Source organism: Sphaeramia orbicularis, chromosome 16, assembly GCF_902148855.1.
Source record: "Sphaeramia orbicularis chromosome 16, fSphaOr1.1, whole genome shotgun sequence".
Lineage (NCBI taxonomy): Eukaryota > Metazoa > Chordata > Actinopteri > Kurtiformes > Apogonidae > Sphaeramia > Sphaeramia orbicularis.
The window spans coordinates 45,972,068-46,111,333 of record NC_043972.1 but is presented as its reverse complement, the minus strand read 5'-3'; the positions used below and the strand labels follow the sequence as shown (position 1 = coordinate 46,111,333).

The 139,266-nt window shown below is 38.1% G+C and overlaps 4 protein-coding genes across 6 annotated transcripts in view; 1 reads left to right on the top strand and 3 right to left on the bottom strand.

The window, feature by feature from the left end:
- Window positions 1-17,631: 17,631 nt before the first annotated feature.
- LOC115434927 (solute carrier family 43 member 3-like) lies at window positions 17,632-37,222 on the top strand. 2 transcript variants are annotated; one of them, XM_030157063.1, is made up of 13 exons: window positions 17,632-17,751; window positions 17,957-18,236; window positions 18,440-18,569; window positions 25,142-25,188; window positions 25,305-25,381; window positions 26,296-26,388; window positions 26,467-26,606; window positions 26,837-26,916; window positions 27,068-27,211; window positions 34,665-34,772; window positions 36,433-36,619; window positions 36,709-36,832; window positions 36,925-37,222. In XM_030157063.1, exons 2-13 carry the CDS (start codon window positions 18,020-18,022, stop codon window positions 37,042-37,044), a joined length of 1,467 nt encoding a protein of 488 aa, XP_030012923.1. In that variant the 5' UTR covers window positions 17,632-17,751; window positions 17,957-18,019; the 3' UTR covers window positions 37,045-37,222. The 2 variants fall into 2 exon arrangements, with proteins under 2 accessions (XP_030012923.1, XP_030012924.1); XM_030157064.1 differs by lacking the exon at window positions 17,632-17,751 and adding an exon at window positions 17,772-17,867.
- A 9,922-nt stretch (window positions 37,223-47,144) lies between these two features.
- On the bottom strand, window positions 47,145-107,064 carry phldb3 (pleckstrin homology-like domain, family B, member 3). Of its 2 annotated transcripts, XM_030159320.1 has the most exons (15): window positions 106,575-107,064; window positions 88,316-88,464; window positions 86,064-86,174; window positions 85,710-85,847; window positions 84,587-84,715; window positions 74,715-74,897; window positions 70,789-70,899; window positions 63,721-63,822; window positions 63,522-63,609; window positions 59,551-59,716; window positions 57,477-57,558; window positions 54,446-54,589; window positions 50,876-51,098; window positions 50,558-50,643; window positions 47,145-47,811 (listed from the first exon to the last, which is right to left on the bottom strand). In XM_030159320.1, exons 2-15 carry the CDS (start codon window positions 88,460-88,462, stop codon window positions 47,677-47,679), a joined length of 1,845 nt encoding a protein of 614 aa, XP_030015180.1. In that variant the 5' UTR covers window positions 88,463-88,464; window positions 106,575-107,064; the 3' UTR covers window positions 47,145-47,676. The 2 variants fall into 2 exon arrangements, with proteins under 2 accessions (XP_030015180.1, XP_030015181.1); XM_030159321.1 differs by lacking the exon at window positions 106,575-107,064 and having other exon boundaries at window positions 50,876-51,092; window positions 88,316-88,463.
- Window positions 107,065-123,486: 16,422 nt separating this feature from the next.
- Window positions 123,487-131,801, bottom strand: ethe1 (ETHE1 persulfide dioxygenase). The gene is made up of 7 exons (XM_030159220.1): window positions 131,362-131,801; window positions 130,394-130,538; window positions 129,304-129,452; window positions 129,024-129,153; window positions 128,777-128,866; window positions 128,100-128,216; window positions 123,487-123,864 (listed from the first exon to the last, which is right to left on the bottom strand). Exons 1-7 carry the CDS (start codon window positions 131,569-131,571, stop codon window positions 123,818-123,820), a joined length of 888 nt encoding a protein of 295 aa, XP_030015080.1. The 5' UTR covers window positions 131,572-131,801; the 3' UTR covers window positions 123,487-123,817.
- Window positions 131,802-135,752: 3,951 nt separating this feature from the next.
- Window positions 135,753-139,266, bottom strand: part of LOC115435826 (transmembrane protease serine 3) — a 4,979-nt gene continuing 1,465 nt past the window's right edge. Inside the window, exons 4-6 of the mRNA XM_030158438.1 lie at window positions 136,348-136,490; window positions 136,050-136,205; window positions 135,753-135,839 (exon numbers count right to left, since the gene is read on the bottom strand). Coding sequence (XP_030014298.1) covers window positions 135,753-135,839; window positions 136,050-136,205; window positions 136,348-136,490 — 386 coding nt within the window. The remainder of the gene's footprint in view (window positions 135,840-136,049; window positions 136,206-136,347; window positions 136,491-139,266) is intronic.

Genomic DNA, 139,266 nt, shown 5'->3' with positions numbered 1-139,266 from the left:
ACACATAAGGTTTGCTTATCTGGAGTACTGGGAGAGACAAAAAATTACTGTACCCCAATGTATATAATCTTGTTCTTGTGTATTTGTGCATCTTCTTTACCATGTGAAAGGGTGTTTTCAAAGGCCGGAGAGGTTGTGTCAAAAAAAAAAAAAAAAAAAAAAATCACTTCAAACCAAAAACTGTTGAGAAACTGATCTTTCTGAATATAAATAAATCAAATCTCCCCTGTCATGTACATCATTGTCCAAGTTACACAAGCATGTTCAGTGCCCTCTTCCTAGTTCCACAAGTACTTTGACTGTCCTCTGCCTGTTTAAGTCATGACATTTTCCTAAAGTGACAAAAAAAAAAACATTATACAACCTCCCACTTGTGATACTACCATTTGGGGGAAATTTACACACACAGAATACATTAAAAAATATTGTATTATTCACATATGTGATAATGTAGATAAATTATTTGGTCATACATTATTTGTTATTCATAGTCATTCCTAAGAGCCATAACAGACCCAAAAAGTCAATGCATCACACATTCTGTGGTTCAGATCCAGCTGCCTGTGATTATACACATAGCCAGTAGGTGGTTTTGTGTGCACATGAAGCTTTGAGAAATGAACCCTTTCTCGGACCAATTGGCTCAAGTGGTTCGATGCCTCATGAGGCTTCATCTCACTCACTAGTGCATACGTGTCCGATAATGGTGTCAATCTCCCAACACCTCCACTGTCAGGACGGGAAATACGCACAGGAAATACGCTACATTTCAAAATAAAATCGACCGCCACTGTTAGGACTGGAAATATGCAATTTTCAAAACAAAATCGTAGTTGAGGTTATTTTAAACTACCATTCTTTTTTTCAAAATAAGATTGAATAGCATATTTGGAAATTTCAATATTTTATTTGGTTGCCTGACAGTTTTTGGTTTTTTTTGCAAAATTCTATATGGGGAAATGACTTTCTCCTGGATGCATTTTCAGCTGTCTTGTGTTAGTGCTATTTTTCTCCTCCAGTGTCAGACATGCATGTCAGTTCTTAATTCGTAATTAATATATATTATTACATTTGTATAATTAACAACATTATTATATTCATCAGAATTAATTATTTATATTACTAGTATATTATTATTATTATTATTATTATTATTATTAATAATAATAATAATAATAATAATAATAATAAAAGCAAGAAATATCTGCCATTCACTTCCTATGTGAGTGTGTGTGTCAGTGTTTGTGGACTGACGTCACCACAGACTTTGTGTAGACCTGTATTCAGATGAGAAGCCCCTCTCACAGTCTGTCAGTCCTGTTAAAGCAGTGTTTCAATAGGCTCCTTTAATTGAATAGTTCCATGTGTCTGTGCATGTAATCCCAGGTGAGCTCATTCATTTCATAGAGAAAATTTATGGGAAGTTTTTCAGCTTAATTATATTTATTTTTTATGTATTTATTCTTATTGCATTCATTATTTATTATTTAGATGTATTTTTCATTGTACTGTATCTGTATTAGTGTATCTTTTTTTGTGGAGCCTTAATTATCTTAATTGTCTGCAGCTGTGACACACAGACCACATGTGCTGTTACCATGACAACGAGCAGTGCAGCCATTGAGGACACAGACACAAACATGCTCATCTATGACTGAAACACTGAAACAGCTCCTGAACAGCTGCTAATTATGGGAAAAATGTAAATGATAGGTGAAAACTGACATAATCGTGAGCAGCAGACAGACCTGGGGAACACAAAGATGTGGGTTTTTTGTCCGTACTGTGAGAAATGACCGAGTTATGACAGTGTAAAAACAGTCATCTCACCAGGAGCACAGCGATCCGTTTAGCAGTAATCTGTACTGCTGTGAATAGGAGCTGAGGAGGGATATGCCCCGAAACTACTGCCTGTCATTTCACTTTAGAAAGAGCTAAGTCTTCAAACTGGGTTTATTTGAAGCCCAGGAACTGTGGCTACAGTTTTGGAAAAGATCATTCTCCTCCTATTTATCGTTTGTCCAGGAGGGCGAGTTGTTCAGAAAATTTTCAGGTGAATTTTCGCTGCTCCTTCACTCTAGGTGATGACATCACCCACTCTAGCAGATCAGATTTTCACTCAACCCAGGGGTTTTTGAACATTCACCCATTGAAAACCGTAAAGCCCATCCTCATACCACAGACATTTTTGGAGAGATGACAAACATGCCTGCGTTTTAAAGTTTAAATGAAGTCTGTAAGTGAAAGTATGGCGAAGCAGTAGTGGTCAGAAAACAGACAACTTTTTTGCTTTTCCCATTGACAATGAATGTTTTTTTTTTTCGCATTCTTGTGCGAAAACTGTAAGTGATATCCTGGCACGTGAAAAGCAGGGGGCCGGGGGGGCTTGAGCCCCTGCTGCTTTGATCCTCTGCCTACAAGTGCCCTTTTTACTCTTTTTTTTTTTTTTTTTTTTTTTTGCACAAAAAACTGCATGACTAAAATTTCCATGACAAAAATTTTGATCAATGATAATAAATGTTAAGAGTGGTTTAATTTGGCTGTCACTGGACCTGGTCATGGTGCCCTTTCATCTCTGTCACACCCCGCCCCTTCCTCCTGTGCAACCGTGCTTGCAACACACACACGCACATGTCATGTGGTCTGGAGAATGAACGAGGAGGAGGGAAGCGCCGCGATTCCAGGTACGTGAGAGTCCACCCCGCTATCTGCCCAAAACATTCACTTGTCGCTTTTGGTCCTGGTCATATTCTTCAACAACTATAGTTTTGGGGCCAAAAACCGATCGTGAGTAAATAATTCAATATCATCGTCACGTTATGGAATGAGCTCCCAGACTAGCCCACTCTAACAGCTGGGTGCCCACCTGAGTCTGAGTCCTGCTGAAGCACTCACACAGATTTGCTTCTGTTTTATTTCCATAAACTGTTGAGTTTTAGCTGCAAAATTGTAACACATGGAAATAGTCCTCACTCGCTGAAACAGTCATTTTTTCTTCAGTTTTCTCTGTTTTTGCATAATACCTTTAAGTTTACTCTGAGCTTTAATGAACATCTACATGAACAGTAAATTAAATATAGGGTAAAGGAAGTGATTTACACTGAAAAATGCCAAACACAGAGGTTTTTATTATAATAAATGGTGATAAATCACATGAGAAACGTTAAACAGAGAGAAAAAAATCTTTTAGAAGCTGCCATAAAAGTACCACTGGGTCTTAATGGGTTAAAACGTGCAGAAGTAATTAAATTCTGCTAAACCGATATAAAATTGCATAAAAAGAAAACACATGCAAGTCCTCGTCTCATCCAATACCTAAATCTGGCCCTTTTGGTGCACAAGAGTCATAAAACTCATGTAAAATCCCCCAACTCTTTCATCAGTGCCAACACTTTGACATTTCTGGTTTTGTTTCAGAAACTGCTGGATCAATTGTCGTAATATCTGTGTTCGCCTCAAACATCTTGAGTGAATCTTATTTGAAATAACCACAAACCTCCACAAATATTCCCATCGACCTGGTCAATATTAAATGATACTGCTATAAATACTACAACATAAACTTTATTATTATCATGTAATGTTAAATGGTTTGGCTTGGGTTAACACTTCCTCTACATGGTTCTTTCTTAACTGTGGACCTAAATATCATCATAAATATGTCCTATAATGAAAAGAAAGTAAATATTCAATGTTTCACTGTAAAAGTAGGTGTAAAACCAGATGTAAAATGAAGGTATTTCTAGTTATTAACATTCACTGTCATGCTTTTATACATAATTTAACATCTGTTTTTAAGAATTTATGTTGGACTTAAAATCTAAATCTTACCAAGTGTATTATTCTCATGTACTCGTCAAAATATCTCATCACATTTAAAATAAGACATAATCACCTACAGAGTAACTTGTCAGGGAGATAAAAGAACTTATTTTTAGACAACAGATCTAGAAAATCTTATTTCAAGAAATCTTACCAAGATAATTTTCACTTGTTCCATTGGCAGATTTTTTTGGTGAATTGAGCAAAAAAAAATCTTGAATTAAGCAAAAAAAATCTGCCAATGGAACAAGTGAAAATTATCTTACTAAAATTTCTTGAAATAAGATTTTTCAAGATCTATTGTCTAAAACCAAGTTCTTATATCCTACTGAAAAGTTACTCTTTAGGTGATTTTGTCTTATTTTAAGTGTGATGAGATATTTTGACAAGAAATGAGAAAAATACACCTGATAAAATTTAGATTTTTGCAGGGTATTAACACACAAAAATTTCTACACATTACATCTTTATTTCCACTTACAGAGAAACTGAACATCAAAAGAAACTTATCACATATTCTATGCGATGCCATTGCACAACATTTTATTAAATGTGAAAACAAATTCTTTCTTGTTCTTAAAAAAACATTTAATTAACAAACAAAATACAACAAACAACAAAACAGTGGATGAGTATCCAGAGGATAATGTAAAATATGACAAAGGGTAGTTCAACAAAGTTCACATTTAGCAACAAGCAACATTATTAATCCACAGCAAGTCAAAGATCTCAATCCCATTGAACATCTGTGGGATATTCTTGGTAGATCCGTGTATGCTAGGCGTCCAGCACCTGGCAACTGCCAGATGTTCATCCAGGCCCTTCAGGAAGAGTGGGACAACATCTCCCAGATAGGATCAGGAGGTGAATCCAGAGTGTGTGCAGAAGGTGCACAGCCTGTGTTAGGGCTCAGGGAGGACACACCCAGTATTGAGGACATTGATCTGGACCATTTGGTCAATCTTTGACTTGCTGTGGATTAATAATGTTGCTTGTTGCTAAATGTGAACTTTGTAAGTGGTGGTTATTCGTTTTCATGTGCCCTTTTGGAAGTTTGAGCCCCTGCCCCTTTATAGCTCTCTGCACGGCCCTGGTAATATCATTACCATGTGACCACACAGATAATCTTTGGGCCAAGCTGAACATTTCTGCGTTGACAGAATAATTTTAGCATGAATCGTTTGGGAATGGTAGCCACTTGAAAATGGCCCAATTCATTTCAGATGGAGAAATTTGACAGTTGTTTCGCAATTTTAATGAAATCCGTGCATTGGAATGTCAAGCCAATAACAGCACAGCTTTCGAGACCAGGCTTCACATTTTTGTAATAATATGTTTGGGTCTATTTCCAACGGTCTGGACCGCATTTTTTTTTTCCAAATTTTTTGTATAAGTCATACTAAGTCATAATAATAAATATGACGAACAATAGTCCCCTGCGCATTGCACTGCAAGCACATGGGGAATAATAATAATTACTAGACAATTTCCACACACGGAAATCGTGAGAGGGGCTCGGGGGTCGGGGGTGGTGGTGGTGGTGGGGGGGGCATGCCAGTTTGACTCCATGTTCAGGCTGAAGCAGCATGTAGCTGGACAATGACACTGGGAAATGTTGGAGAAACACAGCAGACATGACAGGAGACTGTATTCATTAGTTGTAGTCATGTGTGACCTGATTCGCTGATGCTGATCACCTGACACCTGAGCTTCAACTGTCTGTGTTCTATACTCTGCAGCTGAGAACTGAAGAGCTGTGTGTGTGTGTGTGTGTGTGTGTGTGAGAGAGAATCAGTTTGAATCAGTTTATTCCATCAGTAATAGGAGGAGCAATAGAAGGAGTAACAGTAATAGTAGTAGTAGTAGTAGTAGTAGTAGTAGTAGTAGTAGTATTTTTAGAAGTAGTAGTAGTAGTATTTTTTGTAATAGTAGTAGTAGTATTTTTAGTAGTAGTAGTAGTAGTAGTAGTAGTGGTATTTTCAATAGTAGTAGTAATAGTACTAGTAGTATTTTTAATAGTAGTAGTAGTATTTTTAGAAGTAGTATTAGTGTAATAGTAGTATTTTTTGTAGTAGTAGTCTTTTTATTATTATTATTATTATTATTATTATTATTATTATTATTATTATTGGTAGTAGTCGTAGTAGTAGTAGTAGTAGTATTTTTCGTAATAGTAGTAGTAGTATTTTTAGTAGTAGTAGTAGTAGTATTTTCAATAGTAGTAGTACTAGTAGTATTTTTAATAGTAGTAGTAGTAGTAGTAGTATTTTTAGAAGTAGTATTAGTAGTAATAGTAGTATTTGTAGTAGTAGTAGTCTTTTTATTATTATTATTAGTAGTAGTAGTAGTAGTAGTAGTGGTAGTAGTAGTAGTAGTAGTAGTAGTAGTAGTGGTAGCAGTATTAGTAAGAGTAGTAGTAGAAGTAGTGGTAGTAGTTTTTTTAGCAGTAGTAGTAGAAGTAGTAGTAGTATTAATAGTATTAGTAGTATTATTATTAGTAGAAGTAATACTAGTAGTAATAGTTGTAGTCGTAGTAGTATTAGTTGTAGTAGTATCAGTACTCTCTCACACACACCTAGCGTTGCTATGGACTCTCCAGGGTTGCAATGGGAGCAGAAACATGTCAGACTGATTGGGTTTATTGGACACACCTGGGACACAGAGCAGAGGGGCCGTTACCGCAGCAACGGCGCTGCACTGACACACACAGAGAATGAAACTGACACACAGAGCAGCAGGAATAGGCTGAGACTGGAGCAGAACAGGTCCCGGACAACTGCTAATTACAAGAAAACCGTAAAAGATAGGTGAAAACCGAAATGACCGTGAGCGTCAGAGAGATCTGGGGAACACACAGATATAGGTTTTTTTTCCTGTACTGTGAAAAATGACTGAGTAAGGGCAGTGTAAAAACAGTCAACTGACCAAGACAAGAAGGAATCCAATATAATGAAGAGTTAATGGCAGGAAGAAGGATGAGCCTCCAAACTAGTGCCTGTCATTTCACTTTAAAAAGAGCTAGGTCTTCAAACATGGGTTCATATGAAGCCCAGGAACCATGGCTACATTTTTGGAAAGTATCATTCACCTGCGATGTATCGTTTGGCCGGGAAGGTGAGTTATTCAGAGAATTTTCAGTTGAATTTTCACTGCTCTTCCACTCTAGCGTGATGACATCACACACTCTAACTCAGGAAATTTGGACAATTTTCACTCAACCCAGGGGTTTTTGAAGACTCACCTATCGAAAACCGTAAACCCCATCCTCATACCAAGTACATTCGTGCAGAGAGGACAAAAATGCCTGGGTTTTAAAGTTTGAATGAAGTCTGTAGGTCAAAGTATGGCAAAGTAGTAGTGGCCAGAAAAAAGTGGACTTTTCTGGCTGATTTTTTTCCTCTCCAAATTCATTTCTATGGGACTTTTTTTGCATGATTTTCGTGAATAACTCTGAAAAATTCACGAATCTCTATGAAAATAACATAGCACAGGATTCCCAAACCGCATGTTTTGATGTATAATTTGCAGGGGTCTTCACAACACCCTAGGCCGTATTAATCGCCGAAAATTTGTCTGGAAGATGAAGATGATGAAAAATAATAATAAACGCATGGAAGAACAATAGGTGCTCATGTCGATGCCTGAGCCCCTAATAAATATGACGAACAATAGTCCCCTGTGCACTGCATTGCAAGCACATGGGGAAATATGATGAACAATAGTCCCTTGCAGGGGCATAGAATTGCATAGGGACGCTAGGGACACGTCCCTACCAATATCCAGCCACTACTGTGTTGTCCCTATCAATACAACCGCTGTCCGTAGTGTTTAGTCAATGATTATGGCACAGAAAGGGTTAATAGTGAGTCTCTGCTATAAGTCCTGCCTCTAACCTAATTATTACTCTCCGATTGGCTCTGCGGTTTTGCTATCGTACATGTGATTGGCCGTCCCCACTGTTACTCTATCTACTTTTGAAAGCTACCGTTACTCGCTGGTTGGACAGGACAGGAAAAAAAAAAAAAAGGTTGGACTGGACAGGAGGCAGTTCATATCTCCAACCGCTTAGCGTAAGTTGTCAACATGTATGTATTTGTTCTGCCTGGGTCACGTCAGCTAGATGGATTTGAATATCAGAGGTGTCATGTACATGTAGATTTGCACATGTGTCTGTTTACCTGCATGCGTGCGTATGCGTGTCCGTGCAGGTCCTGTTCATGGCATAGGCTGATAACTGATAACATGATAATTAATTGTCTTAAAAATAAAAAAAATGAGAGGAAAAAAACAACATAACACCACCCCCACCCCGTAATTTCTCAGGTGAGCTCTCCCAGACTGGTGCTCACTGTGTGTGAGTAACAGAGCAGAGCTGAATGACAGTCAGACAGATGTAGAGCCAAACATCCAGGTAAAGGATGGAGAGTTTATCACCATGAAAAGGCCTTCCAAGGCCTGAGCTACACAGTTTAGAAGAGGAGAGAAGAGGAGGCAGAAAAATAATCCAATTACAGAGGTATGTGACCTTTTATAATGTTAAAAAAATGTTTGATGTTACTAGCTACAGCTAGCTGAATTGAAATGATGCAAAGTTGGCTAATAATGGAACTGTAGAGGATTAAGATATGAGATATCTGCTAAGGTGTGTGGTTTACTGATGCTTAACTGGGTTATATATGTTTCTATGTGGTTTATATATGTTTCTGTCTGGTTTACTGCTGGTTGGCTGGTTTATAAATGTTTCTATGTGGTTTATATGTGTTTCTGTCTGGTTTACTGCTGGTTGGCTGGTTTATAAATGTTTCTATGTGGTTTATATGTGTTTCTATATAGTTTACTGCAAGTTGGCTGTTTGATATACACTTAAGCCCAAAATTATTCATACCCCACGCAAAAAATTGATTATTTCATAGTTTTAGGTATGAAATGAAGGACAGAGAAAATACTTGTTTAATTCAATTTAATTTATGGTAGATTACGAAACAATACAGCAAATTTGCTTTCTTTGTTGTTGACCTAAAGGTTACATAATCAACATTTTGGGTTTGTATGCATGTCCATAATTATTCATACCCCATGATTAATAATCAGTGGCATAGCCTTTATTTGCTATAACAGCTTGCAAACGGTTCCGATAGTTGCTGATCAGGTTTCTGCAGACTTCAGCAGGGATTTTTGCCCACTCTTCTTTTGCAAAGGTTTCCAAATCCTTGAGGTTAGAAGGTCTTCTTGCCGAAACTTGTGTCTTGACCTCCCTCCACAGATTTTTGATCGGGTTCAGGTCTGGGCTTTGGCTTGGCCACTCCAAGACATTCACATCATTATCCTTGAACCATTTCTTGACCGCTTTCGCTGTGTGTTTAGGATCGTTATCCTGTTGAAACATCTACTGCTGACCCAGATCAAGTTTTTCTGCCGACTGCTTAATATTTTCTTCCAATATCTCAATGTATTGTTCCTTTCTCATGATGCCATTCACTTTGACGAGATTCCCAGGCCCACTTGCAGAGAAGAATCCCCAAAGCATGATGCTTCCACCGCCGTGCTTGACTGCTGGAACCGTGTTCTTGGGTTGGAATGCTTCACCTTTCCTTCTCCAAACAAAGGCCACATCCCTGTGGCCAAAAAGCTCCATTTTTGTCTCATCAGACCACAACATTGATAACCAAAAGCTTGGGTCCTTGTCTAGATGTGCTTTTGCAAAGGCTAGTCTGGCTTTTACATGCCTGGGCTGGAGCAGTGGAGTCTTCCTTGGCCGGCATCCACGGAAGCCCTCTTTGTGCAATGTCCGCTGCAGTGTCTGCCTCGATATGTTGGTTCCAGTTTCACTCAAATTTTTCAGGATAGCCTTGGTGGTGATCCGGGGGTTTTTGCTGACCTCTCTCACAACTTTTCGTGATAGTCTTGATGTCATCTTTGGCTTCCGGCCACGCCCCTTGTGATTCTGTACAGTGTGGAACCTTTAGAACTTGGTGATGATGCTCTGTACAGTGGCGACTGGCACATGAAATTGCTTTGCTATAGCTTTATAGCCTTTGCCATCCTTGTGTGCATTTACAATGCGCGATCGAAGGTCTTCACTCAGTTCTTTTGTCTTTGCCATGCCGTTGGTTTGACTGTTGACCATAAAGTGAGAATGAATGCACTCACTCACTGAATTTATTTCAGTTTATTACATGACAGGTTGCATAAGGGATTGCACATGGTTAGTGAGTTCCAGGGATGGCATTCATAATGATTAGCCCTAGTTTTGGCACCCAAAAAAGCCTAAATTCCATGACCATTCAGGGGGTATGAATAATTATGGACATGCATACAAACCCAAAATGTTGATTATGTAACCTATAGGTCAACAACAAAGGAACCAAATTTGCTGTATTGCTTCGTAATCTACCATAAATAAAATGAAATTATACAAACCTTTTCTCTGTCCTTCATTTCATATAAAAACTATGAAATAATCAATTTTTGCGTGGGGTATGAATAATTTTGGGCTTAAGTGTATGTTTCTATGTGGTTTATATATGTTTTGTTGAGGGAGTTTCCCATCCGTCAAAATCAGATGAAGACTATATTCTAACACTAATTTACTGTAACTGAATACTAAGTCCTACTGTAATAGAAGTTAAAAAAAAAAACTTAACTACACACTATTCCTAAGTGGTGATCTGGTGCAGACACTTCTGAATCAAAAATGAGCCGAGCCAGTCAGTCTTCAGAGCCTTACATGTGTTTATTCATGAAGCACACACAGTAAACACACGGGACGGTTCTCCAGAGAAGAGCCGACGTCGTTCTGAACTCACAAGCTTTTATACCCTTTTTCCCATCCTCCTAGAAGGTTCGGGGTGTTTTTCCATTGGCAGAAACCATCCCACTGTTTCCATCACCCCCGTAAACTCCCCCCATTAAAACCATCTTTGGTCAGGCACATCTGTGCCGTTTACCCTACTTGCTGCATACACACACACTAGGTCATTTTTGGTCTTCTTTTCACTTATTTTGTTTCCTCTCAATTAGGTATTGCAGCTGTGCGGTCACATGCCCACACACGTGCACTGCATGAAAAGTGGGGTTTTCGTCAGTTAACATCCCTGTAAATTGCTGTGGAACTTCAAATTAACGCCTACTGGTGGGAATTTGAAGTCACCACAGAAAATTCTCTCTAACTGCCGGGAATTGCCGTGAATTCCTACCCTCTGGTTAGAGAGCCTTGGCAATAACCCCTCCCCAGCCCCTTCGGCTATGTGAGGTTTTCGTATGTAAATGGTCCTGCTGTGAGGTATACAAATGCAAATGGAGTTGTACATGACACAGCAGTTTACAGTGGAGGTGAGACAACAACTCACTGACTTGAACCAGGCAGACACTGCTGGATGACCGACCAGACTGTGGACAAGAACCAGAAAAGGCTTGTGCACAATCCAAAAATTGTGGTAAGTATATATTCAATTAATTAGTACATGTGTGCTATTTGGGTGGGAATTTTATCTTAGTGTGACTTTCTTAGTTAATTGCACAGTGTATGATAGTGTGGTTTGACTTGTGGAACTGATTAAAGTCCTGAATCTGTCACATTGACCTGCTTGAACCTGGAGGTGTTTGTTCCTCAAAGTGACTTAGTCTTGTATTTTTTTTAGGAAGGTGTGCGCCGTCTGCAAAACAGTGAAGGAAACAACAGATGGTATGAACCAGAGCAAGGGTAAGATTTTAAAGAGTCTGGATCCATTCTGCTCTATAGAAGTAAATGTATGCCTTTAATGTCTGCTTTTTCTGAACTATTTCTATTTGGTTTTCAGACTGAGCTCACCCCACAATGAGGCAGTGACTTCTCATTTAATGGCAGCTCCAGCTGCAAGTCCAGGCTTGAATGGAGTAGAAAGTGGAGTCCTGTTGATTAAGTAACTTTAATAGTTTGTTGTGTTTTGTTTCTCTATTGTTATAATCCTATGCATCTATTTTTTTACTCTTCCTAACTTGTATATTTTAATTCCAGTGGCCTGTAAGACATAAAGAAACATTGTGATGGAACTACGCATACAGCCAACCAGGTCTAACAGTCCAGGCAGAAGCCATGAACATTTCAGCCCACAGCAGAGAAGAAAGACGGTAAGATTTATAAGAATCTGTTTAATCTGAATCTGACACAGACACCACATTCTACTACTGTTAGCCTCACAGTGCAGCACTGATGGTACTTCTGTCTGTACAGCAGCTGGAGGCAAAAGAGGGGTGAACTGGCCAACAAGGAGGAGATTTATGGAGGGGGATCACAATGGATATGACGTCTGATGAAGAAGATGGCACTGCTGATGGGACATCTGGGTTGACTGTAAGGCCTCCATCCTTCCAGAGTCTGGAGCTCTCTAACCTTTGAGCTGCACTCTAACACACACTACAGCAGAACCAACACATGTTCTACCACCACAGACACTACAGAAGAACCAACACATATTCTACCACCACAGACACTACAGCAGAACCAACATATGTTCTACCACCACAGACACTACAGCAGAACCAACATATGTTCTACCCCCCACAGACACTACAGCAGAACCAACATATGTTCTACCCCCCACAGACACTACAGCAGAACCAACACATGTTCTACCACCACAGACACTACAGAAGAACCAACACATATTCTACCACCACAGACACTACAGCAGAACCAACATATGTTCTACCACCACAGACACTACAGCAGAACCAACATATGTTCTACCCCCCACAGACACTACAGCAGAACCAACATATGTTCTACCACCACAGACACTACAGCAGAACCAACATATGTTCTACCCCCCACAGACACTACAGCAGAACCAACATATGTTCTACCACCACAGACACTACAGCAGAACCAACATATGTTCTACCACCACAGACACTACAGCAGAACCAACATATGTTCTACCCCCCACAGACACTACAGCAGAACCAACATATGTTCTACCCTCCACAGACACTACAGCAGAACCAACACATGTTCTACCACCACAGACACTACAGAAGAACCAACACATATTCTACCACCACAGACACTACAGAAGAACCAACACATATTCTACCACCACAGACACTACAGCAGAACCAACATATGTTCTACCCTCCACAGACACTACAGCAGAACCAACACATGTTCTACCACCACAGACACTACAGAAGAACCAACACATATTCTACCACCACAGACACTACAGCAGAATCAACATATGTTCTACCACCACAGACACTACAGCAGAACCAACATATGTTCTACCCCCCACAGACACTACAGCAGAACCAACATATGTTCTACCACCACAGACACTACAGCAGAACCAACATATGTTCTACCCCCCACAGACACTACAGCAGAACCAACATATGTTCTACCCTCCACAGACACTACAGCAGAACCAACACATGTTCTACCACCACAGACACTACAGCAGAACCAACATATGTTCTACCCTCCACAGACACTACAGCAGAACCAACACATGTGCTACCCACCACACACACTACAGCAGAACCAACACATGTTTTACCACCACAGACACTGCAGCAGAACCAACATATGTTCTACCCCCCACATACACTACAGCAGAACCAACATATGTTCTACCCTCCACAGACACTACAGCAGAACCAACACATGTTCTACCACCACAGAAGACTGGACTGGACCACCCTCAGAGAAGATGGCACCAACACTTGTCTGATGTGATGTTTTTAGGTCAAAGATCAAACTTATTTCATAAGTTGTATAAATTACTTTCATAAGTTACAATAAGTTGATAATAGATAAATCGGTTAAAATCGGTTAAAATGCAGTTGGCTTAAGAATTTATAGGAGTGAGATGTCGCCTCCTTAAGGATCTTTGTGTTCGCTGTGCGCTAAGGTTGTATACAGAGTGAGCGCTCTTTTGCTAGAGATGATCTTTGACGTATATTTCCCGTTCGGTATTTTCTCTGCAGTTAAAGTTCAGAAGAACTTATGTTCGCTAAGTGTGCTCTACTACTGTGTGCCTTGGAAAATTTTCTTCTTTGTAAGTGTATATATCCGAAAACAACATTAGGGTCTAGATGTTGGTTGACTGAAACTTTTCTGTGAACGTGTAATGAAGCTAATGTTTATGCTATTCAAGCTAGCGATGTGAGTTCATTACGCATGTAGAGTAATTAATAATAACTGTCTGTTAGTAATTTAAGTTGGATATATTTTATATGTTGCAGTTACAAAAACGTTAAAGAAAACGTAAAGTAAAGGAGAAGCTCCAGCTCAGAACAGAAAGCCTTGTTTGGACTCTATTGTTGTTTCTGGCTGTAACTGCACAGTCACATGTTGTGAGGACAGCACATCTGACTGGGACTGACTGTGGAAATTCTAAGTTTGTTTTAATTTGAAAGTGTTGGCACTGTTTTCTTAAATATGTAAGTGTGCTTTTTGCATTCTACATTTTATTAAAGCTTGTTTTTATTTTTTAACATGATCTTGGCAGTCGTGTTCTTTCTTAATTGATATTGGTGGTAATGTTTTCAGTATGTGAAGTATTACCCTGCAACAATAAATAAATATGTAAATAAATATCTGAATAAGAAACATAATAATAATAATAATGATAATAATAATTAAAAAAACAACAATATTTTTAATGGGTGGGGCATATTATAATGCTGCACAGATGACCAATCACATGTGAGCAGGGCTGGACTGAGACTCATTTTCAGCCCTGGAGTTTCATACCTCAGACCGGCCCACTTTAGATCACGACCAATTATTATTAAAATCATGGAATTATAACCTTACATGTTAGGTCTACACACTGTTCTGCAAAGCCTTGTAATTCAGTGTATTTTCTAAAATATTTCCAATTCAGTGCAAGTAAAGGTTGCTTCACAATGTGTATTTATTTCAACAGTGAGTGCACATCGACATCTCAAACATTATTATTCCTCACAACACAACAATAACAGAATCTATATTTTTGTTCTTATAAGTGTTAACATTTTTCAAACCTTTAAAGTGTTTGAAATGAAATAAAAGAATATATAAAAATATTAAATAAAAAAATAATACAAAAAATAAAGCCTGCTGCACTTTCTAATAACTATCATTTTGGTATCCTCTGCAACAAAAGATTTCCATCATAACTTACTTGCGGTTTGTTCCATCTTTGCTATTGAAAACTTTTGGTATAGTGATATTAGGGGTTTGATGAGGATGATAAGAAAAAAATGTATGTATGTCCTGTGACTGAGGGCAAGCAGAGGAACCAAAGCTAACAACAGACTCCTCTTCATCTGTGTCATTTGTGCCTAGTGGTTCAGGGTTGTACTGCTGAGCTGCTCCTCTGTCATCAGTAGACTCTGCTCTCCCTTTCACACTTCGTCCTGTTTCCCTAGACTCACCTGCACCTGGATCACAATAAAAAATAATATCTACAGACATTTTGACTTACTTAACTAACTCAGATATTTACATTGGCAAAATATGCAGGTTTATTTAATATTACTTTATGCTATTGCCTTTCAGTTGTGGGCTTTGTGTATTTACTGTCTCACTTTTAATGATAAAAAATAAAATAGGTCAGGACTATGGTTTGGGTCTAGAAAGTGGTTTTACTGGAACTAATGCTTGTTCACACAGTCTGTTCCAACAGCTCACCTTTTCCTTCCATACTGACAGGAACAATCCCCTCATCACTACTGGCTCCTGGCTCTGCTTCTGACACTAAAGCACATTTTAAAAATGGTCATAATTCTCAGCACAAATCTTCTATTTTGCAAAGCCTTGGTGTCAGTTTCATTCATGTAGTTCTGAATCATGGAGCATCTCAGAGCACCTTTCATATTGAACAGACCTACACCATACTCTTCATTGGAGCCTATTTATTTTAATAATCTTCCCTCTCTGAGCAGTCCTACCTGCCCACTCTGGACTTGTGGGCTCATGGCTGGTGTCTGCTGCTGGATCTGCTTTCTGACTCTGAGGAGCTACAAGACAAAGTTTCCCAGTTATGTGGCGTCGCATCATACTATTATTTAAACTGCATAACGTTATGTTACACGCCACAATGCCACACAATTCACTGACTCGATAATTAACTAACTTGAAAGGTGGTTTACCCGGTTCATTGTCCTCATTAGTTGTTTCCAACTGGGAGGTCGTTTTTGTGAAAAAGTTGCCGATTTTGGCACATTTGGCTGCGTTTGCTTCAAGAGCTTTCCTCTTTTTAATTCTTGCCTTCTCTGTGCCACCCTTGCTCTTTCTATTATCCATGTTTCAAACAGCAAACACAGCTGACCATCCACAGCCTACAGAGCACAGATCGTATATGCTCCACAGATACAGTATAGAGCTACTAACTGTATGCAAGGACAGATTACGCCAGGTCACGGTGTGTCTGCTTGCTAGTAGAGGGGGTGGGGCCCAGGAACAGCGGTTGCAGTTTACGTGGTCAACCCAGTGCTATGACTGACACCCCCCCACCCCACCCCCGCCAAAAAAAAAAAATTAATATATATTTTAAGTGAACTCCGGCCCTCGCGGCCTAAATATTATACCGGCCCACTGGGAATTGTCCCGGTCCTCCCGATTACCCAGTCCAGGCCTGCATGTGAGCTGTCCTTTGTGGTAACATCCAATGGGTTGCTATAAAAAGAAAAAAAAAACATACAATGGGTGTCTCTGTTGCCAGACATAGCAGGCACCAGTGACATTCAAATGTAAATTAGGGTCATTCACACCTCCGTGAGCTGTTAACCCCCGCACCCACCCCCGTTGGCTCCGTTTGCGGCAGTTTCCGGCACAGCTGAACTTCTCTGTAAACTCACGATAATGACCGGGAATCTTTGAAGTTGGCAGGCGTTTATGGGGTGGATAATCTGGTTTTTCATGCAGTGGTGCCAGATGAGCCACTAGTTGGTCTGGGTGTACTGCATAAGCTCGCAGCTGCAGGGCCAGCAGCCGGTCACGGAACTTCATATCACAAACAGCAGAGAATCCTTCTATCACAACTTGTTTACATAAGCTTGCACCTGCAGGGTCACCAGCCGGTCACCAGCAGGGCCTTCTCCATGGAAAAAAACTTCTCCAAACAGAGTATCTCTCTACATTATTTACATTATTTAAACAGAGTATCCCTCTACATTATTTTATTTCCCCCTTTGGTCCTTTATGTTATGTCCCTGAGGGAGTTCCATCATACCGGACACTCTTAGGTCATTACCCAGAAGGGACTAGGATCATGTACACGCCATATTACTGCCTTCTAAGTTCATCTCACAGCCAGATTTATTTTTCATCAGTTTCAATTTGATTTATTTATTTTTCTATCTGGTTTACTGCTAATTGGCTGTTTGATATATGTTTCTATCTGGTTTACTGCTGGCTGCTTTGTGCATCTCCTCTCATGCCTTATGTTTCTCCTCCTCGAACCCCCCCCCCCCCCCCCCCCCCCTCCATATGTATGTGTGTTTGTGTGCATGTGTGTGTTTTTTAAGGGGGGGGCCACCAAATTCATATCTCGCCGAGGGTGCCAAAATGGCTGGAACCGTTTGACTATGATCATTTGCTTGTTTGATCAGCTCTGCATGACGTCAAATTATGATCACAAATACAAAAAAACATCAACTTTCAGGAGTGCTGCCTTGGAGCACTTTTGTGTCCCTACCAATGTCAAAATCAAACCTACTCCCTTGGTCCCTTGTGCCTTCCATTGCATGCAAGCAGACAGGTAATTATCCTACAAGGTCACATGCCATCATAGGCTATGTTTATATTATTCAACATAGTACATAGTGTCTCTAGGTGGGAGGGAAAAATAAAGAAGAGCTGTCCTACATAAAGGAGGACGGAGATGCAGTGGTTTGTGAGAGCACTGGAGAGATCCACTGAGAATAAGAATTGCGTACTCAAGACTCAGTCACATTTTTAAGGTGAAAAATGATACATTGCTCAGTTTTTTAAGTTTCTTCATGTCCAAGAATTTTTGACTTAGTAAAATAAATTACAGTGGTGATAGGAAGGATAGTTCTGCTTTTATAAAAATGAGGTTCTGGATAAGTTAGTGTCAGCATTTATTTTTTAATTCCTCATAAAACAACCTTTTTTATTATAACTCTTTCATTCCTTCTTTTGCAGGTGAAGTGACAGAATCCATCTTTGTGAGTCTTAACTGTGAATCGTCTGTGCCTGTGCAGGATCATGGCATATTTGGAGAAATGTTTGCCAGTGCATCGCTGGCTCACCTTTGTTACTGGTCTGGTGGAGTGTCTATGTTTCACTGGAGCTGTGTTTGGATGGGCATCGCTTGTTTTTGTCCTCAGGGTAGAGGGATACTTGAACTGGATGTGTGTCAACATCACAGAAATCAACATCACAGATGTCAACATCACAGATGTCAATGTAACGCAGGTCGTAGGTCAGTTGGATAACTTCATTTCTTCTACACAGAATTCTGGACCTTTGTAGAATTATTCATATTTGATTAATTTCAAAGCAAAATATAATGTGTGTTACATTTTTTTTCTTATTTAAAAAAACAGCTGTTATATTCACTGTCTCTTAAATTGCCACACACCGTTACTTCCAATAACTGGAATCCTCTTCTTTTTTCTCTAACAGATTGTGGTGAACAGGATGAGTGGTTTTCACTCATTTTCACCATTGCTTCTTTCATACAAAGTTTTCTGACCTTCTCCAATGGTTTTGTGCTTGACCAGTTTGGCACTACAGTGGCTCGGCTCGGTGGAATGTAAGTAAACAATATGCCATTTTATGAAAATAAAGTAAATAAATCATAGTTAAGAGTAAAATCATTTTAAGGTTATATGCATATAAGTTAGTAAGAAGAGGACCAAGAAACATGCATACTGGTAGTCCAGAAGAAAGAAATCACAACATTGAATTGTGTTGAAAAATAACAAAGTTTGTATTTTATTATGGAGTATCAAATACAAGAGGTGGAAAGTAATGTTTTCTTGATGAGTACATGCATGTGCACTGTCTGATTATTTTAGCTAACAGTTGTTTGACTCAGCAAAGGTTAACAGCTTCACAGAAAACTTAACCCAGTGGTTCCCAACCTTTTTTGGCTCATGACCCCATTTCTGACGACCCCAGACATTCAAAACAAAGACTTTTTTTTGCTAAAATTAATTTGTTTTTGATCATGTAATAGTTTGCTATACTGTGTTGCAAACAAACGTTAACTTTAGACAACATTTAGTCTATATAATGTATATTATTATGGACAGAGGCAGTAAAGCCAGGTGTAGATTACTGCACAAAGGGAGAATTTTATTTTCCTTGGTCAGGATATGTACAGTCAGTCCAGCTTGGATTTACAAGGCTGACAATTAATACTGAACAAACAATAATTCAAACTATGAATTATGAAAAAGCTGCAGCATCTGAAACCGAACGCAATGAACATTTGAAAGATAAACTGTACCACAGTGGTTCAGTTTCAGCTTCAGTTTGTCATGTCTTTTATGTATGTGATGGTCTCTGTCAACTCACCATATTTTATTAAGAATTTTTTTTTTTTTAATCATTACATTTGCATTCCAGGCGACCCCATATGGGGTTGCAACCCCAAGGTTGAAAAACACTGACTTAACCCTGCAGAAATTAAACACTAACATTTACTGTCAACCTCAGAGTACATATATGACGTTTGAACACAATCACCTCCACTCTGCCAACCAGGCCGTTCTGTTATGAAGTTACTGAAGCAGGACTGTGGTGCATGCAGGTTCTGTGTATTCGCTGAAATTAGGAGGACATATTGGATGCTTTGCAGTGAAGCCGGTGGTAGGCATGGGCAGGGATGGGCTCAGCCCACCCAAATGTCCGTCTTACTCACCCAATCAAAAGTTAAGGGAAAACATTTATCCAATAGAAAAATATAACAGAATATACTACTGTTGGGTCTTATTTGTGACTGGATGGGCAGCTCACAGCCTATAACCCTATTGGTCGGTTGATTGGTTGTCATCAAAGTGCTTCATTTATTCATACAGCAGCTCACTGTCTGTCATCTGTTTACGAGCTGCGGGGAAATAAACAACCCTCCTTGGTCACTGCTGCACCTGCCAGGGTTTCTGTTTAATACCGCGATTCTCTCTATTAGAATTTCATTGTATCTGTGTCTTTGTGACGTGCTCTGTCTCTGGGCTCCTGCAGAGCAGCCAGCCCACTACACATACACTGACTAAAGCAACGCCAATAAAACACACACACTGGGCAACACAAAGCACACAGTCTCTCAATTATCCAAGGAAGGTACAAAATGTGAGTGGGGGGGAACGATCTCTGTCACTAAAGTATACTAATTATTATAATTGTTTTATCCTGTTGGTTTATATGTATATAGTTCTACTGACAGTTCAGTCTAAAGTTCAGGGTTTTAGATGGAAAAAGAAATATATTGTTTTCTTTGTCACTGGTCACTTTTCAGATTGAATTTGAATAAGACTTTTTTGGTTTGTGAAATACATAATTTAGTTATTTTATTTTTACTTTTGGCCCAGTTTCAGTTGTTTGTGCAGTTGTTCTATTGTGCTGCTTTTGAGTCTGAGTTTGAACAAGAGTCGACTGCCTTCTTTTTGTATAAATTCTGGCCACAGTGAGAATAATTTATTCTTTTAGTATTTAGTATTCATTCTTTTGTTTTTCAAACTCATCCAGTGAAAAGAAATATGCATGGAGGACTCCTAAAATCATTTTTATATTTAAGATTAAAAGAAAACAGATGAACTGCCCGACAATTAAATTCCTCTTTGAGGTTCAATAAAGTGATTCTTACACTTAAATAAACCCCCAAACCACTTCTTTTCAGTGCCTTCAGGACTGCAATCTAAATTGTCGGCTTTCAGGACACTACTGGGCTTTGCTATCGTCTGTACATACCAACTAAGTTACCCACCAGTTATTTCAACCAGCCCACCCTAATATGACAGGCTAGAACCGGCCCTGCTTTGCAGACAACAGGCAGTAGGAAAACCTCAGTACAGCTGTGTAGAGTATTGAAAATGAAACTGTAAACCTGCCATTCCATCCTAAAGAAACATTTCAATGAATACAATGTCACTGTAAATCTGTTTTAGTCTCTATTAGCAAATCACTTTGTATGAGAACAGGTCACAATGAAAAATATCTGATTTAACCTAAATCCGCTTCTCCAGTAGATCCATTCAGATGGTTATCAATACTTAAAAAACCTCTGATGCAGTCCAACGTGATACAGAGCTGAAAGTGAGGATTCTGATTGGACCCCAGATTGTAGAACTCATTGGTATAGGTGAGCAAAAGAACACGAACGCTTCCGCTCCCACTGTTTCCGTTCATCTGTCACTATTATTCGAATAAAGAATTATTATAGGCTATTTGTGACCATGGACCTCCTCCCTTACCCCCACCTGTCTGGATGGACCTCCTCACCATCTGACTAGATGTACCCCTTCAGCAGTCTGCATGTACCCCAGAGTGTTCTGAGGCCTGTGGAATCGCAGATTGTCACCCTCCTGTCCACAGGTTACTTTGTAACAATCTAGGGATGTAACGATAACCGGTATAATGATAAACCGCGGTAAAATTTCCGACGGTTAGTATTACTGTTAAAATTCTGATTATTATGATAACCGTGTTCAATTACTGCACCTAGAAAACTCACGGTACTGTTCATTTCCTGAAGAAGCAGCGGCACTCCAGGCGTGTGTGTGCAGTTTGTAATGTTTGGCCTCTGAAAACATGGCGGAAGGCACCTGCACGGACAGTGCTCCAGAGATTCGGGGATAGCGGCTCCCGCACGGACCCGGTCCGTCCGACTGCGGGTCGGTCCTAGCAAGCGAGCGCACAGACCCGGTCTGTGCTAGTGTTAACCCCTCCCCGGCCCCCACTGATTCAGATCCTCACCCAACATTGAAACTGTCTGAATATAGATACTCAGGACAAACTCGTCAGTTCAAATGAGCCCAAATGAGTGAACTTCAACTGCACAAAGACACATGATATGTGGAAAAATAAAAAAAATAGGACCAATGGCCCTGTAGCTTACAGTCCAAATTAAAAGCTTTGGGAAATGTATCCAGTTGCCATTTATTATCACCCAGTTCTGTGTATTTATTATATTACAGAAATAGCCCATCTTTTGGTCATATTCCAATCAGATCTGTAAAAAAATTCAAATTCCAACTTGATATCATTGATATTTATTGATTTATTGGATCAATCCACTTCCTGTTATAATGGGAAAATTTTTCAGTCGCACCAAATCCAGAATCAGATCCAGATGGAAATAATTTCAATACCTTGTGTTGAAATCATCATACAGAAGCTGTACATCAAGTCTGAAGTTGATCAGAACTGGAGTTTCAGAGAAAAAGACAATTGAAATTTTTTCCCCATAAGAGCCCATGTTAAATTTTCCATAAGTTCCCGGATCCAGAAGAAGGTTCTGATCAGCATGTGGCCATTGTTTGGGTCATTTCCCCATCAGGGCTGGACTGTAGAAATTTACACTTGATATAATTTATATTTACTGAGTTATTGCACCAATCCACTTCCTATCGCTTATAATGGGGAAATTTTTCAAAGTGGCACCAAGTCCAGAATCAGATCTGGATCCAAATAATTTCACTAACTTTTGTTGACATCAAGGGCCAGCAGACACTGGTTGGTTTCCTAAAGAAGCAGTGAACAGATATCTGCCCTAGAATTCATCTAGATCTGTATTACAAACTGTTGTTCTCTCCAGAAACATTACTAAAATAAATCTCAGGTCATGAATGTAAACATTTCACAGATCTTTTGTATTTGTTCTATTAACTTTTATGAATGAGTGAAATGACAAAATACAGGGGAAATTCTGGCCAATTTTTTTTTCATGTGTGGACTTAGAAAATATTCTGGGTCCTGCCATATAGATGTAATTTTGCCATTTTCAGTAATGTTCTGAGCTGCTATATAACTGATATTTTATTTTTCAGAGCCTCCATCAGCCACTGAACCTTCTAGTGCCTAGGTTCCCATAAGGCTATGGTCCCCTAGTTAAGGTCTCACACATAGTTTATGCAGGGAATTAAAATCCATCACCAATTATTGCTATTTCAATTGTGTTAATGGATTTTTTTTTTTTTTCAAAAACCAATCACACAGAAAAGATGCACAACATTTATGTTAAACATGCAGTTATGTTACAAGCAAGACAGTATACTAAAGAGGTTTACTAAGAGACCAGACACACATACTACTGGTGAAAGTGCAGTTTGCATGAAAATTGTGTACTTAAAACAGCTCCATAACATTGTGTATTTTTCAATGTCACATTTTGATGGAAACTTTAAATACACAAATCTCAAGACAATACAAGTGCTAGAAATAAGTAATATTACACAATTAAAATGCACCAGAGGCCACCAAATAACACCAAATTATCAAAATTTTCTTGGCGGGGCATGCCCCCAAACCCCTCTCGGTGAGGTGCACCTGCTGCGAGCGGTGGCACATTCCATCCCACGATAACTCAACACGCAAAGTTGTGCAGGGTACTTTTTTTTTTTAGTGCAGGCTACTTAAATACTCTGGGAACACTCTGGTACCCCCACCCTACACCATCCTTGCAGACTGGAACTTCACCAGTAAATGTCAGTCCTGGGCCTATTGCACGAAACTAGGATAAGGGAGTAAGCCAGGATATGTTGGTTATCCTGGCTCAACTTATCTTTGATCTGGTTGCACAAACGCAGGATAGGGGAAAGCCAGATATGTTCTGATATAAGTTACCATGGAGATTTCCTCTGTGGAGCTAGCCTGCTCCAGACCAGGCTAAATTCCAGGATTTATTTAATCTCATCCCTCATCTCAGTCAACAGTCACTACAAATGGAAACCAATGGTTAACCACTGCCCACTACACAATGGAATCACAGTAACTAGACCCACTGTCTTAAACATTTGTGATTATTAATTTTAATAATTTTACATAAATTATAATTTTAGATGATTTTGCAATCATTACATCAGTTCAGTGTATTTGTGTTTATTCAGACATTTCAAACATTGTACATTTGTGCAAATAAAATGTTTAAAAACTAAAGAGTCTGTAAAGGAATAGGTTGAAGCCTAAGTTTATTCTGCCAAACCCCCCTATTCATATCACCAAACCAAATGAAATAAAACAGATACCAACACCTTTAGCTTAGTAACAATAGCAACAAAAAACTAAACAATTCAATAGTTTGAATTGTGGAAAAATTAACATTCACATTCTTCATATATTGACATTTCTATTAAACAGATATAGTGTTGTATAATCTTTGAGCTCAGGATTGAACTAGTTCCAAACATTTCCTCCAACACACAGACTAAATGTCTTCATATTTGTTCCAACAGAAGGTTTATTGAACACAATTTCCTCTGAAATTAAAAACACACATTTTAAACACACCCTGAATATGAACAGGCAACAGATTATTTATATTTTAAACATAAATTGTGTTGTTTTAAAGTTGACTAAGTTACTAAACTTTAAAGCTTTTAACTTGATCATAAACTGATGTGTGTGTTCCCTTTAGGACACTGTATTGATCATTGGTATTGGTCTTTTCTGAATAATGGTGATTGGATTTGTATTAGTTGTGCCAGTATTCCCCCACACCTCCATGTACCAACTAGCCCAGGATAATGCATGTTGCCTTAGGCTTAACAATTTAACACAGAAACCAGCCCCTGGTGCTGCAAACTTTAGGACATTGTGTTCCGTACTTCTCCAAAGTAACCCTTATTTTGTTACTTCCCCTTTTTAACAGTTTTTAGTGAAATACATTTTTCTCTTATATTTTACAAATCACACGTTAATTATTCAAGAATCAACATCTTTCTAAATACTCTAAACCTTATCAATTACATTCATTCAACATAATCACAACTGTTAAAGTATTTAAATCAGTTTAGTAAATCAACTTAATCACAGTATTAGTAGTAACACAAAATCACTATATTTACTCTGGATAGCATATTCCCTCTTTAATGCCTGTTCTACTGAGGTGCCCTCGACTCTACCTGACAGTATGAGTATCATCACCACCTGCTCTTATGTCCTATTTTTTATACTATTTTGCCGCTCTTTGTGTTACGTGAATAATAAATGAGGATACCAGTTAAACATCAGGTTGAACTGTCTTCATGAGAAGAATGTTGATGATAATGCTCAGCTCATCACAGTATCACTGAGATGAAATGCAGCCTCAGGGTTGGTAGTGATTTAACAACTGTTTCCACATGTCATTATACTTTGGACACGACTTATAATTTCTCTCTTCAGAATTCTCTACACCACGGGTACTTTGATGATAGCCTTCTCAACACCTGGTAAAATATCTGTTTTGCTCTCTTTTTACTTTGTATAATATGACCACTTTGTAAAATAAGTGGTGGCATTACTTTCTTATGAGCTAATTTTACTCATTTGTATATTTTCCCATCAGCCCTGTATGTCCTGCTCTACCCGGCTCTTACATTCATAGCAGTGGGTGGTTCGATGTTCCTGATCACTAACATGCAGGTAAAGAGACAAACACAGAGAATCAATTGACAAGTTGATGTTTATTCTAATTCCAAATGAGGAAAATCCTGCTTCCTCTGCCAAGGCCAACAGCCCACTCACTCCACAATATCAATAAACTGCACACAAACCACAAATGATGGTGTTTTTCCTTCTGTCAGTTGATGCTACTGGTGAATTAAACTTAATAACTGTAATGATGACTTTCTGAGCATCCACATCACTGAACTATGAGATTAAGGTGCATGGTTTGACTTTTGTTCATGCGATTTAGCAGGTGTTTGTAGAAGTCAAGAATAAGTCCAAGTCAAGTGTCATAGTCATTTGTTATCTTTGAATACACTGTACTGACGTCTGTGACAAAGTCCTTATTTAGCAACAAATCAATAAAACTACTGTGAACTGTTCAGATGGTCCAGGATTTAAGGTGTTGATCTCAAAACCAGAAGGTCCCAGATATAATTCCAAAGATGAGTTTGTGTTTGTTGTTTGGTGGAATTGTATCCTCTTCTATAAAGGTCTTATTTTTATGTGTCTATACATAATTCAAGTTTCCCCGAACAGCGCAGAGGTGATCAATGATAAGGTCTTGTCTCAAAACAATAAACCACTGTGCACTTTTGCAGTTATCTCAAAAGCATTTTGGCCTAGATGAACAATTCTGTAATCTTTCTAATTTTCCAATTCATTCACATCTTGTTCTCACTGGTTTTCAAATTTGGCTTCTTGTCAGACTCTTTTCTCACTATCATGAACCACTAACATTTTCTAAATTCTATCTAATCTTAATCTTATGGGGTCTCACACACACACACACACACACACATATATATATATATATATATATATATATATATATATATATGGAGAGAGAGAGAGAGAGAGAGAGAATTTTAATTTTTTTCTCTCCTAAGGTTGGGAACTTGTTTCGTTCACGTCGGTCCACTGTCATCACTCTCTACAGTGGGGCTTATGGCTCCTCAGCTGTACTCTTCCTCATAATCAAGGTTACAAACATTCACACATGACCCTCATAAAGGAAAGATTTACATCTCATATGTTAATCACCACCCTGTCATTTTCAGCTGTTGCATGAGGCTGGCATCTCCCTCTATGCCTCCTTCCTCTTCTTATCCGCCTGCAGTGTCATTCACCTGCTTAGAACTTTGTTCCTGATGCCCAGAACCTTAATTCCTTACCCACTGCCTGAACACTACACATATGGGTAACTGTTCTGTATTTGATGGATAAGATCATGTGATTTGACATTAACTATCCCTGTTAAACTAGATGAATGGAAATGTTTTAGAGAATGTTTTCTAATATTCACTCTTGCATGGACGATTTTGTTTAACAAATACTACAGTACAATAAGAAATATATACCTATAAATTATGAATTGAATAGAACTGAGGAAAACTTCCTAACACTGTTTTAACCTTTGACCTTTGACAGGATAATCTGTGGTGAATCAAACAGTGCAAGTGCTGGGCAGACAGAGGGGACCAGTAACAGGAACAACATTGTGAACCAAGGTGTGTGATGTGATAATGCATCATGTATTAGTGCTAAACATAATCAAAAGACTTGTGAGTGATCGCATTAACAGCACATTTTCATCAACTAAAACACAGGTATTCTGTATTTTTGTTCTTTCCATCTCTATCATCTCTCCTGGTCTCTCAGAGAAGAGTTTCCGTGAGTGTTTGCTGTCCAGGTTGTCTTTTGGTGCCATGGTCTGGTTGTCAGTGATGCAACTCAGAAATTACCTGTTTGTTGGCACCCTCAATCCCATGCTGCAGAGACTGACTGCTGGAGACCATTCACTGGGTAAACACATATCATCCCATCTGTTATTTAATGCAAACTTTTAAACAGTAATAATGCAAACTCAAAGAACTGGATGAATTTAAGTCATTAAAATATACAATGAAATACACTTTTACAACAGATGATGATCAGAGTTGCCTATTTCATCACCTTGAAACATTAGGCTGGGGATAAAATGACAAACTCAGGAATTTGCATTTGCAGTTAAAATGTCCTTTACTCATTCATGCGTGGATTTGACTAAATAACTGAATAACCAGGTAGTTACAACAAATGTTAAGATTCGTCATGCTCAGAGTTGCAAAGAAGAGAGAAACAACATTAAAACATGAAAATGTAGAATCCACAATAATTCTAGATGATGTAGCTCTTCTTTACTCATGCATTAAATGAGTGGGCTGTGGGTTCTTCAACAGTGTACTCTCCTACGATAATATATTTTTAACAAAAGTCAATAAAGAGTTTGGACCAAATAAACATACCTTTAAACTACACGAAATATTACGTACCTAAGATTACACTCAGTATAGAATGACACTGGACCAAAGTGACTCCAAAACACAAGGTAAAGTATTAAAATAACCCTCCCTTTAATAAGAAATATAATAAAATAAATAATAATAGCAAGACTTTAGTTTTCTGTTTCAAACAGGCAACACAGCAAATAACCTCGTTTCACAAAAGAGAAATGATCCCCTTGTCACAGGTTAATAACTGGTTTATCAACTAGTCCTAAAGCTGGCAAACTAAACTAAATAACCCTACGTTGCAGGCCTGCGTCGTAGCTTGTGCACTTACTGACCAAAAACTTCAGGGTCGCTTCACTCTTGGAGCAGAATAAAATAAAATAAGGTACCTTGAGTTAGTGCAAATCCCAGCAGATCTGTCTGGATCCTGCTGTCCTTGTCTCCTGATGAAAGCGGCCTGGCTCCTCCAGTCCACAGATCACACTCCACTTCAGGTGCAAACTCTGTACTCGTTACCGTCTTGTCTCCTTCTCCCGTTGCCAGAGGTACTCTGAGGTTCCTGGGTAGCTCACAGTGCTATCTGGGTCCAGTCTGTCGTTCACCAGGTCGGTATCGATCCTCTGTAAGGTCTGTGGATCTGCGGTGTTTGCGAACAGCGGCCTACAGTTCACAAAACGAGCGAGCTAGCATCGCCACGTTAGCTAGATGTCAGCAGTAAAAAACGACACAACAGCTGCGAGTTGAAACTATTAAAGTCTTCTACTTCCACATTAGCAGCTAAAAAACAGGGAGTTATAAAGACAACAAACAACGGTACAGATTACTTTAAAAAAAAAAAGAAAAATACAAAAAGAAAAACGGCAAACTTCAGAGATGTAGTGTGTCCCCCTGGCTTTCAGAACCGGTGTAGCAGTCAGTTTTTACCCCCCTCCCATTCTTACCCCTTTGGTTGGTTTCTACCCCCGGAGATAAAAATCAACTAGTTGGTTCTTACCCCTCCCTCTAGAAACTGCCACTTAAATGAAAATATATGAAAAGCACACATAATCTCAACATAACTCACAAGTCTCAACATATTCCCCATTTTCACTTTATTTTTCACAGTATCATTCATATAAAAACACACTATAAGGGAAATCCTTTATAACACGATCCAATGATAACGTATGATGTGTAACTAACAATGCCCACACCACAATGGCCTTTTTGGTGTCAAAGATTTAGTCATTAACTTTTAATTTAATATCACCAACACTACATAATACTCAATGCATTTTACTCTACCCCAAGAACGACGCTGAAATGATCATGAACATTCTCAATGTACAATGCATATTCGGTCGAGGTCTGCAAAGAGAATGAAGAAGGGTACTTGAGCCATTCCATGGCATCGCCATTCTTGCTGTAGACCATGATGTCGCAGCCAGCAAGTTGGCAGTCGCCATGATCTCAGCATCTGTAGCCCAAACACCGTCTTCTGACATGCCAGACTGAGCCAGGTAGTCAGCGGGGTTCTGGTCGAGGTAGTCTCGTAGCTGGTCAGTGATGGTGGCCATGTGGTCGACGACCTGGTCACGGACACGGGTGTGAGCGTCCTCGCTGCCTGTGACAATGTAGCTCACAGCACGGAAATAGCAGTTTCCATCACCCTTTGTCTGAAATATAGAAATGTTGACATGTGATTCGATCAAATATCTCAGGGGCTCCAATCTTCACAAATAGTTTTCAGGACTCCAGATGATCAATTACGATTTAGTATTTTCCTAATTTTGTATATCAAATTTAAATACCAAATAATAGACATTATATATCTGAAAATTGAGGCATTTTGGAATGATTGGAGGGTCTGACATGACAATTTTTAAATTTGCGCAATCATCATTTTTCATTTCAACTGTGATTTTGCAAAGGGACTTATATTCCAATGCCGTAGCATGGGATTTACGTCCCTTTGCAAAATCACCCTCAATTTATTGAAATGTGATGCACAAACAAACACACACACTTACAAATATATAGATATTTAAATGTGTATGTGTGTGTTTGTACATTACATTTAGCCATCTCGGCTTATTTATTTAGTCTTTATTCATCAGTAATTACCTTGTGTGTGCGACAAGATTTGCCCAACTCTTTCTGTCATCCGAAGTACAGTGTCTTGGATGGCGTGACACCCAGCACTGCTGCAAAGTTCTGGCGAACGTTGGCTGGGGGAGGACGGAATTCGCGGGTAGTTTTCTGGCGTTTTGATGGGACTTCGTTTTTGGCGGGCTTGCACCCTGCTTCACTCTCACACACTTCGTCAGGTGTGACTCCCGTGGAATTCTCTGGCACATCAGCGTACAGCTTCAGGTTGGTGGCATGGTACAGGTTCTTTAGAACCTGTCCACTTGACTGGTTCATCAGCTGAACACGTCCCTTGCCGAGCGATTTAACTACAGTGTAGGGCCCTAACCAACGCGGCTGCATCTTGGCCCCCATCCTGTGGACGTGTTTCGCATTGCGGATGTACACTGTTGATCCAGGTGTGATCGTTTTCCCACTCTGATGGCGATGATCATAGAGCTCCTTCTGGCGCTGCTGTGCGGTTTGGATGTTTTCAGCCACATTAGAGGAGAGGGTTTTGCGAAAGTCATCCATGGCCCTCAGCGTCTCTGTGGTTGCTTCCTCTTTGCTGCTGGCGACCTCCTCGGTTTGGTCAGCGTCCGCGGGCTGCTTGAGGTCCAGGGGCAGCTTCGCCTTACGTCCATACATCACCTCAAAGGGGGTTACCTTGGTGGATGCGTGTACTGAGGTGTGGTATGCGAACAGGACCCCTGGGATGCGCATATCCCAGTCATCGCATTCCTCGTTGACGATTTTAGCGAGGGCCTCCTTCAGGGTACGATTGTCTCGCTCCCGCTGTCCATTTGTCTGCGGATGATAAGCCGAAGCTATGCGGTGATCCGTTTGAAGGCGATCGGTGAGACCATCGATGACGCTGTTGACGAACTCTCGCCCCTGGTCACTGATGAGTGTGTCCATGCAGCCCAGTCGGCAGATGGCGTAGTACAGGAAACTGGCAACTGACGAGGCGCTCGTCTGGTATCGCAGCAGCCTCAGACCAGTTCGAAAAGTGATCAGTGGCTGCAACAATATACTTGTTTCCCTGACGAGTTTCCTGAAGTGGTCCGATGAGGTCGCTGCCTACCAAACTCCATACTTTAGAGGGAACAGGGATCGGGTGCAGCGCGGGGGCCTCCTTCGACAGTTTCGGGTTCACTGCAAAGCACTTTGTGCATCTCTGGATGTAGTCGCTGATGTACGCTTTCATCCCTTTCCAGTAGTACCGTTCAGCGATCTTCTGGTAGGTCTTGTCACGACCAAAGTGCCCTCCTGTTGTGGGGTTGTCATGGCAAGCTTGTAGGACGCTGGCAACACGACTCTGTACGAGCACCTGAAGATGACAACATGATAGTTATACAATAAATCATTACAACTTGGTTCTCAAATAACAACTCTAAGAGACTGCATCACATCTATTTGCCAGAAGGCCATCAGTAACCAGCCTCCACCAGATTGATGGACTTAACATGATGATCGTGACCTTTGTTAAATGCAGCTTGTATTCATATCTGCAGATAATCTATGGAATAGTTACAGGCTTTTGTCACTGGTTTTTCTTGCAGTGTTTGGTGCTGAGAATAACCACTTGCCTTCTATATGGCCGTCTATCGTTTGGATTTTGTGAGGAAAATATAGATTGTTTACGGGTTGGATGTGATAAAGCAATGTTTTAGGGAAATTTTACATATGCCTTCCTAGATATGTTTTGAAATAGTTTAGCAATGTATTGCATCCCTATATTTATTGCACCTTGTTTTATTGCTTTATTATGCTATATTGATTTACATTCACATTGAAGGTCAAGGTCAATCAGCACCATTTTCAACACAAAATTCGAGGTTGACTAGGTGCATGTTTCCTGCAATTTTGAAATTTCTAGCTTAAATACGTGATGAGTTATATCCCAATGCAAGGAATTAAGAAAATTCTCGATTTTAAGACATTTTCCCAGAAATGACCTTGAAATTCAACATCAACATTATATTTGATACAGATGTACAGGTCTTTAAGCCACATATTTGGTGCAAATTTGATGAACCTAGCTTAAAAATTGAGCGTTTAAGAGCCAAAATTGTGAAAAATAGCTGTGTGGGAAAATTTTTAATTATGTGCATACTTGATGAGCTGCAAAGCTGAATAACGAACTTAGCCTTTGTTTTTAGTTAAGTAACTCATATTCTAAATTTGAAATGGATCAGTCAAATACTTTCTAAGTTATCGCTCGGACAAAATATCTACAGACAGACAGACGAACAGACACGCAGGCTCGTAGCGTAATGCTAAGTGTTTTAACTCACAACAGTTTAAATTCTAATAAGAATGCCTGAGCTTACCTCTTTGTCATCAAACATCAGGATACCATTGGCCGCGTGGTAGGCCTTGGCGGTGTGGCGGAAGTTGGCTTTGGTATTGGCACGTTGTTGGGGTGGTAGGTCGTAGATGGCGCCAGGATATCGCCGATCAGTAGCCGAGAAGAAGTTAAGAAGCTGAGTATACAGATTGTCGTCCATGATGGAATGAGTGAAGATTATCCAATTTACCTATATACAGGTAAATTGGATAATCTTCACCGGACAGTATATATATATATATATACAGTATATATATATAGACAGTATATATATATATATATATAGACAATATATATATATATATATATATATATATATATATATATATATATATATATATATATATACTGTCCGGTGAATCCTGGTGAATACGTAAAGGTGTTGTTGTGATCAGATAGCACCTTACTCGAATGAGATTTGATCAAGAAATTTTGTTTGTTTTGAAGAATCTGTGTACTCCATGTATCACTGGATTTGAGCAATATGTGTTGTTGTGAAGTGAGCAAAATTTTTTATTTGCATTCGCATAATTTTAATTTTGGTAAATTTTTTATGTGTTTACATTTTGCACAAAATATTATGCAAACAAAGCCAACTCATTTCCATTACATCGAATTAAAGTTCAAATAAAATATTTCACAAAAAGCCACGTCATTTCGCATTCTTTTTTTTACTTATTAAAATCAAAGAGCGTCATATTTCATATGGAGCGCTTGCAATGAAAAAATGAAATATAACCTTGTTATCTTGTTGTATATTTATAGTGGTTGTATGTTGGCGGGGGGGGGTAAAAACCAACCAGAGGGGGTAAAAACCAACTGGGGGGTAAAAATCAGCTGTTACACCGGATCTAACCAGTTCAGACTAGGGATGTGACGTTCACGAACGAATCAAATCTTTTGAATGGCTCTTTGAAACAAACGATGGGAATCGAGTCTTTGTAAAGAGCTGTTCGTTTTTTGTTTTTTTTGTAAGGAAGGAGTGTCCGATTGCCTGTCAGTTTAGCATCACTGGGGAGGCATTGGCTTTATATACAGAGTAGAAGTGAGAGAACTCCTGATGTGGAATCATTTTGATATTTACATTAGAGAAATCAGGTATTTTGCAATGTTACTTGAAGTATTTTATTTGCACTACAGTTTTTTTTAGGTATTTAAGTACTGTAATTGCAGTGATTAGTCACTGTTGTGTTTTGTGCAATTTTTTCCGTATGTTTACACACATTTATTGTTTGTGTTTTGAGGAGAATAAAATGTTATTTCATAAGAAAATGTTTTATTTTCTTCTTAAGATTTAGGCTACAGACTAGTCCACATAATGTACCGTGATGTTTTTTGTCCAATTCCAGCATTTGCCTCATGTCATCTCTCATGTCATGTATTTAGCCCACACATTTGAACTAACTATTCTTTTTTACGGTAAGATAATATTTACTACCGCGCCAATTAAACACCTTTAAAATGTAATGTCAATCATCACATGTAGCCTATTTAGTCATTAAAACATTGGTGTTTCAAAATAAAGCCCAAAACATAAAAGAGCCAGTCTTTTGAACGGCTCTTTTCAGTGAATGGCTCCCTTCAAACAGCCCAAAGTCCCATCACTAGTTCAGACCACTGCGCTTTCACACAAACTTAGGATGCATTCACAGACTATTTCTGAATCGGAAAATACACTCTCAGGATGTACCTTCATAATAAATGAAATATTATGTTGTAAAGACACTTATTACATATGTAAATACATTTTAACAACCAAATATGAACTGTACATTTTTACTACAATAATAAATGAATTCCTATGTTTAACCATACTTACAACTATGTGTTAACCATCTTTGCATTCTTCACTTTCTAAACATTTTATCTGGGTTACAATGATATCATGTAAATACACAGTACAATCTTCTTTTTATTATTACAAATTTAACATATTAATTTTATTTTTAACTTCAAATGCATGATACGACAAAATGAAAAAGTATTACTGGCTTGGTCATTTTCTGTGTCCCTGATCACATTCTTTTGGTTTGAGAACAATGAAGTTAGCAATTAGCATGAGCAGGGTTAAGCATTAGCATTAGCAATGGTAACTCATCTGAAATCCAACTCCAAATTCCACATACTGTCCTGTTGTGCCCTTACAGTAATAATAATCTAGAAGTCAAAACAATGAAAACGACACAGTGCTACCAGAAACAGAGGACATACAGAATGCAAACATTTGGGAATCCCTGGAAAAATCTGGTAACTTTTTTAACTGACAAGATGTTAATATAGCCTCTGCAAGATATGGAAAAGGGATATTGTAGCCAGCAACATTAATGTGTAGTTACTTTTTATCTTTATTTTTTTTTCATCAATGACATTACAGCATAAAGCAGCTTTGGGTCACGTATATAGTCTTTTTATTTGGACTGAGATGAGACAGCTGCAGAGGAACGGTGTGTATTTTCATCTGCACCAAACTGTTATTAATAGTAGAAGGTTTTCATGTAGAACTCTTGTATGTGCTTGTGTTTCCCTGCAGTCAGTCACTACACCACTGTGTTTGCTCTCACTCAGCTGTGTGGGGTGCTGTGTTCTCCCTGGAATGGTTTCATCATGGACAGACACAAAGGCAAACCTCGGGCTGCAGGTAATGAACATATCATGATCTACACCTGACCATGGACTCAGGCTCCCAGCATGCATCTGATTCTATGTATGACCAATAAGAAAATCAGAAATCATCTGTCATTACTACCTGAAGCCTCAAAAGCTTCTACTTTATGTTGTCAAATCAGGCGAAGTATATTGTATGCCATTGGCTTAATAGATACTATTTACTCTGTGGGAAGGAACTGACCTACTAAAACATTTGCTTTCTTTTAATTTGGTGATGGGTGTAAAACCCAATAACAGAAGAACAGTGGTTCTGTTACAGTGTATGCATTAGAAAACAGAGAAAATGTATTAAACTGTAACTACATTGTTAGTCTGTCCTATTGTGCCAAATTGATGATAATATTCAGAACAATGCTGTTGTGTTTTATTGAGAATTTCATCTTTTTTAAACAATGTGTTCATTTGGTACAATTTTTTACAGTTAGACTGGATTGACTTTTCTTCCATTATGCCTTGAGTATTCTCTCAAAATGTATGCAAGTAATTTGTATATTTATTTTAAAATATGGACAAAGAATTACATAAAATTGCATTACCTTCTCAAATTATTAACATGTCTATCCTGTGTCTAAGGGGCAACAATGTGGACATTATGAACAATGACGAGGTGGATATTGAAATGAATTTACTGTATTTCCTCACAAAAAAATGAGTGATTAAGTGTACTTTAGAAGGGAATGTTGTACAGTTAAGCATGAATATTCTGAAAATGTTTTATTCTACTCTATTCCAGCATACAGTATTTGTGGACATATCTATGCCTTTTAATTTAATATCGCTGAATAGAGGGGGAAAAATGTCTGCCTTTACACTAGTGACACCGTTGGTGTCAGACTCTGCGTTGTGTTCTTTTTTTTTTTTAATTTTTTTTCTCTTAATTGGGCTCAGCTGGCTGACAGGCAGCTGTCTGTACCGGAAATGATGACTGGGAGTACTGTTGGTGTCGGCTGCTGCGTTGTGTTCTTTTTAATGACAAGACCCTCACGTATAACTTTGGAGGTAGTCTCCGTTTATTGTTTTTCCTGACAGAAGTGATAGAAAAACACAAAAACCTCCGGTCAGCGACCCCCATAAAACAAGCTCCTACACAAACCAAAATGACAGAAATGTGTTTCAGCACATTATACGCACCTCATACAGCCTGAACCAGCCAGTTCATGTAAAAAATTTAATTAGCAGAGGCTAAACCAAAAAAACTTCTCAGACTGTACGCCTGCTTACCTCTCCCATGGAAATCCAGAACAAAAGGGAAGAGGCAAAGGCACGAAAACTCTGGTTATAGCGTGCAGTGTCACACTGTAAATTGCTCGCTGGGGAACAGACCCAAACCAACAGTTCCACACACTGACCCGGAGGCCCACAATGTCAGGTACCAACCAAAAGAAATGAAAACAAAATGAACAGATTTTGTGTAATTATAACAATACATAATATTATATATATACCCACATTGCTGCGAAATAGTTGACTCTGTTACACTAGAGTGAATAATCTGTTCATGTAGTGAAATGTGAGACAGCATTCAGTCAAATTAAAACCTGTACATGCTCTATTCCATCCGTGTCCACACATCGTATTTTGTTCACATTAAGGTTTGGCTTTGATTTACATCTAAAAATGTGTGTTTGCAGGAGAGAGTGAACGTGACGCCGATCTCCGGGCTTCAGTGCTTTCTCTTTTCTTGACGCCTCTGCTCTGTATATTATTCTCAATTTGCGCCACCATCCCCATCCTGCCTCTTCAGTACTTGAGCTTCGTCCTACAGGTGATCAACCGCTCCTTTCTCTACAGTGGCCAGGCAGCCTTCATCAGTATGGCGTGAGTACCAAACACACATACAGTACACACACCTTCTTATATAGCATTGTTCAAATAGAAATGAATATTAGACATGTGTGTATTTGTAGTTTCCCATCATGCCACTTTGGGAAGTTGTACGGCTTGCTTCAGGCTGTGGCTGCACTGTTTTCTCTGCTGCAATATCCCTGCTTTATCCTTGTGGAAAATGTCCTTGATGGAGACCCTTTATATGTGAGTACATCTAAAGAAACTATCAATCCCTGTTTTATCAGCTTCTGGAAATACTAAATACAAATATTTAAATTTCTTCCTTTCCTTTGCAGGTGAACATTGCCCTGACACTGCTCACCTTACTCGCGTTCATCCATCCATTCTCTGTCTACCTGCATTGTCGTAGTCTTGCTTCACAAAAAACCAACCAACCAACAAATTCCCATTTGTGAAACGAAACAAAATGTTTTTAAAAATCCAGTATCAAGGGCTTGCGCTGAATCGCATAGTTGTTTGGGGGGGGGGGGCATAAAACAGCATGTATTGCCTTTCAGTGATATTCCAGACTGGAAGTACTCCGGTGATAAAAATAATTGCACATCAGTGCTTCCAAACAACTGTGTCCTTCTCAACCCCACCATGTGAAGACATTTAAAATGAAAATGTCCATGTAAAAAACCACTACTTTTACACGTTTATGTCCACACCAGTGTATTTACAGTTGTGAGTGATTGACAGGAGTCTTAAGCCCACTAATAAGTACTAATACTAATAAGCCCAATAATATGTGATGTTCAGTTGTTCAAAGCAAGCAAAAGGGGCCCTGAAGTGGTCAGAATAAGTTGCACTAACGTATGTTTTGTCCTTTCGGTGTTACCGTAGTCAGTTCGGGCATAACAACAAACAAACAAACAAACACGTTTCTTTCATTGTTTGTATGGCCCCAAAAACGTTTGCCTGTGAGTATTTTATGTTCAGTTGTTGTAAGAATGAATAGTATTAAATATCTCTGATGTGAATCTTTGTTGCTGGATAAAAACACGTTGTAAATCTTAAATTAAGCTGTAAATGCTAATCGTTAGCATGTCTATGGATTTTCCTATTCATGTTAGCATCGAGCTAAATTGACTGCTAATACAACAATCACATCGTAAATAAGTCAAGGTTAATTCAAAGGCTGGCATATTATACCAAAACACAACCAATGAATTTACATAAACTTAGCATGAGCCTGCATAAAGAATTAGCAACTCATCTCTGACTGCTAGCATAAACGAATTAGCTTAAACATGTTAATAACACATTGTAATAAACACATCCAAAATAACGTCATAAACATGTTTCTAACGGCACGTTTGCATGTGAAATTATTTAGCAAACAACAGAATGACTAATACATACAGGCGTTAATTCTGCAGGAGTTAAACAAAGTTTGATTCAGCATTACTTGGAAAGTTCGCTCTCTTCTCCTCTCTCCAGTGTACACACAGCACCGACGTGTGGAGCGCCAAAATAAAAGCATGAGTTTCAAAATAAGAGCCCATATGTATAAATCAACTAAGACTTGCTTGAAAGGCAGAACAATAATAAAACGCCGTTAACGTGAGATTAAAAAAAAAATTGTCAGCGTTATTTAATGAATGCGTTAATGCGGTAATAACGCGTTAACTTGCCCAGCCCTAGTTATTATTATTATCCTTTTGCCACTTTGAATGCAAATTTGACCCCCTTAACATTAACAAAAACTCAATTTTATTCGACCAAAAATTCAAGCCCTGAGACATTTTTGTAATTTGAAGTCTCCAAGAAAAAATATTGAAAAATGACTCAGCCCTCCCCCTCAAAATTCAAAATACAGGAATTAGGAGGTTCATCAGTCCCAAATTTTAAACTTTATTTCTACGCTCTTACTTTTCATCTGGTTTAGTGAGAAATCCTCACCTCCGCCTCACGAGTCACTGGGGGAGACGGGGCATCTCAGTCTTGCTCGCAACAGCTCTGGCGCGGTATAACAAGCCAACTCTATCACTATTCGCCACTCCCACAACACGTCTGGTCATTTAAATGTCACCAATTCACCACTGATCTCCTTTGCTGCTGATTGCATCTGTTTCTTACCTGCTCTAAGAAAAAGCCTGTGTATGTGCTCGGCTGCTGTTTTCATTCATATTTTCACACAGACTCACCATATGAAAGGGTGACTGACACCACTGGGACAGCCTCAAACATTTAATGGACAAAACATTAACATAGTTTAATGTCCGAATACAGCTGTCAATCATTGAGAGAGACAGACAGACAGACAATTCCTTGAATAAATTTGGTGATGATTGATCACCCAATTTGTTCAAGAAATTGTCCGTCTGTCTGTTTGTCTCTGTTTGTCTCTCTCTCGATGATTGACAGCTGTATTCGGGCATGAAGCTATGTTCAGCTTTGTCTCTATAATGTGCGCCCGTGGGTGGGAAAACTTTTAATGCATATAGCATCCATAAAAGTAGGGTTTTTATTTTGATTTCAGGAGAGGTGAAAGTGGGCATGACTAGAGATGTGCATGCACAGGTTTTTCCTTCGAGCAGGTAAGAAATAGATGCAGTCAGCAGAAAAGGAGATCAGCAGTGAACTGGTGTGGTCTGTCTGTTCTCTTTACTTATTGGCTGATGAGAGTTCAACTTTAGTGGCTGTGAAAGCCAGGGGGTGGAGATGAAAATAATACAATAAAACGCCACTTTTTACACCGTCAAAAGTGACAGAGTGCCGTAAAATACGGCGTTTTAAAGAGCCATAAGACGGCACTTTTTGTGCCGCTCTAAAAACAGTACATGACGCCATAAAATACGGCATTTTTGTGGGAATTAACACTGTTTTTTATGGTGTTTTGGACGCCATTTTATACGGCGTTTATATGACCAAACGTGTTGTGGGAGTGGCGAATAGTGATAGAGATGGCCTGCCATGAGAGATGGCCTGCCGAAGAACAGCACCGTCCGCTGTCTCTGGCAGCAGTGCCACAGCCACTGGAAGTAAGCCACAGGCGATGCCAGTAACGCACTCACTCACTTATTGCATACTCTGCTCAGGCTGTGAATGTACAAGCTGTAACTGATGATATTTAGTGTAATCCATTACTTATGGGACACATTTCAATTTCAAAGAGCAATAGACTATGAACTGACCTCCCTGTTGGAGCCAAAATACACTTTTGTTTGTTTATTCCTCTTTTTTATTTTGACCTTAATTTAATAATTGTTTAGTGGGTGTGGCTGTGATGATCGCCACAGGTGCATCTCATCGTGGGTGTTGGTACAGGTGTGACAAACTTACATATACCTGCTGTGTGAGGTGGGCGGTGTGTGTGAGGACAGCCCCAGTTTTCTGACTGTGAGACAAGTGGATTGAGTTGGTCGGCATTTAAAGTATTTTTCTTTATGTTAAAGAGCCTATTTTGCTGATTTGTTGAAAGAATATGGAAAGACAACTGTGACTTATAATGAACTTTTGGACTTAATATTGGTGAATAAATGGATTGGCATATCCAAAGAGACAAAGAAAACCAGCCTGACATTCATTTATGCACGCATCAAAAATACAACAGGTTGAACCCTTCCACACCATAGTGGTGGCTAAAGGTAAAGCCCCTACACTCCCAGTAACAGAACACAATGGAGAAGTGGGTTTAAGGCAGAAACTGGAGCCGGCGCTGGAGCCAGCTCAGACCCATCAGTAGAAACTCTTCTTCATCCATCAGCGTAGGCCACGCCCATTAAGTGCAGTTAAATCTGCAAGCAAAACTTTTGAAGTCTCAAACAAAAGTTTTTAACTCACAAACAATGAGGACTGATTTACAAGCAAAATGATCTTTTTTTTTTGATTGTCACTTACTGCCTTTTGCTCTCAAATCTCTTTTTTGGTTGCAAATCCATTCTTTTTTTCTTGATGAATAAAGAAACAAATTTCTCTCCATACAGTGGTTGTAGTCCATACTGAAAATATGTCCAAACTTGGAGCTCATTACCTAAAATGTTCAGTTGTTGGTTGAACAGGACAAAGCAGCACAGCAGGGGGTGGGGCCTGAAGTGGCTCATTTGCATTTAAAGGGCCAGCGCTCCAAACCACCTTTCTGGAGAAATAAGGTTGAAGATGGACCTGTGGAGTTGAATTAATGAAGAATTCAGACCCAAGCATAGCATTCACAGTTCATGTAGACCACAGGGAAATGTTGGAAAACGAAGAATTCCATTTAAAAAGCAAAATATCACTCCATTAAGTAGCTAGTATTCACTATACTTAAGTATATCAAGTAATCTACAATTAAATGTACTCAAGTAATGAAAGCAAAAGTACAAGAAAATGTTACTAACAACCAAAGGCAGTCAGAATTTTGAACATTTTAAAGTTTATCCAGGATGTTAAAACATGGTAAATTAAAAGACAATCAGTCAAAATATTGAAAATGATGCCTATGTCACACACTTCAAAAACAAGGTTTCAAAAACCTAAACAGGAGTAGGATAACAAGAAATACAAAAAGTAAAACTATGAAGCTTCTGTGGCACCTCAAAACATGGAGCCTACATTATTATCATTACACGATTAGGCCCATCAACTTCCTGAGTAGTAATTAGTATTACATCATACTCCAACTATTGAACAGCTTTCAATTCAATCACATAGGGATATTAGTAATAATATTCATGATACATCAGTACATTACTAATAGGAACAGTGGACTGTTACACTACTACAGTGGACACTGAGACAAACGTCTGATGGACAAAACCTGAAGCAGGTTCCAACTGCCCTCGGGTCATGGTGGGATATGATGGGACTGATTTTCACATGGAATTAAAGCTCTGTGTGTTACCTGGAGTTCTACAGTTTGACAGTTGTTTGGTTTATAGAAGGTCTTGTAATCTGGAGTAACGTTGGAGAAAAAGTATTTGTATTAAACAAAATAATCTGCAACTCATTTATAGTTTTTCAGAACAAGAAAAATAGGAATTGACCAAGAAAAGTGCAAACTGTGCATCTGTGAAAATATTTCTCCTGATTTTCACCTCAGTATTTTCTGTTCTACACAGCAAATTTGTGGAGTAAAATAATCTGGAGTTAGGTAAAAAAGAATGAAAGAGTAAAATTTCTGGAGTTCATTCTGTAAGTTTAACTCCAGCTTGTGTCTTTGATGGTGTCATTTTTCGGGGTACATTTACCAGGTGTTGAGGAGCATGACTGAACACCATAATGGGTTTTGATTTCTGGACAGAGCAACAGAGAAGACCAGTGTGCTCATGGACGTCATATGAGGCGTCGTATAAGTACCATTTTACTTCTGAAACAAGGCTATTCATTAGGCTGGAAGGAACTTTTCTGTCAGCTCTGTCAGTATCATAATGTGTATATTTCTGCTCGGACCAACTTGCTAATCAGCTGCTAAAATTAGCTCTTGCTGCAAACTTAGAACGTCGAACATGCTAAGTTTAGCTCGACGGCCTCTTGCATTGTAGTCTTTGGTAATTCATACAATTCATACAAGAGTTGAGAGCAAACCTATTGAACAAACAGTAAGTGTCATGACCGTCTCAACAGTTGTGCTGTGGATGAGAGGCAGGGTGGAGTGGCTTTGTTATGGAAGGGACATATATATAATGAACAATATTTTAGGGAGAGGGGGTGGGATTAAATAAGTTGCACTTCTTCCCACCCCCTTTTGGGCATGTAAATGGAACTATTGTGCTGTTCTTCTGTCTAAGATTGTGATGATTGTTGATATTTGTATTATTATGCATGTTTTGCGTGTACACATATATGTTAAATTTCATTGCATGTTGCATGCATGAATAAATCACTAAATCAAATCAAGTCCATCATTATCTCTGTGATTTAGTTGATGTTCAGGATCAGGTTGTTCTCCTTACACTACAACTCCAGGACATTCACCTCCTGCCTGTATGCCACCTCCCCTCCTATGGTATGAGCTCCACCACTGCTGCGCTGTCTGCTAATTTCACTATGAGGTCACTGTTGGTGAGTTCTGCAGTCATGACTGAACACAAGAACAACTGAACATTGTTTAATTTTAGTAGTGAAATATTATTTTAGTTTAGATAGTTGAATTCTTAAGTTTAATCACATATTAGTATTAGTTAGGATTCCTTTGTTTCACTGGTTAGTGGTAAAGTTCTTAGGATAGGTCACATCTTGGTCAACATACTAAACTGACAGATTTATGATCACAGGACTTAGGTTTTACCTTAGACACACTTTTAAATACACATGCCCACATAGGGTCATAAATCACAGGAGATAAGATGTAAACACACTGTCAATATCGGATTTTACATAGAGTTGAGGTATCACATCTGCTGGACTTTAGAGCAGTGTTTTTCAACCTTGGGGTCGGGACCCCACGCGGGGTCGCCTGGAATTCAAATGGGGTCACCTGAAATTTTTAGTAACTGATAAAAATAAAATTAAAACTTACTAATGAAAAATATTTGGTGAGTTGAGAGAGACAATCACAGTCCATAAAAGACAAACTCTGAAGCTGAAACTGAAGCACTGTGGTTCTGTTTATCTGTCAAATGTTCATTGTGGTCAGTTTCAGATGCTGCAGCTCTTTCATAATTCATAGTTTGAGTTCTTGTTTGTTCAGTATTAATTGTCAGCCTTGTAAATCCAAGCTGAACTGACTGTACATATCCTGACCAAGGAAAATCAAATTCTCCCTTTGTGCAGTAATCTACACCTGCTTTTCTGCCTCCGTCCATAATAATATACATTATATAGACTAAATGTCATCTAAAATTAGCATTTATTTGCAACATAGTATAGAAAAGTATTACATGATAAAAAACAAATTAGTTTTAGCTAAATAAATAAAATTCTCCGTTTTGAATGCCTGGGGTCGCCAGATGTTTTGTGATGTTAAAATGGGGTCACGAGCCAAAAAAGGTTGGGGACCACTGCTTTAGAGTCAGATGACGCCGGTCCATTTTCTGTGACCCAGCCCACCTAGCACAAGGGGGTCAGCCCAGAGTTTGAAGATCAGGTTACCAGGATTATAAAAGTGATGTGCATTGGAATGTCTGGATCCATTTCCTGCTCGGTGTGGATCCTCAGCGCTGAGTCATACTTTGTACTTTGTTTGTGGTCAGATAAGCCAAAATAAATGTATAAAAATGAGACAGAAAAGAATCCGGACTTATTCTTGGCGCTTCCAACAAAAGAACACGTTAACAGTAGTTTCAACCAGTCTTCATAGTTGTTTATTTTGCTTGATGCGTGCCAGTATTTTAAGCCTTTAACCTCTTTGCCATGGTTACGCAGATCTCCTCCAATATTGTTTTAGGAATGAGAAGGTGCTGCATCAGTTTATGTTGTTACCAGCTAGCATGTCAGTTTGTTTGGTTAAATCCAGGTTAACAATGCTTTTGGAGAGGCAGTATATAACCATGCAGTGCCTTTGCAAACACTGTAATAGTGTTTCATGTCTTTTTGAACTTTTCATGTGCTCTTTTTGTGGTTGCACAGATAAACAACCTTTGGTGAAAAGAAGCTGAACACCAGAAGAGTCTGCTGCAGGAAATTCATAGTGAGGAACCAGGCTCCAGGGAAAATGCACTGTCAGCAGTGTAACGATGCAGAACCTCAGACCCTTGGAAACAGAGACTGGAAAACAGTGAAATACCTGTATTACTGAATACAGTATTCAGTAATACTGTAATTACTGCCATGAGAAGAAAACTACAGTGACTGGATACAAGATGTGAGCAGTCTGTGTGTGTGTCAGTGGACCCCACAAGTTCTAAATGTTAGAATTGGGCCCAAATGTAACTGAAACACGGGTGTGGAGACAAAACTGTTGAATTCCATTAAATTGAAAAGACAGCTTTGATCTAGATTTTTTCAACTCCCCATTTTTTAGAGAATTAGAACCAACAGAAAGGCTGGATCCCAAAAGTAGGTAAAAAAAAAACAAAAAAACAAAACAAAACTAGCTTACCCCGTAAAGTAGAAAAACAACTGTCTGTGTGTGTGTGTGTGTGTGTGGCTGTATTGCTCAGACAGATTTTACATCAGCTCAGCCTTCATAACTAGAAAAGCCGTGATGGACTTGAATTTAGAATATAGGCAGTGGCTTCATTTTATAACTGATCATGTATCATATGAGTTCATGGGAGTCAAACTGAAACTGAAAATTCACAAATTGACAGTTTACTGCAGTAAAAACAAAAAAACAAACAAACAAACAAAAAAAGCAACCTATAGTGCATTCTTCTTAGTGTACGTTTTGATTCCTGTGTCTACCATGATGCAAATGCACAAAAATTAAAATATATTCTAGGACATTATTTTTTTCCAGTACTATTTTATTATTATTATTGACAAGTAATAATAATAATAATTATTATTATTATAAATTGTCTTTTAAATCATTAAAATAAAAACAATTATACACTCAAAGAAATGAACTGTTGGATTTACTTAACCTGGTTATGATGACTGGTCCCACTAAACTGAGTTCAGTAAATGTGACAACACTGCATATAAATATGTTCTTTAAATATGCATTCATTACATAGTTTGTGTTTGGCAGTTATACCCTACCTCAGGAATGTGTTTTTTGTCTGACAAATAATTAAAGGAATCATTTTCAGTCAGAATTTGTCTGCAAGCTCATTCTGTAAAGAAAAAAAAAAAAAAAATCAGGAGAAAATTGTATCATTAAACGCAGTATTGGAAATCGTATCGAATCATGAGTTGAGTGTATTGTTACATCCCTACTAAATAACATGGCTCACTTTTTCCCTCACATACGTTGCCATAATATAATAAATATGAATCAATAAACAGTCATCTGAACGTGTCCTTTAAACAACAACCATTTAATTGGGCCATGAGAACAGTGACGGTCTACATTCATATCCATTATGAATCCATAGTAATTTAAAAATAACTTAATTCATAGATATTTTATGTACAAAGTGTCATAAATCAACAAAAAGATACTGGGAGGACAGAATGATGGGAAATCCAGAGGTCCTTGAACACATCCATCAGCCATACTAATTGCTGGGCTGTTTAATTGGATGGTGACATACAGGGTGTTCACAAAGTCTGTTTACAATTGAAAACATTTATTACAAAAGTAGCTGTTGAGATATGTTCATCACATTTGTTCTGTGTACTCAGTGGTTATCACAGTTTTTAATCACTTTGTGAATCATGTGCAATCGAATCATTGGTCCATTTTTTCTTCAATGAGAGATCAATTACTGCAAATGTTGACCTTTGACCTTTTGACTGAATATGTGTCACCACAACTGGATGACCTTCAACCAACCATCATGTTCCAGGTCGATGGTGCACCACCACACTGGGGACTGCATGTTGGTGGGTTCCTAAATCTAACATTTCCACACCGGTGGATTGGAAGGGATGGTCCAATTCCCTGGACACCTGGTTCACCAGATATCACTGCACTGGATTTCTTTCTAGGATACAGCCAACATGGAAACAAATCCAGCACCGTCTGGATGTGCTTCATACAACTGATGGTGTCCATGTAGAGGTGGATTAACCCATAAAGACCCAGTGCTACTTTTGTGGCAGTTCCCAAGTGAATGTTTGTCTATTTCTACCATTCTTAACCGATTTATCACCAATTTTTTAAATAATCTTATCTTCTGTATTTTGTAGTTTTTGGTGTATATCATGTATTTTCCTACATTTAATTCACAGATCATGTAGATGTTCATAAAAACTCAGAGTAAATTCAAAGTTAATTCTATCAAAACTGAGAAAAATGAAGAAAAAGTTACTTTTTCTGCAAAGACATTGCTAACTGAATGTAAAACCCACTGTCTCCATCCACTGTCATTGATCCAACTCTATGGGTTTTCCTGGTGAATCAATGTTACAGAGGATGACGGTGTTTCCATGGTAACTACGAAGCTTCTGAACATCCAAATGGGTCATATCTGATGACCATGAGAAGATGATAAACTGTATTTTACACCAATTATTTACATGTATTGATAGGATTAGTGAATATTAAGGTATTAAACCAGTATTATTCAACCTTGGGTTTGCAACCCCACATGGGGTAGCCTCGAATTCAAATAGGGTCGCCTGAAATGTCTAGTAATCGATAAAAATTTTAAAAATTACTAATAAAAATTTTTTTTTTAATGATTCAATACATATTTCATTATAATTAAAACACCACACACTTTTCCTAATAAAAATCAAGTTCAAATAAAATGCAGGATATAATATCTGACAGGATATATCTTGATTGATCTGATCATGTGACCACGTGCGTGACTACGCTTCAACCTGCCCGGACACAGTCACAGTCAGAAACTCAGACCCAACAGAGAATGGGAGGATTTCCTCACCCACCTGGCCCCGCTAAGACATCCCTAAGAGAAAAATGTCTGGAGTCACTAGAAATGTGTGATGTTAAAATGGGATCATGAGCCAAAAAAGGTTGGGAACCACTGGATTAAACTGTTTATATCTGTAGATGGTTTGTGTCACCGGTGGAGGTTTGGGTCTTTATGGGTTAAATGAGGCAAAAAAAACTTCAACATCTACTTTTCATTCTGTAATAATTTCCACAGATGTGTCTATTCATTTGCTTTTGTATTAAATGTGTTAAATTGTAAAGAGTCTTTCTGGATGCCCTGTATGACACAGATGCAGTTGCTCATCCATGTAGTGTGTCGTTGTGTTCACCAGTCTTGCAGTGCTGGACTTCAGGCAGTAGGGGGAGCTCACACTCAGGATACAACTCTCAGTCCCAGACCAGGCTGACCCAGGTTGATCTGTGAAGCTGCTTCTGGTTCAGTGCTGATCCTCTGCAACCACTGAGGCTTCACTGTTCTGTAAAAGCCTTTGGCTGCTGGGTCCCATCACACCTGTTCAGCGCCTGGACCCACCCACCCACTCATCCACACGGTAGATTCACAGGTCACCGAGCCCCCGTCCTTGATTTCAGCGAACCAGCCTCGAACGCAGGCACTGAATGCGTGTCCTGTTCGGTATGTTCACTCCCAGGTGTAGCAGTCACTTGTGAGAGGTCAATAACGGCAGTGTTCGTCTGTTGCCGTGACGATAACGTCCATCCAAATCCTCATGGATACAGCATTATTTGCCACCAGGAAGAACAGTCTGTCATATGTCTTCACACAAAACGTCAAACTGGGCCGTGGAGACTAAAAGGAGGGACAGACGGTAGAAAACATCATCAGTCAAGTCCAAAAGGAAAAAAAAAGAAGACGCTTTTTTCACAGGATTAAAAACTTTTTCCTTTACAGACATTAATGTGTTCAAGAGTCACATTCCTAGAGCTGGAGTTGGTTAAGAAACATGAGTTATATAATTTAAGCAAATAATCATCCATTTGAAGTTTGATTAAATGCATATGTACTTTCATAAGCAGAAAAGTGGGTGTTTTTTGCTTTTGTTTGAAGGAACTCTTAGGGTTTTTTTTCCCCACATCACATTCATAATTATTGTATATTTATGGACTAATTACCACTGGAATTGCTCAACTCAAAGATATACAAAGTGGCTTCAAAAAGTTTGTGGAAAAAGGACAGTTGGAAAAAAAGTGTAAGTTATGCTATTTATTTTTCAACACGTGCTCCATCTAGGTCAAGGTTGTCAGACTCATTTTAGTTCAGTTCAGTTCATCTCAGTTGCCCATAGGTGTGAATGTGACAGTGTTTGGTTGTTTGTCTCTATGTCAGTCCTGTGATGAACTGGCCACATGTCCAGGGTGTACCACGCCTTCACCCATAAGCTGCTGGGATAGGCTCCAGTGACCCCCATGACCCTAGTGAGGATAAAGCGGGTTCAGATAATGAATGAACAAATCAAGTAAAAACCACTACCGTGGCCATCACTATTTTCTTACAATAGACAAAAACAGTGCTATTAGTACCACAAAAGTAATTGGAATCCAAAAATAACTATTGAAAACTACTGGACTTCTGCTCTGACAATGTTCCCAAACTCTGAGGACTGGGTTTTCTATCAGGACAATGCTCCTGGCCTCAGCTAGGTCAATGAAGGTGGGGATGACGGACCACCAGATCAAGACCCTGTCATGGCCAGCCCAATCCCCAGATCTGAACCCACTTTGAAAACTTCTGGAGGAAGATGGACGGACACAAACCATCGAACATTGCTGAGCTTCTTGAATTCTTCTTCAGAGAATAAAACAAAAATGTTCATTTTACCCATGCCTATAAATGGTAAAATCAGAGAAAGTGATAATTTTGCAGTGGTCTCTTATTTTTCCAGAGCTGTATTGTTTTTCCACTTTTTGAAGCCCCCTCGTAAATAAGTGCACAACATTAAGAATCCTCTGAGCCAACATGGCACTTTCTCCAACATTTGAGATCTGGTATTAACTGAGACTCCCCATTGATCATCATTATTATCTTTAAACCACTACAAATGTGCAAAGTTTCACCACTGGATCAAATTACATACAAACCTCAAACCAGTAATACAGTCAATTTCTGATCGAGGTCCCACAGTAAATACAGGGAAATAGAACAAGTGACTTCATGAGACAAAAAAAATATTAAAAAGTTGCTCCTTTCATCCAGTTTTCTTAAATTTTAAATAATATCAATTTATTTAATGACAATACACATATATTATATATATATAGAATTACAACTGATACTTGATTGTATCAATACATACACTGTTACTAACAATATACTTAATATACTAATATGTTATTATTGCCACTAGAGACATAATAAAAAAGAATTAAGTCTTTCAGATGGGATTAAATGAATTAAAACAATTAAATTCAACAACAATATAGTGACAACTAAAAATTGACCCTAAGTACACTGTATATTTAACTAATATCTGCTATGTTCCATTTTCATTACGAAAAGAACAAAATATGAAGGTAATAGTTTTAGATGTGAAAAAAATTTAGTGCCAACAAACACATCTTCCTTTTCATGAGGTGTGTGTGTAAAATTAAACTATTAATGGACTTACTATGTCACTGTGATGGTATAAAGAAAGACAATAATGTTGTTAACCACAGTTCTTTGAGTCAATATTGTGACAACCCTACATCCAAGTACGCTGAACTGTATTTCAACTACTGCTGTCAAACGATTAAAATTTTAATTCAATTAATCACAGGGATGCTGTGGATTACTTTAGATTATTCATGATTAAATATCAATCATTTTTAATCTATATTAATCTCATTTCATTTTGCATGAGCAAACAGACTCAAGAAAGAAGGGAATATATATGCTCTTAACGTGTTTATTAAACATCTTCAACAGTTTCAACAAAACAACTTGAAACAACTGTTCCATCTCGTTTTGTTCTTTTTTTGTCCTCATATTTCCACCCAGAGGGCCAATGTGCTGTTTAGTGTCTTCCATCTTTATGGGTTGGTTCTGCTGCCTGTCACTACTGGATCAACTGCCCAGTTGTTCATGCCCGACACTAACTCTACTTGGACAAACTGACCCAAATGCATTGCCAGAGACATTCAGAGTCGTTCTGTGCTGCAGATGGATTAATTGTGTTAATATTTTTAATCAGATTAGTCATGATGATGGATTAATCCGCGTTAATGCGTTAATTTTGACAGCCCTAATTTTAACATGTCTTTACTTGGACTGATGATGTATCAATAGGATGCTAAGTTCATCAAAAATATCACACTTTCAGTACATTGCTTCTAAGAATGTTAAGTATACTTAGTTTTCTGCAGTGTATATTTTCTAACTTGGGTTAATGGACTACACTGGCATGTAAATCAGATGACATACTTTGATTTTATTAATTTTATCTGTACCTGTCTTTTTCTCTGCACTTGCTTGTTGTATGTTGCTGCTGTTACTTGTGAAATTTCCCCACAGTGGAATAAATAAAGTCATATCTTGTCTTATTATCACTTGTACTCACAGAAGTGGCTGTTCGTAGATGGTCATAATAAACTTCCTCTATGGCCTGAAAGTAGATGACTCCCTTTAACTTCCTCTCATCACAATCTGCAAAGAGAGACAAGTTCAACATCTGGAGTTTCATTAGAACGTTATTCATGTCCTACAGTTATTAGACCATGCTGTAGGCCTTCTGTCTATAAACACAATAAACAGTAAAACAAGTGGAGGGTGGATAAACTAGTCCAGCTCCCTCCAGTATCGCTGTCATGACATCCTGTGTGCTTTCATACATGTCAACGCACTGAGTGTGTGCACACCTGTCTCCAGCCGGTCTAACCTGTATAGTAGGCTAACCGCCTGTGGTCCATGTCGAACAGGAACCATCTCTTCTTCCAGGTCTTGACCCTCCCCCCTCGTTTAGTGAGGAAGCCCGCACAGCGCCGAGATGTCAAGCGTAGGTCGATGCAGCCGGCGACCCCGTGACCCAGCGACTCCACGTGGGCCCGGAGATCAAAGTTTGGAGAGAGGAAGAGTGGAAGGCTACGCTGCCGCTGCTGGAGACACATGGAGCCGAAACGTACACAGTCAATGCATTTTATCCAGAAAACCTGAAAGACTGTTCACACTGAGGCCTCGTTTAACACAGGTTCATCAGATTCAGAGACAGAGTTGTCAGACGCATTCGATTTCTATATTAACCCTGTAAAGCCTGAACCATTAAATCACTGACAGAAAATTCCAGTTCTCTGAAACTGGAGCCTTTATTGGTCCTTCTGAACAACCCCACTTTTTTTTTTTCAAATATCAATTTCCATGTATTATTTTCAATTTTGTATCATATTTGATACATCGGGTCTCAATGCTCAAATATTATTATTTTTGAACAAACAAAAACATAATATAACACAAACATGTTGAACAAATTGGTAATTCCTTTTCAAAAGTGGCAAAGTTCTGCTTCCTTCCTCCTTAACGTCAGTCTTGTAGTGTCACTGGAAAGGCCTCTGGTGAATGAATTTCTACCCCCTGGTGGATAATCCATGTATTGCATGTATCTACTTGTATACATCAGGTTTTTCAAGATTAAAAATATCACACTGATCATGTAGAGGGCTTCAAAATTCATGTATCAAATATGATACGTTTGGCGTTATAGGGTTGAAATGCATTTATCACAGAGCATATTGGTCAGCCTGTGGAACAGTTTTATAATACCTATAGTCTATCTATATATCTATATCACATATGTGGCTTCAAAGGAGATTTGAGTGATACCACTATGAGCCTGTTTCCATAACCATAAAAATCTGATAACTGGGAGTAATTACCTCCGCCAAGGAGGTTATGTTTTTGCCAGGGTTTGTTTGTTTGTCTGTTTGTTTGTCTGTTTGTCTGTCTGTCTGTCTGTTAGTGTGCAACATAACTCAAAAAGTTATGGACAGATTTGGATGAAATTTTCAGGGTTTGTTGGAAATGGGATAAGGAAGAAATGATTAAATTTTGGTGGTGATCGGGGGTGGGGGGGCCCACGGGGGAGGCCACTGATCAGCCTTGGCGGAGGTCTGCGCTCTCTGAGTGCTTCTAGTTGGGTAATTGTAATAATCAGATCTGACGCGTTTACATGCACTTAAGAAATACGACAATCAATAAACCCTGGTTTAGATGTTCCAGTCCATTATCTTCAGATTATTTTTGGAGTACGCACATGTAGTGATGATAGACTTAAACTTCCATTATTATCTTTTGCTCACGTTTGACTCCATAACTTCCATTCATTCTCTATGATTTTAATTGTTTTTATACGTGCACAGATGTAAAAGAATGATATAAATCAGATTAACCTGTATACATGCAGGAAGACATCAGAGTATTGGGGAGAAACCCAGGTGTGTTAATCTGATTTCTCATAATCAGATTACTGTTGTTATCTGATAAAGCATATCAGATTATATTGTTTACACGGTCACTTAAATAATCTGATAATTCCAGAAATTGGATAATGATTGGAGCATTAGTGTGCATGTAAACTGGTTGGTGTTGGAAACTGGATGAATTTGAAAAAATAAATAAAGATCAAGAAGACTAATGAAGAATGTGGGATTGTCTCTGACTCCATATGGCAACAATGAAGCCTTTTGACGATCACTAATTCATGTTCCACTTCATGACTCTGAAACTAATGTGCTCCATCAGGCTGGGTGGGTGGGTGGGTACGACAGAACTGGCAAACAACCAAACAACACAATACCTAGAATGGGAACCTGATTCAAATGTTGCTAAATTCTGAATAGTGAATGTAAACATGTGAAGGAACTGTTTTTCCCCAACTATGATAAACCTCAAACCAGTGGAAGATCTCCAATAAAAGCATTAATACTAACATTATATGCATCATATGGACACACTTAATATAATTTTGACATTGGCATTGGCCTTTCAGTTGTTTTTTAACTTCAGTTTAATTCCAGTACATTTTTTAATGAAAGCATATGTAATTTATGGCTGTTTGTCTTTTAGGAATTGACTAGAATGCATATCCTAAAGTACTATTTACAGCGATAATCCACTGTTAATTAATGGGTCCCACGTGTTTCAAACCCAGTTTATTCTAGGACACCGTAACCCTGTGTTGCATTATTCACTGTAGTTTTTCTGCTTAATTTTTTAAAAAACTTTTTACTTTTCTTATACAGTGTAATGTTTTTCAGGGACCTCTGATATCTTACATTTCATAGACAAAGCGATTTTCAGCTGTATTCCTGTTTATTACTGACATTAAAACTGTAAATTTATATATAACAAAAACCCCACAATTGTCAATACAGTTCTTATTTTTTTCCCTTTTCCCATCGCAGTCATGTGATAAATAGATAAACTGACTCCGATCTTGCAGGACTCTCAGTGGAATCCCATGACTCACACGATTCCCTGTTCAAGGACTGGTGTACTGTATCACTTGCCTACATCCATGATAACAACTATTTCAATGTAGAAGACTCAGGTCAGTTTTTACGCAGAAATATTTGTACTTTCTTCAACTTCTTCAAAGCCTCTCTTCAGTGTACAACACCTGCTATTCTTATCTTAAAAATAGGACCAATGTCCCTGTATCTCACCAGCATGTTCTATCAAGAATCAATACCAACTTGAATTTGCGAGGTTGTCAGGTGTTGCTGCTATATTAGAGTCCTGTGGTGTTGATGCAGGAAATCAGTCTCCTAATAGAAGTGGGTGGTTCTTAAACAAATTAAATGAAAGTCCACGTATGACTTCATATCAGTGCTCAATTGTAACTATATTGATATCTCTACCCGTTTCCATGTTATAAGCCATCAATATATGCCCCATTATAGGTAAAGGCAAATTTTACAAACTTCAAAAATTCATCAAAATATCAAAAATACAAATATCTCAAAACTGTGAACATACTTTGTAGACATTGACCCAAAGAAGCTACATATAAAATTTGAAATGAATCCCACCAGTGGTTTTGTCAGAGAAGATGTCTGAAGAAATTGCTAACGAAGATGATGATGAGGGACACAATAACTCATGACTTAACAGCCGGTGAGTTAAAAATGGAGTTGGCTAATGTCAACAAATGACACATACTTAACACAAGGACAGGCATTTTTACTATATTAAGTGTATGAATATGCACATGAAACAACCACTACTGGATTATTGTAGACAGACATGTTTGTGTAATAAGAAACTGTTTGAGAACATACTTAAATACTTCCATGACTTGTAAATTTTCAGAGGTCTAAAATACCATTAACAATTCAAGTGAAACACATTTCTGGTCATAGTTAGAGGCTGGTAACATTCAGGTACACCAAACACTTCCACAGTGTTGGATTTCCTGTGGGCTTGAACAGCCTCATGGTTGTCATTCGGTACATACCTCTGGGGAGTTTGGGACAGGACTGGCTGTTGTTTGCTCTACTGGCTCAGACATTTCAGGGTTTTCTGGCTCAGGTGCTTCTATTTTCACAGAGTTTAACTCTCTCTGCCTTCTCTCTTCCAATAATAGCTGCCGTCGCTCTTCCTGGAACCAGAAAAGTATCACAGAGGTCATTAAAATGGCTATAAACAAATAATGTCCAATTAATGAGTAAAAGAAAAAGATGAAATAGTCCTTGAATTGGTCCCAGTCTAAAGTCTCAGAATTAGAATCAGAATACCTATACTTTATTAATCCCAGGGGGAAATTATTTAGTGTTACAGTTGCTCCATTCAAGTATAATAAAAAAGTATCAGGAAATAAATGATCAATGCATGAAAGAAAGAAAGAAGAAAGAAAGAAAGAAGAAAGAAGAAAGAAAGAAAGAAAGAAAGAAAAGAAAGAAAGATTAAAACACTCTACACACACTATTAAGACAGAATTAGAAGAGCAATTTATAAAATATACAGTGGGGCAAAAAAGTATTTAGTCAGCCACTGATTTTGCAAGTTCTCCTACTTAGAAAGATGAGAGAGGTCTGTAATTTTCATCAGAGGTACACTTTAACTATGAGAGACAAAATGAGAAAAAAATTCCAGGAAATCACACTGTAAGATTTTTAAAGAATTTATTTGTAAATTATGGTGGAAAATAAGTATTTGGTCACCCACAAACCAGCCAGATTTCTGGCTCTCACAGACCCATACCTTCTTCTTTAAGAAGCTCTTCTGTCCTCCACTCATTACCTGTATTAATAGCACCTGTTTGAACTGGTTATCTGTATAAAAGACACCTGTCCACAGCCTCAAACAGTCAGACTCCAAACTCAACCATGGCCAAGACCTAAGAGCTGTCCAAGGACACCAGGAAGAAAATTGTAGACCTGCACCAGGCTGGAAGAGTGAATCTACAATAGGCAAGCAGGTTGGTGTGAAGAAATCAACTGTGGGAGCAATTGTAAGGAAACGGAAGACATACAAGACCATTGATAGTCTCCCTCGATCTGGGGCCCCACACAAGATCTCATCCCGTGGGGTCAAAATGATCATGAGAACGGTGAGCAAAAATCCCAGAACGACACGGAGGGACCTGATGAATGACCTGCAGAGAGCTGGGACCAAAGTAACAAAGGCTACCATCAGTAACACACTATGCCGAGAGGGACTCAAATCCTGCATCGCCAGGCGTGTCCCCCTGCATAAGCCAGTACATGTCCAGGCCTGTCTGAACTTTGTCAGAGAGCATATGGATGATGCAGAAGACGATTGGGAGAATATCATGGGGTCAGATGAAACCAAAATAGAACTTTTTGGTATAAACTCAACTCGTCGTGTTTGGAAGAAGAAGAATGCTGAGTTGCATCCCAAGAACACCATACCTACTGTGAAGCATGGGGGTGGAAACCTCAAGCTTTGGGGCTGTTTTTCTGCAAAGGGGACAGGATGACTGATCCGTGTTAAGGGAAGAATGAACGGGGCCATGTATCGGGAGATTTTAAGCCAAAACCTCCTTCCATCAGTGAGAGCATTGAAGATGGAACGTGGCTGGGTCTTCCAGCATGACATGATCCCAAACACACCGCTCGGGCAACGAAGGAGAGGCTCCGTAAAAAGCATTTGAAGGTCCTGGAGTGGCCTAGCCAGTCTCCAGACCACAACCCCACAGAAAATTTGTGGAGGGAATTGAAAATCCGTGTTGACCAGCGACAGCCCAAAAACATCACTGCTCTAGAGGAGATCTGCATGGAGGAATGGGCCAAAATACCAGCTACAGTATGTACAAACCTGCTGAAGACTTACAGGAAGCATTTGACCTCTGTCATTGCCAACAAAGGTTATGTTATAAAGTATTGAGTTGAACTTTTATTAATGACCAAATACTTATTTTCCACCATAATTTACAAATAATTCTTTAAAAATCCTGCAATGTGATTTCCTGGATTTTTTTTTCTCATTTTGTCTCTCATAGTTGAAGTGTACCTCTGATGAAAATTACAGACCTCTCTCATCTTTCTAAGTAGGAGAACTTGCAAAATCAGTGGCTGACTAAATACTTTTTTGCCCCACTGTATACTAGACAACATATTATCAATACAATGCATATATACAGGGTGGGGAAGCAAAATTTACAATGAACATTTAGTTGTTTTTTCTCAGCAGGCACTACGTCAATTGTTTTGACACCAAACATATATTGATGTCATAATCATTCCTAACACTATTATCCATACCTTTTCAGAAACTTTTGCCCATATGAGTAATCAGGAAAGCAAACATCAAAGAGTGTGTGATTTGCTGAATGCACTCGTCACACCAAAGGAGATTTCAAAAATAGTTGGAGTGTCCATAAAGACTGTTTATAATGGAAAGAAGAGAATGACTATGAGCAAAACTATTAGGAGAAAGTCTGGAAGATACTATTAAAGAAGAATGGGAGAAGTTGTCACCCGAATATTTGAGGAACACTTGCGCAAGTTTCAGGAAGTGTGTGAAGGCAGTTATTGAGAAAGAAGGAGGACACATAGAATAAAAACATTTTGTATTATGTAAATTTTCTTGTGGCAAATAAATTCTCATGACTTTCAATAAACTAATTGGTCATACACTGTCTTTCAATCCCTGCCTCAAAATATTGTAAATTTTGCTTCCCCACCCTGTAATATGTAATATACAATATTACAGAAATATACATAAATAAGTGTGCAAAAATATTGTTGTATTATTTAACTTAAGTGGTTATAAAGAGGAATTAAACAGTCTGATGGCCACAGGCAGGAATGATGCCCTGTGTGGTGCAGTGATGCATTTGGAGGAATCACATTTTTCAGTGTTGCCTTTTGCCAAAACATGCATCTCATACATTGCACATCTGATGGCTGTTTCTGTGGACTGTGAGGCTGAGTGGGTGTCCATGAGTTAACGGCCATGTCTAATGCAGTGTGTCGCTGCTGATTAGAGGTGCCAGCTAGTGTTTCCCACAGCAGGTGACTCACCCTCTCTCTGAGCAGCCGCTCCCTCTCCGCCTTGGCTTCCCGCAGTTTCCTCTCGATTTCAACAAGATCTAACAAGCATGGACTGCGACAGGAAGGGAAAGAAGATTTAGCACTGCTGAATTCATGGCACTGGTGCCAGAGTAAAGATTAAGTAAAAATCATCAATGAGAAGACGCCAGTTTAAAGTACTGTAACACCATGTTATGTAAAAAAACACTCACATTTTGTAATAATCTGCCACATTATGTAAAATACAGCCATGTATTTTGTGATAAGTTACTGCATATTATGACAAAATGTGACAGTTGCATCTTTTTATGATGAACATGCAATAAAATGGTGCATTATGCAACCACAGACAAAAATAGATGACTTCATCTAATATATTAAGTCAATCATAAAAACAGTAACAACATCAGCTTTTTGTCACATTTTTTCTTGAAAATACAGTTAAACTTTCATGTGATTTCATGTCAAACGTCAATGTGGAAAAGCAGAAGATGCAGCTGTTCAAATTAGGGATGCAGCAGCACAGGTTATCCATGGTTCAGTACGTATTGCGGTTCTTGAGTCACGGTTCACTCACAGTACGGTACGGTTCGGACGCAGAGGTCAGCTGTGTGCCGAAACGTATCTGGGAGATGATGGAGAGCCTTAAGGCTCATTTATCCTTGCTTTACGTACATAAATAGGTACTTCCGTTTCTAATGTTGTCATGCGTCACTCCTTTCATCCTTCCATGCCTCCTGTACATTGGAATGAGCGTTTCTAAATCAATCTACCAGAGGGCACCACTCTTAATTACCATACTGGCCGAATACCACGAGGAAGAGTAAAGCTTTTTAAGAAGAAGAAAGTCAAATATAACAAACCTGGCAATGACAGAGGAGGTTTTACTAATGTGGATACTAATGTTAATATTGAGAAGGGTAGTTGGAAGTAGAAGGACTGCGCTCCACGTCCGGCTTAAGCCATGCTCCGCCCCGTCCATCTCTAACAGGCACCGCTGCGTAATGCTTTAGACAGGCTCCTCGTCTGGCTCCAACCAATGACAGTAGGATTCTGTAAGTCAGTCATCTTGCAAAGCTCTAATATAAACGCGAATTGTCCGGAAATGTCATTTGAAAATGACAAATGAGCCGTACAGCGGTACAACTGTGTACTGGATGGTCCGACATGTAACGTTGCACCCCTAGTTCAAATGGAGCTGTTAGAGTAATAAAAGTATAACTTTTATAGCAATTACAAAAATATTTATTCATTTATTACAAAATGCAGGTTTTACTAGGTACTGGAGTTTTTGTTAAGTTATGACATAATGCACTGCTTTTACACATTGGACTGTTTTGTATTTTAAACAGGTTCGGACTGGAATAATGGTCAAAACAAACAATATCATCATGAACCAGCAACAGAAAAAGTATCACTGAAAAATGTGAAAAACACAATCCAGTGTCTAAGAAAAGATCCCATCAAAACCTACTGATCATCCAAATCCCAAATGTAGCCTGAGTCTCAGAGTTTTACTGGTGGCTTCTGTTCATTTTGGTCTATTGTGTGACTGATTAGTTTTGCCTTCCACTGTAAACACAGTGCAGTCCTCTACTCGCTGCTGCTTTGTTTGAGCAGTTAATAAAGACAGTGATTGTCCAGAGTCAAAGTGAACATCACCAGACCAGAGGATAACTCAGGTACGACTGATTTTTTAACGATGACTGTTGTTCCTGTCCGTCATAAAACACTATTTATCAAATCAAAAGACTAGCTTTAGGCCAGACACTCACACAGGTTTTTAATGAACTGATGAACAGTCATGTCAATGAAAAGTACTTCACTGTCACATAAGGTCTTTTACATTTAATTTAACACCAAACCCAGCTGATATTCTTACAATGATACATAAATATCACCAATCTTACCTTGAATAAACTGGACTGTTTTAACATTACCTCTTCGAAACACTTATTTTTTTTCTTCAGTATTCTTGAACAAAAGCCTTACATAAATGGCTTTAATTAATTTAATTTCCTTAAAAAAACAAAAGACACTGAAAGTGAGCTTTGTGGCATCTGACCTGGCAGCACGAGAGCTATTTGTGCTGTTGCAGGGAGTGAGGAGCCCACCGCCATTGCTGGTCCCAGGTCTGTGTGCGCTGCTGTGTCCGTTACTGAGTCTGTGGGAAGGGAGGGGGGATATGAAAACCTCTGGGGTCTGGTTGTCTGGAACTGTCCTCACCAAACCTAAGAGATGAAGGACACACAAAGAGACTTGAGGACGGTAAAATGACAGGAGACTTAGAAATGAGGTGGTTTGTCGAGATGAAGACTGTGAGATATGACCAACATGTCACATACTGACATCAGCTCATTATATATCCTGACATATATGGCTCAATATCACTATAAGGTGCCTTTCAGACTTCAAAATGTCCAAAAAAACTAGACATTTTCTACTTAACTTTAACCCTTTCATGCATAGTGGTCACTACAGTGGACGGCCATTCTACAGCTGTTCTCTTGTACATTCATAGATTTTTTATTTATTTATTTATTTATTTTACACATATCTTTATTAAAGTTTTAAGACACTACATATCTTTTCTGACACGAATTGGTAACATTATGTAGATCTCCCCTGAGCGTAAACCCCCAGAATCACAAGCCCCCCCTGTAGTTTTCACACAATTTATCAGTAAATACATGTTTCTTTGCTTCAAAAATTAAACGCATGGTGTCCAGCTGATTCTTCTTCTTCTTACTATTATTATTATATATATATATTTTTTTTTACTTTTTTATTTTCTAATTTTTTTTTTTTACTTTTTATGTATTTTATCTATTTACTTATTATTTATTTATTTTATAAGAAATTTTTCAATCACATTGTTTTTTCATGTTTAAAGAGAAACGAAAACACTCGGAAAAAATCTTGATTAAGGTTCTCATAATTCGTGCATGAAAGGGTTAACTTAACTGTAGGCTGTTGAAATGCATGTCAGTCTCCCACATTTTACATACATTTTTGCAAGAAGACCAAGTACAAGCAGACCACAAAATATGAAACAAATATGTCCATCTGACAAATACATGTAATAATAAGTGACAGAGTGGACAGTTTTGGCTAAAGTTAGCATTTAATAACCACATGTTGGACCGTAAGTTGGCAAAATAGGTCAGCTTTGAAAAAGACTGTATAATGTTCAACAAATATATCTATAATTTCTGAAAAGGTTTATATTAAATGAGATTTTGTGGGGATGGGGTGGACATGCCAAGTCTGACCACATCTAAGTACAAACACAAGTTGATGAAAATTTTGAAATGCAAATGTAAATACTAAATGCTCTCATAGACTATGTTTCAAATGAAGACATTTAAAATGATGATGATGTCATCAGTGATGTCATCGACCAGAATATTCAAGGGGCGTTTCCCCCCAAATGATAGGGCGGACAGCAATATAGAGGACACGTGTACAATGTTAAATATTATTATGTAAATAAAATATAAATAATCAAAATGACTTGTAATGAAAAAACTGAGTATAATGACAAAAAGTAAAAAGTATTTACATTTTTTTTTCATTTAAACATTAAACTCACTAAAATTAGGACATGTATAAATCATGTACATTCCCTCAAAGAAAATTGTATAAAATATTAAAGTCACATTTCAAAAGGTTTAAAGTTGTACTGATATGTGTGTAAGTGTTTGCCCATTCATAATAAAAGGCCAGATTTTCATTATTTTGCAGTGACAGTTAGATTCTGCTGGGAGTCACCAAAGACACCGCATAGTGATACTGACCCATATAACAATAACATAATGTCCTTAAACTCAATGAACAAAGTGTTTATGGAAAGGCCATTTTTCATGTATAAAATATAAAAAAGAAAATTAAAAAAGAAAATAGATCAAAATGATCAACGCTCAACTGAAAAATACTGAATAATGTTACAACAAATCATCTCACACAATAAATTTACATGGTGTCCTTATAATTATAAGTTTATGGTGCAACAGCCAAGTCATTATGGGCACTACCTAGAACAAATGAATATAAAATCAACAGGTTATATGTGGATCTAATGTTTAAATGGGTACTCAGTGATCGTCATTACCAAATTTTCTTTTAAAACTTTTGGAGTGTTGTTTATTTATTATCTGCCCTAGTTTTCTCCAAATATATAGTAATGATGATGGCCCAAAATGACTTGAATTTTTGTGGGAGAACCACCAACCTCCAGTTTTATGGCCTCAAGATTTCCATAAACTTCAGGAAAACACTGAACATAAAAAAATATAACCAGTAAACAAAAGGCTGTCTATATGTGTGCCATGTAAAAACACAGAGCACTGTGAAAAATTTAGACTGTGAACTGCAAAACAACAACATAATGAAATGACAGATGTTCTTCTATTAACTCACATATACTGTCAAATGAAAACACAAGGAATCAAGACATCTTTAAATCAATTCTTTTATAGAATGTCAGTGCGAGGGAGAGTCAAAATGTTCTCAGACAAATGTCGAAGACGGCCTCAGCAATTCTACAAAGAAAAAATCTACTGATGGGAACATAGATAGTAAAAGTGTTTAGACTCTAATGGAGCTTATCGTTAGCCTCATAGCATAATTACCCAAGTCATTCACTATATGGACAGAAGTATTGGGACACACTGAATAACAGGGGTCTGGGCTATAAAACATTCATGACAAATTTCATAATATATAATTTTATATTGTGATAAATAGCATATTAATCATTAATACTGATGTTTATATCTCAAATCAGCATGAACAAGACATCTTACAGCTGTAGACATGATGTGTCCCAATATTTTTGTCCATATAGTTTATAAACATCAATATTTCCTTAAAGTTTAATGGCAGATTTTTCTTCCTAAGTGAGATGTGAAAAAAGTACATGGTTAGTTGTGGTAGAAAGTTATTATTTACAGTCAGAGCACAAAAAATATTTTAGAAATTCAGAGGCACGTAAAATCATAGTCATGGATAAAAAAAGGAAAAAAATCAATGTCGAAAGAAATTAAGTTAAACCATCTCTAAGGCATTTTGGAAGCAAAGATAACAATTTAAACAAAACTAACCAATGCAATGATATTTATCCCAATATAAAACTATATTATGACATTTGTCATTATTGTTTTGTATCTCAGACCCCTGTTAGAAAAGAAACACCTGAATTCAATGTGTCCCAGTAGTTTTATCCATTTGTATATGACTTTGGCAATTATGCTATGAGGCTAATGAGATATGTTTCGATGTGGCCAAATAAAGTTTGACACTATCCCATTTGTCTCCTTAAGCATTGCATTCTACAGAACAGAACTTACATGTGCACCCTGCTGTTTCCTTTTGGACTCTCTTGTTACGAATAAACTGTTTGTGGTTCATGTTGGTGAATTTTATAACAGAAGATCTTCCAGACAAAAAGATTCTTCTCCAAAAATGATGGATTGCATTAAAGTAGGAAGATTTAAATCAGACCACATTAATAATGTGATATTTGTCATTGTTGTTTTGTATCCCAGACCCCTGTTAGAAAAGAAAAACATGACTTCAACATGTCTGACTTAGGCAATTATGCCATGAGGCTAACATTTTATAGAAAATAATTGTTATTTTGATAAATAAACTTTTTTTATTACATTTGTCTGAGGATGTTTTGACTCTCGTATAAAAGGAAAATGATACTAAGGACACTAATGCTGGCAAGACTCAACATGACCATGTAGATCAGGTTATGAGGGTATCTGGTGACAGACAGATGGATGATTTCAGGTTTAAGTGTAGAGGAGCCTCTCTAGCCTATCCGGTCTGTCCAGGTAAATCCTGCTTTCGACCAATGTAACAACAACTAGCTGAATGTGACACACCTTTGATTTGACTAAAAGGGAGGGAACTGAACAAACACACAAAATGAGCACACAATTGTTCTACATCACGGTGCTCTCGGCTTAAGCAATCACTAACAGAAGAGAGAGAAAAAAAAAAACAATTGGAGGGGAGGTAAACGCTCACCCTGCACTGAGACTGGTCTGTCATTGAGTTTGTTGTTGCGGTGCGAGCTCCTTCTTCTGGGCAAACTGGTCGATTCTTTACAGGGATCCTAACAAACAGCACAGACAGTGGAGGTTTGTTGCAGCGTTAAGAATGACAAATATTTCAAGTGAATTACTGTCATTTGACATAAACACACGCCGTGTCCGTGGCTACATACCTGAGGAGGCTTGTGAACAGACAGGGGAGAGAGTGACATCATGCACGGGGCTGAGCCGGTGATGTTCGACCAATCGGTGAGCAGCTTCTTCTCCTTGAGAACCTGCCGGACAAGGATACAATTGGTTTGAAATCCCTGTGACAAAAACTAACCATCAAACTGTTTAAATGAATTGGAGCAGGAGAGAAAACAACGAGAGACAAAAAAAAAAAGCAGCGGTGGAATAAGTCACAGCTTTACACATGACATACCACATCTGGCTGAGAATGAAAACTGTCTGTGCTTCCAACAGGGATCGTAATGAGTTAAAAACTTATCATTGCCTCACTATCTTTCCCCCTAACCCTCCCTCCCTCCTTCTCTGCTTGACTCACGAACACATGAGCAATTCAGTCGCCACATGCCGTCCACTCTTTAACCCTTGTCTGTCCCTCTCACTGCTCCAGTCAAAGCCGACACTGGAGGTGTGTACACTTGAACAGCTTCGATTCTTTCATTCAACAGCTGCTGAACCTCATGTACAGCTTATATATATATATATATCTTTAATACTTATTTCACAACAAACAGATCCAGGCACAATATTTTCCCCCAAAACAACCTAAAACAAAAGTCAATTTTCTACTACTATAACCTCTGACTAAACATTTGTCAGCATTAAACCACATCCTTTAACTCATGTCTGTCCTTCTCTCCTCCTCTTTACTGCCAATCCCTTCTTCCTTCCTTTCACTGTTGCTCACTGATAGCAGCAAATCATCTCCACATTAAGGCAGCTTTCTGATAAACAATCAAACAAAACTCCCATTAGACCCATCAATATAAGTGCTAAATTTCCTTTTATATTTAATCTTACCGGTTGCTCCAAGGCTGTGAAACTCCTCTCTTGTCTGTCTTTCTCCTTCTCATACATCCACACACACTTACACTCACATGTACACACACATTCACAAACACAGCTCCCTCCCTCGCTCCATTACTCCTCCCTCCAGCTCGTGTTAAGGTCTCTCACTCACTCACTCTCTCTCTCTCTCTCTCTCATTCTCTTCCTCCCTCGTCCTGATCTTGTCTCCTCCTCAGTTTATCTGCTGCTGTCGTATGTCTGATCAAAGCTGAGCCGTCTGGCTGAGTGATAAAGTCACATCTCGGTTTAATTAGTGACCGTGTAAATCACATATTTTCGGAGAGCGAGTATTCATAAACAAACGCAGATAACAGATGGGAGTTTGGACTGGCCTTCAAATGCTGGTCAACTAATGGAAGCAATAAAAAGCAATCAACATATGTTACCACACTAAGAATACGCCTGCAACTACTCACGACTCCTATTTATCATGGTCTAGTTTGTCAGATGCAGCTCAAGTTGACTATTAAAATCCACATTTCTGTACTATTTTGCCCAAGTACGCTTATTAGAACTAGTTTCAGTTACCTAATAAGTTTGCTTGTCAATTTGTGTTCATTGACCATTGTCAAAAAATCAGGCCAGCTGTTATCCATGAACTCTTGAAGACAATAAAAACTGTGTGTGTTGTAGGTCATCACAGCAAAGGTTACAGCACCCAAAAAAAATCTCTTGAAGATTCAAGTGGGTTTGCTCTATGAGAATATATTAATATATGTGAGGATCGCAGCATTACATATGTGATACTGTATATCAGTGCTGGGCCATCAGGGCCAGCAAAGCCTTCTCTGCTGGCCTAAACATTATAAGAAACACTGACCAACATTTATAACCTAAATTCTAATATTTGTTCCATGAAATTTATTCCCAGCAGACTATTCTCTTCATTTCTTAGCGTTTCTCTCGACTGCACTGCTTCCGGTACATGTATGTGGATGGAAGATATTTTGTCCAATCAGATTTCAGTCTCTATGTGTTGCCAGGGTTAGTCTAATCTGCCCTGGGCCTTCCGAATGAGTAGTGAAGGCTCATGTAACCTAAACTGTATAGCATCAGGACTGTTTCTTTAGCCAATCAGATTCCAGCAAGATGGCCCCCCAATGTCATCAGCATTTATCCTTCCTCTGATTGGATGGTGAGAGCAAAACCAATATTTAATAGAGCTTTGGCAATATTCTATTTGATTGATGCCAGTAAAGCTAATTTAGTTGAACTATTATTACATTTGAGGTAGACATTTTATGCCCACAGTGGCTGATGGAGAAGAGGAAAATTATTTGGTCTGGGACATACTTGAAAATCTATTTTCAAGGTGGACTTTTCCAGAAAGGCTGGACATCGTGAGGAAAGGTCGGCCAACCTCGACACTAGCTGGTCAAGTGGACATTCTCTGACCTCAAGAGAATAGAAACTTATGCCAGGAATATGACTGGACAGAGGAGACTCTGCCTTGTCCTCCATGGGCATAAAAAAGGATTTATAGATGGAACTGAAACACATAGATTGCCAATGACAGAGTCATTAAAGTTTTCCTGCGCAAAGAACAAAGGTCGGATTTTGTAAATAAATAATGAGCATCTCTGGTGAGTGGGCAATGATGTTTTTTTATTAAAATTTTCTTATGTTTTTGTCATGTCATTAGATGAATATTGATTGTGAACTGCTCCAGATGATGTACATGTACAGTTGTGGTTGTAGTGTAGAGTTTGGATTTCTTGCTTTAGTAACTAGAAAAGCACTTGGAGAGTGCAGACCTCCGCCAAGGCTGATCAGTCCCCCCCCCCGATCACCACCAAAATTTAATCATTTGTTCCTTGTGCCAGTATCAACATTTCCTGAAATTTTCATCCAAATCTGTCCATAACTTTTTGAGTTATCTTGCAAATGGACAGACAAACAGACAGACAAACAGACAAACAAACCAACGCCAGCAAAAACATAACCTCCTTGGCGGAGGTAATAATGGTATTCACACTCAATTCGCCAAATGTCTCTCTGTCGGTAATGCCACGCCTTGTTATTTTGTATAGTATTGATGGGTTCGATAATTGTGACATCATAGTGGTGGTATTAAGAGAAGGATTAAGTTAAGTAAATCCCCACTGAAGGCCCAGGTACCAAATGCATGGCCCACCACTGCTTTACATATTCTCAAAAGGGGCTGTGGTTGCAGTGGGTCCTGTCCACAATAGTATGGATAGTTTTCTAAATGTATACCCCCCCCCCCCCCCCATGTAAAACAAATTCTGTTCACACATCCTCTGTTGTTACAAAATATCTCAGTACACGAAAATGACTACAAATGCTCAGATAAACTATTGTTTTGGTGGATGTTATACTTTGGACACTGTGGACCTTGAGATAATATTGAGGCAGTAAACATAGAGGTTTTAGTCTGTCACAATGGACAGAAACATTAAGTCACAAACTTACTTACTTACTTCACTTTAAAGTGCTGATTAATGTTGTTAAAATGTATCTTTTATGTTACCTAGATTTCATTAAACTGGTCCATGTATCTGTCTCCATGTATGTGTGTGATGACCACAATTGCCTACAGGTCATACACTGACTTATCCATACATATGACCAGTATTTAAAGTGTCAGGTACATTTTTACTGCATAAAGCAACAATATCCATACGTACAATGGGGTGTGATGCCCATGTTGTCTACGATCTGCTATTGTTTTCCACATGGACACACATGTGAAAAAATACATTAGAAAGCATTTTTGAAAGTCTTGCCTTCATATGGTACTTAAATGTGGATGAGAGGCCCAAATGTAGAGAAAAGGTTAGTTTTGCAGAATATCTGTGTAAGTGTGGACAGGGCATAGGATTGCTAGGCCTGTAACGGTACACAAAATTTTCGGTTCGGTTTGTTTTCAGTTTTCAAAGCCACGGTTCATTTTTTTTTTTCGGTTCAGCACGGGACGAAAGAAAACCCCTCAAAATGTCTATTAATGCATTCATGAATTTTTTGACATTTTTCCCCCAATTTTTGGAGACAACAGAATATAGAAAAACAGGAATAATATAATTCTGCCGCTATAAATCAAATAGAAAATAAAATAAATTATTAATATGACTAAATGTATTTTAAACATTAGTATTGTACTTTTCCATGACAGGTAGTTTTGAACAAACAAGAAAAATCTAATCACAGTTCTGTCAGTTCACATTCTGCAGAAAAATAAAAAAATTTCACATGAAGTGCAACATTAACAAGAGGGTAAACTGGTATTCTGTTTAAACAAACTGAAGAGAAACTTTGACAACACAATGAACCAAATTATTTATTTTAGGACAGAGAACAAACTGTGTTGTGTGCCTGTGTGCACGGGGGATTTTTTTTTTTTGGTGTTGGAGCCGGGGGGTAGGGGGGGCACGCAGTTATATACCTGGGGGTGCGGTCCATAACTAACATAACAAACACTGTCGTGAAACGAAAGTGAAACTTTATATACTTTCAACGTTCTATTTATTCCTCTATTATACAGCATGCATGATAGACAGATAGACAGAGCTAGTGTAAGTGTTTTAGAACTACCGTAGTTCATGGGGCTAAATAATGTCCGTCTTATTAACGTCTCTTTCCTCGTTGTTGTCTTTCACCGGGACCTGAACTGATCCCAAACTGGACTGTACTGATGGCAGAGGGTCTTCAGTCACTTCCTTCCAGGTTCACATCATATTTGTTGTTTTTTTTAACCTTATATCAGCTGGTATTTCATATTTTGGGTCAATGTGTGCGTCCTTCCATATGTCCGTGTGGAACTTGCGCGGATTTAAAGTTCCGCATCGAACGACATCTTTCCTTTTTCTTTTTCTCAACATACTGTGCTGTTTCGGTACAGCTGTGTACCGAACCGAACAGGTGTGTACCAAAACGGTTCGGTACGTGTACCGTTACAGGCCCAAGGATTGCCACCTTAGAAATATGCCTTCATACAATAATGTACAAACCAACATACTGCCATTTGCTATGGTTGTCCATGAAAAGGTAAACTCATCTCCATCATTGTTTTCTATAAAAACTATCAAAACAAAGTCAATCAGTAGCTAGTTTATGTCCAAATTCTGTCAAGTCTGAGGTCATCTGGCAGCCAAGTCAAACATGAAAGAGGCTCAAAGAAAAGGTGACATCTTTGACCTCTCTACTTTCCCAAAACAACACCAAGAGTAATTCATTCAAGTGTAAAATCCAACACATTGAGAGTAGAATGTATGTCTGTACGTGTGTGTCTGTGGCTCTTATAGTGTTATAGTCATCAAGATCAGTCTTGAACTTCAGACTGGTTTCAACTTCAACTTCTTTGAAGGTCTCATCTCAGAATTGACTATATTTTCTTTGTCTTGTCTCACTCTTGTAAAAAGTACTCTGGGTTTTATTTGATCAAAACTACAACCATGATGATATCTCTGATTTGTTTGTTAACATTATTAATGTGGTTTGATTTAAAACTTCCTGCTTTAATGTAACCCATCATTTTTGGAGAAGAATCTGTGACTGTCTGGAAGAGATATCAGCCAAGTCTTCTGTAATAATATTCATCAACATAAACCACAAACAGTTAATTTGCAACAACAGAGTCCAAAAGGAAACACAGCAGGGTGTAAATTCTATTCTGTAAAATGCAATGCTTAGGGAGACAAATGGGATAGTGTCAAACTTCATTTGGCCACATCAAAACATATCTCATTAGCCTCGTAGCATAACTGCCAAAGTCATACACAAATGGACAAAAGTATTGGGACATGTTGAATTCACGTGTTTCTTTTCTAACAGGGGTCTGGGATTAGGGCCGCATGATATTGGAAAAAACTGACATTGCAATTTTTTTTAAGCCTGCGATATATATTGCGCTAAAAAATACTCAGGAGCATATAATAGCTGTGTCGTGCCAACATAAATGGTCAAACAAATTAGTTGTTTCCTCTCGTTGCGGCAACAGGTGCAAGGCACTATCGACACAGAACACGTGTTTCAGTATCATCCTTCTTGTAGCTGAAATAATTCCAGATAACTGATGCTGCTTTTCTTTTTGGCACCAAGTCTTCGTTTTCGATGATTTTCGCTTGTTCGTTGCTCATTTTTCAATGTTGTTACCAGCGACTCACTCCATGTGCAGGGGCGTGGTCTGCTTCGGTAAACCGATTAAGAACGATTGTGATTGGTGGATCGCTGCACGAAGTGTGTGTCAGGTACCCAGGCTGGAATTAAATGAGAACAGGTCTAGTTCATTTGCCTCCTATATTGCAGGACCTGCGATGTGACTATTGTGCACACAAACATTGTGATGACGATGCTCAGACAATATATTGTGCAGCTCTATCTGGGATACAAAACAATACTGACAAATATCATAATGCAGTTTTATATTATGATAAATATCATTGTATTGGATAGTTTTGTTTAAACTGTTATCTTTGCTTCCAAAGTGCTTTAGAGAAGGTTTTTACTTAATTTCTTTCAACATTGATTTTGGTTTTTTTAACCCATGACTATGATTTTACATGTTCTACCTCTAAATTTCTAAAAAAATTTTCATGCTCTGTAAATAATAATTTTCTACCACAACTAACCATCTACTTTGGTCACATCTCACTTATGAAGAAAATCTCTTATTAACCTTTGAGGAAATATTGATGTTTATAAACTATATGGATAAAAAAAATAGGATACATCATGGCTACAGTTGTAAGATGTCATGTTCATGCTGATTTGAGATATAAACATCAATATTCAATGTGATATATATATATATATATATATATATATATATATATATATATATATAAAAACTAACATGACATTTGTGATTACTGTTTTGTATCCCAGATCCATGTTAGAAAAGAAACACCTGAATTCAACGTGTCTCAATACTTTTGTCCATGTAGTGTATGGCTTGGGCAAATATGCTATGAGGCTAACAATCCATTTCACCAGATTCTCATCCATACATGGCCCTAGTGGGTTGTACATGTAGTGTTTTTTTTTTCTTGGCAGTAAAAAAACAGTACTATTAGTGTTGCATCTAAAGAGTTAAGGTTAAAGAATCCCTCTGAATCTGTAAAAACTATCTACCTACTAACAGGATATACAAGAGTCTGTGGAGTTTGGCCTCCAGGCTGCTTTACAAAAATATCCTTAATCTTTACCTTTTGAGATGTGTGCAGGAGTTCCCTCTTCTCTTTCCTCAAAGCATTGAGCTCCTTCTCCTTCTCCCTCTCCATCTCCATCAGCTGTTTCTCCAACTGCTGAACACGCTCCTGAAAATTCAGAACATAATTCCCATCAGCATGGATCAACACATGGTTTCTCCTCCTCAAAACAAGTGTCACTGGCTGTAACGGATGCATCAGCCTCGCCTGGAGTTTACTTAATCTTTTCATTATGTTGTGATTTAATACTGGGAAACGCAGTGTCTTGTTTTTCGTGCAGGAGAACACAGAGCTGTCGGCCAAGTCGATCTATTCAAAGAGACGATGCAAATCAAGCATCCGTTTTGCAAGTAAATGAGAGGTGTGAGCCAGACATGTGATGGAGGGGCTGTGATTATGAGTCAATGAATTGATGCAATGATATCAAATTAGTGCCTTAAAATGTGAAATAGCAAGAGACACACAGAGAGTTTAGAAATGGGCTGTTCTCTGCAGTGATGCCACAGTGCTGAGTCAACTACAACTGCAATTTACATCCAGCATTATCTGCACCATTCATGACTCACTTGTTTTATAAACTCCAGAGGAATGTACTTACATTGGGGCTCTTTTCACACACAAGAGAGATTGTGACTGACCAAAGATTTTTATCTTAATCGCCTTCATGCATATTGGAAAAAAAACTGGAGGCACAATTCTGTGAATTAGAACTGCATACAAACTTCCCTTATTTTTGCACAAGAATGCAGACAGTTTACTGAGCCAAGAACTCATCACAAGGGAAGATAACATTTGCCTTTAGGTTAGTGCTTAACTCTAAGAAGCACTTAACTGTTGATTCTTCAATGTGTGTTCATCTATAAACAGTACATGCATACAACCACAAAGAAAATGTTTAACTCAATAAATCTTAAACAAAATGCACACTAGGTTACCAATGTTTTAGCTGTAGTTATGGATTCAACACACGAGTGCCAACATGTTTTGGGCCTCTTTAAATGACCACAGGAATCCTGCACTGTTGTGTCTACATTCAGCCTCCTCTCATTTCCTCATCTCTTGCCTTTTTGATGTCAGATTTACGGTGGCCTCTGATGTAATTAACTTGCTAGTGGTTCAGAGTCATGTGACAGTGTCAGGGTGATGGCGGTGGGTGCGAGGTAAAGAGTTCATGTTTAGGTTGTTGGGTCAGGGGAAAGTTAAGGAGAACAGGTCTGAGTCTGTGACGACAGCCATTCAGTGACAACGACAACAACAAAATGATTCTGTGTTTCCTCACATACTGAATAATAAGTGAAGGTATCTGATGATGATGAGGATGATGTTGCCTATCGTTTTATAGACAGATGTTTTGAAGCCTCAATATTGACATTTTAATTGATTGTTTTTTTAAACCAGAAGTGACTGAATTTGGATGAAAACATGGATCCTTGAAACAGTGAGAGGTGACATACACAACCTAATGCTACTGTTAACTACTACCACCGATACAGTTTGTGTTAAATGTTGCAGAGTAACTTGCTGCTGCTTGCTGCAGTAAAATGTTACCTCAAACAGTTGTGTTTGATAACAATGATGACAATGCTGCAGAATTTATAAAAACACGAATTAGCAGGCTAGCTGACAGAACTATTTACCATTAACACACTAGAACCCTGTAAAGAACTGGTGACGTGTCCACACTCTTCCCTGCATTTGACTGGGAAAGGCTTGATCACCCCGGCAACCCTCCCTAGGATTAAGCGGTTCAGCAAAATAAATGAACATTAACATTAACGACTGTGCCCTGGCAATGCTAACAGAACTGGTTATCAGGATATTTCATGAAACATTCACCTGACGAAGTTCTCTGATGGTCTTGATAGTTTAATTTCTAAGGTAAAACTACAGTAAAGACATCTGTGGTCTTAGATATGTCCATGCAGGGCCACTGCTCCTTTAACACACATCATGCATGGAACAACAATTACAGGGAGCATACTAATGATCCATGATACCATTTTTTTCCAGACCGAGTACACGTACAAGTACTTACATTTGAGTACTTGCTGATACTGAGTACTGATATGAGTGCTTAATAATACTATTGCAATTCTTAGTTACTTTTGAAAATGTGCTTTATTGTTGTTGTCATTAGTCTGACTGTAACAAAGTGCTGCTAGTGACATTTAATGTGTTGGGATGAGCGTTTCTCAATCAATCCACCAGAGGGTGCCGCTCTTTAGTAAACATACTGGATAAATACCACGAAGAAGAGTAAAGTTTTTTTGAGAAGAAGAAAAAAGAAGGTAATAACAAACATGGATATGACATTGGAGGTAATACTAATGTGGATACTAATGTTGCAGCGTTTCTGCTGTTAACATTTGAAAGCGAAGCTTCGGGAGGTAGAGAAAAGATAAATGAGCGATAGGTTTCATTTTCACTTCTGCTGGTGGCGGTCTGCACCGCTTCTTGCCCTCATAGTATTATAAGTAGGACGGACACTGGCCGAGCCCTGGGTAGTTGTCATAAATATGTCAGTGGTTTTTCATTAACTCACAGTCACTCTTTGAAAAGATCTGCTACCTCCACAGTTCCCGGTGGTATTCTCTGTCTGGGTACGCATCCGCGAGCACCTGGAAAACGGACAGAACTGCGTACGCAGAGGATGGACAGAACGCTCCATCCGTATCTGTCTGTGTCTTTAACATTACTTGCAATCAGTGTTACTTTTGTCACAGTCATTTATTTTGAAAAATCTCCACACTGCTAACATTACTCCTCCGCCATGTTCCTGCTGCACTTAACTGCGAAAGTCACGCTGCTGTAAGTAGTATCGGTGGGTTTGTATCGGAGTACTTTCACAAGTACGAGTACAAGTACAGACGCTGAGTATCGGACCCGATGCCCGATACTGGTATCGGTGCATCCCTACTGAAAACACTTTTTCTTGATTTAGAGAATATTGCACTTCCAACAATTTATGTGTGCTCTTTCTTTTTTTTTTTCTTTGAGCAAAGTAATTTGTGCTCTAGCGCTCCTGTACAATGGTTGGTCCCCCTTAAACGATAAAGCGTTTCACACAAGCATTGACCTGAATTCAAGAATGAGCCAATTAGATTTTGATGGCTGTTAAAACTAAATACTCCTAAACTAAAAAAGTATTTTAATTAGTTTTAGGTTGATAGTAACTGACAATGCTGCATGACATGATGTTGATGGAAGGACTGTGGATGCACTCACTCAACTTATAGGTCTTCTGATTAAATAAATAAAAGCTCAGAAAATCAGGCTCAGCAATCAAACAAGTTCTTTCATAAAATCTGTCAATCGTAACAATAATTTATAGGATTGTGTTATGTGATGGTCTAAATCAGGGGTGTCAAACTCATTGTAGTTCAGGGGCCACATTCAGCCCAATATGAGCTGAAGTCAGGCAAATATTCCATGAGACCAGACAGAGCACAGGGACTATGACAAAAATCTGTAAGATCAAATATCTTTTTTCTAAAGTAAACAGCAGCAGTTCCAGTTAAGGTTTTAAACATGAATTTACTTTTTGTGTCCCTTACTGCTCACTATTAAGGAAATGGGAAGTTTAAATAAACTAAATGTATTTATCTATCAAATAAATTTGAATAAAACACTTTATTCCATCAGAGTGAAAAAAAAAATACAAGTACTGCCTGTTTCTGCCACAGTATAAACAACAACTAAACTTTACAAACTCCACTAATGTAGAGGTTTTGCAAAAGTAAACATTACTTGTAGGACTTCCTGTCATTTTACACACATGCCCTACAAATATATATCTTACGTCACATATCTGTGTGCAGAGTAAACACTGACTCGAACCACATGACGAACTGATAAGCCCATCTAATGCGTCAGGAGCAGCCGTGAAATTCTTGGAAAATGAATTTCTGTGGTGCGTTGTTTACCTGTGCAGCATTGACCATGTGCTGCTGACATGAGATTTCCTTCTCCGTCTCTCTGTCGCTCTGACTCTCCTTCTCCTTGTCGGCCGTGGCATAGTCCTCCTCCTCGATCCCACTCTCCTGCTCCAGGACCCTGAACTCCCAGTCCTCAAAGGTCCGGAGAGCCGCTTCCATCACCTCCTTCTCCTGCAATAAACAAAGAATGATCAATGAAATATGAAGGATTTTAACAACCAGCGCTTTCATTTATGTGTAAATGCATGAGTAATGAAAAACTGCAGTTTGATTATGCACTGAAAATCAGAACAGTGTGCTTATTTACATTTAGTAAGTGAATTTAATGATTTCTAAAACTGTTTATTTATAGGTTTATCTTATTAGTTTACTTCATAGGTATGTATGTGTGTGTGAAAACGATAAGTGAGGTTAACTATTTACAAAAGATCCAAGGGAATAGATTTTTTATACATTATGTTGACAGGAGGCTAAAAGATGGACTGTCATGTGGAGAATGGGTGGGATTAAATAAGTTATATTTCCTCCCACTTCTTTTCAAATATGCAAATTCAGTCATATTTTGTTTTCATGTACAGTACAGGCCAAAAGTTTGGACACACCTTCTCATTCTTCGCATTTTCTTTATTTTCATGACTATTTACATTGTAGATTCTCACTGAAGGCATCAAAACTATGAATGAACACGTGGAATTATGTACTTAACAAAAAAGTGTGAAATAACTGAAAACATCTCTTATATTCTAGTTTCTTCAAAGTAGCCACCCTTAGCTCTGATGACTGCCTTGCACACGCTTGGCATTCTCTTGATGAGCATCAAGAGGTAGTACCCTGAAATGGTTTTCACTTCATAGCTGTGCCTTATCAGGGTTACTTAGTGGAATTTCTTGCCTTATTGATGGGGTTGGGACCATCAGTTGTGTTGTGCAGAAGTCAGGTTGATGCACAGCTGACAGCCCTATTGGACAACTGTTAGAATGCATATTATGGCGAGAACCAATCAGCTAAGACAAACGAGTGGCCATCATTACTTTAAGAAATGAAGGTCAGTCAGTCCGGAAAATTTCAAAAACTTTGAATGTGTCCCCAAGTGCAGTCGCAAAAACCATCAAGCACTCCAACGAAACTGGCTCACATGAGGACCGCCCCAGGAAAGGAAGACCAAGAGTCACCTCTGATGCTGAAGATAAGTTCATCTGAGTCACCAGCCTCAGAAATCGCAAATTAACAGCAGCTCAGGTTAGAGACCAGATGAATACCACACAGAGCTCTAGCAGCAGACACATCTCTACAACAACTGTTAAGAGGAGACTGCGTGAATCAGGCCTTCATGGTCAAATAGCTGCTAGGAAACCACTGCTAAGGAGAGGCAACAAACACAAGAGATTTATTTGGGCCAAGAAACCCAAGGAATGGACATTAGACCAGTGGAAATCTGTGCTTTGGTCTGATGAGTCCAAATTTCAGATCTTTGGATCCAACCGCCGTGTCTTTGTGCGACGCAGAAAAGGTGAACGGATGGATGCTACATGCCTGGTTCCCACCGTGAAGCATGGAGGGGGAGGTGTGATGGTGTGGGGGTGCTTTGCTGGTGACGCTGTTGGGGATTTATTCAAGATTGAAGGCAACCTGAATCAGCATGGCTACCACAGCATCCTGAAGTGACACGCCATTCCATCCGGTTTGCGTTTAGTTGGACCATCATTTATGTTTCAACAGGACAATGACCCCAAACACACCTCCAGGCTGTGTGAGGGATATCTGACCAAGAAGGAGAGTGATGGAGTGCTGCGCCAGATGACCTGGCCTCCACAGTCACCGGACCTGAACCCAATCGAGATGGTTTGGGGTGAGCTGGACCGCAGAGTGAAGGCAAAAGGGCCAACAAGTGCTAAGCATCTCTGGGAACTTCTTCAAGACTGTTGGGAAACCATTTCAGGTGACTACCTCTTGAAGCTCATCAAGAGAATGCCAAGAGTGTGAACAAAAATATGAACACTGAACAAAAATATAAACGCACCACTTTTGTTTTTGCTCCCATTTTTCATGAGCTGAACTCAAAGATCTAAAACTTTTTCTATGTACACAAAAGGCCTATTTCTCTCAAATATTGTTCATAAATTTGTCTAAATCTGTGTTAGTGAGCACTTCTCCTTTGTCCGTTGCTGAGATAATCCATCCACCTCACAGGTGTGGCATATCAAGATGCTGATTAGACAGCAGGATTATTGCACAGGTGTGACTTAGGCTGGCCACAATAAAAGGCCACTCTAAAATGTGCACTTTTACTGTATTGGGTGGTCCAGGGGGGTCAGAAAACCAGTCAGTATTTGGTGTGACCACCACTTTCCTCGCACAGTCTTCATGAATTCTCTGAAACAGCTTTGGAGATGGCTTATGGTAGAGAAATGAACATTCAATTCACAGGCAAAAGCTCTGGTGGAGATTCCTGAAGTCAGCATGCCAATTTCATATTCCCTCAAAACTTGTGACATCTGTGGTATTGTGCTGTGTGATAAAACTGCACATTTTGGAGTGGCCTTTTATTGTGGCCAGCCTAAGGCACACCTGCGCAAAAATCATGCTGTCTAATCAGCATCTTGATATGCCACGCCTGTGAGGTGGATGGATTATCTCAGCAAAGAAGAAGTGTTCACTAACACAAATTTAGACAGATTTGTGAACAATATTTGAGAGAAATAAACCTCGTGTGTACACAGAAAAAGTTTTAGATCTTTGAGTTCAGCTCATGAAAAATGGGAGCAAAAACAAAAGTGGTGCGTTCATATTTTTGTTCGGTATATATTTATATATATATATATATATATATATATATATATATATATACATATATATATATATATATATATATATATATATATATATATATATATATAGAGAGAGAGAGAGAGAGAGAGAGAGAGAGAGAGAGAGAGAGAGAGAGTGTTACAGTTTACCGTCAATAGGCTTTAACCAGGTTCTGAATAGTTCCTCCTCCAACCACGTCTGCTGAAACTTGCATTTTCCCATTTTTCTGACATTTGCTAATATTCCCTCCGCTCTTTCGCCACAGCATGAGCACACTCACAGTACACTGCATTCCAAGCATCTGGTGTTGTGACTTTGTTTGTCGGCCATAAACAATAGCCACTTAAAGGGTTCCACCTGTCAATCATCACACTATACTTCCGATCAAAATTATTAAATGTTTCTATAATCAAAATAAATCGTGAATAACAATGTTTTTTTTTCATCAAGTGCATTTGATTTTTGAATGCCTCTGGACATCAAATTTAGCGCTTTTTAATGCCATTTAGGGCCTTAATTTTCACAAAATCTATTTAATGACTTTGAATGTTTTTAAATGATCGGCAGAAACCCTGTAGACATTTGAAATTTCGCCCATTATAAGTAAATGGGAGAAAGAAAGATTAAAAAAATTCACAAAAAATTTGAACTTTGACCTACTCTTTCCAAAATGTAATCAGATCTATTGTGGGTCATTGGCAATCTATACACCCAATTTGGTATGAATTCAACCAATAGTTTTGCTGCTAAAGTGTAAACAAAGAAACAAAGAAACAAACCAAACCAAAAACGATACCCCTTGCCAGGGGAGGCAAAGAGTATCGTTTTTGGGGGCAGGGTAATAAATTGAAAATGAACTGAATGTTTCCCAGATACAATGAGCATTAATAAATATTGCTGTAAATGTGTCTGCAGCTTGACCACAATTTTCATCTACTGTCCCTTTTCCAGGCATTAAAACAATAATGTAACTTTCACAGTAAAAATAATAAAAGTTTAAAGGAGTGACATAGGCACTCTGCAAAGTGAGACATTAGAAACAGTCAATACGAGACAGTGTCAATATAAGACACTGATGGACAGACATAAGCTTAAAAAAGTAAAACAAGGACCAAGCAAAGTCAAATAAAGGACATAACTTAACAAGCAGGTAGCACAAGTTAACATGCAGTCCTATAAAAAAGGTAAAATTGTAACAAAAGGTAAAACCAGATCTGGCACAGACACTACTTTAAATTCTAACAAATTTAGAAGCATAGTGGTATTTAGTAGTGGTGGTATAGTGGTATGACACAAGACAATCTTAACAATAATTTGGGAAGCAGGTTTTATTTCTAAGACTATTTTAATATAATATAATTATTCACCAAGATGGCAATATTAAATACCTAAACCCTCAACACAGTGGACAGTAATGTAATGTAATGGGTAGCAGTGCAAAAGGTCAGCATTAGGTTTGGTGGTTTAATTTGAATTATGATCACCACACACGTGCATTTCTCAGTCTGTATTAACATACAATCTGGATATGCAGGACGTATGTACAGGAGTAAAAACAAATGTTTCAGAGTAAATATAAAGCAAAGAGATAGTATTTAGTGTGACCTCCCTTTACACGTCTTTAACCCTGTTGTTCAGACATTAGATTCACTGCACTAATGAATTTATGAATTTTCTGATGTTTTATACTAAGTTTCATTACATGATTTTTCTGACTGTTTGGTCTGCTTCAATATTCAGCAAAGTAACTATTTTTAATAACTTCAGAGGCATGCTGAACTTATATATTTTTTCTAACAAATATTTTAATATCCTAAAAACATACATTCAAATCAGTGTTGTGGAACTTTACAACATTTCTCAATATAACTGGAAAAAAAGATTAGAATGTCTTTAACCCTTTAACCCCTGACGTGTCTGTGGTGAATGTTCTGAATCTATGATTTATTTTAAATATTCCTAAAAATTCAACCATTTACTCAATCGGAAAAACTGCAAATCGTGCCTTCCATTTTTCATAGACATCTGAGCATGATCAGTGTACCCCCCCGCCACCTTTGTAATGGGGGCAAAAACAGTGAGTGAGAGCAACTCACTATAAAAGTAAATGGTTTGGGCTTGTATTTTACACTGTTAATGTTGTAACCTAAATACATTTGGATTTAATAATATAACATTACATCAGGGAATAAAGCAAAAATTTTTCATCTAACCGAAAATTTTCTGGTCAAAATCATTGGCCACTATTAAAAATGATGCAATACAATACTACTATAGCGTACAAGTTTATATAGTCAAATTTGGCAATACTGTAAAACACACTGAATGGGAGAGTGTACAGGTGTAGAAGATTAGTAACATGGACAGAAAAAATGTCATGAGTGGTATTGGTGGGGGGTCTGGGGGTCCTCCCCCAGAAAATTTTTAAAGCTTCAGGTCAATTTTGGTGCTCTCTGGTTAATTTTAAAGGGTATGAAAACCTTTGAAGCAAGTGAAAATAATAACTAGAAGAAAACCTTACTGCAAAAAATGAGTGAAAAACTTATAATTTAACAATTTAGGAACTCCTAAAACATAACTCCAACTCCAACAGCTCATGAATTTTGGGGAAAATGTCTGTGTAAATGTAACCCTAACCAACTAATCTTTTATTTTTTCTGCTTTTTGGCACTGCAAATACCAATGGTGTTACTCATTCATTCAATGTTATCTTCGTACTGAACCACACAGATAGAAATAAGAAGCTAAACGGGTCCAAATAAAGCACTTATGCGGTCGGGCGCGTAACCGCGTAAGGCCGCGGCGCGCACAGCCGCACGTACGGGAAGGGCACATACACACAAACACACACACTAGTCATATACCGGCAAGAGGAGATAAGCTATGAACCCAAACATGAAGGTACATGTAGATCAGTTCTGTCTTCTTCCCTTTTCGCTGTGGTTCTTTCATAATGAAAGCTACTTGTTAGCACTAAACTAAAGTTAGGCTGGAGGCTGAACTTCGGTAAAGCTGAACTTGTCCATGTGTTTCTGAGGCACACAATGAGCAGCGTTTCCTTCCAAAGAGAAACAGTCATCAATCTCTCCTCCCGACATAAAAATAAAGAAGTCATCTTATTATCATCACTGTTAAACCTATCAGCCCCCTGTGCGTGGCGTGCCTGTGTTAAACACCTGCAGATTCAGGACAGCAGACCCAGGACAGGATCACAGTGCCGACTGGACTCCGAGAAACACGTGGGGAAGTTACTTCAATATGACTTTTTTCCCCCCTCAATTTTTCCATTTGACGGAAATCCGTCGTGGTGACGGAGAACTTTAATCCCTGCATTACATGTAACTAATTACTCCAACACTGATATTGACTGTAAATATACTCTGTGATCTACAGTCAGTGCCTGAAATGTTTGGGGTTTTTTCAGCAAAATTATGGTTAGTGTATAAAAGTACAAGTACAGGAAAAAGTATAAATTTAATCGACCTCAGAAGACTTTCCCATTTGTTGTTGTTCTGCTTTGAAGTGTCTGCATGTAGGCGTGTGTGCAGTTTTCTCTATGAAACTACGCTACGTGTCACCAAACCAGTTTTTCAAAAGATCTTACAAATCAGTCTCATCATGTCGCAGCACAAAGTAACAACTTGCTGCTTGACTGCACTTAAACTGTCATTAAACCAGTGGCTTTAAAACAAAGCCGGCCCTATCTTGTTCTGTGGCATTCACAAAAAAGAACAATACACACTTTATGTGCTCGGATGCAACCCTCAGTCTAATTGACAAATCCAGTCCAACAGGTACTAAACAAACACATCACACAAGTGTCAACACAGTGTTTCACCCCAAAACTGAACTCCAGTTTTTACATTTCATTTGGATTGCTGCCATCAGATGGACCATTTAGACAGCTTTGTCAGGAAACCAAATCCACATGTCAACTGTATTTCTTCAGTAATATATTTGGAGTCATAATGGGTAATTTCTAAATTTGCAATTACAGATCTTATCCTGCCTTCACATGCTGTGGGAATTATGGTAAATACTAGTTACGAATTTGAAAACTGCACATGAACGCCCCCTTCTTGTCATATTTTCCACTGGGGAACTGGGAAAAATACACAAGCACAAGTTGCTGAGATGAAAAAAACCTTTGACCTATTTAACATGGCGGAGAGCAACCAGGGATTAATTGCCAAAGATAAACAATACTTTTATTAACATTCTGCTGCTGTTAGCTGATGATTTTGAACATTTATAGCATAAACGATTTGTAAAAAAAAAATGCTGTAGCAGATAAATTAATACATCCAAAACTGTTTTACCCAAGTATCAGGTCACAATAAATTGTGTTAGCCATTTTTCATTTTGCTATGACAACAAAAGCACTTGAACACAACGTGCCTCATAAATTTGAATTTACAAGTTGAAAGGTTATTAATTATCAATATGATATTTGTCACAATATAAAACTATATAATGAAATTTATCATTATTGTTTTGTATCCCAGACCCGTTAGAAAAGAAACCCCTGAATTCAATGTGTTCCAATACTTTTGTCCATGTAGTGTATGACTTAGGCCACAGGTGTCAAACATGTGGCCCGGGGGCCAAATCTGGCCCGCCAAAGGGTCCAGCCTAGACCCTGGGATGAATTTGTGAAATGCAAAAATTACACTGAAGATGTTAATCATTTCAGTTCAGGTTCCACATACAGACCAATTTAATCTCCAGTGGGTCGGATCAGTAAAATACTATCATAATAACCTATAAATACACACAACTCCACATTTTTGTCTTTGTAAATGTAAAGATTTTAATGTCATTTTACTGTATTAAACTAAAAGAAACTATATTTTCACAAAAACACAAACAACCTCAACAAATATGAACATTTTGAAATGTCTGAAGTGTAATTTTAACAATATTCTGCCTGTTATTAAATGTTTTGTGTGTTTGTAGATCCACTGTGATCTGTAAGTTATAATTTACATGTATAAATGATAAACTGAGACATAATATTGTTAAAACTGCACTTAACTTTCTTAAAAAAATTTCATTTGTTCATGTTATTCACATTGTTTTAAAGGACAGTTGGTAGACGTAAACATTTTCATTGCATAATTTTACTTTTTTTGCTCTAAAACATAGAGGAAATTTTGGAGTTGACATTATTTATATGTTATTATGCTATTATTTCACTGGTCCGGCCCACTTCAGGTAAAATTTGGCTTAATGCAGCCCCTGAACTAAAATGAGTTTGACACCCCTGACTTAGGAAATTATGCCATGAAGCTAATGATATATTTTTGATTGTTTACGAGAGCGCACGTAGCCACTGCGTGACTGCAAGGTATAAAGATGACTTGTATTTTTCTTTGATTGTGCATTTGCATAGAGCTGTCTCAGCCCTGTGTGACTGTTCCTTCTGCAAAATTTTAAAAAAAGACAACTGTCTAAGTCTGAACCAGTTATTTCTCTTCTCACACCCACACCTGGAGAATTCCCTTTATAAGTGGTTTAGACTGGCAATAATGGAGTTACTTTACAGTTACTGTCATTTCCATCTGATGCTCCCTTCAGGCCTCAGGTCAGATATCCTGGTGGATTCAACAATCTACTACAACAGAAAATTTGGCAGCGTTTTCCTCTGACTTGGAGTGTGGCTGTTAGAAACAACATACTCTGTTATAATTTCACACCTTGACAGGCAGCGAGTTTTAAGAACCAGCTCTGAAAAGCTTAAAGCGTGGTTATAGCGTCACTTCAGTGGATGTTTAGAACAACTTAAGAGAGCTGAACAACGTTAATCATATGGATCTATTTAAATATCTGCAGATTGATTTAGACCATGGGTTGGCAACCTTTGCAATCTAAAGAGCTATTTTAAGACTGAAAAAGAAAAACAAAACTGTCTGGAGCCGAAAGATACCCTTATATCTTTCATCAAACTGGGGACTGTTTAAGAAGCTCTTTAGGATTAGTTTGTACAGAATATGTGGAGAATAAATCAAAGTTTCAGTGCATTTAAAGAACTAAAAAGAAACGACAAAACTAAAGAAAACAGTGATATTTGTCATTATTTTTGTTTGATGCAAAAATCAACTGGTAAGTGAAGACAATGTGCAATGGAGAATACAGATGAATACCTTCAGTGTTATAAAATTAAAAAAGGAGTCTATTTTTGCTACTATTACTTTTTTTTTTTTTTATTATTAATTTGGAATAGAGTCTATATTTTTACAACTGCATAACATCTGAATCACTTTATTTATATGGGAAAATGTGTACAAAAAACGTGTTATTCATTTCCATATGGTTTTTGACAGTTACATTGAGTCACTGGAAAAGGGCCCAAGAGACATATGTGGCCCTGGAGCCACAAGTTGCCCACCCCTGATTTAGATGAATAAACTGATTAGAGATGCATGCGTATTAAAAAGCAAAGCAGTAAAAATGGATCTCAAATGAAAAATGGTGTGATAAATTACCAAGTGATGTGCTCCATTTACGATTAAATCAGAGGTCATACGATGAAAACAGAACAATTTTTCACAATTCTCTGCTGCACATTCACCATTCATAACACAAAACTGCTATTTATCCTCAAGGGTGGGTGTCATGGAAGTTGATCTAAAATACTCTGGGGGTTTGTTGGTGAGAGTGCTTTTTCTACCTCCCAAATCAAGATTATGAAATCAACCGACAAGTTCTCACTATTCATCTTCTTCACACTCTTTTCATAATTTCATTTCATTTTTTTTCACCATCACTTCCAATTGCTCTTTACCTTAAAATGATATTTAGTGGTTTGAATGATGGATATAAAACAGAGAAAATGATGGGACATGAGTATTTATATTCATGTCACTTGGTAATTTATCGCTCCATTTTTTACTCCACGTCCATTTTTTTTCTGCTCTACTTTTCAACTCACGTGGATTTTCATAACTTCCATTGTCATCAGTAGATGTTTCTTACTTTCACGCCGCATATTATCATCAATGGTGCTTTTTTCTTTGTGGAAACGTTACACTCCACCTGTGCGCTCCCCTCACCTGTTGTAGCTGTATCGTTAGCTGTTCTCTCTGGCTCTCTGGCTGACTGGGGATCAGTTTTTCCTTCTCCTCACAGGCCCTCCTCAGCTCCTCAACCCTACGTCTCTCCTCTTCCAGACTTTCTCGTTCCTGAAATCAGAGATATTGTGCAAAGAAAAGAAACAAAAGTAGGATTTCATAGTCATGTTTGTAGAAACTGTTCAGGGTGACTGCAGACATCAAACATTAAACCAGAACTCTTATCTTTAACATCAGATGCCAGTGGACGATTACTGAATCAACATCTTTCTACTTCTATCCTTTAAGCCGACTTTCCTGTTTTTTCCCCACAATTAGCCACAAAAAAAAAAGCTTTCTTAATCTTCAGTGTCTAAAACAGTGATGTCAAACATAAGGCCCGTGGGCCAGAACCGGCCCGCCAGGGGTCCAATCCAGCCCATGGGATGAACTCCTGAAATAAAAAACTTATACTGAAGATATTAACAATCAAAGATGTTAAAATCCTTTTAATTCAGGTTCCACATTCATACAAATAATAACATAACATATAATGACAACTCCAAAATTTTCTCATTGTTTTGTGTAAAAATGCAAAATGACATGTAAATGTTCACATTTACAAAAACATACATAACCTGAAATGTTTTAAGAGAAGTGTAATTTTACCAATATTCTGCCTGTTACTAAATGTTTTGTGCATTTGTAGATCCACTGTGACCTTGAAGTTGTAACGCACATGTGTAAATAATAGACTGAGATGTAATAATGTAAAAATTGCACTTATTTTTCTTAATAAATTTCAGGTTGTTCATGTTATTCATATTTTGTAAAGGATAGTTTGTAGATGTAGACAAATTCATAATGTAATTTTATGAAGCTTTTAATTTACTTTGCAACTTTTTTTACTCTAAAACAGAAAAAAGTTTGGAGTTAACATTATTTATGGGTTATTATATTATTATTTTACTGCTCTGGGCCATTTGAGATCATATTGAGCTGAATGTGGCCCTTGAACTAAAATGAGTTTGACAGCCCTGGTTTAAAACAAGTAGTTTAAACATAGAAAAATATTTAAATCAGACCTCAATTTATATTTGGACATGTCAGAGGAGGAGTCTCTTACCTTTTGTCTGTCAGAGCGTCTTTGCGTCTCTTTTTGCCTGGCCTCCTGCTGTAGAACCTGAAGCTTCTGTGTGTGTCTGTGCAGCTGCTTCTTCTCAGTTTGTAGCTCGCCCTGCAGCAAGGCGATCTCCAGCTGCAGCTGAAAGTACAAGAGACGCCGCTGAGCTGAATCATATTGACCAAAACTTGAGCAAGACAGAGATACGCATTCCTTTACCATGAGTCTTCTGGCGTTTCGAAACGCGTAGTGATTTTAATGTGCAGACTTCAGCAGACGTGAAATGTTGAAAGATGCTAGAAGTTGTTGATGTTTTATAGAAGTGTCACTTTGTGTCAGCAACGAGCATCTCCTCACCTCAATCTTTAGCTCCTCCTTCTGCTGGTCGAGCTCTGCGATTTGTTGTTGGAGCTTCGAGGGAGATGCCATAGCCCTCAGAGAGCCACCCTCCAGCTTTTTAATACAGGACTGACAAAGGGAAGAAAGCAGTCAAAGTCACCACATGCAAAGTTCAAAACACCAAACTGTTTAGTCTAGAGTTTACAGTGATTCACTGATTTGCACAAAGCATGATGCTGTAATTCCCTGCTGGAAGAAGGAGGTATGAAGCTGAAATATGAAGTTAATGAATAAGAACCAAAACCTACAGCTTCTTGAGTGGTCATTTGGTCATTTCTAGAGGCTGGTACCAAGAACATGTTTCTATAGATAATTTCCCCCATTCATGACAACTGTTCAGGGAGTGATTTTTTCAAATACAATTGAACTGTTTTTTTTTTGTTTTGTTTTGTTTTTTTTTTAAATCATCATCATCATCATCGTCATAAAGGAATTAGCACTTATTAGCAAACTTGGTAGTTGTTCTAGGTTCAATAGGACTAGTTTTGCTCTTTTTTGGCTTCTTTCCAAAGAGCAAAACTAATCCAGTTGAACTTAGAACAACTACCAAGAAGACTGATGACCTGGGCAAATGGAACTGACACAGACATCTTATTGTCGATGTTTTCAGCTACCTTAGCAACTGCTTATCCTTGCAGAATTTCACCCACAAACTGTGTTTGTATTCAGGCTTTTATTTTCTGATTAGATTGATTCAATAATTATTCATTTAAGATAAGATAAGATAAGATAAGATAAATCTTTATTGTCATTACGCAGGCATACTAAATATGCGGTGCAATGAAATTGTTTACATAAAAACTAGTTACAAAAACAACTGTAATGACTAACCACAGCCTAAAATCTGTCATGGGCACGAATAAATATGGTGGCCAATCAGCGAATGGATGTCATGTCATGAAGAAGCAGAAGCAAGATGGCAGCTACTGCAATCAAAGGACTGTTTACATAGCAGAAGAAAGTGGCACTGAATTGTATAGTCTATAGCAGGGGGGTCAGACTCCTTTTAATTCAGGGGCCACATACAGCATATACAAATATAAAAATATAATCTCAAGTGGGCCAGACCAGTAAAATAACACATAACACAACGTGATTACCTATGAATAAGGTCAACTCCAGACTTTTCTCTATGTTTTAGAGTGAAAAAGTAAAATGAAAAAATGTGAAGTAAAAAGGTAACTGTTTATATGTACAAACTATCATTTAAAAATGTGAATACTATGAACCTGAAATTTCTTCCGAAAAATAAGTGCAATCTTTACAATATTATGTTTCATTATTTACACATGAGCATTACAACTTACAGATCACAGTGGATCTACAAATATACAAAACGTTTAGTAACAGGCAGAATCTTGTTAAAATTGCACTTCTTTTTCTTAAGATATTTCAGGTTGTACATGGTTGTTCAGGTTATTCCTTTTTTATGAAAGGACAGTTTGTAAATATAAACATTTGCATGTAAGTTTACTTTTTTACACTAAAAGAAACATTTTGAGTTATTTATAAGTTATTATGATATATTTTACTGGTCTGACCCACTTGAAATCATATTGGTCTGTATGTGACCACTGAACTAAAATGATTTTGAAACCCATGACTTAATATCTTCAGTGTCATTTTTGCATTTCACAAACTCATCCAGTGGGCCGGATTGGACCCTTTGGTGGACCAATTTTGGTTCATGGGTTGTATGTTTGACACCTGTGTTTTAGACACTGAAGATTCATAAAGCTTTGATGCTTAATGGCTAATTGGGGGAAAAACATCAGTCAGCTAATAGGATTTCAGTTGATTCAATAATTGTCCACTAGCATCTGATGTAAAAGACAAGAGTTCTGGTTTAATGTTCGATGTCCGCAGTCACCCTGAACAGTTTCTACAAACATGACTATGAAATCCTGCTTTTGGTTCTTTTTCTTCTTGCCCTATCTCTAAGTGCAGGAATGAGAAAGTCTGAAAGAGGACAGAGGGTTTGACACCTCTGGCCTATAGTTTTACTCCTCACTCTTTGCCAAATCTGCTGACATCTGTCTCTACAAAAAAAAAAAACACTTTTCTTCAAAATGACAGTTGAATCAATCTCAACTAATGGGTAAGGTCCACTTCCTTCACTCAGCTTACAGGGGAATCGAAGTGTCACAAGTTTGGTAAATAAATGACTTCATCACCTTTCACATCCTGGTTGACAGCCTTCTCTCACTTACCCTCTCACTCTCTGTACTGCTGCTCTCAGTGTCTGACTCCGCCCCCGAGGAGGCCGGGCTGTGACCTCCTGCCACTCTGGAGATCCATGGCGGCCGCAGCCCCTGTTGCCACTGACTGCTGGAGCTCTCCATGTTATGTTGTGGCATTTCTAAAGGAGGAGACAGAAGAAGCAGTTCATGAGAAGTCACAAGCAGTAGGGGGTGGGGGTTTGCTGACATGACATGGGTGAATATTGTGGTAATCCAATCTGCTGCACGGTTGAAGGCCTACGAAGGATCAGGTGACAGTTCACAGAAAGGATAACACAGCCGAGTAACACCCTGCACTGCATAAACACTTTAAAACTCAGAAACCCCCCAGAATCTGTTCTGAGATCAGGGTTCCTACACATTTGTCAAGGTCAAATTCAAGCACTTTTAAGGGTCATTTTCAAATTTTTCCAACACAGCCCCTTATCGCTGGAGTTAAATACCTCTCTACAGGAATACATATACTCATGATTTTTTTTTTCACTTTTTATCACAATGATGTACATTGTATTATCCTATAACCATCTAAAATTATGTTTCATAATAGCAAAATATTAAGAAACTAGAAAAGCACTCGGAGAGCGCAGACCTCCGCCAAGGCAGATCAGTGTTGTTTGTTCGTCTGTCTGTTTGTCTGTGTGCAAGATAACTCAAAAAGTTATGGATGGATTTGGATGGAAAATTTCAGGAAATGTTGATACTGGCACAAGGAACAAATGATTAAATTTTGGTGGGGATCAGGGGTGGTCTGCCTTGGCGGAAGTCTGCACTCTCTTCTCTAGAAAAGCACTTGGAGAGCGCAGACCTCTGCCAAGGCAGATCAGTGGGCCCCCGTGCACCCCCCCCCACCACCACCACCAAAATTTAATCATTTGTTCCATGTGCCAGTATCAACATTTCCTGAAATTTTCATCCAAATCTGCCCATAACTTTTTGAGTTATCTTGCACACAGACAGATAGACAAACAGACAAACCAATGCCGGTGTAGTATGGAATATGGACCCCCTGGAATATGGACCCGGGGGTCCTGATTCCGCAGCGGAATATGGACCCCCCCTATGGAAAATGGACCCCCCTCCAAATTTAGGGAATGAATTTTTTTTTTTTAAGTTTTGAATTATAAACACATAAAATAGAAACAAAACAACATTTTGCAAACAAAATTTCTTTATTGTGTTCTGTTATTGTGTTCTGTTATTGTGTGATCTGTCTGAGGGAAGAGAGAGTACAAGAACATGTATCAAACAACCGTCGCCGCCACAGTGACGTCACAATGGGAGGCCAGGCTGTACGGGGAGGTACGCTCATGCTGCAAGGCTTCACTACAGGGCCCAGCTTTTTTTTTTGTTTGTGGTGGTGGTGGGGCACCCCCCACCCCCACCTCTGATAATTTTCTTAGAAATAAGCATTTAGGCCCCTAATATGTAGAAATTATTAAATGCAGTACTGAAATAATGGTTATTTTTAACTGTACTGGTCATGTGAGAAATAAAATCTTACATAGGGAAGGGGTGAAAGATAGCTTATTGTCAAACTCGTTGTTTCCATGGTTTTTTCCCGAGCAACATGGCCCAGACTGGAGAGTATGCCACAGAAGTAGAAATACTTGCTGTGGCCAGCTTACTCGCCACACCCATCTGGACCTACTCACCATTTGGGGAGGAACACAGGTGGCAGTGCTATGCGCCACTTTCTGGCCTTCCTTCACCTTGTGAGGCTTCACCAAAAGCCATGTTTGTGAAGAACATGTTTGAACATTTTGAGCCTGTCATAACAGTGTAATTTGCCATTCAGTGTGATATCTGTGATATTGTTACATTTTTAACTTTGTATAATACTTGTTATATACCTCAATAAATATGTTTTTTTTTAAATGTTGTTTTGTTTCCATTATATGTATATATATATATATATATATATATGTATATATATATATATATATATATATATATATATATTCCAAAAATAATGAAAAGAATTAACCATTCCCTAAATTTGGAGGGGGGTCCATTTTCCATAGGGGGGGTCCATATTCCGCTGCGGTCCATATTCTATGGGGGTCCATTTACAATCTCACACCGGCAAAAACATAACCTCCTTGGCGGAGGTAATTAAAGGAGAACACAAACAAGGTTCCACTCTTTCCCTGAGACAAGTTATCACATCATACACTAATCCATTCCCCCTCATTCTTTGGAAGTGTTCTTTTCTACAGTTGTAACTTGCATTTACTCAGATTGTTTCTATGTTTATTACTCAGACATTTGATGTGCAGTCTATGGCTATAATTTATCTATGAAAAATAATTACAACAAATGTATCACAGAATAATGCAAACACACCCACAGATTACAGTGGAGCACTTCATTAACATGACAAACTGAAGTTACAATGTTCAACTGGGCAATTTCCAACTCAACTTTCTCTTCTCTCTTACTTTCTGTCCTGCACTTCCTCTAAAAATGTTTGTACATTTTCAATAAATCCCTGAAAAACTATTTCCTTTGTTTCATCTCAGTTTAGGCACACAAGATCACAAGGATAAAATCATTTCCGGGACATCTGACCTTTCTTCTCATTTTCCATATGTTTTCCATGACTGGAAAATCGGTCAGTCATTTTCCAGCTTTTCCAGGACACTTGGGAACCCTGACAAAGTTTTATCCAAAAAAGGGAGGCCACTTGGCGTTCTTCAGGGACACTCACACTGAGCCAAAGATTAAGATAAAATGTACCTGGAGTTGACCTGAGAGCACCCGCTAATTTTCTTTTTTGACATAAAGTTTTATATTTCCAAATGAATCACCTCTTTGTAAGTGGCTTTGGCTTGGCATCTAACCTGGCAGAGTTAATATTAAAAATGAATAAAATGAATAAATAAATCACATCACAGACTTATAACTGCAAGCACTTTCAAGCATTCAAATTGAAATTCTAACACTTTTCAGACCTTGAAAACACAACATTGAAATTTAAGAATTTCCAAGGTTTTCAAGCACCCATACAAACCCTGCGTGATGGATACAACACCTCACAGTTAAGAGGAAGAAGCAGTGAAAGAGGAGAGAATTCATGATGTGGGTGGTGGTTTGTGGTTGTTTCAGATTCTAGTGTGCATGAACAAAAGGGCAGTAAATAATAGTCTTTTTCTGTGTGAAGCTTTTGAAGTGCATCAGCAGCAAGACAATTGTGTATGAGACTGACACTAAAATCAATGAACTACTACAAGAGAGAAATGACCCAAAACCCAACAGTGAAGCACATCAAAATGGACTTTGAAGTAGTTTTATGTTGTACTAGCCTTTGTATTGTGCCATATTCATGTGCATCTGGCAAAATGCTTGTCATTGTATGGTGTTTACACTGCTCTACATCAAAGTACTTCAGACATATATTAACTTAAAGGCCTATATTATCCTGGTCTCTTTATTCTATTTTGGCCCTAAGCCCCTTATTTGTGTGGTCTTATAGTACACACAGACTAAAACTAATTTGTGGGAAAATACTTCTGACTCCTATTGTCCAACCTTTTCCCAGCCCCCACCTCGGCCTTTGTGCCCTCACTCTGTCTCCTTCCATCAAGTCCTTATTAGGCTGAGGGGAATGCAGGCAGAGTGGAAGCATGGAGATAAATATACAGCTGAGATATGAGTGAGGGCTTCCGAACAGCCACTGGCACACTGATGAAGACAGAAGCAAACGGCAGATAGAGCAGAGTAAAATGCCACAGGCTCATTTCTTGTTTCGAGTTATACACTGAAAATGAAAAGGTATAATCCGATTTTACAGAATGGAAGGTACATTGTTATGCAATTGCATTTGGTGCAGTCTGTGTTATCACTAAAAGACAGTAGCGGCTGGTGAAATGATTTTTTGGTGGGGCACAGTATGCAAGTCAGTTTTCGGATGCACTATAACCACATATAACCACTAGGATACACCAAAGCACATGCACCACTGTTTTAAAATACGAATTTAAAATTAAAAACAAAAAAAAAGTAGAATTCAGCCTAACAGCTAAATGACAGTGTCGTTAGTGCTCCTGCAGGATTCGAACCCTGGTCTCCCACATCGAAAACAGTAGCATTACCTACTGAAGTACCTGCTGATGTATATATTAATATATAGTTGACATGCATCACTTTGTCTTGGTCATTTTAAAAGTAGTTCACAAGCCATAAAAGTGTGTACACCCCTGGTTTACATGATCTTGTGACATTGCATTTCTGAGGAAGGTTTTGATTCTTTTTGGGATGTGACGTTGACTCCTGTGGGTGGTGCTTAAGGCTCTCCTATCTCTTGTATTGGAGGGGGTCTACTGAGCACATGCCACTTATAACGAGGGTCTATATGATAAAAGGAGAGCCTTGGGCACAGATTTTTGCGTCCCTTACAGGAAACATGTGACTTGACTGCTCACTAAATGACTGAAAACATTTTTAAACTATACTTGAATGCAGATTACACACAGCATTCACTGGCTGTATCATGTATACTGTGTTTATTCACATATTCCTGTTTTTGTAAAATGATTTTATGCGATTCCTTCTTCCTTATGTGAGACAAGTGGGGCGGCACCCTAGCGCCCTCTATTGACGAGCCGCTACTGCTAAAAAAGAATGTTTACTGTCCAAGTTAAAGGAGATTAACACTTATTAAATGTTTGGTAACTAGAATTACAAAAAAATATACATACTCACAATTAACTACCTGCTTTGGAGTGTTGAGAGAAATGCCAAGTATTTTCAGACACATAGTGGGGATAAATATGTTTATTCACAGCTGTAATTAATTGCTAACTGCTGATCAGATTCCGTCAGATTCACCTGGGCATGATTCTAAAGTATGTTCTGGCCTGACAGAAGCAAATAAAAACAAGAAAAGCACTCAGAGAGAAAAGACCTCCGCCAAGGCAGATCAGTCCTCGTCATCCCCCGATCACCACCAAAATTTAATCATTTGTTCCTTATGCCAGTATCAACATTTCCTGAAATTTTCATCCAAATCCGTCCATAACTTTTTGAGTTCTCTTGCTAACAAACAAACAAACACACAAAGCAAAGTGATCACAATACCTCCTGGCGGAGGTAATGACTTTTGCATAAGGTGTGTATTTCACATTTCAGTTTTTCCCTTTGATTTCAACTCTTATAGTTTAAAATTTTACAGCAAATAAACTTAGAAAAGTAAAAGTAAAAAAAGTTATGCAATACTTTACTGATTTAAAGAGAATAATAATTAAACTGTGTATAGAGTGGATATGGATTACCACTGAGGTAAATCAAAACAGTATATACAGTTAGTCACACTATTTTCTAAATACTGTAATTACACTTCTTCCCAGGATCAGTAATGGCTCTTTGAGTTAGTAAATATTACTGACCTTTTTTTACATAACCATATTCTACAGCTACCAGGCCGTTCATTTTCCCACAATTTCCTCCTCAATGCTCATTATATGTGAAGGAAGTTAAAGTTTAATATGTGACCAGATAATATTATAATATCATATAGTGTCAAATCATTACAAAACTTATAACACTTTATATTTAGTCCTTTAGTTTAATAAGCCAATTCACAGACACACAACAGAATCCTCTAGAAGCAAACCCTTGGTGACAGTGGCAAGGAAAAACTTCCTTCACAATACAAATGCAAACTCACAACAGTTTTTTAATACTTACACAAATCTACTCATTCCCATTTTGTTATTTTGTTCTGGACTTATCTGATCATAATGTGGCGCTGTACCATATCAGCATATTGCTAATGAAACAAGAGAACAAGTTTAACCCATAAAGACCTAAACCCCCACCAGCGACCAAAAGCATCTACTGATCTAAAATGTTTAATAACTTCTGGTCCACTAATCCTATCAATGCATGTGAATAATTGGTGTAAAATGCAGTTGGTCAGTTTTCATGGTCATCAGATATGACCCATTTGGATGTTCAAGGGCTTTGTAGTTACCATGAAAACACTGTCAAATTCTACAACATTGATTCATCAGTAAAGCCCATGGAGTCTGATCAATGACAGTGGATGGAGACACTTGGTTTATGTTCAGTTAATAACATACAGTACTTTACTGAAAAAATATTTTTCTTTAGTTTTCTCTGTTTTGGATATAATAACTTCCAACTTTAATCTGAGCTTTAATTAGCATCTACATACTCAGTACATTAAATATAGGAAAATACTTGATTTTCACCAAAAAATACAAAATATAGAGTATAATATTAGAGTAAATGGTGATAAATCACTTAAGAAAGGGTAAAAATAGAGAAAAATTCATTTGGAACAGTCACACAAGCAGCACTGGGTCTTTAAAGGTTAAGGAAGTACAAGTCACACTACACTTTAATGAAGGCTGACATGTTTACCACCTACTCAAGGGATAAATATCACTGACGTGAAATGAAAGCAACCTCTTTTGTTTTCCACAACACACAAGTTTTTCACAGTCTCTGAACCATGAGTATGTGAAAATGATACTTGTGCAAAGCCCTGGTATCCCGTGACATGAAAATTGCTGTAATAGTCAGTAATCTTCCATGAGAATATGGTGCATACAGTATGATAAGGAGTTCGGCCAACCTAGTAGACATACATTTCACATTTCAGAGATGCTGACCACTGCATTTTTACAGAATAGATGCTACACATGCCTCCACAGTGTTCTGAGAAAAAAGTAGAGCAAGCGAATATGATGGTGTACAGATGCTAATCACTGTTTGATAACCATAATAAAGATAAAGCATCATCCTGTGACAAATTCTGATTTGCATCCATACAATGTCATGGGTAAAAGTGGTTTGATTATTGAGTATATTTTGTCATTAAATAGGTAAATAAATATAGCAAAAAGACAAGTTATCATATTGTTTGTTGTGTTTATATAGAGCACTTTGAAGTTCTGGAGTAGGTCCTTCATGAAGATCACAGACAACCAAGTCTGTAACAAAATTAATTATCTGTCCATAACAGAACCATGTCAGGTTCAACACGCAGCTGCAGTAAAGAACAAGTCTGCCACAGTATCCCAGTAGAATATCTCAGTCATATATAGCTATGTTTAGGATTTTCTATATTCAAACATTCTATACTGAAACATACTGAAACATTTTTATTCACTACCGTCCAATAAAAGCAGTCATTTTCTAGGAAAAACAAGCTATCTAGCTTCACACTGAATTCCACAATTCTCCAAACAAACAAGAGCTTGCGATGTGACCTCTTTCTAAAGTCCACTCAGATACACTATCAATATCTGAACTGAAAGAGAGAAGAGAAATGCATTCAGGAGTAAAGTCCACACTTTAATGTTAACACTGTGGTTTCTAGAATGCAATGACCAAACAGTTAAATAAACACAATTCACTGATGAGACCAGAGGGAGCAAAAGAAGAAAAAAGAGAGAGGAAAATCAGCAGACAAAGAAAAAGAGGGTAAAGTTGAACATGAGCGTGAGATCAAAGAAGACCCAAGAATAAATCGCAGTTTTGTGCCCAAAATAATTGAACATGATTGCAGGGGAGGGGAGCGCCTCTGGAGAATAAGATAGCAGCGAGGGAATAAAGGAGGTGCAGTTAAATGTCAATGTCAAGTGTGTGTGTGTTTGGTAATGACGACTGAGACGTAACACAAGACATAAGCCTCAATGCAAACACTGATACTAGAGGACTCACTGTATTAGTCTGTAATGCTAATTATCAGCCACAGTTCAGTAATAACTAGCAACAGCTGACTCACCAAAACACACACACACTGCAGTCATGGATGTTCAATACCACAACAGCAAGAATGGGGAAAAATGCTGTCATATTATCTTACAATGTGCTTATCTCAGCAAAAATGTATCCTTCACTCTTTTTTTTTTTTTTTTTTTTTACACATCAGAGGCCTTATTGTGATGTTTCAACAATGTTTATTGCACCTCATGGTGTTCTGAGGTTTGTTACAGGCCTCAGAGCTCACACCCATCACTGTGTTTTATACACTCCTGTTGGATGGACAGATCTTTTTACACGCAGACTGAAACACTGGTATTCTTTTATTTATAAGTGTATGTCAGGTCTGCCTCCATCATAGTTACTGGTCTACATCCTGTTGGATTGACTTTAATAATTACAGTCTCCAGTTTCAGGATCTGTTATATCTACATGTTCAAAAAGTCAGAACAGAACTGGGAAAGAAAGCTTTTAAATGTTCTGGTTCCACTGCCTGGAACAACCTACAGAAGGAGATAAAACTGAAGGAACTGGTCTCATTGAAAGTTATTCTGAATGAATGGGAACAGGGTAAATATGGATGTAGATGTTTTTCTCACTGATTGAATCAGGTTCTGCTTTGAGATGCTTTTAAGGAACATTGTTATATATGTTTAGTACCTTTTAAATTACTGATGGTGTTTCATAAATATGTTATTAGTTTAGTGTTTCGTGTATGGTTTTAGTGTGGATGTATGGATGAAATCTCTATAATCTGTAACTTCTGCTGCTGCTGCCTTGGCCAGGCCACTGTTGAGTCTTTTTCCTGGTAAAAAACAGGTTAGATTAAAAAAAAAAAAAAAAAAAAAAAAAGAAAAAAAAGAAAAAGGCTATGCGGCTCACACATATTTAGTCTTAAAAATTGTAATACTATATACAGTTTGTGACAGGCTGGACTTCCAACACCTTTATTGCACTGACCAAAGGGGTAATTTCCTGTTCATGAGAACTGAACTGGGGGTGAGTCCACATGGTTTGTGTTTTCAATAAGTTTGTTTTAAATTAGTTTTTCTCATCTCAATATGTACACTTACATTTTTCAGAGGCTTTGTTGATTTAATGGTAAGTCTTTTATCAGTGCTTGTAGCACACGCAAAAGGCTTTTTTTTTTCTATGGAAGTGGCTACTGACACAGTACTGTGGCACGAAATACCAGTTTGTCTATTACCACAGAGCCAGTCAGCGCCCTCATTATATCATGTGTAGACTGGCAGAAATTTAGCTCAGTAGGTAACGCTTCAGATTGCCATGTGGAAGACTTGGGTTCAATTCCCAGTAAATCCGAGGTAAATCCGACACTGAAATAAATCAGCCACTGGGACAACGTTCAGAGTGCAGAATTCAGAGCACAGCACTCAATACACTGAACTAGAGCTGCACAATATATTGTTTGAGCATCGTCATCGCGATTTACGTGTGCGCAATAGTCACCTCGCCAATCCTGCGATGTAGGAGGCAAATGAACTCAACGTGTTCTCATCTAATTTCAAGGGTATGTGACACACACTGCACACAGTGACCCACCAATCACAATCGTTCTTAATCAGTTTGGAGTCAGTCACTGGTAACAATATTGAAAAATGAGCAACGAACAAGAGAAAATCACCATAACGAACACTTGGTGCCAAAAAGAAAAGCAACTTCAGTTATCTGGAATTATTTCAGCTACAAGAAAGATGATATTGAAATGCGTGTTCTGTGTTGATAGTGCCTTGCACCTGTTGTCACAACAAGAGGTAACACAACTAATTAGTTTGACCATTTATGTCAGCACCACACAACTATTACATACTCCTGAGTATTTTTTCATATGGCAATATATGTCGCAGGGTTAAAAAAAAATTGCTATGTCAGTTTTTTCCAATATTGTGCTGCCCTACGCTGAACTGACACAGAACTGAGAAGTCACATGGCACACCACTCCATCTACCATGTAGCTTCGCCCACCTTCTCTAGCCTCAATCTCACTGACTGCACAGAGCAAAGAACACCATAAAACAACATATAGAGCATTTAGAACAATGATTCCTATTCTATACTATCACTAATTTGTCATTTCTTCCATCAATTGTCACAGTACTGTGGTAGCAAAATGCACAAAAGAATGCACTGAAGTATACGCCATATGTCACCACAGTACTGTGGCAACGAGAGGCTGATGAGTTCATGGAACAGCATCCATGATTGGCTCAAATGCTAACATTTGATTGGCTCTGTGACAAGAGACAAACTCATATTTTGTGCCACAGTACTGTGGCAGTAGCCACTGCCTTTTTTTTTTTTAATTTGTGATCATATTTAACAGGCAACCTCAAGTCATGTCCCATGATGTTTCCAGTTCAATATCTGGTTGGACAGCGACCTTTCTGTGCAGAGTTTGCATGTTTCTCCTGTACCATGTAGATTTCCTATGTGTCCTCTGGTATCAAAAACATGCATGATGGGTTAATTCTCTTGTCAGTGTCCTTTACCAAGGAACTGGTTACCTCCACCAGGAGGTATTGTGATCGCTTTGCTTTGTGTGTGTGTTTGTTTGTTTGTAAGCAAGATAACTCAAAAAGTTATGGATGGATTTTCATTAAATTTTCAGGAAATGTTGATACTGGCACAAGGAAGAAATGATGAAATTTTAGTGGCGGTGGTGGTGTGTGTGTGTGTGTGTGTGTGTGTGTGTGTGTGTGTGTGGGTGTGTGTGTGTGTGTGTGTGTGTGTGTGTGTGTGTGTGTGTGTGTGTGTGTGGTGTTGGTGGGGGGGGGGGGGGGGGGGCAGAACTGTCTTGGCGGAGGTCTGCGCTCTCCAAGTGCTTTTCTTGTTTAGAGCTGGAGTTAGTCCCTGGGCACTTTGAGAGGCAGCCCAGTGTACCTCTGTGTGTACATACTAGGATGGTTTGAATGTAGAGGTTGAGACAATTAATGTGAACTGGGAAATTGTTTAGGAACTGCTACTGAAGCTGAGGTATTGGTCTCAAACCTTTTCATAGGCAGATTTTAACATTTGACTCAATATATACTAGCAAACATCATTTTAATCTCTGTGCCTCTGCTTTATGGTCTATTTACTGTTTGTTGATCATAAAGATGGAAATCCCATTACATAAAGCAAAGGATAACTGGTTAACAGGTCACACACAGATTTAACCAGAAGATTTCATTAGCAGGCATGTTGTTTGTTATTTGAAGATAAAACACCCAGACTCAATAATCACTTATAAATTAGAGCACATCCAAATTAAATAAATACATTATTAGGTTAACAGTATCCAAAACAGGTGGTGTTACAGTCCTGTCTGATGTTTGCATGATGACACCTCCCTTCTTTTACGTGCATGTGAACATGTATCTATTAAGTGTTTTAAAGTTAGCATGCCATGTCATAATGGGAAAAATGTGAGCATAACATGGAAATGTCTCGGATCTTTAGGGAAAATATTGGAATTGACCAGATTTCTCTTATACTGTAGATGGTGTCAGTAAAATTACCAAAGTATAATTTTCTTTTTTTTCTACCTACATTTTCCAAGTTTATTCTTCATTTTTGTTCAAAGCCTGGATGCACCATCATCCAGTGGTGTCTAGACTATTAAACAAATGCTGAGCTACATCAACAGAATTATAGTTGATGACACACAGGAGCACTTTAGAAATGACCTTGTCCCCTTTCTGACCCCCACCCATAGATGAGTGGCTAAAAAGGAAAAGTGGGCCTAAGCACAGAGTACACAAAACCATAAAGTCAACACTGACAACAGCTATATTCCACCAGCAACATACAGAACAAAAGAGTGGAGACAGTGGCATGCTCCATGTGGGTGTGACTGCTGATTACAGCCCGTCACTATGCATTCAATGTGACGGCACTATAGCAAAAACATGTCGCATGAAGCAAAACTGCTCTGCTGAGAGGAGGGGGCAGCACACAATGCTGAATTAATCCACTGAGGCCGGACTCGGGTCACATGGAGATGGAACAACAGGTAGCTCTGATTGATGGAGATGCAAAAAGGATTATGTTAGTTGTTATGTTATTGTAAAATATCTCTAATACAGCAGTTTACATTCATAAACACAGGTGGGGGGAAATTAAAACACCAGAAAATACAAGGGATGCACCATCGCACAAGCCTTGTGACTGTCACAAGTCATAAGTCATGAGGATAATCACTGATTTGCAGTGGTTGACAAATGTCTGTTGTGTTTTATTAAAGTACTGATAGCATTTGTACTGATACACTATAATTAAAACATAGTGTAGACAAGAACATGTCTGTTTATTTTAATAATCTTTCCCTCGCAAAGAAGGGGAATCACTGTGGTCATAAACTCAGTGTCACCCTGCACTTAAATGTCATTTTGCACCTTCATCATACTGAACATTACTGTTCATTTTGCACCTTACGGTTAAATAACAGATATGTATGTATGTATGTATTTATTTATTTATTTATTTATTAATCCAGGTCTATTTTTATACTTTTAATTTATTATGTATGGTGCGTTGGCACTTGTGTTCTATTTTTTTTTTTTTTTCTGTTATGCTACTGCACTATAATTTCCCAGTTAAAACTAACACTTAGCATAAAGCCAGTAGCTGATGGGATGAAATAGCTGATTATTCAGCTCATTTCATCCCATTCCTACCGCAGAATTTATAATTTATGACCCAGTTGCTGCGGAAATATACAATCACTTTACGGCAACTAGTACTTAAACACTAATGAAAATCTCCTAAATGTTACATTTGACCTGTAATGCTAAAGAGTAAAATATAATCTTTGACTTTATACCTTTAATGAATTAGCAAATAATAGAAAAGTGGCCAAAGTGAATGGAAAGTAGACTGACCCAGATATACAAGTACTCTGGGTTACTTTGAACTACTCATGTAAACACAGAGCTAACGCTGAATGTGTGGGCAGAGGCAGAATTTCCAATATGGCAAGATATGATCTCACCAAAAATATATTTTACTTCATCAAATAAAAGTTTTACTAAGCAGAAACAGCTCTTTGCCTTTTTGCAGACCTTAATGAGACCGAAGTCTGAAAGTCACTTTACCTGACATGTCATGGGAAGTTTTACTGACTCACATTGTTTTGGAGAATTAAAAGGTTGTGAAAGCAGTCACGGTCACCACAACATCCTTAAACTGCATCAGACCGTGGCCTACTGAACAGTTTCTGCATTTCACTGGGCAGAGAACCAGAAACAGATTATAAGTGACAACAACATGATTCTGCACTCACTGTATGCTTGTCTGTCATCTGCACAAGGCAGGATACTGAAACCAACCATTATGCCATGTGAACTAGTACGACAAGTCATATATTCTTCATGAGCCACAATTACAGGCTGTGGCTTCAATCAAATAGAGCAGTAAAAACTCTGTATTCAATAGCAGCCTTGACTTCATCACATTACTATCATATGCGCACAATGTTTCCACAGAAGATAAGTTATTTTCTGTCTCTTTGTTCTCATAATGGAAACAGAAAAGCACAACAGAAGTCACACTTTTGCTTTTCTTTCACTGAGATCTGCTTGGACACAAAAAGAAAGTACTGATCCTCAGGTCCCTCATTTCAGATGAGTGAAGTTAATTAGTTAACCCATAAAGACCCAAACAACCACCAACAACCACAAGTATCTACTGATCTAAACTGTTTTATAACTGTTGGTCCATTAATCCTATTAACACATGTAAATAATTGGTGTAAAATACAGTTTGTCGTCTTTTCATGGTCATCAGATGTGGCCCACTGGGACATTCAGAGGCTCCATAGCGAACGTGGAAAAACCGTCATCTTCTACAACACTGATTCACCAGTAAATCCCATGGAGTTGGATTAATGACAGTGGATGGATACACTTGTTTAATGATATATTTTGTTGAGAAAAGTCTATTTCTTCAGTTTCCTCTTTTTCTGATACAACAAACTTTACAATCAACTTGAATAAGAGCTGTAATGAACATCTACACGCTCAGTGAATAAAATATAGGAAAATACATGATTTTCACTAAATCAATGCAATACACAAAGGATAATATTACAATAAATGGTTACAAATCACTTCAGAAAGGTTAAATTTAGAGGAAAAAATCAGATGGGAACTGCCACAAAAGTAGCACCAGGTCTTCATGGGTTAAAATGTATGTAAGTTGGTGTTGGTTTCTATTGGATTGTGGAAACCAAAGCTGCAGTGGCTGTTCCTCTATATTCAAATTATGCTGATGCTGGTGTACAGGGTGGGGAAGCAAAATTTACAAAGAGCATTTAGTTGTTCTTTCTCAGCAGGCACTATGTCAATTGTTTTGAAACCAAACATATATTGATGTCATAATCATACCTAACACTATTATCCATACCTTTTCAGAAACTTTTGCCCATATGAATAATCAGGAAAGCAAACGTCAAAGAGTGTGTGATTTGCTGAATGCACTCGTCACACCAAAGGAGATTTCAAAAATAGTTGGAGTGTCCATAAAGACTGTTTATAATGGAAAGAAGAGAATGACTATGAGCAAAACTATTACGAGAAAGTCAGGAAGATACTATTAAAGAAGAATGGGAGAAGTTGTCACCCGAATATTTGAGGAACACTTGCGCAAGTTTCAGGAAGCGTGTGAAGGCAGTTATTGAGAAAGAAGGAGGACACATACAATAAAAACATTTTCTATTATGTAAATTTTCTTGTGGCAAATAAATTGTCATGACTTTCAATAAACTAATTGGTCATACACTTTCAATCCCTGCCTCAAAATATTGTAAATTTTGCTTCCCCACCCTGTAGTTAATATATACGTGCCTTGGGACTAGAAGTGCACAACGTCATTTGACAGATTTAATGCTCTGGACTCTCCAGTATTGACCTTTGGACCTGCCTCATGTGGCTCCTGCTGGCTCGGCGCCGAGGAGCAGGAAACTGTCGTCACAGTCCAAGTCTCTGAGAAGGAAAAGCAGGTGAGAGGAGTTTTGGCTCCAACCCAGCTGTCAATATGGGACTGAGAAAAAGTGACAAATCCTGCCCAACACCTGGGTGACAACACATACAAGCAAAACTACCAATGCAGTGTATAAGCAACCTGCGACACAAGCCTATACATTCTAACCCAAGTATTTGACTTAAGAACAGACATTCTGTTGTGGTGCATTCTTGCGGAAAATTGGCTAAAGAGGTGATGTGAGTCAATAAAGGTTTGCTGAGACTACAATGGCAGCTTTATGCTGCAGAACATTTTTCAGCAATCCTAAATCATAAATGGTATGGGAGGGTAGGCTGAAACATTCATACTCTAACTATGTTAGACAAATGCCACACCAGTTAAAGTTGGCATGCATTTTACTGAGCCCTTTAGAGAACTAATTGTAGTCTTTACTTACATTTAAAATTGCATTTAGTGGCTTATCAATGACTTCAACCACTTGAGGAGGCCGATGTTTGTAAAAAAAAAAAAAAAAAGAAAAAAAAAAAAAAGAAAAATTAAATATTAATATATTAAAAATATTTCAAGTATTTCAAGTAGGGCTCTAACTTTTTTTTAATCAATTAATCAAATGATTATTTGGTTTCTAAAAAGTGTTTCTCAAAGATGATGTCCTCAAATCTGTTGTTTGGTTCATGTCACAAAGATACTCACTTTAATGTAACTGTGAAACATATTCAAACCTTTTATCAATTATCAAAACTGGTGAGAAATCAACACAATAACTCACAATGAATTATTCTTTGCAGCTCTGTTTCTTTGCACCTGCAGAAGATTTAATTGTACTGGAAATTCAAGCAGGTGCGTTTCCATATTAGGGCATGATGCCTTGAAAACATTTGGCAGGAAATCAATCTCAAAGTGATGACTCAGTTTAAGAGTTTTTCAGTTGTCCCTCAAAATGAAAGCTTCTATGTGAAGAGAATTCAAGCACTGTTGGAAGAAGCATGTGGACCTCAAATGGGACTATGTCGAGAAAAAGCTCTCACGTCCTTAAGGTGCGTTCCATTTCAACTGGGGAGTCAGAGTATCTAGCTCTGCCAAAATTAGTATTTCTGTCACATTAAGTCTAATTAACTTCCTCAACCCAAGCTGCAAAATTAAAAGGAAGGTGCTTTGTTTATCAACAGTAGTGAAGCAACTAGTAAATACTGGCACATCTTGAGGCTCATTAAATCAGTTGTACCAATAATTCTGTCAAACTTCTGTTGACATGTGCCACAGAACTTGTATAATGAAACAAAGTGTTGCTGCCCTGACGACAAAAGGGACTGATATTGGTTTTCCAGCTTATTATACTGGAACAAGATTGATGTAATTTTCAGCTCTGAGTTCTAAGGTAAACAGAACACAGCATTATGCAAAACCTTGCATGGACTGGTTTCATAATGGTTCAGAATTGTTAAACTAGTACTAATGTGATCTTCACACTCTTAAGCAGACACTTTTTAATTTACCAAAAGAAGCATCAACAATTTAAGAAATATCACTAGAAGATAAACAATTCAGCATTAAAACATCTAAAACTGACAAGACGAATGTTAAATTTTGTTGACTAGCAGGTTTTACTTGGCCACCTGTCACTTAGAGATGTGTGAAATTTGCATTTGAGAAGTACATCTTCATGCTGACATCATAGTTGAATCAGAGCCAGTGAATGTTCACATCTTGACTTGCAGAAGGAGTCGTGTTTTGTTTTTTCAGTGTTTATGCACTTACATGAATCACACAGACACTGGTGCTGACACTGGTACAGAGAGTAGTCTGTTTTTTAAAGCACTTTATATGTTAAAGGGAGTACAGACTTGGGTCACTGTATCATCTGATTTTTTTTTTTTTTTTAAGTAGCCATGTGTAATAAAAATGCAATGTATTCTCAGTTTTCTACATCATTACATGACTACCACAGACTTACATGCATGAGGAATGTCCACATTGAATGAAATTATGAGGCCAGTGAAGATTGACATCTCTACCACCCATCAATAGCATTACTTCCTCATCTGCATTTATTATTTACTGAACTGACATTAAGTGAACACATGCCAATGAATGTAATCTGAATAAACCTGGAATACGTTAACTGTCATTAAACAAGTCGCCTGAGGTGAAACAGTGCTAAAAACAACAACTCCCACGATCCCCTGCTACTTCATGACATCCACTGTGCTACTGTTGTGTTTGGTACTATTTTGACAGACCAGTGACTAAATTCACTGTGTTTCATGAGAAATACTCTCCAAACACAAACAACGGCTAAAATAATTCCCTTCAATTTAATTCATAAAATGTGCACAAGTATGAATCAAATCAGGAGCAATTTAATATAATATAAAATTAAGTAAACCAAGTATAAAGCTGACCAGAATTTTATTACCAGCTTTCAGAGCTTTGACATGTAGCCCTATGAGGCTCAAATGACCAGAATACAATGCTGCCATGAAGCATTAAAGACTGTGAATCAGCATCTTGACCCACACATAGTTTTTCCTCAATATTTGGGTAGATCCTTTAACCAATAAACACCCCCTTCTGTTGGATAGATGACAACAGACACTATAGGAAATGTATGGGAGTAACAGAAGCAGATTGTAAGAAAAAAATGAATGGATAATTTTTGGAATATTGACTATTGTATAGAAATACATGAGTTTTTAGACATGGGCCTACATAGTTATAAATGAAAAGATGAAGGATTATAATGTGAGAAATCACACAGACGTCTGAGCCTGTTACTGACTGTAACTCCTCACATCAGTGCACAGATTCCTTTGGCCTGAGTAAATCCCCGAGAATTGTGATGCAAGAAAGAAACATCCATTAATGACAGCCTTGGACGAAGGGCTCAGACACAGATTTGTTCAATGTCGGGCAAAACAAGGCGTGTTTTGTTTTTTTTGGTTTTTTTTCCTGCATATCTTATACATGTGTGTGTGTTTGTGAGACCCAACTCCCTAGACAGTAAACCCCTCCCAACTCAAGGCAATCTTTCCTCAGTCATCCCCACTCCCACCCACTCTGTTTACCCTGTATGTGCTGATGGAGGGATAAAAGGCGAGATATCCCAGGGTCACTGTAAACAAAGTAGGAATTTGTGTAAACGGAGGTAACTGTCATGGGACAAAGCATCAGAGAGTTCAGACTTTCACAGATAAGAAATGAATAATCTCACTACATCACATCTGTTTGGAGGATAATTGTAAAATATGAAACATAATTGAGGATAAACCAGCGAGCAGTGGGTGACAGAAAAAAAGGCAGTATATTGCTTGACCACATCAATCATGAAGACATCCACAGGTGTGTTGTTAAAGGTTCAAACAGAGCAGACTAATGTTAGCTAGTTGCATAAACACTTACTACAACTACACGAGACCAACTTGTCTCATTAGAGAAGTCTGGCTGTTACAACAGGAACAAGCCGCGAATGAGGAACCATTTCAGCTGACAAGAAAAGCGAATTCATAGAAACAAATACCTGAAAATCGTGGTCCAGATAGCTGCAGCTCCTCCGGTTCATAACATACTAGCAAAAGCCGGCGGACGGTGAAGGAAACACGGACACCAAAACTAGCTAAAAGTCACTTTAGCTATCTAACTTTGAACGCGCTTTCACTCTCTGACAAGTTATCACACAAGTCCACGGAGAGTCTCCTGTGAACCCGGAGCCGGTGTCACCCTGCTCTTGTTGCTTTTATCTCCACCTGACTGGATTCAGTGCCCTTCCAGGAGAATAAACTTCCATCTGAGTGTGTTTGTGGAGCTGTTGTTATTGAGCTGCTGTCGGCGTCAACAGGTGAGGCTCAACTGTAAGCACGCGGACGGAGGCGGCGCGCGGGGGGGGGGCCCACGGAACTAGCTTCAGTCAGAGCTGCTGCTGTCAGTGGGGTGTTTTGAATGCGTGGAAAACACCTTGTTCCCCTGAGACAGACTTGAACTTCGCAGTAGTAGAGAAGTGGGACAGTCCGGTGCTAGTCCTGGGCTGAAGTGGGCTTTCTATTCTGGGAACTGACGGAGGCTCTGTCTAAACACTGAAGTCTGCAGAAATAACCCTTTATGAGACTAAGCACAGACTAAACCCTGGAGGAACACAAGAAGTAACCCTTTATGAGACTAAACCCAGGAGGTCCACAAGAAGTAACCCTTTATGAGACTAAACCCAGGAGGTCCACAAGAAGTAACCCTTTATGAGACTAAACCCAGGAGGTACACAAGAAGTAACCCTTTATGAGACTAAACCCAGGAGGTCCACAAGAAGTAACCCTTTATGAGACTAAACCCTGGAGGAACACAAGAAATAACCCTTTATGAGACTAAACCCAGGAGGTACACAAGAAGTAACCCTTTATGAGACTAAACCCAGGAGGTCCACAAGAAGTAACCCTTTATGAGACTAAACCCAGGAGGTACACAAGAAGTAACCCTTTATGAGACTAAACCCAGGAGGTCCACAAGAAGTAACCCTTTATGAGACTAAACCCAGGAGGTACACAAGAAGTAACCCTTTATGAGACTAAACCCAGGAGGTCCACAAGAAGTAACCCTTTATGAGACTAAACCCAGGAGGAACACAAGAAGTAACCCTTTATGAGACTAAACCCAGGAGGAACACAAGAAGTAACCCTTTATGAGACTAAACCCAGGAGGTACACAAGAAGTAACCCTTTATGAGACTAAGCACAGGAGGTACACAAGTATGCCCCAGGAGCTCTGCTTTTATTTACACATTGTGTTCAGATTGTCCTCAGGAAACTACACACAGGCAGATTATTTCTACATTCCTCCACTGGCTCCCACTTTGTTCACCAGTTCACTGTCACTGTGTACTTCATTAGATTACATTAGAGTACAGTAAAGTAGATTAGAGTAGAGTAAATTAGAGTAGAGTAGAGTAAATTACAGTAGAGTAGGTTAGAGTACAGTAGATTAGAGAAGAGTAAATTAGAGTACAGTAGACTAAATTAGAGTTAAGTAAATTAGAGTAGAGTAGATTAGAGTGAATTAGAGTACAGTAGAGTAGATTAGAGTAGAGTAAATTAGAGTACAGTAGAGTAAATTAGGGTAGAGTAAATTAGAGTACAGTAGTAGAGTAGATTAGAGTAGAGTAATTTAGAGTAGAGTAAATTAGAGTACAGTAGAGTAGAGTAAATTAGAGTAGAGTAGATTAGATTAGAGTACAGCAGAGTAAATTAGAGTATAGTAGAGTAGAGTAGAGTAGATAGAACTTTATGGATCCCTTGGGCAGAGCCCTCAGAAAATTAATGTTCCAAAAGCAGCACAACACGGAATACAGACCTGATCAAAATCTTAAGACCAGTTGAAAAATAGCTAGAATTTACCTTTTGCACATTTGGATCTTAATGAGGTTTTAAGTAGAGCTACAATGTACAAAAGCAAGAAGGGGGAGTGAGACAAAAAGCACTTTGAAAAAGTAATTTATTGAAAACAAGTAAACTGAAATAGGCTGTTTATTAGCTGATCAAAAGTTTAAGACCACAGGCTATAAAAGCCAAAATCTGCTCAAAATTCTCATTTTCTGTCGGGCATTCACACGGTCATGCCCTCCTGATGGCTAAAGCTAAGAAGCTTTCTCTTCTTGAACGTGGTCGGATCGTCGAGCTGCATAAGCAAGGCCTCTCGCAGCGTGCCATTGCTGCTGAGGTTGGACGCAGTAAGACAGTCATTCTACATTTTTGGACAGATCCTGAGCATTATGGAACAAAAAAGTCAAGTGGTAGACCCAAAAAAATTACACCTGCGCTGAGCCGGAGGATCCGATTGACTGTCCGTCAAGACACAGGGTGGTCCTCCACCCAAATTAAGGCCCTTACTGGTGCCGACTGCAGCGCAATAACCATCAGACGGCATCTGCGGGAAAAGGGTTTCAAAAACAAAAAACGAATTCAAAGACCTCGTCTCCTACAACGCCACAAAACTGCCCGTTTAGACTTTGCCAGGGAGCATCAAACATGGGACATTGAAAGGTGGAAAAAAGTTTTATTCTCTGATGAGAAAAATTTTAACCTTGACGGTCCAGATGGCTTCCAACGTTACTGGCATGACAAGGAGATCCCACCTGAGATGTTTTCTACCCGGCACAGTGGAGGGGGGTCCATCATGATCTGGGGTGCTTTTTCATTCAGTGGAACACTGGAGCTTCAGGTGGTGCAGGGTCGTCAAACGGCGGCTGGTTACGTGCAGATGTTGCAGCGGGCATCCCTCATGACTGAGGGCCCTCGTCTGTGTGGTAACAGCTGGGTTTAAAAACAGGACAACGCTGCAGTTCACAAAGCTCGCTGGACCAAGGACTTGTTCAGGGAGAATAACATCACTCTTTTGGACCATCCCACATGTTCCCCTGATTTAAATCCCATAGAGAACATTTGGATGGATGGCAAGGGAAGTTTATAAAAATGGCCATCAGTTCCAGACAGTTGAAGCCCTTCGTGAAGCCATCTTCACCACTTGGAGCAATGTTCCCACCAGCCTCCTGGAAACACTCGCATCAAGCATGCCCAAACGAATTTTTGAAGTGATTAACAAGAACGGTGGAGCTACTCATTACTGAGTCCTACTGAGAAAATTTTTTGTTCTGGTTTGGAGAGTTTTTTGTAATTTTCTGAGCGATGGTCTTAAACTTTTGATCAGCTGAGAAACAGCCTATTTCAGTTTACTTGTTGTTTTCAATAAATTACTTTTTCAAAGTGCTTTTTTTCTCACTCCCCCTTCTTGCTTTTGTATATCGTAGCTCTATTTAAAACCTCATTAAGATCCAAATGTGCAAAAGGTAAATTCTAGCTATTTTTCAACTGGTCTTAAGATTTTGATCAGGTCTGTATATACACATAAGAAATATTACCAGACAAAAAGGAAAGATAATCGTAACAAGAATAGCTATTAAAACAAAAGGGGTAAAAAAAAAAAAAACAAGAAATAGGGAATTGTACATTAAAAAGTATGAGTGGAAATAAATAATAAAATAGTAATAATAACAGATAGTAATAATAAAAAGAAATAATCTATTATATTGGGCGACACAGTGGTGCAGTGGTTAGCACTCGTGCCTCACAGCAAGAAGGTCCTGGGTTCGATTCCAACACCAGTCGAGGGAGGGTGGGACCTTTCTGTGTGGAGTTTGCATGTTCTCCCCGTGTCTGCGTGGGTTCTCTCCGGGTACTCCGGCTTCCTCCCACCATCCAAAGACATGCACTAATAGGTTAATTGGTTAATCTAAATTGCCCATAGGTGTGAATGTGAGAGTGATTGTTTGTCTCTGTATGTTCAGCCCTGCGATGAACTGGCGACTTGTCCAGGGTGTACCCCGCCTTTGCCCCTATGTAGCTGGGATAGGCTCCAAGCGACCCCTGTGACCCTAGTGAGAATAAAGTGGGTTCGGAAAATGAATGAATGAATCTATTATATTATAATATGTACAGTATGTGTGCATGTACAGGGTGGGGAAGCAAAATTTACAATATTTTGAGGTAGGGATTGAAAGACCGTGTATGACCAATTAGTTTATTGAAAGTCATGACAATTTATTTGCCACAAGAAAATTTACATAATACAAAATGTTTTTATTCTATGTGTCCTCCTTCTTTCTCAATAACTGCCTTCACACACTTCCTGAAACTTGCGCAAGTGTTCCTCAAATATTCGGATGACAACTTCTCCCATTCTTCTTTAATAGTATCTTCCAGACTTTCTCCTAATAGTTTTGCTCATAGTCATTCTCTTCTTTCCATTATAAACAGTCTTTATGGACACTCCAACTATTTTTGAAATCTCCTTTGGTGTGACGAGTGCATTCAGCAAATCACACACTCTTTGACGTTTGCTTTCCTGATTACTCATATGGGCAAAAGTTTCTGAAAAGGTATGGATAATAGTGTTAGGTATGATTATGACATCAATATATGTTTGGTATCAAAGCAATTGACGTAGTGCCTGCTGAGAAAAAACAACTAAATGTTCATTGTAAATTTTGCTTCCCCACCCTGTATGTATATAAATATATATATACACACACACACACACACACAGTATATATGGTTTAATCATGGTAATACATCGTACAATTACTTCAGCAGTGCTCAACAACAAGGTAAATTTTGGTAAAAATTTTTAGCTACCTTGGTTTTGGTAAAATTTAGCTACCAAACTGGCCCGCCAAAGGGTCCAATCTGGCCCGCAGGATGAATGTGTGCAAAAAATGACACTGAAGATATATTAACAATCAAGTGTGTCAAACTCATTTTAGTTCCAGACTCCAAATTTCAACAATATAGTTTTCTACCTTTACAGACCCACTGTGATCTACATATAACCCACATATATAAATTATAAGTTGAGGCATAATGTTGTTAAAATGGCACTTACTTTTCTTAAAAAATGTCAGGTTTTTCAGGTTATTTACATTTTTGTGAAAGGATAGATTATAGATGTAAAAACTTTCAGAACTTAAATTAATTTTTTTGCCCTTAAACAAAGAGAAACATTTGCAGATCTTGTTATTTATATCTTCTGCTATTATTTTAGTGGTCCAGCCTACTTGAAATCAAATTGGGCTGAACTAAAATGAGTCTGACACCCCTGAAGGAGAGTGTTAAAAGTTCTCTGGACAGCGATGCTTCAAACATTAGATGGTCCTACAGAATATGAGGATATAGATCATCATATTACACAACAGTATATAAAATAGTACAAATGAACTCAACATTAAACATGCACAGCACAAAATGCAGTCATATATAAATGCAGGAAAACCAATTTAAAAAAATATCTGATATAACAGTAAAACACAGACAGGGAACATTTTATAGCACAGTAAGTAATCTGACTTTTCATACTTTAGCGACATTTTGATGAAACATTGATGTCCTCAGTACTCAGTCTATTGATCTGAATGCAAAGCTCTTCTTGTAGTGGAGTGTTTCCACTGTGGGTATTAGTCTATCAGTATATTACTGAGGTAAAGGAGGTGACACAATGTGGTGAAACAGGTGTATCAAATTCAGAAGCTCATAAATGTGTCGTTCATGTCACTCAAACAGGTACAGAAACTCTGCAGAGATGTCAGGCAAACGCAATCTGCACGTCGTCGATTTAATTAGACAATAAAGTTATACGCCCAAGGTTTAACCACCAGTGTGGAAACTGAAAGAAAACAAAACCTAAATATTACAATGGGAGCCTTTTCCTCTTGTAATATTTTGGAGAAATAAATGTTGAGAGTAAACGTCTGATATAATAAAATAGTAAAGAACAACTACATGAGTAGTGTAGACTTAACAAAAGCACAGAGACTAAAATGTATATGTATAATCAAATACTTTCATGACTTTCAATTTTTGTCTAATTACACTGGTCTACAGTTTTTTAGAAATGATCTGCCTCAGAGATTGAATGTGCTAAGTGTTACGTTAAAATTAATTGGAAAACAAATGACAAAAGTGCTGGTTTGCTGATGTTTTCAGGGTATATGATAAAGTGTTATTACACATATAGACTGGTTTATGTACATTTATACATTAGATTTATAAATCTTCCACTAGATAGAACCTGTAAAGTGAATGTCTTGTAATGTGCAGACAGCGTTTTGAAGTAGATCTGGTAGCTCTGAGATAAATATTCCTTTCTCTCATTAATTCGCGAATTTCACATTTTGACCCAAGACTGTATCTTGAAAACTTCAGCCAACCAGCATTTTTGACTGGATTTTTCTTTATCCGTGTCTCACACTTGGTAAAATTTCACTACTTTTATTCTAGAAGCATTTTACTTTTAGACCAGTATTATCATGAATAAGGGACTTACAACTAAAATCCAAAGACCATTTCATCCACACATTTTCCCCTTTACATTTAATCGTCTGTAACTTCTCAGTTATCTTTGGAAATAATAATCCATGTGCAGATTTTGAAGTATTTTTCATATATTTTACATAGATAGGGAGGATCATTACTCATTTTAACCCATAAAGACCCAAACAACCACCAGTGACCAAAATCTTTTACTGATCTAAAATGTTACATAACCGTTGATCCACTAATCCTATCAATACATGTAAATAATTGGTGTAAAATACAGTTTGTCATCTTTTCATGGTCATCAGATATGACCCATTTGGACATTCAGAGGCTCTGTAGTTATCATGGAAACACCATCATCTTCTGCAACATTGATTCATCAGTAAAACTCATGGAGTTGGATCAATGACAGTGGATGGACACACTGGGTTTATGTTCAGTTATTGATATCTTTGCTAAAAAGTCAATTTGATTTTTTTTCCTTCTGTTTTTGATACAATAACCCTCAACTTTAATCTGAGCTGTTATGGACATGTACATGATCAGTAAATAAAATGTAGGAAAATACATGATTTACACTGAAAAGTGCAAAACACAGAGGATAATATATGAATAAGTGGAGATATATCACTTAAGAAAAGTTACATAGAGAGAAAAAATAATTTAGCAATTGCCACAAAAGTAGCACTAGGTCATTATCTGTTCATTAGAAATACAAAAATAACAAAACTATACATTTTTTCTGTGAAATTCTTAAAATATTTTCATTGGCAATCACCTAAATGTGCCCATAGGTAGTTTGTTTAACTAATATTACCCCACCCCCCCGAAGGGGAGGCAAGGGGTATTTTTTTGTTTGTTTGTTTTGGTTTGTTTCTTTGTTTGTTAACACTTTAGCAGCAAAACTGTTGGTTGAATTCCTACCAAATTAGATTTATAGATTGCCAATGATGCATAATAGATGTGGTTACATTTTGGGAAAAGTAGGTCAAAGTTGAAATTTTTTACGAATGTTTTACATCTTTTTTCTTCTCCCATCTATATTATAAAAGCCGAGTGACCTCTTTATACGTGTGTGTGTGTGTGTGTGTATGTGTACACACAAAATCATACAAAATCCAGAAAGAGCTGACTGCTGCTTTTCAGCATACTTATGTATTTTTGGTCAAGAAACAGACTAGCGAAAATGGCAAGTTGATAGGACCAATATTTTGGGAGATATTAGTAATTTTGGAATACATTAGCCTTACAGTCATGTTGCTGTACTGACAATGCTTTGGCGTTTGAGTCCTGGACAAGTGTGGTACAGCATGCATCAATACACAACAGCATAAAAACGACCACATCTAGAACTCATGGATCCCCAAAGGTCAGAGAGCTAGTTATAATAGTATCATTTTGCTTTTTCTTCTTCTGTACGACACTGTTTTAATTGTACAGCTCTCTTATGTTTTTAATCTATTCCTGCATTTTTCTTTCATTTTTGGTTTTTCCCTTGTAAGTCACTTTGGAAAAAAGCGTCTGCCAAATGCATAAATGTAAACAAGAAAAGCACTCGGAGAGCGCAGACTTCCGCCAAGACAGATCTGTGCCCCCCCGAACACCACCAAAATTTAATCATTTCTTCCTTGTGCCAGTATCAACATTTCCTGAAAATTTCCTGAAAATCCGTCCATAACTTTTTGAGTTATCCTGCTAACAAACAAACAAACAAGCAAACACACAAAGCAAAGCGATCACAATAGCTCCTGGTGGAGGTAATAAATGTAAATGTAATGTGTGAAATTTCACGTCTATAAAAACATCAATTTTGTTTCAATTTACTTCAAACTTGGCACATATATAGAGGCTATTGATATGCTGACATCAGCACATGCATAGACATGTTGACATCAGCTGGATCGACACCATAGTAAGATACAATACATGCAAGGGGCGGGGTTTGTTATATACACTTATTTCAAAGCACACACTTATCGTAAACACATTTTCATTCGTTCGTTCATTCATTCATTTATTTGTTTTGAGCAGTAGAAAAAATTTTACATTTTTTGTGTACAAGGAACTAATATATATTACTAATATATTAATAAATACAGATGATCAAGACAATATAGCAATTGTCATGTACACTAGTAATAACAAAATAAATTCAATATGTACTGCTCAAAAATTGTCATTGTCACTGTCATTGCAAAATTACAACAAACTACTACATGTTAGGACATCCTTTCCCTCATGCTGTTGCTGATCACCACCCATTATTTGTTTTCAACTCAACTGAATATAGTACGAAAGTAGAGGTAATTACATTTTTTCCCCCAGAAATATTATAGTAATTAATTTTTGGCTCAAAAATCAAACAAACTACCAGATGATGGACTCATATATGAGACACAGAATACCTTGAAGTAAGTTGTTATTTATTTTTCATGTCCCTAAAATTCTCACAATCACCTTCTTACAAATCTCATGACTGTATGTGCACATGCAAAGTGCTTGAAGTGCATTGAATGCAGTAAAAACCCTATGGTTGTTCTTACAACAGTCTTATAATAATCCCAGAAGAGATTAAAATACCATAAAGTATTAGACAGTGGGAATATACAATGCAGTGCCACAACAATGTGCATTCCTGTAAATGTCAATAACAGAACACATACATGCACATGACCTTATAGGAGACAGTGTCATTACATGTAAGTCATATATAATATATAAATCACTACCGAGTCAATGTAAGTGTTTTCTTTAACCCATAAAGACTACTTTTGTGACAATTCCCAAATGAATTTTTCTCTCGATTTAATCTTTCTTAAGTGTTTATCTCCATTTCTCGTAATATTATCCTCTCCATTTTGCTTTTTTCAGTGAAAATCAGCTATATTCCTATATTTAATTTACTGATCATGTACTTTAACTCATAAAGACCCAACAGCCACCAGCAACCAAAGCCATCTACTGATCTAAAATGTTACATAACTGCTGATCCACTAATCTTATCAATACATGTAAATAATTGGTGTAAAATACAGTTTGTCATCTTTTCATGGTCATCAGATATGACCCATTTGGACATTTAGAGGCTCCGTAATTACCATGGAAACACCGTCATCTTCTACAACACTGATTCACCAGTAAAACCCATGGAGTTGGATCAATGACAGTGGATGGAGACACTTGGTTTATGTTTAGTTAATGATAAATTTTGTTGAAAAAGTCACATTTTCTTCATTTATCTCTGTGTCTGATATGACAGTCAACTTCAGTATGTGCTTTTATGAACATCTACAGGATCAGTGAATTAAACGTAGGAAAATACCTGATTTTTATTGAAAAAACACAAAATTCAGAGGATAATATTATAATCAATGGTGATAAATCACTTAAGAAAGGTTAAATATTGAGGAAAAATTCATTTGGGAACTGATATAAAAGTAGCACTGGGTCTTCATGGGTTAAACATCATGCTGAGATTACATTTGAGGGTTATTATTTGGACTGATTGGATTTATGAAAGTGAGGACAAATGTGAAATCCAATATAAGCGGTGTGTCAGATGAGAAGGATGGCCAAAAAAATTGCTTATGTCTCTGGCCTATTCCTTTTTTTGTTTTTTGTGTTTATTGTGGTTGTTGTACTGTGTACGGTAATTACTGTATAAACCAAAAATAAACCATTCATTCATTCATTCATTCATATTATACCAAAATCAGAGAATTTTTTTTTTTAAAAAGTGACTTTTTCAATAAAGTATATCATTAAATGAACATAAATCCTGTGTCTCCATCCACTGTCATTGATCCAACTCCATGGGTTTTACTGGTGAATTAGTGTTGTAGAAGATGACGGTGTTTCCACGGTAACTATAGAGTTTCTGAATGTTCAGATGGGTCATATCTGATGACCATGAAAAGACGACAAACTGTATTTTACACCAATTATTTACATGTATTGATAAAATTAGTGGGTCAATGGTTATGGAACATTTTTGATCACTTGTTAGAAAAATGTAGCATTAGGCCATTAGACTATATCCTGTAAATACCAGGTGTCCAGAGCACAAGTCATGAATGGGTTATGATGACATAGTTTGCAAGAATGCCCGGACATATCCACTCAGGATATTTCTACCAGTTCTTTGCTATCTGCTTGTTTTGTTCTAGTTTGGGACCAAAACGTACTTGTTGTCCATCCAGTTTGGGACCAGAGCGGGCTGCTGCCCTTGAGGAGATCAGGCCATAGTGTAGGTGGGAGAAGAGTACAAACGCAGTCACTGAACCCATGCATCATCGTGTTTTGAAAACCTAAGTCAATGGTGAACTTGATCAACGTCATTATATTTGTACACTTGGTCCAATGGTTGTAATATTCATGTTCTTTTATAAGATCTTACACTTCCTGTTGTTAGTCAGTCAACTGCTGCATCTCACTGTATGTACTTGACTCCACACAAGTAAAATCTTCTGATTCCAGAATCCAGTGACTCCTTCTTTTGTCTCAGCGTGTATCACAGAATTTTTCTATCATCACTAGATGGTTTTGGTCACCGGTGGCTGTTTGGGTCTTTATGAGTTAAAGTACATAATCAGTAAATTAAATATCGGAAAATAGCTGATTTTCACTGAAAAAATGCAAAAAGGAGAGGATAATATTATGATAAATGGAGATGAAACACTTGAGAAAGGTTAAATTGAGAGAAAAATTAATTTGGGAATTGTCACAAAAGTAGCACTGGGTCTTAATGGGTTAAAGAAAACACTTACATCGACTCAGTAGTGACTTGTTTCCACATTTCATTTCATTTTTTTTTCATTTGTTTGTTTATTTTGAGCATTTATAGAATACAAGCAAATTCAAAATTCAAAAAAAAAACAAAAACAAAAAAAAAAAACATTTATTCTCAAAAAGGAGTGGGAAGAAGAAAAATGTATTTAATCCCACCCCCATTCACTACAGAGCCTCTGAACGTCCAAATGGGTCATATCTGATGACCATGAAAAGATGACAAACTGTATTTTACACCAATTATTTACATGTATTGATAGGATTAGTGGATCAGTAGTGATTACCTTGTTAAATCAGTACATGGTTTTAGTCACTGGTAGATATTTGGGCCTGTATGAGTTAAAACCTAGAATTCAGAAGCTACTCTCATCACGCCGAGGTCTTTATCGCCTCGACGGGCCTCTTTACAGCTCTTTCTGAATGAGCCGATAGTGTAATAGATTTTCTCTCCAGTGACATGTGGCCGGTGTGAGAGAGAATGGGCAGCAGGCTCACGGTGGTGCAGTGTAAGTGGGTGTAGAGGGGCAGAATTAAAGAGGGGTTGGCAGATGGGTGACACAGAAGAGTGGGTGAAAGGACAGCTGGCACCTTCGCTTCCCAGCAGCAGGAAAAAAAAAAACAGGATAAAGAGACTAGAACCATTTCACGCCCGGGCCAATAAAGCAACATAACTTCAGCTTGACACTCACACACACCCTGCTTTGAGTGAACAACAATGCAGGTGTCTGTCAGCAGGAACAGTAGGTGAGGCTGAGGAGATGGCCAATAATGTTGTTTGCCTTCGAGTGTTGACAAGAGACAGCTGGTACGTAGTGTGCGTTTTTTTGGGTACAGTATTACCTTGCACATGACACCAACACAAAACATTTCACAATCCTCCAACCAGGTGTTCTGTAGTTATATTACTGTGTATCATTTCAAAACAGCTAGAAAGAATTAGATCAGATTTATTACAGTGCACCAGTATATTGTCTGTAAGGATAATAGGTCTACTCAAGATTCAACGTTCACTTTATTACTCCCACAGTGAAGGGAAGCTCACCTTAGGCTTCCGCCCTCACTACGTCCATTACAAACCCAGTTAAAAGACATCCAACGTTAGGGCGTCTCAAAAATCACTTTTGTCTTCAGATCACGGTGTTATTTAAACCAGTTAACCTCCAACATGATAATAGCCCCCCCCCCCCAAAAAAAAAATTTCAGCAAAATCCGTCAACGTTTGACCCACCCCCACTACAAAGTATGAAAGGCCCGTCAAAAAATGCCAAAAACGCTCATTTTATCCCAGAAAATCACATATAATGAGGTCTTAAGTGTCCACCAAGCCCAGATTAACCATATGGGCAACTGGGCCTGCGACCTCTGAAGGGCCCTGGGTAGCTCGGGCATAATGAAAATATCTGGTTATCTTTGGCTTATAAATGAAACTGTCCGCTGCCTGGAGCCATTGCACTGCACAGAGACCCTGCTCCTGCTGTCTGTGACCGTGAGCTGAGACCCTCTCCTCATTGGTCAGTCCAAAAAACGAATCAGCGGTGATGCAAATCAATGTGTGTGCACTGAGCGGGATGTGAGACGTCAAGAACTACATGACATATGCGACGTACGTGAATCAAAACATTGCAAACATGGAGAAGCAGCTAAGTGGGAGCGCCAAACTAAAATTAAAAAAGGAGAGGGACATTAAAAAAGCTGAAAATTTAAAGAACGTAGTGTAGTGGATCAATTTTAGATTATACTGATGCTAATGTGTTTTGTTTTCATATCATCATATGCAAGTGAGTGGCCTTGACAAGAGGCTATAGTGGTGCACTTGCAGTTCTACGAGCATTTACAGATTTGTGCATCAAAATGCATTTGATGACAGTTAGATATTGAAGTATGGGGTATATTTACATATATTCCTGGAACTTATTCTGTATTTTGCCAGATTATAGGGATCCTGGGGTTGTGATGATGGGGCCCTTGAATATTGTTGCCCAGGGTACATTGAAGTGTTAATCTGGCCCTGGTGTCCACAAATTGCTAATCCAACGTACATAAAGACACATCAAGACAAACAACAAAACACATAGAACAAACAGTTAATTTACCAAAGTAAACAACACAGAAGTAAATAACCTCAAAGTGAAGGACCTCAGGGGGAGCTGGGACCTACGAGGTTAGAGAAGCAGCCTGTGAACAAAGGCTGAACAGTTCCATTCCACAGACCAGCAGAGAAATTGTTGGCTGATGTGCCCTTGAGCAAGGCATAACCCACTATTCACTCCCTACATGCCCCACATGGTAGTCCGGTGTTTTCCTCTGTTCTGCAATACTTATTCAATAGTTATCAAAATAGAAATGCACTATTTTTAGATAGACTTTGGTTCATAGGTATACATACTGATACATACAGTAGATAAATATATGCTGCTTACATAGGAAATACATACTGATAATACTGTTCATAGATATATATATATATACTGTTAATACATAGATATACATACTGTTAATACTGTTCATAGATATTAATGCTGTTAATACTGTTCATAGGTATATATACTGTTAATACATAGATATACCGGTACATACAGGGTGGGGAAGCAAAATTTACAATATTTTGAGGCAGGGATTGAAAGACAGTGTATGACCAATTAGTTTATTGAAAGTCATGAGAATTTATTTGCCACAAGAAAATTTACATAATACAAAATGTTTTTATTCTATGTGTCCTCCTTCTTTCTCAATAACGGCCTTCACACGCTTCCTGAAACTTGCGCAAGTGTTCCTCAAATACTCGGGTGACAACTTCTCCCATTCTTCTTTAATAGTATCTTCCAGACTTTCTCCTAATAGTTTTGCTCATAGTCATTCTGTTCTTTACATTATAAACAGACTTTATGGACACTCCAACTATTTTTGAAATCTCCTTTGGTGTGACGAGTGCATTCAGCAAATCACACACTCTTTGACGTTTGCTTTCCTGATTACTCATATGGGCAAAAGTTTCTGAAAAGGTATGGATAATAGTGTTAGGTATGATTATGACAACAATATATGTTTGGTTTCAAAACAATTGACATAGTGCCTGCTGAGAAAAAACAACTAAATGTTCATTGTAAATTTTGCTTCCCCACCCTGTACTGTTAATACTGTTCATAGGTATACTTAATGTTTTCACAGATATTACATACTGGTAATATTGTTAATATCGTTCATAGATATGCATACTGTCACATACAATAAATTTGCATCTATATATTATATATCATATTTTGTCTGTTTTTATTTATTTTTGTCCTACTTGGCTCTATTCTTATGTTACTTTATAAAATTGTAAAATTTATATTCTTTTTTTTTTTTTTTTTAATCTTATTTCCAATTTCTTTTCTTGTTTTTTTTCTGTTGTACTGGTGTTTTGTAAATGTTGTTGCAGTGAATGGAGTAACACTCCTAATTTCATCACCCACATAATGGCAATAAAGGTTATTCTATTCTATTCTATTCTATTCTATTCTATTCTATTCTATTCTATTCTATTCTATTCTATTCTATTCTATTCTATTCCTGCCCCTAGTGTGCAGTATGTGCTGTATGTCTGCATGCAAAATACAATGACAATAAAGATTTGTCTTTTACCTGTTGTATAAAATATTTTTGGATTCATTTTACTTCTGCCTACATGTTCTGTTGCTGCCTTGACCATTGAATTTCCCCATTGTGGGATCAATTAGGTTTTATCAATCTAATCTAATCTAATCTAATCTAATATGTATTTTGCATTTTACTGCTGTAAATGTTGAAGAATGAGCTCATTTGAACTACTTTATATACTTTTGCATGATCTACAGTAATGCATCATATTCTATAAGGTCATCCTAAATTTGTGCACATGAAGAAACATTTCATTCCTCAGTGCATCACAAATATTCATCATGAACACATTTGCAGATAGGCATGGTAAACTGAGAAGTAACCAAATCTGGTCAGGCATATGTAATGATGTAAAAAGTACAATATTCGCCTCCGACATGTAGTGGAGTAGAAGTATAAAGTTGCTGAAAGTGTAAAAACTCAAGTGTGGACGAGTACAAATACTTGCAGTTGAGTCATTTCCTAAAGGTGGCTCTAGGTTGCGTTGTGGTTCTAACTTAAGTAATCCAGACATTTCACTTACAGCAGTTCAACATACAGCCTCACATGTGCATTTTTCCGGCTGAGTCACAGGTCGACTCTCCCAACAAACCTGTTGTTCTGTCAGTGAGCTGTTAATGACAGGCTGAGCGCTGCACATTCACCAACGAACATCTGGAAAACCGGACGCACTCTTCACCGGGTCGTTACCTGGCATCAGCGCTCTCCTTCTGATCTCATGAGATAATGACAGACATCTCAAAAAACACCTTCTATAAAGCAACAGATGATAGCTGAGTGTAAAAGAAAAAGCACGGCCATGACATGTTTTCCATTCCTCACATTGGTTATGAGTGATTTCAAATGCAAATGTGTGTGTGTTCATTTTCCTGCTATGCAAAAAGGCAGTCAGTGGAAGTAGTCAGGGGGATAAGTGTGTGTGTGTGTGTGTGTGTGTGGCCTTGGCTGAAACAGGCCAGAAAGACCATGAGGAAGAACCCAGGTGTGTCAGTTAAGCATTCATGAATACTAAACAAACCTTGAATGGTGCATTATCATCTGAGCTTTCACTGTAAATATGAATATAGTCTGTATAGATTTTATTACTATTATATTAGGTTTTTTTGCACTATCTTTATGCATGCACACTTGTTCTTGCACTTCATTCTGTTGCTGCCTTGACTGTTGAATTTCCCCGTAGTGGAATCAATAAAGTTTAATCTATCTACAGTCGCCGGAAAAAAAAAAAAAAAAGGATTAGATTTCTATAGCGCTTTTTTGGACACAAAGCACTTTACATTATTGATCCATTATTCATTCGCTCTCACATTCTCCCTCTGGTGGTGGTAAATAATAATAATAATGGATTAGATTTTATATAGTGCTTATCTAGACACCCAAAGTGCTTTACATTCTTGATCCATTATTCATTCGCTCTCACATTGCCCCTCTGGTGGTGGTAAACTACGTATGTAGCCACAGTTGCCCTGGGGCAGACTGACAGAAGCGTGGCTGCCAATTCGCGCCTACGGCCCCTCTGACCACCACCAAACATTCATATGCATTCATACACCAGTGTGAGTGGCACTGGAGGCAAGGAGGGTGATGTGTCTTGCCCAAGGACACAACAGACTGACTAGGATACAGTGGGATTTGAACCGCCAACCCTTCAGTTATTGGACGACCTGCTCTACCTCCTGAGCCATGGACACCCACCCCAAAAAACAAAACAAAACAAAAAAATAAAAATTATTATTAGACCATATTATTAGACCATCAAGTCATCACAAACAATGGTTATGCAATCGCGTACTAACTCCTGTGTGTATCATGTGACTAAAACAGACAGAAATGAAAACATGGAATGCCTAAAAGCACTGTTTTTGTCAGTACAATGCCATAGATATTGATGGAAGAACTGAAGTGATTTTGGTTATTATCAAGAAAACCATGGAAAATGGCTAGATATCAGCTCTTAAAATAAACTCTAATGAGCTATTTTTGTTGTTATCATTATATTTGTCCAAACAAATGTACCTTTAGTTATACCAGGCATTAAAATGAACAAGAAATAGAAGAAAACAAAGGCGGTCGAATATTTTTTTTCCCTGCGATTGTATCTATCTCCCTGTGAGATTTCTCTTCAATGCTGCAAATCATAATCACACAACAGAATGCTGATATTAAAATTTAATTCAAATATAAACCATTCTTGTCTCATGAGTAATAGTGGTTGCTTTTACATTTCCCTGTATACACCTTTGGCACTCAGTTCTAGGACTTCAAGTGAAACTCAAGCTATTTTCTCAGTCAGTATGGGATGACTCTCTTTATCCAAGTAGTCAACAGTTATTCAAATATACATCTTTACATACAACATATATATAACCAATAAAGCATTATGTGGTGATCTCTAGTGGTTTGGTCTGACTCTTGTGTAAATGATTGCTTATTATTTTTGTTAGCATGTTGTTCATTCAACTAAGATTCTTCTTGTGCAGGAAATTCAAACTTGGTGTACTCCACAGACCAGATTAGCAGGCACTGCAATATCTGCAAAGAATGAAGAAAAACAAGACAAGTCAAGCAAGAGATTTCCTTTATCTATGTCAAGGTTTCAACAAGCTGAATGTAAGACTGTGAGATCTTCATAAATGCATATTAAATAGTGATTTCAGGTCTATAGAGGCAAACAGTACAAAGGATCTGCAGGAAAATCAGTTACATATGTTTTGGCATAGTGAATGAATTGATCTGTTTTCAACCTGAAAATATCACTTAAAATATGGGTGACAAACATACGGCCCGTGGGCCAAAACCGGCCCAGTAAAAGGGTCCAATCTGGGCTGTGGGATGAATTTGTGAAATGCAAAAATTACACTGAAGATATTAACGATCAAGGACGTTAAAGTCATTTTAGTTCAGGTTTCACATTCTACTTATTTTATTTTTATCTGTTTATTCATCTCAAACTTTGAAGTAAAGAAAAAAAGAACAAAAAAAAAAACAATAAAAGCAAGAAGTCAATTACATATGGACCCATCAATGGTCATTAATCACAGAAAAAGTGACGAAATACAATACATTTAACATAAATGTACATATGAATCAACTCATAAACACAGTTTGAGAAGGGACAGAAAGAAGCAAAGGCTTATCTAGTCCTGCCCCTTCCTTACTTTCAGTGTCAGATGCATTCAGACCAATAATAACATAACATGTAATGTTAGCTCCAAATTTTTCTCCTTATTTTACTGTAAAAAAGTAAAATTAGATAAAAATGTTTACATTTACAAAAAATGTGAACAACCTGAAATGTTTAAAGAGAAGTGCAATTTGATCAATATTCTGTCTGTTACTAAATGTTTTGTGTATTTGTAGATCTACTGGGATCTGTAAATTATCGATTATTTTTCAGTGATTACGCATCTGAATCACTTCTCTCACGGTGAACAACTTAGAAGTCTACTCCACCACAAACAGTCCATTTGTTTACATACCAAACAGAAACAGAAACAGAAACCGTCACTCTGTTTTTTTCAGAATTCCACGCAGCCACAGCAGCAAGAAGCAATGAAGCTGTTTCTGTGTTTGTTGCTGCTGCGGCCACACTGCGGCTACGTGGAATTCCAAAAAAACCCAAGTGACGGACAGCCATAGCTGATATTGACCAGCTTTCAACTTTTTCCTGCTTCAGATCACTGATGTTACTTATGCCATTTACAATCCACTAGAGCAGTGGTTCCTTTTTTCCCAGGAGCCCCTGCTTGTGTCCAAGATAAGCCAACCCCCTCCCCTCCCTCCAATCACATCCCAAAACTGTACTATCTTTCAATAAAACCATAGTGACTTACTTTCTTTTTTGATACTGATGAGTCAACTGCATTTTTACATTTCTCAGACATGGCATTTTATGCATATGATAATTCAACTCAGAAAAATTAGCTATCTGACCTGACGAGACTGTTGCTCTGGCTGTGGGGGTTACAAAGTTCAGAGATCAATAGGGTGTGGCTACAAAATAGCTCGATATTTTTAAATAGAGACAAAATATATTTTGAGTGGATTCATACAAACTTTTGATTATCTTATTGGGTGTAGAGCAGGGATTAAAGCAAAAAATTTTTCATCTGACTGAAAATTTTCTTCTGGTCAAAATCATTGGCCACTATTAAAAATGATGCAATACAATACTACTATAACGTACAAGTTTATATAGTCAAATTTGGCAATACTGTAAAACACACTGAATGGGAGAGTGTACAGGTGTACATGATTAGTAACATGGACAGAAAAAATGTCATGAGTGGTATTGGTGGGGGGTCTGGGGGTCCTCCCCCAGAAAATTTTTAAAGCTTCAGGTCAATTTTGGTGCTTTCTGGTTAATTTTAAAGGGTATGAAAACCTTTGAAGCAAGTGAAAATAATAACTAGAAGAAAACCTTACTGCAAAAAATGAGTGAAAAACTTTTTATTTAACAATCAAGCCACGCCCACCTCCATCTATTTTTCACGCATCTCTCAATAGTTACCACTTCAGCACCTTCCTCTACAAACGTGTCCATGATGTCGTATATGCGAGCCAAAATAATCTGTACGTCATCAAACCTGCGTCCACAACCCCCTCCCGCCAATATCATGTTTGGATATGATTGGAAGAAATTACGTCAACTGAAACAGAAATTATATTCTGTTACAGATACTCTCTGAAGGTATTTAAAATACAGTGGCTTTGCAAATACCAAGGGTGTTACTCATTCATTCAATTTTATCTTTGTACTGTACCACACAGATAGAAATAAGATGCTAAATGGGTCAAAATAAAGCACGTATGCAGTCGGGCGCGTAACCGCGTAAGGCTGCACGCACGGGAAGGGCACATACACACAAACACACACACTAGTCATATACCGGCCAGAGGAGAAAAGCTATGAACCCAAACATGAAGGTACCTGTAGATCAGTTCTGTCTTCTTCCCTTTTCGCTGTGGTTCTTTCATAATGAAAGCTACTTGTTAGCACTAAACTAAAGTTAGCGTCTGGAGGCTGAACTTCGGTAAAGCTGAACTTGTCCATGTGTTTCTGAGGCACATAATGAGCAGCGTTTCCTTCCAAAGAGAAATAGTCATCAATCTCTCCTCCCAACATAAAAATAAAGAAGTCATCTTATTATCATCACTGTTAAACCTATCAGCCCCCTGTGCGTGGCGTGCCTGTGTTAAACACCTGCAGATTCAGGACAGCAGACCCAGGACAGGATCGCGATGCCGACTGGACTCCACGAAACACGTGGGGAAGTTACTTCAATATGACTTTCTTCCCCCCTCAATTTTTCCATTTGACGGAAATCCGTCGTGGTGACAGAGAACTTTAATCCCTGGTGTAGAGGTATTTTTTTTAACATGCACAAATACATTTTTCACAACTTGTAACCTCAGTGCAGACAAAGTCTCATGCTCTAGGAATCTCTAGCGCCTAGTGGTGGGCAGGTGAAGCCTCATGAAGCACTGAGGCTTTCCTAACAGTTGTGCCAAAAAAGATTCAAAGCTTCAAGGCTTCAGTGAGGATGACATCTAGTGGACAACTGAAGCCATAGAAACTTCTCAAAAGCACACTGAAGCGCCGACACTGTTGCAATCCCATGTCAGCAATAAAAGTTCAGAAAAGACTGCATGGTCATTCAAGTGTTTTGTTCATTCATGCCAAATAATGATTGCATCATCATTACACATAAGTACAACTAAAATCTTTATTAAAAGGAAAAAAATAATAATACGCAGACACTCTCACCCATACTCAACAATACATACCAGATTAACCCAAATAATAAATCTAAATGATATGAAGGGTTAAATGTTAGTTTGGCTCAGAATGCACTGAAACACTGAGTCAATGAAATGCACTGAAAGACTATGAGCCACTGAAAAGCTTTGAAAATTTTTGAAGCAATGACGAACGAAGTGATGCAGCAATGACATTGGAAGCATCAAACGTCATCAGTCACATGTCACTTGTGTTTTGATACAAGCTCCGACACAGTGTTTCGAATCACTCTGCTTCAGGAAGAGTGACACAAGCTCCAAAGTCTTGTTATCATTTGCCCATCACTACTGGCGCCCCCTTGTGGGGGGCGTGCACCCAAAGTTAAGAACCACTGCACTCGAGTATTGAGAATACTAAACAATCTTAGGGTATGGTAAACCTTTGCTGATGGTTTTATCTGTAGCTTTATGATTTCACAAGACCTTCATGCTTTTATACAATTGGCTGTGTTGATGTATGATCTCCAAAAAACACATTTCAATGCAAAGCTGAAGTTTTCATGACCTTTTCAGGTGAAAGATTTTGCAGTGATGGTGAGTTATTCACGACACTTGCATTTCTACAATTAATACTTCATCAAATGTATAACATTTTTAGATGATAGTACTCCTGGTGCAGTTGTGTAATACACACAGAAAATACTGTTGATGACAATGCTGTACTTCTTGGTCACAGATGAGCTACAGACCATGTGAGAAAAATCAAACACCAATAACACTGTTAAAAAAACAGCCACCTATGACCTAACCGAAACCTGAAATGGTTTTGTTTGGTCACAGGTGTTTGGTCTGTACCGGGGCAAAAAGGCATAAAATTCCTTTAGAATTCCTTAAAGCAGCATATGATGTTCGTCACCAGTTTTTCATTAAACATTTCACAAACAAACATTGCCTGAATAAGCCTATACACATGTTCTAGGAGAACTGGAGTTAGGTGACTGTGTGCAAGAGTGAAAAGTGCTGCATACCTATTTTTTCAGGCTTAGGAAGATTGAGATTGTTCATGATGTGGACAAATTCCTCCAGGCTTTTGGTTAAGCGTGGGTTAAACCTGCGTTCCTCACCGACTGTAGACACTGTCTGACCTGATACACAGACAAACACATAATTATGTGTAAGACACGGCAACTTAAATCGTCTAAAAGTTAACAGTCCAAACTAATGATTTTCAAACAGAGAAAGGACGAATTCCACACAGCACAATCATATGTGTATATGTATGCATGTGTACATGTATGTATGTATATGTATATATAGATAAATGTGTACGTATATGGGTGTGTATATGTATGTGTATGTGTATATGTATGTATGCATGTATGTACACATTGTTGGTTTAGAGTTAGACAAAGGGGTGAGAGCTAATAAGCTATGCTTCTTCTCACTCCTTTTCGATTATGACTTTTTTTCTTTTTCTTTTTGTGTGTATCATTATTTTATGCTTCCTTGAATTTTCATTTCTATATTATGTTGTGCAAAGAAGTCAGTTAGTAGCAATCAGGAAGCTTGTATCATTTCCATATTCGAAATAAATCAATAAAAAAAAAATCATGTCAGTGCTAGAGCTGTGAGTGGGAAAAAACATCAGCATATGGGTTATTAAAGATGATGATCAGCCTGTGAGTTATAAAGAATGTTCTGGTACCTAAGTAGTCATGTGCTGGGTAGATGAGGCAGGTGTCAGGCAGGGTAAAAATCTTCTGATGGATTGACTCATAAAGCCTGGCAGGACATCCTGACGTAGAGACAGAAAATCAGAGGAAAACCAATGCATTACTGCCCTCCTGTGTTCATCTAGCAGCATTACAAAAATAAATGCTTTATCCCACTGTGACAAAATGAAGCTCCAGGAAAAAACAAACATATTTGACAAGATTTACAAGTAGGTCTACCCTGCTGGAAGTCAGTCCTTCCACAGCCTCTGATGAGCAGAGCGTCTCCAGTGAAAGCCATACTCTGATCAGCAGACACCAGCGTCATACAGCCGTCGGTGTGCCCTGGAGTGTCTCTCACTGTCAGACACTGAAGAACAGACAAAAGAAGACATCCGGGGAGTCAGGGTCATTGGACTAACACAGATTCAGCAATAAACCGGACCCTGTGCAACCTCAAACATGCAGTGTGTGTACAGTGATTTTATGTAACCTGATATATTACACATGCTCTTCTTACATGTTTCCCAAAGGTGATTTTGTCGCCCTCTGAAAGGTAAATATCTGCAGAGGCACCACTAAGTTTGGAGATGGCACTTTTAAGTCCAACCAGTCTTTTCTTCATCAGTCCAGTGCTGGTGATGTGGTCCGCATGGCAGTGGGTGTTTACTACAGAGGAAAACACAACAGCAGGTTAAATTAATTTTATGTGGCTCTGTGGTGGTGGATTTACTTGACCTTATTAACAATTCTTTTTTACATTTTGAGTTACACAAAAGAACATTAGTATCATTGTGGTTTTGATTTTTACCATGAGTGTGTTTATTTTGACACATATGTGATTGCCTCCTGCCTCAAGCCAGGTCGTGACATACGTTACTTTGCTAAAATGTAATCTGTCTCTGGAACAGTTATTTAACCATGGAGAACATGCCAGGAAATAACATGACCTCTGCCACCAAGACAACAAATGATTCACCCAATCTATGCCAGGCGGTCAAGGTATAATGCTAAATGTTTTGTGCTTGTGTAAACCTGGTGGGACCAGGAAATAATAGCTTCCTGGTGCTGCTTACTTAAGTCAATGCTGCATCCACATGAGGGACACACAGTACAAGTCTAGTGTGGTTAATGTAACAGTAAAATGGTTTCAGACCCAATGATGCTATGTAAGATCTCACCATGTTTAAAAATGAAATTAAAATGGTATCAGTTGCATAATATACAGTCATGGAAAAAATTATTAGACCATCAAAAGTCATCAAAAACAATGGTTATGCAATCAAGTACCAACTCCGATGTGTATCATGTGACTAAAACAGACAGAAAAGAAAATATGGAATGCCTAAAAGCACTGCTTTTGTCAGTACAATGCCATATATATTGATGAAAGAACTGAAGTGGTTTTGGTTATTATCAAGAAGACCATGGAAAATGGCTAGATATCAGCTCTGAAATTAAACTCTTATGAGCTATTAGATAAGGTAAGGGTAAGGGGGCTAAATCAGGTATAAGCACTAACTGATTATCACATTCACTATGATGTAATTCTCCTGCTCTGTCATACAGTAAAACTGTTTTGCAATGCTGCAGCAACTGACTGTATTTACCAGCCACTTTTAGATCAAGTCCCAGTTCCTTTATAAGCTTCACATCCCGGTCGATGGTCTCCAGCACAGGATCGATTAGGATCGCCTCCTTGGTCTCTTTGTCTGCCAGCAGGTATGTGTACGTGCTGCTCTGAGATTCAAACAGCTAAATTAAAAAAAAAAAAAAAAAAAAAAAAAAAGAGTGACACAACAATGAAAGATAGTAACAACATTCTTGGCCTGTTATCTGGTGAATACATATCTGAAACAGAGTCAGAGGAGATAGAACAGATTAATGTCAAACTGCTTGTCCTTATTGCAGAGTGCATGCAAGTTAGTATTTAGTCAAGTACATATTTTTAATTTACAACCAAGGATCCGTGTATGCAGTGTTTACTTAAAAACATTCTAGCTGCCTGACTTGTCTATAAGTCAGTGCACATTATTTTGCCCATTCTGGAGGTCAATGTAGTCATCAAAGTTTACTATAGTACAATGGAAATTAGGTGTGGTAATATGTTTTATGTCTAAAATGTAGCTACATAAAAAGCTTGTCGGTGAACACTCGGTCAGACTGTCACCTGTTGGCCCAAAGGTTCAGAATATGACGATACGCAAATTCTTGTTTGGCTGCTTTAAGCTAAACATAAAGCATTACATCCAGTTTGTCATCATTACAAAGTCATACTATCAGAAATGCACAATCATTTATACGTGTTGACTCATTGTTAACAGTCTACGATGCACATAAGGAGCCTTGTTATGCAGGCAAAGTAAGCAGTACAACCCATAAACATGACTCTGTTCACTTACAGTATCGCAGTTACATTACATGGTCATTTTAATGTTGCTAGTTAGCTAACTTGCAAATAATTAAGCTAGCGGCTAACTGCACTGTCTCGGATTAAAATATGCTAATATGAGTTAGCGAGAATGTTTTGGTAGGTAAAAGACTAATAAGTGACACAGCAGGGGTAAAATAAATGTACTTGTCTGAAGAGTAGTCCGTCTGTCATCGCCATTCTGGAGCAGTACGACCTCCAGGTAGCTTGTAGCGGGTGTAAGCCGGGACGTAAACCGGGACTGACGCGCCTGTTTCTGGGTGCTGCGTAACTCGAGCCCTCGGTGTTTGTTCTGAGGCGGAGGGTGACCGCCAGAGCCCGTTGTACCGGCTTCACTCTGGAAACCACCGAGCACATTCTCGTCCGTTGGTATGTTTCGTTAATGCACCAGCAGATAATAATCAGTGGCGGCGCCTTTTTGACTAGCAGCTGTTGTGCCTACAAGGAAATGTCTCTGTAGGAGTTGGTCTGTAGAAGCTGGTCTGTAGAAGCTGGTCTGTAAAGGCTGGTCTGTTAAAGCTGGTCTGTTAAAGCTGGTCTAAAGCACATGCAGCTGCGGCGTCTTCCCTTCAGGACAGATAGTGTCACTAGTTCAAGTCACCAGACACGGAAGCTAAACTCTCACCTTGGTTGAACTCTGGTTCAGCCCTGACAGTGTTATTCACTTTTACAGCAGCTGGAGGAGGTGCCATAGCCAGTGTTTGTGTTATTGAGCAATACGGGACAGTCCACGATAATCCACCGGCCGGAGTCACGGCCAGGTCAGACTGACAACAAACACAAGCACTTCAAGTGCACGAGCGTGCACGTACGTATGTACGTACACGCTCGTGCACGTCGTATCTGAGGTTCCTGGGGATACATTGTGCACTTACACTGTGTACTAATACTGTATACTTACACTTCATACTTGTGCTGTATGCTCATACCGTATACTTACAATGTGTTGTTTATGTTCATTCTGTATACGGTATACTGTATACTTATGTTTATATTGTATACTTACACCGCATCACACTGTATACTTACATTGTGTATATGCATATGCTCATACTGTATACTTATACTGTGTTCTTACACTGTATAGTTATAATGTATAGTTATACTGTATACTTACACTGTATGCTTATGCATATGCTCATACTGTATACTTATACTGTGTTCTTACACTGTATAGTTATAATGTATAGTTATACTGTATACTTACACTGTATGCTTATGCATATGCTCATACTGTATACTTATACTGTGTTCTTACACTGTGTATTTATGCATATGCTCATACTGTTTACTTATACTGTATCATACTATACTTATACTGTATACTTACACTGTATACTTAGACTTTATACATATACTGTACACTCATATTGTATCCTCATACTGTATACTTATACTGTATCATGCTATACTTATACTGTATACTTACACTACATGTTTATACTGTATGCTTACACTGAACACTTGCACTGTATACTTAGACTTTACACATATACTGTTGACTCATATTGTATCCTCATACTGTATACTTATACTTTATACTTATACATAGACTTTATACATATACTGTACACTCATATTGTATCCTTATACTGTACAATACTTTATACATATACTATACACTCATACCATATACTTATACTGCATCCTCATACTGTATGAATACAGTATGTTTATACTGTATACTTCTGCAATGTGCTTTATCAGAAAAATTAAACTAAAGCTGTGACTGTGTAAAATCAAAATGTTGTTATAACGAAATTTAAAGTTTACCTAAAACATTTGAAAGTGGGAAAAAGCAGAGAAGCCTAAAACAGAGAGAGCTTGTTGTCATTCAGTATATTGTAAAGTTTGTAGCCCTTTTTTTGTAGGACTGTTGAAAATATAAAACATGTCAGTGTTAGACCATGTGCAAAACTGTTTCTGGTTTAAGAACACTTGACATTTCTTTAGCCAGCTGCAGTTGCAGGTTCAGAACTGTCTGCGATACCCGAAAACTGGACTTTTTTTGTATTTAACCCTTTCATGCATAGAGTTCACACAATTCTCTATGTGGTTTGTGTCAGTAGATCCGCTGTAACAGTGAAAACTACCTTACATCTACAGCAGGGATTAAAGTTCTCCATCACCACGACGGATTTCCGTCAAATGGGAAAACTGAAGGGGGAAAAAAGTCATATTGAAGTAACTTCCCCACGTGTTTCGTGGAGTCCAGTCGGCACTACGATCCTGTCCCTGGTCTGCTGTCCTAAATCTGCAGGTGTTTAACACAGGCACGCCACACACAGGGGCCTGATAGGTTTAACAGTGATGATAATAAGATGACTTCTTTATTTTTATGTCGGGAGGAGAGATTGATGACTATTTCTCTTTGGAAGGAAACGCTGCTCATTGTGTGCCTCAGAAACACATGGACCAGTTCAGCTTTACCGAAGTTCGGCCTCCAGACTAACTTTAGTTTAGTGCTAACAAGTAGCTTTCATTATGAAAGAACCACAGCGAAAAGAGAAAAAGACACAACTGATCTACATGTACCTTCATGTTTGGGTTCATAGCTTATCTCCTCTTGTCGGTATATGACTAGTGTGTGTGTTTGTGTTTGTGTGTATGTGCCCTTCCCGTGCGTGCGGTTGTGCGCGCCGCAGCCTTACGCGGTTACGCGCCCGACTGCATAAGTGCTTTATTTTGACCCGTTTAGCTTCTTATTTCTATCTGTGTGGTTCAGTACGAAGATAAAATTGAATGAATGAGTAACACCCTTGGTATTTGCAAAGCCACTGTATTTTAAATACCCTCAGAGAGTATCTGTAACGGAATATAATTTCTGTTTCAGTTGACGTAATTTCTTCCAATCATATCCAAACATGATATTGGCGGGAGGGGGTTGTGGACGCAGGTTTGATGACGTACAGATTATTTTGGCTAGCATGTACGACATCATGGACACGTTTGTAGAGGAAGGTGCTGAAGTGGTAACTATTGAGAGATGCGTGAAAAATAGATGGAGGTGGGCATGGCTTGATGAGAAGGGAGACGATGGAACTCCAATTAGATCATGGTGCAAAAAAATGAAGCACCCTGGTGCGTGCATGTGCGTAGTTTGCCACAAGAAAATTCTGTATGGTTCCAATGGTGGTAAAGTCCTGATCCGCCATCAGTCTGAGAAACTGAAGGTTAGTTGGTTTGGGTTACATTTACACAGACATTTTCCCCAAAATTCATGTGCTGTTGGAGTTATGTTTTAGGAGTTCCTAAATTGTTAAATAAAAAGTTTTTCACTCATTTTTTGCAGTAAGGTTTTCTTCTAGTTATTATTTTCACTTGCTTCAAAGGTTTTCATACCCTTTAAAATTAACCAGAGAGCACCAAAATTGACCTGAAGCTTTAAAAATTTTCTGGGGGAGGACCCCCAGACCCCCCACCAATACCACTCATGACACTTTTTCTGTCCATGTTACTAATCTTCTACACCTGTACACTCTCCCATTCAGTGTGTTTTACAGTATTGCCAAATTTGACTATATAAACTTGTACGCTATAGTAGTATTGCATTGCATCATTTTTAATAGTGGCCAATGATTTTGACCAGAAGAAAATTTTCAGTCAGATGAAAAATTTTTGCTTTAATCCCTGATCTACAGTGTTTATTGAACTGACAGGTTCTCAATCCAAGATGGCTGATGGTAGTGAACATGCAGCACTTGTTTCAGATAGGTCTGTGAAAAGTTTCTGTTCAGAGTGATGCACTCAGATACAATGTTAGTATACACAGGGATAAAGATGATAACTATGATAAACTATGATAAAGATGCTTAGGTACAGGAAACCTATATTTAACAATTTGATATTTTCTGATTATGTCAAAACCATCTGTCTACATATGAGGACTTCATGTATATGACATTAAATCATGTTTTTGTGACCTTGTAGAGTACATATGCTGTATTGTTGATGATTTCAATAAGGTCATGCATGATCACACAACATTGCACATAAATTGCTCTGTGTCTTTAAGACTTCTGTGTAGAAATCAATACAGACTAGTGGAGGATTTCCCAACGGGAAGTGGAAGTGACATCAGTGTTTCTTTTTTCTGAACACTGGTTGTTTTCTCATATTTAGTTCATAGTTTCAGGTTTTCACATACATTTAACCACAGTTGTTAATGTTATGTTGAGTTTTTTCTTCTATTTCTAAAATATGGAGCTTTCAGTTTTTTTAAATGTTGAGTAATAACCAACTTACATAGACAACAAAATGCAACAGAATTTAATCCAAAAGTGATGCATTTTAATCACATTGTCAGTTCTGGATTTATTTCCAGTTTTAGTCCTTTGTTGCATGGTATCCACACAGACAGTTAAATAACTTTGGAAAATAGAAAATGGATTTCAATTTTAGCCAATTTTGATAGATAAAAAATATTTTACAAAATCTGGATCATTTTTTTCATGACATATGCATGAAAAGATTAACGGGAGTCACATGTATTATCCATGAAATAAAAAATATTTGCAATGACCAACAAGCAGATAGAGTTAATTTGTGTTTTTATTGTAAAAGCCATAGTCTGTGATGGGGTTGGCGGATGTGGTCTCCTCCAAATCTTCCTCTGATTTATCCATCTGTGAAATTGGAAAATGGTGAAGAAAATTCAGTAATGGATATATATATGAGACACTTCACATAAAATATATATTTTACATAAAATATACAGTATATGTTGGAAAAGCGGTGATTTCCATTGTCATAGAGTTAAACATTTAGCTATCCTAACACCTAAAATACAGGCTAATCGTGGGTAATAATGGGACTTAAGTATAATTTTACAGAACCTCTATATATTCTTCAATCCAGTGGATCATTTGTGTCACTCGGGCATAGACGCCTGGTTTATTGTACCGTCCACAGCCCTCTCCCCAGCTGACCACTCCTGCTAATTTCCATTCACCATGGGCTGTCTCACACACCAGGGGTCCACCACTGTCTCCCTAAATCAGGTCACATTATAGACAGTGTTGCATATTTTACAGTGAGTTGAGAGAAAAGGGTTTAGGTTAAATAGGTTTGACCTATTATTGCTTGTAAAGAGCTCTATCAAGATTCTATGATTTTATATAACTGGGTGTGTACCTGGCAGGAGTCCACCCCTCCGTCCATGATACCAGCACAAATCATCCGAGGAGTAAGGAAGGTCCCGTAGACACTTAGGCGGGAACAGACAGATTGAGCTATTACCCTGACCTGTGCTTGCCTTAGCTCATCTGTCACGTAGCCTGACAGAGGAAGAAGATAAGACATAAGTGGATAAAACAAATCACTGTCATGTGTCTAAAATGACCTACAAGTGCCTCAGGCTGAAGCAGAGCTGCAAGTAGACCTGCACAGGAAAGGACACAAGGGAGAAAACCTCTATCTGTCAGAATTTAAAGGTCCAATATGGAAGATTCACACATGCTTGTAGGCTTAACTGACGTTTGTTTTGGAATCTGCTGTTTAGTGTTGTAAGGGGCACCCCAAAAATCCATCCTATATTTATGTACATATGCTCTACTGATTGGACTTCTGGTTAGATGCTTAACTGCATTTCGTTACCTTGTACTTGTAGATGTGTAATGACAATAAAGTTGAATCTAATCTAATCTAATCTTAGTAGTATATGTGTCTAATGGTCTTCCCTCACTCATCTCCTATTTCAAAGTTACTCAGTCTGCGAGGACTTTCGGATTTAATTGAACTCCATGGGATGTTCAGTAAGTTTTAAATTTTTTGTGTCATCCCCTGATTTATACATTTTAATAACCATTTCTCCGAACAGCATGGGTCGTTCTTCTGTCCTTAGAGTGTAAAGTGTGAATACTGATTAACCAGTTTCTGGACCTTCCAGACACAGGGATCTTTATACTACAGTTACTTCAGACACATTGACTGCACTCAGGTGACCTCCATTTAACTAGTTGTACTAGTCCTACCACTGATCTAGACCTGTGTTGAATTAGGTGAGTCACTTTTAAGGGAGTGAGGTTTTTTGAAATCAATTATTTTACATTAACATTCATTGAATAGTAGACTAGTACACATTTGTTTTCATTTTGACATTAAAGTTTTTTTTTTTTTGTAAATTCTCACAAAACACATGTTATATTGACCGTGGTATCATTTTGGAGCGCAATAAAAGTAGACTTTGTGCTTTTTATAGGTACTGTACAGAGTATATAGCCACTTTTTTATGGAATACCAAAAACCAAATGCTAATTTGTAATTCACTGGAAAATGTTATATAATTTTAATTAAATATAACACTTAAAGGTTCAGGGTTTAATATTTGCAGATATCAAGTGGTGAACTTGCTAGTGGCCTTGAACTAAATTTTACTTCAGGCCTCCCTACAGTGGCTGAAAAAATGTTAAAGACCCTCATTACCTCATGTTGGGTCTCTGTAGACTTGATTTGATTCTGATTTGAATTGGTAAAGCACTTTGTGACTCTGTCTGAAAAGTGCTCTATAAATAAAATTTACTTACTTACTTACTTACTTACTTACTTACTTACTTACTTAGCAACAGTGTTTGTTTCGTTCATTCTGGACATTTTAGTTGAGATTATATTAACTGGTCCTCATTCAGACATAGTGGGTAAAGCTGGATGACAACCCAAAGAAAAAGGGAAATATAATTGGCTCGGTGAAATCATGACAGTTGTATTCTGTCTGCAGTTAGAACCCTTACAGGAGTGATATTTTGCTGTTTTTAAATGGAATTATGCCTTTTAAAACATCTCCCTGTGGTCTACATAAACTGTAAATGCTATGCTTGGGTCTGAATTCTTCATTAATTCAACTCCACAGGTCCATCTTCAACCCTATTTCTGAGCAGTGACAAAAGAAAGGTCATTTTGAGTGCTGGCCCTTTAAATGCAAATAAGCCACTTCATGCCCCACCCCCTCCAGGTTGTTGGCTGTGCTGCTCTGTCCCATTCAACCAACAACTGAACATTTCATGTAATCGGCTCAAAGTTTGGACATATTTTCAGTATGGACTACAACTGCTGCTGCTGACAAACAATTATGGTGTACTCGGAGAAATGTTCATCATAAGTCTTAACCTTATATGTGCAAATGTCGTCACGTAACTATATTAATTTTTGCCAAAATGAATATAAAGATAGCTTTGCAGCACCTGGAGGGTTCAAATTCAAACTTTTTGAACTATTAGGGTCCAAATACACAAATAAATGTACCAGAGACTAATAAAAGTGGGTTTAGCAAAATATGACCCCTTTACATCTCACAAACTAGATCTTTAACCTGTTAAAAGTAGCCATTTAGGCTCAGTATTTCTTTATTTTTTATCTTATAAGGGTTTGGGTCAGTCATGAAGACTCAAACACAGTATCCTGTTTAAAGGTTACCTGTAGTGAATTTTCATTAGATCACACATTTCTGTCCAGTAACTTACATTACCGCCCTTTGTTAAGTACACTCAAGTACTACGTCACTAAGCTCGTAGTATTGTCTGACTACCTGATCTGTGAAGGACTGGTGACTGACCCCGTGTAGTAGACACCAGTCTAAGGTGATACATTATCATCCAGTGCTCTAAGACAATGGTGGAGTGCAAAGCTTACAGCTGCACAAACAACAAGCATGAACACGTGCTTTAACCCTGCAGTATCCTGTCCAGTAAGGCCCTTACTAAGCACCAAGTATGCCTTTTTGGCACACTCGTTGAATAATGTCAAAAAATTTTCATACAGTTTGTTTTTAATTCTTTTACACTTTTTTCTATTTCATCAACTTGAGCTGTAAATAAAAATACCAAATACTCAATAATTGTCACATTTTTTAACCCTTTAAATGCCGTGTTTGTATTGTAAACAAACCATTTTTTTGATGCAAAAAACACAAAAAAATATTTTTTTTTCATTATACTACATAAAAAGTGGATCACATATTATTTGGTTTTTGCAGCCTGGCATATGTCAATGATTAACAGCAAGACTGGTTAATTTGCATTATTATTTTTGGTGCTAGGTCAAATGTTCAAAAATACT

What these genes read in the sequence shown, in the direction of transcription:
- LOC115434927 (XM_030157063.1), top strand. Translation starts at nt 18,020, where the DNA reads ATGGCATATTTGGAGAAATGTTTGCCAGTGCATCGCTGGCTCACCTTT. An exon ending in CCTGAACACTACACATATGG is followed by an intron (nt 26,607 to 26,836) that starts GTAACTGTTCTG and finishes GACCTTTGACAG; the next exon opens with GATAATCTGTGGTGAATCAA. An exon ending in AGGCAAACCTCGGGCTGCAG is followed by an intron (nt 34,773 to 36,432) that starts GTAATGAACATA and finishes GTGTGTTTGCAG; the next exon opens with GAGAGAGTGAACGTGACGCC.
- phldb3 (XM_030159320.1), bottom strand. Translation starts at nt 88,462, where the DNA reads ATGCCACAACATAACATGGAGAGCTCCAGCAGTCAGTGGCAACAGGGG. An exon ending in ACATGGTCAATGCTGCACAG is followed by an intron (nt 70,900 to 74,714) that starts GTAAACAACGCA and finishes CTGAATTTTCAG; the next exon opens with GAGCGTGTTCAGCAGTTGGA. An exon ending in GCGGTTAGCCTACTATACAG is followed by an intron (nt 50,644 to 50,875) that starts GTTAGACCGGCT and finishes CTCTCTTTGCAG; the next exon opens with ATTGTGATGAGAGGAAGTTA.
- ethe1 (XM_030159220.1), bottom strand. Translation starts at nt 131,571, where the DNA reads ATGTGCTCGGTGGTTTCCAGAGTGAAGCCGGTACAACGGGCTCTGGCG. An exon ending in ACGGACTACTCTTCAGACAA is followed by an intron (nt 130,539 to 131,361) that starts GTACATTTATTT and finishes TTTTTAATTTAG; the next exon opens with CTGTTTGAATCTCAGAGCAG. An exon ending in ACTTGATCTAAAAGTGGCTG is followed by an intron (nt 129,453 to 130,393) that starts GTAAATACAGTC and finishes TTTCCTCTGTAG; the next exon opens with TAAACACCCACTGCCATGCG.